This window comes from Castor canadensis, chromosome 5 (genome assembly GCF_047511655.1).
Source record: "Castor canadensis chromosome 5, mCasCan1.hap1v2, whole genome shotgun sequence".
In the NCBI taxonomy this organism is placed as follows: domain Eukaryota; kingdom Metazoa; phylum Chordata; class Mammalia; order Rodentia; family Castoridae; genus Castor; species Castor canadensis.
This window is the reverse complement of record NC_133390.1, coordinates 166,795,810-166,938,197: the sequence shown is the minus strand read 5'-3', so window position 1 is coordinate 166,938,197 and position 142,388 is coordinate 166,795,810. Positions and strand designations below refer to the sequence as shown.

At 46.1% G+C, this 142,388-nt stretch overlaps 3 protein-coding genes, 1 long non-coding RNA gene, 1 other non-coding gene and 1 pseudogene across 14 annotated transcripts; 3 read left to right on the top strand and 3 right to left on the bottom strand.

Moving 5' to 3' along the window:
• Nucleotides 1-4,683: 4,683 nt before the first annotated feature.
• Nucleotides 4,684-21,764, top strand: Serinc3 (serine incorporator 3). Its single transcript, XM_020173142.2, has 10 exons — nt 4,684-4,841; nt 8,975-9,136; nt 10,155-10,348; nt 11,357-11,436; nt 12,632-12,769; nt 15,424-15,593; nt 17,264-17,354; nt 18,145-18,325; nt 19,545-19,769; nt 20,833-21,764. Exons 1-10 carry the CDS (start codon nt 4,803-4,805, stop codon nt 20,969-20,971), a joined length of 1,419 nt encoding a protein of 472 aa, XP_020028731.1. The 5' UTR covers nt 4,684-4,802; the 3' UTR covers nt 20,972-21,764.
• LOC141423512 (U2 spliceosomal RNA) lies at nt 5,961-6,151 on the bottom strand. Its single transcript, XR_012448375.1, has one exon. It is a non-coding gene; the product is annotated as a U2 spliceosomal RNA (small nuclear RNA).
• Ttpal (alpha tocopherol transfer protein like) lies at nt 16,534-62,388 on the bottom strand. 6 transcript variants are annotated; one of them, XR_012448271.1, is made up of 7 exons: nt 42,927-43,048; nt 38,307-38,766; nt 34,792-34,985; nt 32,948-33,058; nt 29,927-30,328; nt 20,527-20,625; nt 16,534-17,424 (listed from the first exon to the last, which is right to left on the bottom strand). XR_012448271.1 is itself a non-coding variant. In XM_074074821.1 (5 exons), exons 2-5 carry the CDS (start codon nt 38,749-38,751, stop codon nt 30,050-30,052), a joined length of 1,029 nt encoding a protein of 342 aa, XP_073930922.1. In that variant the 5' UTR covers nt 38,752-38,766; nt 62,295-62,388; the 3' UTR covers nt 26,008-30,049. The 6 variants fall into 6 exon arrangements, 4 of the variants coding, with proteins under 4 accessions (XP_073930922.1, XP_020028734.1, XP_020028736.1 ...); XR_012448270.1 differs by lacking the exon at nt 16,534-17,424 and having other exon boundaries at nt 19,543-20,625; XM_074074821.1 differs by lacking the exons at nt 16,534-17,424; nt 20,527-20,625; nt 42,927-43,048 and adding an exon at nt 62,295-62,388 and having other exon boundaries at nt 26,008-30,328.
• LOC141423660 (U6 spliceosomal RNA) lies at nt 40,804-40,862 on the top strand (annotated as a pseudogene).
• Nucleotides 52,493-74,521, top strand: LOC141423412 (uncharacterized). 2 transcript variants are annotated; one of them, XR_012448274.1, is made up of 3 exons: nt 52,493-53,048; nt 70,198-70,375; nt 72,798-74,521. It is a non-coding gene; the product is annotated as an uncharacterized lncRNA (long non-coding RNA). The 2 variants fall into 2 exon arrangements; XR_012448273.1 differs by lacking the exon at nt 52,493-53,048 and adding an exon at nt 68,961-69,098.
• An 876-nt stretch (nt 74,522-75,397) lies between these two features.
• On the bottom strand, nt 75,398-136,067 carry Hnf4a (hepatocyte nuclear factor 4 alpha). 4 transcript variants are annotated; one of them, XM_074074819.1, is made up of 10 exons: nt 136,004-136,067; nt 95,972-96,146; nt 95,045-95,139; nt 89,807-89,913; nt 88,960-89,115; nt 85,673-85,760; nt 84,546-84,701; nt 81,701-81,937; nt 78,169-78,321; nt 75,398-76,919 (listed from the first exon to the last, which is right to left on the bottom strand). In XM_074074819.1, the coding sequence occupies exons 1-10, from the start codon at nt 136,050-136,052 to the stop codon at nt 76,777-76,779; spliced, it is 1,359 nt and encodes a 452-aa protein (XP_073930920.1). In that variant the 5' UTR covers nt 136,053-136,067; the 3' UTR covers nt 75,398-76,776. The 4 variants fall into 4 exon arrangements, with proteins under 4 accessions (XP_073930920.1, XP_073930921.1, XP_020028718.1 ...); XM_074074820.1 differs by lacking the exon at nt 136,004-136,067 and adding an exon at nt 103,654-103,793; XM_020173129.2 differs by lacking the exon at nt 136,004-136,067 and adding an exon at nt 99,761-99,955.
• Nucleotides 136,068-142,388: the final 6,321 nt, after the last annotated feature.

Genomic DNA, 142,388 nt, shown 5'->3' with positions numbered 1-142,388 from the left:
GCTAGGTAGGTGCCTGACTACTCTAAATTAGTAAATCCCCCCCTCAAGCTTTTGCATTCTTCTCTCCTTTCCTTTTCTTTATTAATCTTGTCAGCATCTTGTAGATATCTGATGTTTATATTTTGTTATTGCTTGTCTTTTTTTAACTAGACCACAAGCTCTTTTTTGCTTTGTTTTATTTTGTTTTTGGTTGTTGTGGTGGAGTTTTTTTGGCACCACTGGAGTTTGAACTCAGGGCCTGGTGCTTGCTGGGCAGATGCTCTACCACTTGAGCCATGCTCTCAGATCTAGCATAAGCTCTTTTAAGGATATGTGCTTCGTTTTGTTCCCTACTGTTTTGTCATCACTGGGAACAGTGCCTGGCACATAGTAAGAGGTTGGTAAATATTTATTGAATGAATAAGTTAAATGAACGAAAGCAATGTACAACACCACGTGTTTGGAGTGTTACCACATGTAAAGAGGAATGATAGAGTTTGTGTGTGTGTGTGTGTGTGTGTGTGTGCGTGTGTGTGCGCGTGTTGCTGGCATATACCTCCTGGAAGGAGGTCTAGGAGATGGGGGGTAGGAAGGAAAAGACGCTTCAATTTCACTGTGTTATTTTATGCAATATTGTTTAATATTTCATAAATGTAATAGGGTGATTGCCTCTCACGTTCAAGGCCATGAGTTCCATCCCTAATAGCACCTACATTAAAAACATTCACTGTAGAGTTGTGGGTCATTAGGAGACTGGGACTATGCGTACGTTAGGCTGCTGCCAGGAAAGTGAACTCAGAACCAACCAGGAGCAAGTGACTTAGGAATGCTAAACCTTGAACTTGGGCAAGGCCTACAGCTGAGCAACTGTCACAAATGACCAAAACTACACACCTAGAGATAACCCTACATAACACGGTCTTAGAGGCCACTTTTTTAAAAAGCAGTCTTTAGTTGGGTCTGCAGAAGCCCAATAGGCAACTAAGAGCTGGATGAAAAGGATGGTGTCTATACCTTCATCTGTTTCTCTGGGGAAAAGGAGCTCTGCAAGAAGCATGTGAGCATTTAAGGAGTGTCTGTCTAAAAACTGGTGATAGAGATTGACTAGCCCTAAATTTACCTAACTTACATGCCTTCAAGACAAGAGCAACTAAGGTATTTTTGGTTTTGCAACATCCTGTTCCAGACCCCTGGAGCAACGCCTGAAAGTCTCCAGTCATTGCTCTAAACCTGCAGTCACCTTGGGTTCACCCCGTGATGAATCTGTGCCCCCCACCCCCCACTCACCAAGCAGGAGCAATCATCTCACCGATCGGAACTGCCCCCATCTCTACCACAGGTCTGATAGATAAACATCGTGGGGCATCTCCATTGCCCCACCCTCCAAGCCATGGAGATCGATGGCAGTTTCTTTGACATGGATAAGACTGCGACCAAAACCTGGATGATCAAGGAGACTAGTTTGCTCAAGACCGTTTAATTATGTGCTTCTTCCAACCCTGCCCCAAGTCTTCCTCTATTTAAACCCAGAGCTCATGTCAGTTCCCAAAAAATAGGACTATGAGAAGCTCCTGGTATGATCATACCAAAAATTAAGTTACTTTCCTGCCTCTCATCACTACTATTCCCGTTTGATTTCTGGGACTGAGGCAGGCTAAATTAGAGAAAGTTTGGGACTCAGAAAAAACATTCCATCTTAGATTAACCATGCCTTGGCTCAGGAACCACCCTCACCTGGCCAGGAACCACCTGTGCCCCTCCCCAATCATTATTAGCTGGGAATCTCCTTGTGCTCCCCTTCCCATAGGTTAATGTAGGTTTTAAAAGCTCTCTCAGCTTCAGGCTTCCACTTAGGCTGCACCCATGCTTCCATTTGTATTTTTCTTCCCTAACTTTTAATAAACTCCCTTTAAACCCACATGTCCTGCCATGGATTCATTCCAGTGGGATACATAGAATTTGGAAGTTTTCTGATCACAGACTGCACCAGCATGGTTAACAGGACAAATAGCTGAAGCCAATTTGTTGGGATCCCCCAAGAGTCAGGCTGTAGCCTAGGACTCCAGGAACACCAGCAATCAATCCTGTGTAGCCTAGTGACAACACAGGCTAGTTTAGGATTAGGGTAGCTTCTTTCTTTCTATGTAACTTGTGGAGTTTCCTTTGTCCTCAGTTTCTCCTTCCCTTTCAAAGACCTGAACATTCTACCATAACATATATATGTAATTTTTCCACTTTTTACTTGAAATGAATGCTCAATTTTTTACAAAAATTTAGAAAAAAAAATTATACCACTGCTTAAGTGGGAAACTAGCACCATTTGGTAGAAATAACTGCAAACACACACTTCAAAACAGAGTGTGATTTTTTTTTAAAAATAAAAGTTAATTTTTAAAAATCGTAACTCCAAATAAATCTTTAGCACTTTTTTTTTTTTTGAAGATCCCAGTTTTAGATTATATGAAGATTGGGCTGATTTGTGTTTGTGTGGTGGTTTTGGAATTTAACCTAGGGCCTCATACATGCTAGGCCCCAAAACAGATATTAAACTGACGATGTGAGCCAGGCATGGTGGAATATGTCTTTAATCCCAACACTTGTTAGGCACTAAATACACTTTTTCTTTTTCAATACTGAGGTTTGAATTGAAAGCCTTGGGCTTGTTAGGCAGGCCCTCCACCATTTGTGCCATGCCCCCAGTCCTAAATACACTTTTCATTTGTTTCTGCTTTCTTCAAGCTCTTCTGTCTAGAAAACCAGTTTCTTTTCCTCAGAATACTTAACAAAGTGTTGCCCTATTCAAGATACAGAAACAAAGCCAATTCAGACCTTTAAATTGTTGTAATTTTGTCTTTTGACATAAGAAGCAACGCCCATCTTTTCTTGACTGACTTGGACTCATCCTTTGGTTCACAAACTGAATATAAAACCCTCAGAAAAGTCTTCCAAGGGTACTCCCCAACTAAGCTACCTTCTTCTTTACATAGCAGGCAGTAGGCACTTAAATAGTTTTGTGTGTGTGTGCAACAGATGGGATCCAGGGCTTTTCACATGTTAGCAGATACTCAAGCACTGAGCTCCATGCTTCCCCAGCCCTTGAATATACTTTTATGGAAAAATATTCCCTCAGCTGGCATAGTGGCTCAAGTAGTAGAGCTCCTGCCTAGCAAGTGTGAAACCCTGAGTTTAAATCCCAGTACCACCAAAATCAAAAAACATTCTATCATACACCTCCTAAATACTCATCACACTATGACACAGTGCATTTATATTCCGTGAATGATCACGGCCTGAGAAGGTGGATTCAATTTGTCGTGAATGATATGTTCCATGGTGGAAGAGATTGCATGTTTTATAGTTACAAAACAGTCATAAATCAATGCCTTTGCCAATTACACTGGTGGGAGCATCAGTTACAACAAAGGGGGAAATTTCTTCTTCAGGTTTCAGATATTACAGCATTCCTACCTTTAGGTTTGGTGGAGACTAAAGATCTGCTAAGCTTAGTGATACCTTTGGAGACACTGATCTATTAGCTACAAGCATGTTAGGTCATATACAAAAGTTAAAGTAAATGGTTATCATTTAATTATTATTATATTCATTTAATTTTGAAGTACTGGAGTTTGAACTCAGGGCTTACCTGCTTGCTAGGCAGGTGCTCTACCACTTGAGCCACTCCAGTCTCATTTAATTATTCATTAGCTTAAAATAACCCCAAGGTGATTTTGGCTCTGGACCTTCAACGTTCCATCTCCCCACCATCACAATCTACTTGTAAGAGGCATTCAAATTGCTTTTGTTGAAAAGCACTGACTCCTTACTTGGGCACACAACAGGAGAAGCTTGGCATCCTTGCCTCCATTTTGTATGTCTTTGCTTTAAGCTGTTCTCTTTACAGTCACTTTGTGATCACCTTGGATTCCAGAAAGGACAGAACTGATAACATCTTTATGACAAGGAACCAGAGCCAGCTGAAGCTGCCACCCTCCTAAGTGAGGACAATTCACATCCTCTCAAACAGGAACCAGATTACTCCCTCCAGGTGATAACTTCCCAGAACTGGACCAGACCACCAGACCACTTGCCTGACCAAGACTGCCAGCAAGGAGACTAACAAAACCACACCTGTGACTGGGAATGTTTAACAATGCATACCTTTGTCCCCTGCCCCCTGTTCTTTTGTCTACTTAAACCTATAGCTCATCATGTCTGAAGATGCACTGAGTGCTTACTCTGCCTCTTCCCACCACATGTCCCCAGCCATGTAATAAATCTCCTTTCTCTGCATTCACCATGCCTCTTTTATTTGGCGTTTACAGGCGGGTAGCTAAACTGGAATATGGAATCTCAGGAGTTTGGGCCTTCAGTCCAAAATTAGTTTCATAGTCAACCAAGGTAAAACAGGCTGCTGCATCTTTAATAAGAGACGCAGCTTCTTCAGTATCACTGGGTTGACACTGTGTCTCTCGGTGGACCCAGTGCGACCCCACTCCCCAACCCCACTTTACTCGTAAGTTCTAAGCCAATTCACGCGAGGTTAAGGAGCCAAGTCCTCGCAGCCCCTCCATTACCGGCACACTCAGCCCCGCCTTCCCCTCTTGGGTAGCCCCGCCTTCCGTCTCAACCAATGACTATGCGTGGGCAGCTGCGACGGAGGGTGGTGGGCGGGGTCACGCAGTGACGCGATCTACGCATCCTGCGAAGGGTGGGCCGTACTTCCGGCCTGGGAAACCGTGGGGTTTCTGGGGCGACGCCTTGGCGAGCAGTCACTGCCAGCGCAAGAAGCCTCCTGGCCGGCTGCTTCCATCACCGGCGTCACCATGGGGGCTGTATTGGGCGTCTTCTCTCTTGCCAGCTGGGTGAGTTCGGAGTCTTGCGTCCTCTCCAAACCTTCGATTTGGGGCAGGGCATTAGGGAGCTCCAAGAACCGACCCGACCCGAACGGGCCTCGATCCCAGAGGCCGCTGGGAGAAGTGGGTAGGCCGGGGCCGCGAGGTTTTTTTTGTTTTTTTGTGGGGGGGGTCGGGGGGAGACGGTCCAGGCCCCAGTCTGCGACATCCTCAGGTCAGGACGTGGCGTCTCGACGCGCCTTCGGCGTTAGTGGAGGAATGTGCGAGGTCAAACCGCCATTGTTTACCATTGCGGTTGCCCCGCCCCCGCAAACCTTCCGGACTCTGGGTAGCTTTGGAGCTGGAGGAGGATCAAGGAATGAGAGCTCCCTAGGCGGGGGCTCTTTGGTTCGTTTTGAAGCCGTTCTGAAGGTGGCGTCATTTAGTTTTGGGAGGCTTGAATAATCTTGTTCCGTAGCTTGGGAGTATGTGGCAGAACTAGGATTTTTTGACTTGAGTTCTGCTGCAGCTCTGATGGAAGGAACAGTCTGTAGCTTATTATTCAACATTTTGTGACCTCTCCATGTCACTTATCTGTGAGGATAAACACCTTATTGTTTCCCGGGAGAGCTGTTGTGAAGATAAGTAAATAAATGAAAGGAATCACTTCGTACAAAGAAAACTCTGGGGTCTGGAGAAGAATACGTTGAATTTTCTCACAAACTTGTTTCAAGAGAATCGAGGTTCTTTGAAATCATTTATTATTTCCTAATTTCCCAGCGGGGTGTAATTGATCAAGGATTAAATCTCGGCACATTTCACTACTATTTCTTAGGGACAGAATATTTTGGCTTTGGTTTAGAATTTAAGATTTGAATTGATGCTACCCAGGCATCTGTATCTACAAATCATTTTTGCATTTTGTTAATCCTTTTATTCAGGAGGAACAGCAAGGAGTTTAGTATACCAGAGAGTGGAGTGAGTGAGAATAGTAGTAGAGAAAGCGCTTGCCTGTGGTGCTAGAGGTCCTGGGTTTCATCTCTAATCTCCAGCACTGCTACATGCACGCACACACACACAAAGGTAACAAGAAGCCAAATTGTGCAGATATCCATTATATGATCTTATAAGATGTCTGTCTGTCTGTCCGTATCGTGTGCCATACCTGGAGATACTGTAATACCAGGTCAGTGCATGGTGTAGATGGAGCCAGCTCCTAGTCTTACCTCCTACTCCAAAAATGCATGCAATATATCGTCCTCAGATAGAGAACATGTCACATACTACACTGGCAAGAGCAGATACGGTACTTGATCCGATCCAAAAGGCTGAGAAGCAATGGACATGTTTTCAGTTTTATCTTTTTGGTGTGTTGCGAATTAAACCAAGGTCGCTTATGCTGGCACTGAGCTATACCCCAGCCTGGTCTAATGGGTTGTTAAAGACTTTTGTGGGGGTTTTTTGTTGTTGTTTTGTTTTGAAACAGTGACCCATCTAGTTGTGTAGCCCAGGCTGGTCATGAAGTTGAGATGCTCCTGCTTCAGCCTCTTAAGTGCTGGGATTACACATGTGCACCACCATGTCTGGGTTGTTTTAAATTTTTTTTCTAAAAGAGTTTATGTGTGCAAGACATACACACACAGAAGTGCTTGGTGACAAATAACTCAAAGGGGTAATTAGAATTTGTGGCTTATATCCCTGACTTAGTAGCGGAAAGGGGGGAGCAGACAGAAGCTTCTGTTGTAAGGACAAACAAGGTTTTAGGAGAATAAATGGAAGATAAGATTTGTGATAGTGCTTGCCCAGACATGAGAGTTCTTCATGGGAAGTTTTGTTTTGTATTGTTTTGTGTTTTGGAGTTTGAACTCAGGGCCTCGCACTTGCTAGGCAGGTGTTCTACCACTTGATCCATACTCAGCCTTCACGAGGAGTTTTAAGCTCCCCTGGAAAGGGAATTTATGGCAGCCCATGTCTCAGAAGTGACTGCTGTTAGGTGAGGGAAACTTCTGAGAAGGCTTTTTCATTTTGCAGTGTTGGGAATCTAACCTAGGCTCTTAGACAGGGCATGGTATATGCTAGGCAGGTGCTCTTCTACTGAGCTACACCGCTAGACCAAAAACTCATCCCCAGCATCTCTTGAATTTCAAATGTTCAGCTTAAAATAGTCTTCCATTTTAGGGGTTGCAAATGATTCACTACAGCAGTGAGACAGGAGCTTTTGCATTTAATCCAGATGAGAGTCATAGTAGTGGCTTGGACCAAAGTCAGAGTTAAAGGTGCCATGAAAGGGATCAGATCCTGGACATATTTTGAGGATCAAATTGATGTGCTAACAGATTTGATGAGGAGTTTGGAAAAAGGGAAGGCATCCAGGATGATGCCAGGTTTTTGGCTTAAGCTGTCCTTTAGTGAAATAGGGAAATGACATAATACATAATAGGGCAGGTTTGTTGTGCAGATATTCACTGATTTCTTACTACAAGAAAGTAGAAAAGATACTACACTAAAGGTCTTTCCTTCACCCCCTCCCCAAGGTATTTACACTCTCATGACAGTTGTAGATTAGTAAGGAGGTGTCTTAGTTTGCTAGGACTCTAACAACAATACCACAGATTGGGTGGCAAACAGCAGCTATTTATTTATGTTTGTGGGACTGGTTTTTGAACTCAGGGCTGCTGTTTGCAAAGCAGGTGCTCTACCACTTGAGCCACACCTCTAGTCTGTTTTGCTCTGGTTATTTTGGAGGTAGGGGTCTCACATGCTCTTTGTCCAGGCTGGCCTCGAATTGCAGTCCTCCTGAGCTCAGCCTCCCAAGAAGCTAGGGTTACAGGCATTAGCCACCAGCACCTGGCTAACTACAGCAATTTATTGTCTCAGTTATGGAGACTGTAAGTCTGAGATTAAGGTGGCACTAAACTCCTTCTGAGGTTAGTGAGGGAAGAATCTTTCCTATCTTCTGGTGGGTTTGCTGGTAGTCTTTAACATTCTGTGGTTTGTAGATCTGTCTTCATATGGCTGTCCCTGTATTGTAAAACAGTGTCCAAATTTCTCCTTTTTATGACACTAGTCACATTGAATCTCCTGCCCACACTGCTTTACTATAATCTCATCTAACTATACCTGTAGTGACCCTATTTCCAAATAAGGTCACAATCTGAGGTACTGGGGATTAGGAATCCAACATACAAATTTTGGGGGAAACACAGTTCAGTTCATAGCAAATAGTAGGCAATTGCTACTAAATTGTTTGAATTGTTCAGGCAAAAATTTGCTAAAATGAGACAAGTCTGTGAGAATGAAGAAAAAATAAAACTGATTTTGGCTTCAAGACATCCAAATTTCTATTACCATTTATAGACTTCTATTACCATTTATAGATTTTGAACTTTTAAACATAGACTGACTGGTCTGTTTCTTCTTCTTGTTACAATTACAAGTAATAACAACTAATGACATTGAGACCTTTCTAAGTCAAGCCTTATGCTGTGTGTTTTATATACCTGATACCGTGTCATTCTTCACATAATAACCTTGTTCAGGAAGGTGGTATTAGGTTCATTTTACAAATGATAAGGTTAGCAGCTTGCTCCAAACCATAAAAAGCTTGGTGAAGGTAAAAACCCTTGTGTGGACAAGGTACTTTCTGTGAAAAGTAAAGCTTATTATTGGGAGGGAGTTTTAAGACCACAGTTGTACATTATTTACATCTGCTGGTCTTGTACGTGAGGCTGGTCTTGAACTCATGATCCTTCTGCCTCCTCCTGGGTGCTGGGATTCCAGGTGTGTGCCACCAGGTCTGGGAAGCCCATGCCTGTAAACCATGTAATTCATTTAAAATGGTCATACCCTGGTTTGCTGCATCCTCTACTCTGCAACATCTTTGTAATGAAGAGATCTCAAATGACCCATGGTTTGGTTTGGTCCCCTCCCCTCTTTTCCTCCCCATACCAGTGGGTTGAAGTCAGGGCCTCCCGCTTGCCCAGGCAATGCTGTACCACTTGAGTACATCTCCAGCTGTTTTTGTTTTGATTAGTTTTGAGAGAGGGTTTTGCTTTATGCATGGGCCAGCCTGGACCCACGATCCTCCCAATCTCTGTCTCCCAAGTCTAGGATTACAAGTGTGAGTCACCACACTCAACTGACCCGTGATGTTCTTATGACAGGTTCCATGCCTTTGTAGTGGTGCATCCTGCTTGCTGTGCAGTTGCTGTCCCAACAGTAAGAATTCCGTTGTGACTCGATTGATCTATGCTTTTATTCTCCTCCTGGGCACTGTTGTATCCGTTATCATGCGGACAGAAAGGATAGAGAATGAACTGAAGAAGGTAAGCAGAGTGTCAGCACTCTTAATGTACTGGCAATTTTTACTACTTGTATCTTTTGTGATATTTTGGTTCTAATCATTCTTACTATTACCATCAATCAAAATCATTGCAATTTTGGGTTTATTATTACTATTACCATCCTTATTATTTTAGGTTTTTGAGACAGGGTTTGCTGTGTAGCCCACAATAGCCTCAAACTCATGATCCTCTTGCCTTCACCTCCAAGTGCTGGGATTACAGTTGTGCACCATCATGCCTGCCTTAAATTATTTTGGGGTGTGGCTAAGATAGAATATGAGATATTATTCCATTTCCATAAAGGTAGTCAGGCTATAGCCTAACAACCCATAGAAAACAACTTAAAAGTGACCCCACTACATTTCCTTGCCTTGTAAGTTTAAGCTTTAAGCTAGACTAGCTCCTTGCCTTCGCAAGGAGTCTGTTATAGTTGGAAAATCAGATGAGAAAGTCACTAGATTAGAAAAGCGCACTGTCTTGCAAAGGGGGAGGGGCACCACTGAGGATTGAACCCAGGACCTCTCCCATAATATGCAGGTACTCTGCCATTGAGCTATACTCCTAACTCTTTTTATTGCCTCGAGACAAGGTTTTTCTGAGTTTCCATGACTAGCCTCGAACTTACTATGTAGTCCGAAGTGGAATTTGCAGTCCTCCTGCCTCAGTTTCCCAGGTACTGGGATTATAGGTATAACCCTAAAGCTCATTTTTATTTCTTGAATCCAAGTTACTTACACTGTTTGGGAACATGATTACTAGTTAATTGGAAGTCAGAGAGACTTGTGGTTGCTGAAGTGGTCAGTTTGGGGCTGGTGGAGTGGCTCAAATGATAAAGCACTTAAATAGCAAGTATGAGGCCCTGAGTTCAAACCCCAGTACCACCAAAAAAAAAAGAAATAAAAAAAGTAAAGTGGTCAGTTTTATAAATCTAGGCTTTCCTACAGTGGGATAAAATAATATGAGTATTCCCATAGCATTGAAATTGCTTTTTTCTCTGCAGATTCCTGGATTCTGTGAAGGGGAATTTCAAGTCAAGGTAGCAGATATAAAGGCGGGTAAAGACTGCGATGTGCTGGTTGGTTATAAAGCTGTCTATCGGATCAGCTTTGCCTTGGCTATCTTTTTCTTTGTCTTCTCTTTGCTCATGTTAAAAATCAAAACAAGTAAAGATCCCAGAGCAGCAATACACAATGGGTACGTAAGACTGATTATTAACTTGTGATGTTATGGTGTGGTTTCCTTCAGCAGTTAATGGAATGGAAGGAATGGAAGCGATGGAGGATGTAAATCAGTGGCCCAGCTGTAGTTCTGGCTATTAGAAGAACTAATAGAAGTAAAATTGTTTCATTATAATTTGGAGCCCTGTAAATGTGTGGAGGGAATGGGAATTGTCTTGGTTTTTTTTTTTAAATGCTTTTCCTTCAAGTGCCTGCGTTATTATTGTGCACCTAATATATTGAAACAACACACAAAAAAGATAAACACACACACACTGCTCATTTGCATGTTCAGTTGCTTCCTACTCCGGACCACTTGTGACCCCTTTACAAATATTTCTCATTTAAAAACTAAAGGAAGTTTTGTAACCTTTGTATGTATTATCACCCCCTGGTTATATAGATGCAGTAATTGCATTTGAGAAAGTTATATATGTTGCCTGAGGTCTTTCAGCGAGGGAGGGTTGGAGCTAGAATTGAAGCTTAGGGTCCTGTCCATTTCTAAAGCCTGATAGTTTGCGTCTGTCACGCAGGATAGTTGCAAAAGACTATGGACTCAGAGTCATTTTTGGTCCTGGCTTTGCCAGTAATGAACTGTGTTATTATGGGCAAGGTATTTCTGTCCTGGGTTATAAATGGAGGATTTGGTGATAATTTTTCTCAAAAGTATGATAGTTAGTAGTTCTTTGTATAGTTAACACTATTAAATTCCTCATAATTCTAGAAAAGTCTTTACCTTTAAGTCCTAAAAGTAGGGAGAGTCTTAAATGTATACGTTTCTCTCATGAATGTGAATGACTTATTTTCTATGCTAATGTACTTTGTGTGAAATATTGAATGAAGTAGCCTTATGCCAGATGAAGAAACGAGCCTAGACAGTCATGTCGGAAAGACTGTTAAGACTATTTTTACATTCACAAGTTCATTTTTCTCATTATAAGGATGAAAGTCTGTACTTCATAAGTGCATTTTTATATTTTCATAGGTTTTGGTTCTTCAAAATTGCTGCCATTGTTGGCATAATGGTTGGATCTTTCTACATCCCAGGGGGCCCCTTCACCTCAGGTATGGCTCACTTCTGTGGGGTTAGTACATACAAGCTCTACAGGTGACTGACTGGCTTCGGAACATTTCCATCAGTGGCTTTTGTGGAATTGGCCATTAAATGAGATACAGTGTCCATTTATGACTTACTGTTAATATTATGATTGTGATTTAAAGCCATAAGGCATTCGGCTCATTTCTCATCTTGTTATCAGAAAACCAGTCCCTTGGCCCCAGTGCCATTAACCATTTACAAATAATGAGAGCAGAGTTTTGAGAAGGAAATAAGGTTTGTTATTTATCAAAGAGGACAGGGAGAGTGAACCTCTTTAAAGCTCTGTCATCCCACTTGTGAAAGATTAATGTCGCCTTTTAAAGGGGAGTTCAGGGGCTCAGTTTGACTGCATGACCAGATGCATGTTCACCATGACTACTGGCCTTGATTCTGCAGGTGTCCAGCACCACTTTTCTGAAGCTGTATGTCTTGGCTGGCAGGTTTACTGCTCTTGTGGTCAGAAAGAGATGAGAGGTAGAGAGCCGCCTAGACTAATTAGAGAACAAAGGGAGTTAATCTTGGATTCTGTAGCATTTAGGCAAAGAGGGAAAGAATGTCGGTTTAAATCAACAAGCAGAGTAAACCGGCCAGCAGGCAAGCTGGCTGTACAAAAAGTTTTTCCCTTTTGCAGTTCCTGTTAAAAACTTTTGTGAATCTTTTTTTTTTCCCAGGGTACTGGGAATTGAACTCAGGGCCTAATTTTGCTAAGCAGGCTCTCTACTGTTTGAGCCACTCCACTAGCCATTTCTTAATCTTCTGCTAGTGTTTTTAATAGTTTATTTTCTTACTTGGCAAAACTAAGCTAATCAGAAAGTTTGACAACACGAGGTCTTACAAGTTTTATGATCCTGTTTAACTTGCTTTCTTAACATGACATCAGGTGGCACTGAGAAATTCCCCGGTTATCTCTGTTCCCCACCCCCAAGTAAGGAAAAAGTTTATGAACCATTTGGAATGTTGCTTCCTGGCTCCCTTAGAAAGGTCTGAAACCTGAAAGGACACTTCTCAGAGAATGCCTTGATTTTAGACTTGTAGTAGTCTGTTGTACTACTGGAGACAGAATGTCTTTACTGGCTCTCACTTGAAATCTGTTCAGATTGTTGAGCTGTAATCTGAAATGTTGCTCCTGTGGTAAAGAATAACTGCTCTCTTGGTTTGCAGTCTGGTTTGGTGTTGGCATGACAGGGGCCGCTTTGTTCATCCTCATTCAGCTGGTGCTGTTAGTAGACTTTGCTCATTCTTGGAATGAATTATGGGTAAATCACATGGAAGAAGGAAACCCAAGGGTCTGGTATGCTGGTAAGTATCTAAACTCACTTCTGAGAGCCATATATTAAGTAGGGTGTACAGTGAAATCACCAGTGATTTAACTATATAAATTCCCAATAGAGAGCTGCTTTTAAAAACAAACAAACAAAAAAAAGCCCTGTAAGTCTGGAGTGGGAACCATTGGCTCACAGCTATATTCCTAGCTTCCTGGGAAGCTGAGATCTGGAGGATCATGGTTTGAGGCCAGCCCAGGCAAATAGTTGCCCCATCTCAAAAAAAAAAAAAAAAAAAAAAAAAATTCCCAGTTGAGTAAGTTAATGAATTCTATGCATTATTGGAAGAGAGTAGCAGATATTTTAAGTCACTGGATTCTCCCAATTTATTTTGAGATTTGAAATGTAAGTACCCATGTTTAGATGAGGGAAAGTAGTTACACGTGGCAGCATAATTCTGGTTTTGATAACCTTGTTTCCATGGACAGGGAACTCAGGTAGGTTTTACATGTGGGACAGCTACCCACAAATTTCAGGCAGATGAGGATGCAGTCTTTATTGCTTTAATGAGAGTGTGACTCCACACCTTTTGTAAAACCTTTCTAGAGGGAAAAGGATGCTTCAAATTTCTAGGTTGAGATAGGACTTACATCTTTCAATGATGGGGAGGGACTGTGGAGCCCTCTACTCATTAGGGACAACAGCCCAACCAGGTACAAAGTAACAGTTGAGAGCCAGGCATGTGATAGCACATGCCAGCACTCAGGAGGCTAAGGAAGGAGAATTTGGAGTATGAGGCCAGCCTGGACTCTACACTGTGAGTTCCAGGCCAGCCTGGTGAAAGAATGGATGAATGAATGAGTAAGATTCTTTTTTTTGCTTTAGTGTGGCTTGAACTCAGGGCCTACACCTTGAGCCACTCCACCAGCCCTTTTGTGTTAGGTACTTTCGAGATCGGGTCTTGCAAATTTATTTGCCACCGCTGGCTTTGAACCGAAATCCTCCTGCTCTCTGTCTCTTGAGTAGCTAGGATTACAGGCGTGAGCCACTGGTGCCTGGCAACCTTGAGATTCTTCATCCCTGGCCCCTCCCCCATTATAAGTAATAGATGCTCTCTGTCAAGAACTTGGAAAACAGAAAATCACAAAAGAAAACAGGGCCTGGCCTGTGCAAGGCCCTGGGTTCAATCCCCAGCACCAAAAAAGAAAGCATTCCCCCATAGTCCCATCTATCTAATAATTACTACTCATTGTTAACATACTAGTCTGTTTTCTTCCATTTTTTCAATGTATTTATGTGTCTTTCGTGTATTAAAAAAGGCAAGGCCAAATCATATTTTAAAAATAGGTGTAATATGCTTCCTTTTTAATGTATTACACACTTTGAGCTGGGAATCCCTAAACTCCCCTTTTACTTTTTTTCAGACTAAAAAAAATTTTGTTTTTACCTGTTTATTACTGTGTTTTCTCTAGTTTCTTTTATTTTAAGTTTAAAAAATACATTTTGGTCTAGTTTTGGTGGTACATACCTAGCACTTGGAGACTAGGCAGGAGGATCACAAGTTTGGGTCAGCCTGGTCTACATAGCAAGATTGTCTTCAGGAAAAAAAATAAACCAGACCAGTTTGGGTTACACCACTCTAGAAGAATTTAATATTTAATGAGTTGTGTAAGAGAAATCTTGAATATGCAGATGGAAAAACATTAAGAACTGTACTAGTAGCTTGCAGTAGAAAATTTGATTAAAGTTTTTGGCAATGCTGGGGGTTCAGCCCAGTGCCTTGTACATGCTAGGCAGATGTTCTGTCACGTTTAATTTTAAACACGGAAATCCATTGAGATAGGTAGAACATTTTCTTAAGTAAGTCTGTACCTTGAAAAACAAGTTTTACTTAGTATATTATATGCTGGTTCATGTTTTTTTAAATTCAGAGTTACAGAGCCAATTGTTGATTATCCATGTGAATTTTGTCATTTGGTTTTGTTTTGTTTTTTGAGACAGGTTTTTCTCTTTGTAAGCCCAGGCTGGCCTTAAACCCATGATTCTCCTGTCCTTAGCCTCCCATGTGTTGGGATAACAGTTGTGTGTCACCAAGCCCAGCTATCCATGTAAATGGAAAGAGACATTTCTGAAGATACTACAAAATAGCAGACGAGCCACTTTCCCAGCCCAGTGAGGTAGTCTCTCTTTTTTTGTGTTGAGAAGCAGGTTTAGGTAGGTAGGCAGCAGCTGCAGAAGTAGTGTCTCAAAAAGATGCCTTTTTATGCTTTTTTTTGTGTGTGTGTCTGATACAGTCTACATATTCCAGGCTGGCCTGCAGCTCACGGTCCTTTTGCCTCAGCCTCCTGAGTGCTGAGATTACAGGTGTTCACCACCATGCCTAGGTCTGAACCTGTGTTATTTTGAGGACTCAGGAATTATTGAGGTTGCAAGTAGTTAACATTTTAGTTGAGCTAGAATGAACAAATATATGGTCATCCAATCCATAAAACCAAGACAGGTAATCCAGGTTGTAAATTCAGTTGCTTGGTGGACTTTGGAATTTGGCTTCTGAAATTTTGCTGTAAATTACTGGCCAGCATAAGAATGAGTTAAGTTAATGCCTTTTTGCTTTTATATAGTGTTAGGTCTTCATTATAGAAGTTCGTTAGAATTGTGGGGATTCATCTTGGTTTCTCTTTTTTTTTTCAGCTTTACTCTCTGTTACAAGCTTCTTTTATGCCGTCGCAATCATTGCCGTGGGACTGCTGTACAAATTCTACACCAAACCAGATAGCTGCACAGAAAACAAGTTCTTCATCAGTATTAACTTGATTCTTTGCCTTGTGGTTTCTATCATATCTATCCACCCAAAAATTCAGGTATGGTTGTTTCCTGCTTCTTTGTCCCATGAAAGATTTCTTTTTTTTTTTTTTTTTATGCTAAACTTAAAAACATGGGTAACCTTTTATTGAATTTAAGTTTCCCCACTTAAATAATTTTCCATATTATAGTAATGTTTTCATAATTATAACTTAGTAATCATATACTTTGCTATTGAGTACCTGTATCATAATTAAATTGTTTTCCTTGTCATTAAAAAAGCTAGGTAGGGCTGGAGATGTGGCTTAAGAGGTAGAGCACCTGCCTAGCAAGCATTAAGCTCTGAGTTCAAACCCCGGTACCACAAAACCAAAACTAAAACCCTAGGTAACTGGAGAATTTAGAGTTCTTGTAAAAGCATTTCAAGAATGGTTTTTATGAAGTCATTAGCCATGGTATTTTAAGGGTTAAACTAGAAAGAACAATTGATTTTAATTTTTTTTCTCAGTACTGGGGTTTGAATTTGGGGCCTTGCACTTGCTAGGCAGGTGCTCTACCACTTGAGCCCTGTCCCCATCATCCCTTTTTACTTTAGCTATTTTTTAGGTAGGGTCTCATTGTTTTGGCTGGGCCAGCCTGGACCTCAGTCCTCCTACCCACAGCCTCTCGTATAGCTGGGATCATAGGTATGGTCCACCACATTCATCTTATTGAGTGAGAGGGCTCTCTTAAACTTTTGCCCAGGCCGGCATTGAACCGCAATCCTCCCAATCCCTCTGGGGATTACAGGCATGAGCTGCCATACCTGGCCCTGATTTTAATATTTAAAAACAAAACTGCTCTCAAGTTTCCTCTTTAAAATACTATTCAGGACGAGGAGTGTAGCTTAGTGGTATTATGCATGTCTAACATGCACAAATCCCTGAATTCAATCCCCAGGAACCCCACCCACCCTCAGAAAATACAATGTGTTAAAATTCCATGAAGTTTTAGATACTGGAAAGAACATGTAGACCTCACCTTTCCTTTTCAAAGTGAACAAAGTAGCCTAAGAGTGAGAAAACACCAGGCACCGGAGTCTCATGCCTGTAATCCTAGCTACACAGAAGGCAGAGATCAGGAGGATCACAATTCGAAGTCAGCCCGAGGCAAATAGTTTGCAGTTCTCTGCCTCGGGAAACCCAGTATGCTCAAGTGATAGAGCACCTGCCTAGCAAGCGTGAGGTCCTGAGTTTAAGCCCCAGCACTGCCCCCCAAAAAAGGATTAAGAAAACTAGCCAGGTGTGACAAGCATGCCTATCGTCCCAAGTACTTACAAGTCTGAGGCATGAGAGTCCCTTGAGTCCTGGAGTTTGAAGCAGCCTGGGCGACATAATGAGACCCCGTCTCAGAAAACTGAAGTCTCAAACGAGTGGTGGGTCACCTGGCTACTCAGCGGAAGAGCTGAGTGTAGACTTTTGCTGTACACCATGGGACTAGAAAACCAAAGCCTTTGTGCTGCAGAATTTCGGGATTATGAAATGCCTTGAGAGCCAGTAGTAAGTGCTTTGTCTTTGTTAATTCTTTTGTAAGTTAACTCATACTGAAGGGTTACTTGTAATCTTTCAACTGGCAAGCAGAATCAGAAGGTTCTCAGTTAATGATTCGGTGAATCCCAGGAAAATACATAGGTTTTTATAAAGTCAGCTCTTGCAATCCATCTGGCATTGTTTTCCTTTTGATTCCATAGGAACACCAGCCTCGGTCTGGCCTCCTGCAATCCTCTGTCATCACTCTCTACACCATCTACCTCACGTGGTCAGCCATGACCAACGAACCTGGTAAGGCACTCTCAATAACTCATTTGATGAAAGTAGGAAAACACTCCTTTGGTAGGTGCAAAAACTAGAGCTAGAGCAAATGTCAGAGGAACAAACAGAAGATTACATGTAAATGTACAGCATTCACTGTAGGTTTGCAGAAACTTACCTTTTATGTTTTAGTCCCCATATGCATTCATAGCTGGCAGCCTGAAGGTCTGCAGTCCCTTAGATAATCTAGGCTTTATTTAATCTGAACTCAATCACACTAGTTAAGGGTTCTGGACTTAGGGCAACCTTGTTTTGGCCTTTTTTTTTTTTAAGTCATTTAATTGAATTTTACCCTGTAAAATTCTCTTGCAGAGCAGGGAATCTTCTTTTACAGCTATTACAGGATTATTTCTAAATACGATATCCTGTAAACTCAAAAAGGTCAAACAGTTATTGCAGGACTCCCTCCCCAGTGATAATTTTTATTATATTAAATAACTAAGTTAAAAACAAAACTAGGAATGACTTCTGTACAAAGCATTGGCACAGTAGAACTAAAAAAGATCTGTCAGTTAAACTACAAAACCAGAGTAATCAGGATTGACATGTATGAAATTTGACAGATACTGTTGCTCTCTTTTGCTTAAAGCAAATTGCAGGCTGCAACACACACATTACTGACTGATGAGTTTTCCATCTCTTAAGTATGACATTTTCCTATTTCCCATCACCACTGAATGGTGTGTAGGCAACCCCTCAGATTCTTTCTTGGAGTAAGATAAGGTGTAACTAAGGACAATAAAAAGCTTCTCATTTTCAGATCGTTCCTGCAACCCCAACTTGATGGGCATCATTACACACATAACTGCACCAACCCTGATTCCAGCAAATTCAACTGCTGTAGTCCCCACCTCTGCTCCACCATCAGTGAATGGGCACTTTATGGATGCAGAGAGTTTTTTGGGACTTTTGGTCTTTTTTATCTGCCTTATGTATTCTAGGTAAGTTTAAAGGTGTTTTGTACTATTCTTGTGAAAGTTGGTAATAACAGTGAAGAAATTATTTTGCTTTCAAAACCAGGATGAGGAATTAAAACAATTATGCTTTTTTTTTGGCTTGAACTCCATGCCTCACCTTTGCTAGGCAGGCACTCTACCACTTGAGCCACTCTGCCAGCCCTTTCATCTGAGCTGTTTTTAATGAAAAGTCCTTTACTTAATAACCTCAGCTACCCAGATGTGTATATCTTTTAAATTAACAAAATCCTCCCATCAAATGATTCCTTCCCGTTTTTCTTACAGTGATACCTTCTCCTTTACATAGGAGATGAAATCTTCCCTTGACCTTAGAGGAGCTAGAATGGTGGGTTTCAAAATTGGGTTGGTTATCTTGTTAGAAAAAAAAATGTTAGGATTGGTGGTGTAAGTCAGTAGTAGACCGCTTGTCTGTCTGCCTTACCGTGTTCCTGGTTTTAAGGGGAAAGCGTTTTTTAGTCTTGGAATGTTAAATACAATGTTAGCTGTGATTTTTTTTTTCATTAATCTATTTTATCAGTTGGAAAAATTCTGTATTCTTTAAGTGTTTTATTTTTTTGTGGTTCTGGAGTTGAGTATGTATCTGAAAAAGGTATTACATTTTGTCAGATGCTTTTTCTCTATTAAAACGATTGTAGTTTTTGTCCTTTATTCCTGTGCATTTGTGTATTCAGCATGCTTGTAGTGAGCATCTGCAGTGCTAGAGATGAGAGATGCCTATGGCTATTTTTAAGAAGTTCTTTGAAAAGCAGTAAGGTGGGAGTGGTAAGTGCTGGGCAGAAGGACACCTAGGGAGATGTGGAAGTGGGAGAGGCTTCTAACCCAGCCTAGGGATGGGTGGTGTCAGGCAGGCTTTCTGGAGGCCATGGCACTGAGTCAGAGAAGTGAGGGATGAGTCAGCTGGGAAAGAGGTTAGGTGGGTGGTACATTCCAAGCGTAGAAGAAGCACTTGTGAAGTAATGTAAGCAGACAGTGTGGGCATAGTGTGCTTTGGGAATCAAGCTGAGGAGTAACTGGTGTGAGCATTGTCTGCCCTGTAATAACAGGCCGCAGGTCAGAACTTCAAACAGGGCCTTCAGTGTCCAAAGTGGGAGCAGCTCAGAAATAACCTTCACGTATGCAGGCCAAAGGCAGCAGTTTGTCTAAAATGGCCCTTCTAATTTGTTTCTTTGGGATCACGTTGCAGCTTCCGCAACTCCAGCAACAGCCAAGTGAACAAGCTGACCCTCTCAGGGAGCGACAGTGTGATCCTGGGTGATACTGCCAATGGAGCCAGTGATGAAGAAGATGGACAGCCTCGGCGGGTGGTGGACAATGAAAAAGAGGGAGTGCAGTACAGCTACTCCTTTTTCCACCTAATGCTCTGCTTTGCTTCCTTGTACATCATGATGACCATGACCAACTGGTACAGGTGGGAAGACCACTTAGCTCCGTGGACCGACTGTCTGTAAAGGCTTTTCCATTGTTGAGCACAGAGCCCTTCTCTTACTCAAAATGAAGCTGAGTTCAGTGCTGTTTTTAAATCTTTTTTTTTTTTTTTTTTTTTTTTTTTGAGGTGGTTTCACTATGTGGTCCAGGCTTGCTTCAAATTCACAATCTTCCTTCCTCAGTATGGGATTACAGGTGTGGCCACCACACATCACTAGAAACACTGAACTTTTTCTTCTTCAGCATTTAAAACACAGTTGGAATTCTCTGTAGTGCAAATCATTGGGAGCACTTCTAGACTTGAATTATTTGAAAGTGAAAATCATGACATGGTTAGAAAAGCAATCTAACCCATCTTGGTTCACAGGTTGTTTTCTGAGCCTACAGAATCATGTCAAATTAATCTTCTGACAGTGATGATGTGCTACGGCAGGAAAGTTTCAAGGAGGCCATTTCAATCTAGACTTTTTTGTCACTATTGACATTATTCAAGTGTTACCAGTACTGTTTTTTTTTTCTCTTTTATTAACACATAATAGTTGTATAGGGGCATGTATTGTGGTATTTACATTTGCGTTTACAATGTATCTTAGTGTTACCCCCTCCATTGTTTTCCCTCCTCCCCCCTCCTTCCCTTAGAACAATTACAACAGGCTTAATTCTTCTACTTTCATACATGGATACAAAATACTTCCACCATATTCACCCTTTATGTCCTTCCCCATCCTACTCATACTCACCTCCGGAAAAGACCCACTTTCAATCTTGACTTTTGCCAATAATTAGAATAGCCAGATAATCCTGAAGAACTTGCCCAATGAATAGTCAGGGTCTTCATGCTGGTAAGAAGAAAAATGCCATTTGAGAGGCAGAGTTTTTTGCTCATTATAACTAAAAATACCAGCTTCCCAGGTCCCCATAAAGAACCCTGCTGGGGTTAGCCAAGTCTAACTGGGGGTTTCTTGGTCTTGGTTGGGTGCTATAGGATGTTAATGCCACGATTCTTTATCCAAATCTCTTGGTTTTTGTTTTTTTTTTTTTTTTAGCCCTGATGCCAACTTCCAGACCATGACCAGCAAGTGGCCAGCTGTGTGGGTCAAGATGGGTTCCAGTTGGGCATGCCTCCTGCTTTATGTCTGGACCCTTGTGGCTCCTCTCATCCTCACGGGTCGGGACTTCAGCTGAACTCCCAAGTATCAAGGACACTGCTGAAGATCAGAAAGGTTACTTTCGCTGAAAACCCATAACCCATTTAAGTTTGCTTCCACTAAACTATTAAGTGAACGCTTTGCAAATTTCACTGTATCCAGATTTATATCAAAAGGCAAGATTGAATAATGCTTGATGCAGAATCTGAACTTTTCATTTGTATGTATATTTTGTTTACTTGTAAGGATATAGCACAAGGGAACATTTTTGTGTTTAAAGTAAACTACAGCTGTGCTGTGAAGAGAGTTCTTTATAAAGATCTGTAGGTTCATACAGCTTTGGTTTAAAATATAATATAGAAGAATGTTGGATATCTGAGACTATCTTTAATATATTTCTATTGCAGTCTCTTTAAAAAGCAAAAAAAATAATGCATTAATACGTTTCCTCTGCAAAGGTCTTAAGTGTAATACAGGCACACTATGTAGTGTGCACTCTTTAGAGAGGTGTAGCGTCCTGTTTCTTGGGTGAGGATTATGTATGTGAGTCCTTCCCCAGAAAAGCTGCCAAATAAGGCTACTGCTACATCTATAGCTTGAGTTTCTTTATTTACTTTTTTAATACTACAGCATTGATGCTGCTTGATAACAAGTCTGTGGCTTTACCAGATAGGTTAATTTCAATAAGTGCTTTGTAGTTTTGATTAAAATGAGGACTCACTGGGATAAGCATTGTAGTGTCTATGTAATGATCTTGTTATGAGTATGTGAAAGTAAAATGCATGTAAATTTATTATATTTGCACTATAAAGGTATTTGATTAAAGTAGACCTTAAGCTTTTTTTTTTCTTGAGACAAGGTCTCTGTGTTAGCCCATGTTGACCTGGAACTTGAGATCCTCCTGCCTCAGCCTCCTGAGTGCTGGGATTATAGTTGTGAGCCACCACACCCAGCTTCTGAAAGCCCTTTCATTCTGTAGCTTTTTGAACTAGCAACCATTCATCGTTGTTTTGAAACAAGTCACACACATTTAGAACAGGACACTCTTGTTCATTCTAAAACTTACTGTTTGACTAGTCAGCCAAGACTTAAACTCATTCAGAAACTATCCTAAATGTCTTCTCTAGGTAAGACTTTGGGAGGTAAGAGACAGTGAAGGAGTGTCAAGAGCCATATTCCCCAGCTGGGGGTGTGGCTCAAGTGGTAGAGCTCTCGCCTAGCAAGCATGAGGCCCTGAGTTCAAACCACAGTACTGCCAAACAAAAACATGTTCCCAAAAGGCAGCATACAAGGAGATGGAATAAATCAGTCTTTTCAACAAAGATTTACTGGGTTTCTATTGTATACCATGCCCTGTAGGTTCTCAGTTGTGATTTTAAATACGACAGACATGTGCTCTTTCCTCTTGGACTTAAGAGTTTGGAGGGAGTGAAAAATGAACCGACAGGTGGTTATAGTTTGGTGAGTTAGTGCTGTGATTTTGGAATCACAGAGAACGATCTCTGGGGTACAGGGTGTCACTTCCTGGAGAAAGTGGACTTCTAGAGAAAGTGCTGTTGGGAGTCAGCTAGAGAGATACAAGATAGTTGGATGATATTGCTGAAGGGCAGACAGAACTATAGTTAAGGCAATGAGATGGGAAAGTGTTCAGTAAAACTGGAATGGTCCAAGTACTGATGGCTCATGCCTATAATCCTAGCTACTCAGGAGGCAGAGATCAGGAAGATGGCAGGTTAAGGCCAGCCAGTGCAAATAGTTCTTGAGACCCTATCTTGAAAAAACCCATCACAAAAAAGGGCTGGTGTAGTGGCTCATGTGGTAGAGTGCCTACCTAGCAAGTGTGAGGCCCTGAGTTCAAGCCCCAGTACCACCAAAAACAAATAGAAACAAAAAAACCAAAAACTAGAATGGAGGAAGTATAGGGGAACTAAGTTATGAAAGGCTTTATAAAACCCCCATGAGAGTTTGAACCTCATGTTGAGGCAGCAGAAAGCATATTCAGAGTGACATAAGAAAACTGTTAGCCATCACTTTGGCTGATGTAGAGGATGAACTTAGCAATCAGTATGAGATTTGAAACATAGAAGTAGAAGGGGGATGAGGAGGAACTGACAGCTGAGAGCTACTTGGTAATGGAGTGTTAACACTAACAGCAATGGGGAGAGAGGTAGATTTCTGCAGAGCTTGGTATGAATTGTAGAACCACTGTCCTTTATACCAGTGGTTCATGGTAAGTTCCTGTGTGGAAATGAAGTTGCAAAGGATGTGCAGAGCAGATGGGCGTGGCCCTTGATCTTGCCAAGGTAAAGCAACGGGGAGCCAGAGTAAGAGCTTTCAAGGTCCTGCACTTCAGAAATATCACAGTTCCCCATCCTTTGCCTTATGTAATTTAAAATCAAAGTAACACTAAACTGTAAAACACTGTAACAAAAGTCCAATAAAGTTTTAACTTTTTCCTCATCATGATAACTTTGATATTAATTTCAAGTAGCAGCCCTTTGGTTGGTCATACCTAGAGTTAAGTCTGCCTATTAATAGGAAACTCCGTTGCTCGTTCCAGACTCAGGCAGTTATATATGCAAGTGCTGAATTACGCACAAACATAAATGATGCCAGTATTTTGAGTAAGTTCGGGGATCATGCTTTAAAAGCAGGGCAGTATTTTGATTCATTTGATGTCAGTGTCATCTCATTCCCGATGTGTCACCTGGTGTTTCATCACTAGGAACAGGCCTGCCTTTCCCCTTGGTCTGCTGATTAAGGGCTCTGGCTTTGAGGTCAGAGACACAGTCTAGGAATTCATGAAGGCAACTGCAATGGCTGCCACTATGACCTAGTTATAGCTGGGATAAAGCTGATAGGCCTATGTTGGATTATTCTTTTTAAGTTGGTCTTTTTTTGTGTGTTTTCTTGGAAATGTTCTCACTTTTGTAGCCTAGGTTGGCCTCAAACTCTTGATTCTGCCTGTCTCCCAAGTGCTGGGATTACAGGCCTCCACCACCCACCCAGCTCTCTAGGTTGCTCTTGTACATGGTTAGGAAATAAAACTTTCCATAGCCAGAGTTAACTGCCAAAACAATGGCCATGGACCTGGTTTATCAATACAACTTTTGATGCTCTGGACCAAGCCATAACTCAGGTCTAATTTAAAGCAGGACAGCCTTTTTGTTACTACAAGTCTTTGCTTGACCGTGTTTCTTCTGTTACACATCAGGCTAAAGTGAATATTCAGATAATGTGTGATTTCTGTGGACTGGTAGCAGATTACCAGCTACTGTTCATCTCTACTCCTGTTCTGTTGACCTACCCATCCTGTTACCTATGCACCCAGATCATTTGCCTACTCAGTGGTGTCCTCATTACTGCTGGGTGACTCAAGCCACACAATGCCTGTGTCCTCAGGTGAAGAATAATAAATGACACATAAATAGCTACACGTGCCAAGCACTGACCTGACATTATCTCTATCCCTGTAGGATGATGATTATCCCCTCCCCCCTTTTAATGACTTTTTTCGGTGTTACCCAGGAAGAGGCAGAGCAGAGAAACAAACCCGGGACTTGATTTCCAAGTTCTTTTCTCAATTAGGCCTCATTGTCTCTGGGTTCCTCAGGATACAGGAGACGAGACAGACTGCAGACTGCTTGGAAACAATGTAGGGGAGTCAAGTGGCTCCTGAAACTACTTATCATTTAGTGATCACCTGAAGGCAGTCACTGGTAACGTATGAGGTCATTCTGTCTCTAGTGGCTGCCATGTAGCCAGGTTAAGAACACAAACATTCAGCTAGAAACATTTTCCCCAAGAAAGTATTCTAAAGGATCTTATTACTAGCTATATTTATTTTACTTTTTTTTTGGTGTCGGGGATCCAATCCAGGGCCTAGAGCATGCTATACACTCACTCTACTACTGAGCGACACCACCAGCCCTACTACCAGCTTTAAATGAAGTAACAAGAAACTTGCTATTGACTATGAGAATGCCCACCCACCCCTTCCTTTGAGGAGGAGGCCTGGAGAGAGTGCTGCCTCAGAACACTGGGAAGTGCCTCCTTTGATCCTCATGACCCTGCTATGATGTAAAGTACTGGAACTGTTAGCTCCTGTTTTCCAGAATGAGAAACAGGCTGAGCTTAAGTTTTGCAACTTCCTCAGGAAGGGTTGACCTGAAGAGCTGGCTGTGCTGACAGCCTGAGTACCCAACCTGTTGTGTCACCAGAAGCCAGTAGTAAGCCTACATCCTGTGTTAGGGTTTTTCAGCTGGCTCATTACCACCCTAGACCCACCATGGGGACCCAGCTGCCATCTACTCTGGGGCACTGCATGTTCCTTAAGAAATAGCTTTAGCACACAGGACATCAGAGTTTATGAAGCCATACCACCCTTGCTCCTGAAGGAGACTGGGCTTGCTTCTGGGATAAAGTGTTCAGTTACATCTTGGGTCTCAGAGATTATATTTCCAGAAAACAAGCCAGTTTCAGACACTTTCTTACACTAAAATATCCCTACCTTCTTTCCCTGTGTTCTGTCATGTTGATTGTAAGAATAAGATGTGTGCCACCTAACTCCAACCCTCAGGTCTTCTGGATACAGGGCTTGGTCAGTCAGCTACCTGGCTTTGAATCCCATCTCTGCTATGCTAGTTGTGTGTCCTTGGGCAAGCTCTTAACCTTTCTGCACTTCATTTTCTGTACAGGGGCAATATACTTCATTAAGGGTATCTGAAGATTAAAGGAAACTATGTGTTGTAGTGCATGTGTGTAGTGTGTGTATGTCTTAACACATGTGCCTGACCTATAGGAGCACTCAGGAATTGTTACTTACCATTGAAAGGATTCAGGCCTTGAGAACTGAAAAGTACATAGTGCCTCTACCACTGTGTAGCTAGCTCCGTTCTCCTTTGCACACTGGTGTAGTCTAAGTGCACATGACCTTGGGAGGCAGTCAGCCCAGTATCTGCCATAGTGCCCCTCCCAGCTTCACCTTGGAGGGAGGCTCTGCCTGTGCCTGTGAGTAGGAAACTTCAGAATCTTTATCCAAAATGTTACTGTCACAAAAGAACACACATACTCAACAGTACAGGGATTTTTATTAAGACCCAGTCATGCATACTAAAATTACATGTTTCCACCACTTTGACTTAGAAAAAATGCACTAGAAAAATAAAGTTTTGGTTGAAACAAACACTGAATCCACTACCACATGTCCCTACATTCAAAGCCAAACTGAATTTCAGTTTGAAGCAAGGAATGTGACCAGTGGCTGAAATGGTGCCCCAAACTGGTCAGAAAACCAACCCAGCTCCACCTCATCAGAGCAGTACAGAGGTATTGGCCACAGCGAAGTTTCAAGTATTTCACTTGTAACAGGTTCCTACCTAGTATACCACGAAGGGAGGTGTAGCCACAAGAGTTAACAGTAGCAGATGGTTACTGCTTTACGAAAGCTGCCAGTGAGACTGAAAACAAAAACACCCAGCTAACTGAAAACCAATGAATTAAATCACCCATCTCCATGCACAAATCACGCTTGACCTTCTCATGATGCAAGCTCCCGTAGAGGAGGAATGTCTGGTGGTGTGTGTTTGCTGCATTTCAGGCAGACCATTTTTGAGTCAGGAAAGCAGAAGAGTTCACTTTAGATTTACAAAGTCAGCAGCTTCTAACACTCAGAGGCCTTAGCATGACGGGCATCTTTCGTGAGTAGTCTACATGGTTGGTGTTCCCAGGCCTCTCATGCCACAGGACAGCCACACTTACACCATTAGCTAACCTGAAACCTGACAACTTTAAAATGAAGTATGGGAATAATGTAATAATGCCAAACAGTATAGCTTTTGCTGCCCGAGTGAAAAAGTAATCCCATGACTGACCTGACAAAGAGATGACATTTGGAGGAATTTCCCACTCAATACTGAGGCCTAATATCTCAAGAATTTAGGGGAACTGCCTCCTGTCACCCCACCTCTTTTTGGAAAAACAGTGCCTTGTAACCTGAAGTGCTTTAAACCTAGGACAAGCAGTTCCTTGTGAGAGCAAGAAGAGTGTGAGGGAGCCAAAGTCACCTTTGCCAAGAGCAAGCAGGACAGCCAAGGTGTGAAGCCAGGGTTGCAATTCTGACTGTTTCTGTAGATTTTGTCTGCCTCTCCCCTGAAGACAGACTAGGTTTCTAGAGGAAGTCATTTTCTAGACGTCTGTAGGGGAACAGGGAACGAAGAGGAAGAAGCTAACAGATTTGTAAGCTTTATGTTCCAATTCATTTAGATCTAAATTTCCTAAATAATAACTCCGATTGGGGAAAAAGAAAAAAAGCCTCTACAAAGATAGAGTACCGTGTCCCTGTGGCAGGAAAGCCGACAGAGGGCTGAGAGTGTCAGTGCCCTTTATCATATGATTAGGGATGTTAAGTAGCTCATTCAAGGCCACAAAGCAAGACAAAGCTGAAACTCAATTCCCCTTTCCCAGTGACCTTGGACTTAAGAGGTTTGTGAAGCAGCTGGAACTTTGACCTGAAGGAAGATACTCCCAGTTTTCTGTGTTCACTGGTTGGCTCCACCAGTGTGCTTTCCTACTCCTGCTGGTGACACAGCACTCTGCCTTGGGACACCAGGGAGGTCCTTGCTTCACAGCTTGCTTCGAACCTCCTGATGTGCTGGACGGTTTGATTTTTTCTTTGGAGCCAAGACAAAGCATCGCAGCTCCAGGAGGCAGAGAGGCTTAGCCTGCCTCCTCTCAGAGGCTGAATGAAAACAGCTCTTTCTTCGTGTAACCAGAAAGGTCTAGAAAATGAGCCAGCCTTCCTGGGCTTCTGAGATACTTCTCACAAGCCTGATTACTCCTGTGTTAAGTCACAAAGACAAAGGCCAGGAATGTGATGCAGGATTTACACCCTGGGAACTTGGTGGGGCTGAGTGATTCATCCTTCCCTTTGCCTAGGTTTTTTTCTTTCTGCTTTCTTCCCTCTTAGGGCCTAAGAAAGCTTCTAGTGGCTTCTCCCACCCAGGCCACTGGGTTCTGAACCTTCCACTTAGCCATCCCCACAGCAGTGCTGGTCAGATCATCTTCAGGGACCAAGGGCAGCCGGGGGTCTGCATTTTGGCACTTCTAGCTCACCCAGGACCCTAGAGGATCCAGGGTTAGTATCTATGGTGAAAATAACTTCCCCTACAATTGGCATTGAGATAAGTAAATTTCCACCAACAATTTATCCAGCCATTTTTAAAAGTGCTGTCAAGATGAACAGCTCTTAGGCTGGGCATGGTGGTTCATACCTGTAATCCTAGCTACTCATGAGGCAAAGATCGGGAGGACTATAGTTTAAGACCAGCCTGGGCAAAAAGTTTGCAAGACCCCATCTCAATCAGTAAAAACTGGGGGTGTGGTGCACACCTGTCATCCCAGCAGGGCGGGAAGCATAAATAGGAATGTGCAGTCCAGGCTGGCCCAGACATAAATGTGAGACCCTACTTATAAAATATATAAAGCAAAAAGGGCTGGTGGTATGGCTCAAGTGGTTGGGTGCCTGCCTGGCAAGCAGAAGGCCCTGAGTTCTAAACCCAGTATTGCCAAAGGTGGGGGGGGGATGGTGATGAACAGCTTAGTAACAACAGACTGACCTTTGAATTTCAGAGTATTATCTCTCCCTAAGAAGTTGCTTGTGCCTGCCCAGACTGCTTATCGAATGAATTGCACAGAAAAAGCACACACATGTAAGTAGTACTTGTCACTAACGCCATAACCACACGAGATGAATGTGAATAGGTCAAAAGCCATCAGACACTTGGGTTAAGGCTAAAATCTTGACAAGGAGGCTCTAAAGTGCAGAACTAATAACATTCAGGCCAGCTGGTGCTCCTACACCAGAGAAACACCCCAGTGGGCTTGAGAGGGCAGGGCTCCCAGAGGGTAACCAGTAGTAACCTGCCCCTGTGTGTGTTTCCAGGATGAAAGTTAAGAAGCCCAAATACTGTAACCACTGTAGCCAGGTTTGCAACACACTACAAGTATCTCTGGGATGGAAAGAAGGAATTCATACAAGATCTGGGTCATCTAATATGGCCCCACAAAAGCCATCCTTTTTAAGTTTAACCATCACTACTAAGAGCAATTGGTATCACTGAATCCCAGGAATATACACACTAGTTTCTTCAAAGGCAGGGCCAAATGTGAGACTTCATGGAATGAAGTATACGTACCACAAAGAAAACTGCCCAATCACTTGTTTCTAGACATTTCTCTCTGCAGAAAACCTAACTGAAGTTAAACCAAATACCAGAACCTAAGAAGCCAAAGGGCACAGACATCATTTCATCCAGGCTCATTTTACAGAGGAGAAAGTTGAGGCCTACAGAGGCCCATGTCTGGTCCATAGTCACACATCTGAGGCCCAAGTCTCCAACTCCGAGGTCAAAATTCTATAGGCTGAGAATCCAATATTTTACACTGCGCAAAATCATGTACTCTTAGGACTAGGATGATTCTGTTCAGAACCAGGGCTAAGGCTTTATAGGTTTGGGAAAAAAAGTTTCTATTGCAAGATTAACCAAGGAATTCCAGGGATGCTATGAAGTCACCTCCACATTTGACCAGGAAGTGATGCTTAAGCCCTGGTGCTTCTGGGACTCAGTTAAGGTGCTTTCCATACCCAGAGGTGGCAACTGGGGCCTGGATCTCAACCTTGAAGTTTCCTGATGAGGAACAGAGGTCTATAGTTAGGGTTCATAGGAAACAAACTCCCATGGCCTCACATCTGGCCACCTCTCAGGTTTGGCCAAATTGTTTCAGGGGAGTAATGCTGACTGGCCAGTCTGTCTGCTTTGTCCTAGAAAGTGGGAGCAGAGTGACTTTGGTCCTGACTTTTCTTGCTTCTGAGTTGTGTAAGAACCAGATACAGCTTCCAGACAGTCCAAACATTTGGGAATCATGGGGGTATTTTCCACATCTTCCCTGGAATAATCCAAGTAACCAAAGGCTTACCCCATGATGGGCTCACCTTCAAAGTTCTCCATGCTGCCATTTAATTAGAGCAAGACTGAAGCCTTGGCACCTAAGTTCTCCTTGTGAGTCTAAAGAAGAAAGGAAAGGAGTTAAACATGGTGACAGCCCAGGGGACAAGCTAATAGCAGGAATACAGCTGGGACTTAACAGCTCGCATGGAATCATCACACTGTGCATTTGAGCTCAGACCCTCAGGCAGTAGCGTATGGCCCAGGATGCTGTCACAGCCAGGCGTAGGTTGGCAGAACTCCTTCACAAAGTCATCCTCTGAGGCCAGCAGCACCGCATTCCAGGTGGCAGTGTCCAGCTCCCCAGCTGTGCCCCCGTACTCCTTGGGGAGAATGTTTCTTGGAAGGTTTGTGTGGAGGGAGTTCAGGTCAGCCCCATGGAGGAAGAACTGAAAGGAGGTGAAATGAAAAGCAGACAGATGTCTTAGGTGAATCAGCAACGCAGCAAACTCCTTTGTGGAAGTGCTTGAAGCATGTGCTGAGGAAGAAAGCTTTCTCAGCCCCGAGGCTCGGAGTGTCCTTTAATTCTTTTCTACACACCCTGTGGCTGCACCTTCCAAATACAGCCACAACCTAACCACTTTACCACCCTAATGGTGCCAGGCTGCCATCACTTCTCCCTGGAGTCCCTCATTAGCTCCCTATTTGGTCCCCCTGCTCCCACTCTTGCCCCACTACAATCTAAACTCTTTTTTTTTTTTTTTTTTCATTTCTTCCCTCTCTTCCTCCCTCCTTCTCCCTTCCTTTTTATCCTCCCTCCCTCCCTTCCTCCTTCACTTCCTTGTCTGGGTCTTACCTGGTAGCCAAAGCTGGCCTTGAACTCTCAATCACTCTCTATCTTCCTACCTCAGCCTCCTTAGAGTTGGGATTACTGGCATGCACCACCATGCCCAGCTAAACTCCTTTCAATGTGAACCAGATCACATCACTTATCTATTTACAACCTTCCCGTCCCTTGGACTGGAGGTGTGGCTTGAGCTGCAGAGTGTCTGCTTTGTAAGCATGACGCCCTGAGTTCAAGACCCCAGCATCTCCAAAAAAAAAAAAAAAGTTTACTCCGTTCCCAGTCCTATGATGGCCCCCACAGCCTATCACAATCTGGCCCCATTATTTCTTCATTCTCTCAGTGCCTGCCACAGAAGCTGCTCCTCTTAGCTTCACCTCCAGCATGCCAGGTAGGTCCCCGCTGCGTGGCCTCAGGGTCAGGCTGCACTGGTCTCTGAGCTCTGTGTAGCTCACTTGATCACTTCTCAAATCTTGGCTAAAATGCAATGAGTGCAATGTCTCTATGCACTCACCTCTAACCACTCTACTGAATGCTGCAACCCCTCCTCCACCTCTCACATGAACTCACTATTACCTTCATTTTTCTCCATCGAATTTATCACATTCTACTACTAAATAACACACGTAACCCATTGTCTGTGGGCCTCTCTACAGTGGAATCTACGTGGAAGTTGCTTTTCTTTTTTGAGAGGCAGGGGATCAAACATAGGGTATGGTGGATGCTAGGCAGGTGCTCTACCTCTGAGCCATATCTTCAGTGCCTACAGTGTAAGCTTCTTAGGGGCAGGAATTATGGCCTGTTTTGCCCATTTTGCACACAGCAGTTGATTCATCTGAATGAATAAGTAACATAAAAGGAACAGATAAACTGCATCACAGGGCACTGCACAGATGAAAAAGATCTGTCCAAAGGCTGGTTTGGTAAAAGCTCAAAACAGAATTTTTAAGAACTGACATTTTAGTGACCCAGATGGGGGTCACTAAATTAGTGACTCTCAAGCCAACTGTGATCAGAATCACCTAAGCAGAATTTAAAGACACTGCTGCTCCTGGACTCCACCCCTGATCTTACAAATCTTCAGAGAAAGGGCCTGGGAACCTCCATTTGGATTTTAAGTTTCCTCCCTTGCAACCTGACACTATCTGAATAAGCTTCCTTTTTGAAAAAGATGATGAAATTGAGGGACCGGTCTTTTTTTTTTTTTCTTTCTTGGTGGTACTGGGGTTGAACTCAGGGCCTTGTGCTTGCCAGGCAGACACTCTACCACTTGAACCATGCCCCAAGGTCTTACATTTATGCCCTAGCTGACCTGGACTGTGTGATCTTCCCTCACTGGGATGACAGGCACATGTCACCACAATCAGCTTTTTATTGGTTGAAAGGTCTCAAGAACTTTTTGCCCAGGCTGGCCTCAAAATGCAATCCTCCTGATCCTCAGCCTCCTGAGTAGCTAGGATTACAGGTGTGAGTCACCATGCTCAGCTGGGGTGGGGGCAGTCTTTGGAGCAACCACAGTGTTCCTAAGTCTAGGGAAGCTGGAGAAAAATAACCACATCACATCCATCAGGTGAAGAGAGGAAGGGCTACTGTGGGTTAGAAAGGAAGACTCATCTTTTAAAGTTTCATCTAGGCTGAGGCTATAGCTCAGTGGCAGACTACTTGCCTACCATGTGTGAGGCTCTGGGTTCCAACCCAACCACCATAAAAAAAAGAAAGAATGACTTAACTCTTTTAAACAATCTTCTCAGTGATTCTCTTTCCCTCTTCCTCTTTTCCATATCCTCTTACACATAAAATGCAATGTTGGTTCACAATGCATAAGCCAGGAGACCAAGAAGTCTAAATGATTACAGAACAGACAGGCAGCTTATATAAAAATCTTGGCTCTGGCCAGACCTGGGGTCTCATGCCTGTAATCCTATGTACTCATACTCAACACAAAAAATAGCTGGCAGAGTGGCTCAAGTGGTAAAGAACCTGCCTAGCAAGTGTGAGGTCCTGAGTTCAACACCAATATGACCAAATAAATAAATAAATAAAATCCTGGCTCTGCTCTTTCTACTGGCAAATAATACAGTCTTATTAATCATTTCTTTCCCTCATTTATATTTATTTGTAACTTGCACTTTCCAATTAGTTCCAGGGCAAAAATTAAGAACTAGATGTCACAAATAAGGGAGAAAAAACTAAAGCCTATGAAGTCAAAAGGTGTATTACTTACTCTGTTTGCTATTTTCTCCTTCAGAAATGGTTTTATGATGGCAAAAATGCCTTTAAATATTCGAGGTTCATTCACTATGTGGACTGCTTTTATCCGAATGGGGAAACCATCCTGTGGGCAGAATGGAAAGGATGTTAGAGCATCTGCAGTGTCTGCAAACTGTCCCTCAGCAGCTGGCCTCCCCTTTTAAACTTCCATGCAGCCCCAACACAGTCTGATCTGACTTTCATGGCCATTTTGAAGACAGCCCCAGTGGGGCTAATCAGGAAAAGTAGCCTAGGGAAGTCTCTCCTGGGAGGCAAGACAGGGTCAGAAGAGAGTTAGGCAAACAGGTGGAAAGCTGTCCTTCTAGCAGCAAACAGTGGTCTAAGTCTACATGGGTGGATCAGGAAAATATCAGACCTTTCTGGGTCAGTGTTGCCCTAGGCGTTTTCCCAGGGTGTATCAGGGCAATGCAAAGAAAGGTTGTATGGCAAGTAAGGGAGACTGAGAAATATAGGAAACTAAATACTGCCAAGTGTGTTTCCTTGACTGCTGTGCTGTTCCAGAGTTTAAGACTTAGATGCTTATGGTGAAATTCACAAGAAAGGGACCTGCTATACCACATTTCCCAAACTTGTTTAACCCTGGAACTTCTGTCCCCTCTGGATGATCTTCCAGTACTAGGAAAACATGATCCAAACTCTATCCTAACACTGAATGAACATATTCAGCAGAGGATGTCAAATCAAAGTACAGGGCTAGGGATGTAACTCAGTGGTACAGAGCGCTTTCCTAGCATGAATGATGCCCTGAGTTCTATCCCCAACACCTCAAAACAACAACAACAAACCCCAAAAAAACAAAAACAGGCATGGTTGCACACACCTGGAATCCTAGCACTTGGGAGACAGTTTGGAATTTCAAAAGTCAAGGTCAGCCTGGACTACACAGTGAGTTCAAGGCTAACTTGGACCACATAGTGAAACCCTTTTTCAAAAAACAAAAACAAAAAAACTAACCTGAAACCAAACTAAATCAATACACGCACACACACACTAGAAGCTAAAGAGAGCCACTAATTGGCTCAAAGGCAGAAATCAAATTTACAATAATGACAAATGTGCCTATTTAAGTAATAAGCAGGTGCACAACAGGCTCTCGAGCACATTTGTGGAGCTCACTGAGGGGCACTGTTACAATACTGGTGCCCCACAGTTCACAAGAGGCAGCACCCAAGGGTGGGTCAGAATGAACAAGGAGTCCAAGCCTGTAACAGCTGTGACACTTCTGTCAGGCTGTATCTTTTCTAGGTCTCAATTTCTCCATCTACCAAAAAGGAGGATTGGGGGTGTGGCTCAAGTGGTAAAGCACTTATCTAGTAAGCACAAAGCCCTGGGTTCAATCCCCAGTAATGCTAAAAAAAAAAAAATTTTTTTTGCCTTCCCTAACTCAGAGGACTGAATGGGTTTATAATGACTGGAAAGTCACTATAACTGTAATGGACAGTTCCCAGAAATTTGGGTTCTGAAATGCAGATGAGATGTGAGGCCTCTGACCAAAAAACAGTCCCACAGAACTCCACTTTGGCAGGAAAAGCTCCAGCATCATGGCAGAATACAAATTTCTCAGTTTTGTTTTGGATCCTTGCCCTAAAGCTGATCTCACCCAGACTGAGCAGGTACCTTCTCCAGAAATGACTAGAGTCCCTGAAGAGAGCAGTAATAAACAGGGCTGCAGACTGTTTCCCATTGCAGGGTGGGAAGTGGGATTTGTTCAATCACATGAGACCTGCAGCAAATGGACAGGACCCTTGAGAAAGCCAAAGCAACCACAGAAAGCCACATGGCAAGTGGGGGCCATACCTGGAGGATGCCAATCACCTTTTTGGCTATAAAAGGGCCAAAGTGAGATGCTTTTGATAAGCTCACTCCTTTGTAGTCTGCAAGAATTACAATTCCATTCACCTGTGTTTCTTCAGCCTGAATGAGTTTTTCTAATGTCAAGTATACGGCTCGGATGTTTTCAGTAATTGGGTAGTTGCTTGGGATCCATCTGTCTAAGGTCATAAGAGATGGACAGTATGTTACAGAAGTGAATACAAACAAGTGTCCAAAGATTTCTCTTCTTTCTAGAACTGCTGTTTCAAAATGGAAGAAAAAGACATTCTTGTGGCCATCCTACACAGTGGCTAATGATTCTTAACTCCAAACCCAGCACCGCATTTGGAAATTGAGTGCTGAGGTTAAAAGTATGAGCTCTAAAGGTAGACATGCCTGCGGTTCTGACCTTACTAGCTATGAGATCTTGCGCAAGCTGCTGCTTCACTGAGCCTCCTCATTAGTGGAACAGGAAAATGATACCTACCTTTGTGGACATCTAACATCAGGTGTTTCCCCTGATCTTCATATCATCTCTTCCAATTCTTGCCATCAAGTTTGGATAGAACCTACTTGATTCCTCACTCCAGAAATTGGGCAAATGACTGGGGACTGGCTGGCCAATCTGGTATGACATTCTCCTGGCCAGTGTGTAATCCAAGCTAGGTCACGCAGTGCTAAGGAGACTTAATTCCAGGACCCTTGGGAAAGGGAACATCTCTCTCCCTCTTATGGTGTTGAGGGTGTGAGGCTCAGACTCAGAGGTCCCATGAGGCCAGAGCTGGCCTGAGACTGAAGACCATGCTGAGGTCAGCGGAGAAAGAGCTTCCCAGTGCCCCCAAATCCAGCTGTGTTCAGCTGTCAGCTGTCTAAGCAAATGAGCTCTCCTCCTTTTGTTCTTTCAGCTGATCAATACTGGCTTTCTGTCACTTGCCACCCAAAGAGTTGAGTCCTAACTCATACATCACTTTCAGGGGGTGTTGTAGGTGGAGCATAACGTTATGTTCCAGAGACCTGTCTTCAAATTCCCCTTTCTAGGGTAGATGCCTCTTAAATACTTACTCCTCAAATGTTTAATGATTCTTTCCTTTCTTTCAGAAAAAGAAAAAAATGACAATATTTTGGACTGTTAATCAATATTCTCAAGAAAATCTCATCAAGATCTGGGTACTCCTTTCTTAGAAAGACAAAACTTCAATTCCTATGAAAAAAAAATTGTCCAAAAGCTGTACCAGCTTGCAGTTTACTGTTCACGCTGATTAAACCTACCCCTACATAACCAGATGTCACCTTTTCAATCACATACATCTCAAAAGGGCTTATAAAAAGGCAAAGACAAAATCCAATTGAGAACAAAACTTTGTGTGCCTGCCTTCTCCTAAAAAGCTGGAGGGGCAGGGGGGCTTCCACATCTGCTCCAGACACATGAGACAAAAATTCACTTCCCAAGCTAAGAGCCGAAACCACACAGCAACAAGGTGCAGGCAGTATGGTAATATCTGACTGTTTTGTAAAAGTCTTATCAGTTGAGCACAGGGAGGGCAGAGAAGCCTGTCGGCTGGTTTCCAGGTCTCTTAGTGCCCTGAAATCTAACTGCATGCTTATTTTAAAATAAACAACTAATTCTGGAAAGTACGTAGAACAGCAGGTAAAGTTGCTAACATTGTGCCTAGTACATGGTAAAGGCTGAAAAGAATGATCTAGACTACAAAGAGAGTTTGGTGAATGACTAAGGAGACAGTGCTGTGGGGCTTACAGGCAGAAGGAGGTGTCAACTTACATGGAGGTGTCCCTTCAAGAAGCATGAGGGCTGCCAGCATGCTCTCATTTCCTGGCTTGCTTGGGAAGAACAATGAAATCTTACTTGCCATTTTTCTGAGCTCTGGTCTGATGGAAATATGGAGCCTGTGGGTGGAGTGGGGACTGCTCCTCCCTTTATAGTGCATTGTTCTCATGGACCAGAATAGGATTACGAATCAGAGACTGGAGCTCTAGCACCCCCCAGTCACTGGTCACCTTTCCAAATGCTCCTGTGGGAAGGCTGGGGGGAGCCTCCCCTGCTGGAAACTTCTGTGCCAAAGAAATGAGAAGAATTGGGGAGGAGGTGTGTCTCAAGCAGTATAGCACCTGTTTTGCAAGTCAAAGCCCTGACCCCAGTCCCACACCCCCCCAAAAAAAAAGAAAAAGAAGGAAGGAAAGGGAAGGATGGAAGGAAGGAAGGAAGGAAGGAAGGAAGGAAGGAAGGAAGGAAGGAAAGGGAAGGACGGAAGGAAGGAAGGAAGGAAGGAAGGAAGGAAGGAAGGAAAAGACGTGAGAAGAATCGACATGGTAGAAAATTTTTTTGGTATTATCGCTATCCTAATTCCTAAATTGCTACCTACTTGCTATTGTTTGAATAGTAACATTAATATAGTGGTGTAAACAAATGTGATAATGTTTATTTACTTTGGCTTTACTCATACTTTCTGAATAACATTAAAGAAAATGAACTTAGAAAACACAAAAAGAAATGTAAGATACCCTGATTACTACTTTGAAGTGCTAAGATCAACAGGTGAATCTAGGGCTGGGTTGAGGCTCAAGTGGTAGAGCACTTGTCTAGCATGTGATGGCCTGGGTTTGAGCACTAGCACTAGGAAAATAAATACATAAATAAACAAATAAAGCAAATCCTATATGAAAATAATGATACCTATTAAAAATTGCAAAATAAAGGGGAGGGATGATACGGAGTCATAAAGGGAGTGAAAATATGATCAAAGTATTTTCTATGCATATATAGGAATATCACAATGAAACCCTTTTGGTACAATTAACATATGCTAACAAAAATGTTAATAAAAATAATAACAAAAATGAAAACATAGACAGATAGATAGATAGATAAGTGAATTCTGTCAGGACTTAACAAAGCAGGGAAAAGGGCAGGGTGGAGGAGGCACAGAGTGGCACCTGTGTAGTCATTTGCCCAGCCCACACCCTCTCAATGACACCTGTACTTATTAGCTCACTCAGAGGAAAGGGGGTCTTGCCAGCTAAGCCTGTATCCTATGATCAAGGGCAGATTCCTCAGCCCACCAGATTCTCTCCCCTGGGAATCTAGAATTTGCACTGAGGACAGTTCACTGGGCGACCAGGTAAGCCTGAGAGCCGAGAGGTATCAGATTTAGCTTTGCCAGTTTACAGGAAAAAAAGATGTGAAGAAGGTATGAAGGACAACAGAAATGTGTGATCCAGAGGACACAGACTAGTAGAGACAGGGAAGGGCCAGCTCAGCTCCCAGTAGCGCTCTGCTCCTAGTTCTAGGGCCTGGGAAGAGCTGCACCTTCAGCTAGCCGGGCTGGGAGGTGCTCCTGCCTCCTTACACCAAGTCCTCCCTTTACTTATAAGTTAGTATGAGTAGGGTTTTGTCTTCTGCAGGCAAAAGAACCTTGACTAAGACAAGGAGGGGAAAGGGCCTGGGAGAAGGCAGACTGCAGGCCAGGCACAGAGGGGCGTACCTGGGCGGATGCAGAGGACATGGCAGCCCCTGGGGTCTGTGTGGGGCAGCACAGTGAGGAATCCGGAATTGAGGACGTCTTTCAGGGCTGATGGCCTCAGGTTAGTGAAGACCTCGGGCCAACTTCGCCTGCAACTGTGATAGTTGACCAGCAGTTGCAGGGCCCGGTCGTAATCAAACTTGCGGGCACGGAGGAAGCGCAACAGGAAGGCGTCATCCAGGGATGTGCTCAGGGTGGGGTACTCCTTCCGCACCATGTCGCGAAGGGCCTGCACATCCCGGAGTCTCCACTCGGGCTTCTCCTGCAGCTCCTCCCGGGCTTTGGTGACCAGGTCCTCTGTCAGTGAACACACGTAACCAGGAGGCTCAGCCGGTGGTGGCAGCTCATTCTCGGAGAGCGAGGCCACAGAGGGGCTGGTTCGCAGAGAGTCACTTTCTTCTGACATTAGCGACCAAGGTCCCTGCCAACACACAAGCCCCAAGCCAGGATGAGCAGGCTCAGCAATGCTCACATCAAACCCAAGACAGCAGGACACAGAGGTTCTTTTGTCAGAGCCAAGCAACCTCCGGCTGGTAGGAGAATGAACTGGATCTGAACCGTATGTCCAGGTCCACGTCCAGACTGATGCAGTTAGAATCTCCTGGAAGTCGCACAGGCAGCTATGGCCTAAAATAAGCCTTCCACATCAAACACCATACCTTCCTTAAAGTGTGTGAATAGGGGCTCGACCTTACTCATCATTAAATGAATGTGAATTGAAACATCTTTGAAATTCAGGCTGACAAAAATAAAAACAGGTACTGAGAAATTCTAGGAAGAGTGAACACGGACATAGCCTCTCATGAGGGCAGTCTGTCAGTATCTGTCAAACTTTAAAACCACCCTAGGACTGGCTCAGCAATTCCATTCCTAGAACATATACCTGTACATATTTGTAAAATATGCACAAGTCCATTGCAAGTACTGATTATAATAGCAAATAACTGGAGATACCTTAGCCTCACAACAGAAGAACAGTTGAGGAATGCTACCATAGGAATGGAGCACTATTCAGTCAAGAAAAGAAATTAGGCACAGCTTACGAACTGACACATTAAGGGAAAGGCAGGTTGCAGAAGAGCAACCAGAAAATAATCACGTTTGTGGAGAAGGAGATAAAAGAAACGGTTACAGGGTTGGCAGAGTGGTTCAAGCATGAAGCCCTAGTTCATACCACAGAACCACCAAAAAAAAGACAGAAAGAAACTGTTACCAATGGGTACCTCTAGGACAACTAGATTTGAGATGGATTTTTACTTTACTGTTTGTATTTTTAACACGCAGTCATGCAACTTATCGCGGGAGCCACTGGTGAGATCTGCTGCTGGGGAAACAACTGACAAGTGGCCCTAGCTGCAGTCCAGATGCGTCCTCCAGCTGGTACTGCTTTCCACAGACCACTCTTTGCCAGTGACTGAGCAATGCAGACTCCTCTAACAGGCAACCCCAGTTCAAGGACTCCCTGTTAGCCTGGTTGAACCCTTTCTGGGCCAACACTATCCTCGGAGGCTCTTAAGGACCAAACCTCCTGCCAGACCTGCTTCACTGACCGAAAGCTCCTCCTGACTTCTCCAGCACCCTTCCCTTTGATCTGTCACAGGCATTGCCTTCAATAAAGTTCATGAGTTGCCTATGGAGTCTCTAGATCCTAGTGTCTGCTTCTGGGGAAAGCTGAACTAACACACTTTTGAATGAAAAAACTGAAAGAGCTGAGACAGCCCACAAATAAGGTGGCAATAGGATTGCCTAGTCCCAAAGCCCAAGCTCTTGTCCACAAGCCACCACTGAGCCTCCATTCTGAGCTCAAGGAAAGCAGGGACCACCTCAAGAGTTTCTGCACATACCTGTGATGTCCTGGCTGCATCTGGCCGGACTCCCTTCAGTGACCAAGCAGGTCCCTCCTTCCGAATCTTTGGTCTGTCCACTGCATCTCTTGCATGCCAACCTCTGGCCCCACCCAACTTCTTTCACCTCCTCCCAAAGGTATGTTCCCATCCTGACCATATCCCCATCCCACTGGCATGCTCTTCTTCCAGTCCCTCACCTGAACCACACTGATTCACCCTTAAGTCCTGATTATATACTACTTCACTCATTCAACATTTTTTATTGGTACTGGGGATTGAACTTAGGACCTCATGCATGCCAGGCAAGTGCTCTACCACTTAAGCAACACCCCATCCCTTTTGTTTTGTATTTTGTTTTAGAGATAAGTTCTAACTTTGCTCAGGCAAGCCTCAAACTTAAGAACTACCTGCCTTAGTCTCCTGAGTAGCTGGGATTACAGACATGCCCTACCTTATCTCTCCCCATTCAACATATATTGAGAACTTATGATGTACTAAGCCCTTTTCCAGGTCCTGGGGATACAGAAGTGGACAAAGAATCCTGCCTTCATTGAGCTTAGATTCTAATGAAGGTAGGAGGCAGTCTATGCAATTTTAAATAGGGTACTCGGGTGCTCGCTTCGGCAGCACATATACTAAAATTGGAACGATACAGAGAAGATTAGCATGGAAAAAAAAATAAATAGGGTACTCGGGGAAGGCTCACCTAGGTGACACTTGAACAAAGATGACAGAGGTGAAGGAGCAAGTCTTGTACATCTAGGGAATGAACAAATGCAAAGCCAAATGAAGGAAATGCCTGTCTTTTTTGAGCAACAGCAAGGAGACAGAGTGGCTAGAGCCAAAGTAGGAACTCGAGCAGATGAATTCAGAGGGTTACTGGGGGCCCAGTGGCCAGGGCTTGTGCTCGGTTAAGAACTTCAATTTTTACCCTAAGTGAAGAGGGAGCATGGGTGTGTGTGTGTGTGTGAGAGAGAGAGAGAGAGAGAGAGAGAGAGAGTAGTATAGGTGACATGATCTGATGTATAATTCAGAAGGACATGCTGTTGTCTTGAGGATGGACTGTAAGATGAGGATGGAGGAAGAAGACCACACAGGGCCTAGTGGAATAATTTAGGTGAGAGAGAATGGTGGCTTGAAGCAGTCAGCCTTCACTGACTCCAACCCATGTCAGATGCCCCCAAAAGGAGCTCTCTGTCATAGCACTTCTCCCACTCTTGTCGTTGTCTATAGGCAATTTGTGGGTGATACCCATGTCTGTCTTGATCATTAATATAAACTTGGCACCTAACATGGTATTAGATACCTAGCCTGCATTCCGTAAACATTTGTTGAATGAATGTGGCGTGCTTGGCAGAGGTAGGCTGGGTAAGGAATGGAACAATCCAGGCTTCCTGGGACCTACCCTGGGCTGTTCCATGGCAGTCACAAACAGGTACCTGCAACCCTAATCCAGTGTTTACCTGAGAGTCAGATTAGTGTCAACAGGCTACAGGCCTAGCCTCAAAGCCCCTCTCCAGCCTCTCCTCCTGTCTGTCCCTGCCAATCCAAACAATCTAATGACCTGCCATTCTCAGAACACCTCATGCACTTCTGATACCCTCTGCCTGGAATCTCCTCTCCTTGTTGTTGCCAACCAGACAACTCACTCATCACCTTCAAGGCCCAACTGCAATGTCACCTCATGTGTGAAGCCTTCCTTGACTTCCCCAAGGTGGTTCCCTTCAGTTTAACCACAGCACAGGGTTTCTATTTCTCTTTCAGAAACTGCAGTTCAGTGTTACAGGAGTTTTCATGAAACTCCTCAGAGTCAGCTCCACCACCCATTCACGTATCAAATAATTACAGACCATATGCGTCAGGCACTGTGCTCATGAATAGGAACACAACAGCAAACAATGCAAATCTTTACCTTATGAAGCTTACAACATAGTGGAATGATGAAGAGAGATGATACACCCTTGAGTGTTTTTCCATGAATCAGGCACTGTGCTCAGCACTTAACATCGTTTTTCTCATTTAATCTTTTTGTTTGCAGTGGTGGGGAATTGAACACAGGGCTTCGTGCAAGCACTGAGCTACATCCTCAGCCCGTTGAATATTCACAGTATTTGATGAACACATTATTGCTGTTTCCATTTTGGAAAAGTGGTATTCACCCCCTGGAACGTGAATTCCACAAGGGCAGAGAACTTGCCTGCCATTATGACCACTATCCCCAGTGCCAGCTGCATGGCGGCGTGGGGTGAAAGTAGGGTTACAGAATAAGTGATATGCCCAAGGGCACACACTTAGTGAAGCAGGGAAGGAAGGGTCACCGCCCTGGGGGGAAGGCTCATAATCTCTACCGCTCCACCTGGGGATTCCTGTTTAATCTCCAAGGCTTCAGCAGCGGTTGTCATAGTCTGATGCATGAGCAGATGGGTGGACAAACGGACAGGATGCAAACCCCATTCGTGAGGGTGAAGATGGGAATCTTCCCCACCTGGAGTCCATCATTTGGTGGAGCATCTCCTTCCCCCGCCCCAACAATGAGAGGCCAGAATTGGAGCCCCAGGGACTCCACATCCCGCAGACAACCTTCCAAGGCCCCCAACTTCCGGCGGTCGCCCCCTCCCCAGGTGTCCCCATTTCCTGGGGTCTCTCGCTCCGCTGGCCCACTTCCGGTTATCCCTCCCTCTCAGGGTCCCTCTTGTCGGTCCCCAGGGCGCACCACGGGCTCGCGGGCACTCACCGGCCCGGCTGCGGGGCGGAGCGCGGGTCAATCGGCGGCGGGAGCCTCGTCTGGCAACGCGCACAAAACCGACCCGCACTCCCCGCGAGGCCAGCCCGGCCCCCCCGCTCCGGAAGTGACGTGCGAGGCGTGGGAAGGCGGGGCCCGCCTGGGAGTGCGCATGCGCAACGCTCAGCGCGTTGCTGCTGGTCTGTCGCCACCTGGCGGCGAGAATTTTGTGCGATGGAACCCAGCCTAATTAGGAAGAACCAGGAGCGCCAGCAGTTTGTTCAGCCCTGTGTATAGATGGGAGAAACCGAGACCCTGAGAAAGCAGCTGCCATCGAGAACCATTTTCTCATTAAATCCTACTAGTTCTGCAAATCCCCCATTTCATGAAAGAATAAGCGTAGTCACTGCAATAAAGGACTAATTCAGACTTCAAGTTTAGCATTCCAGAATTTTTCCCGCCACAGCTGCCACCAGGATGCGCTGCTCCAAGGAGAAGATTCCCACCCAGAGTACATCGATCTGAGTGACCGTGGGCAGGTCCTCGTTCCTCCTGGGCCTCAGTTTCTTCATCTATAATACGATTCTTGTTCTCAGTCCTGATCCAATAATTACCTGTTTCTTGCTTTGGGATTCATGAAGTTCCCTCCGGACAGTGGCAGTTTGAAAAAAATGTACCAGCTCCTTACCTGGTCTATATATAAAACAGCCTAGGCTATATAATGAGATCCTGTCTCAAAGCAGGCAAACAAACAAAAAACAAATTATTGAGAGTTAGCGGCTTAAAATAAAACAAATTTATTCTCTTAAAGTGCTGCAGGCCAGAAGTCTACAATCGAGGCACTGGCAAGGCTGAATTCTCTCTGGAGATCTCGAGGAAAATCCATTCTCTTGCCTTTTTCGCCTTGCAGAGGCCAAGTCTTGCATTCTCAGGTTCAAGGCCTTCCTCAGATCACTTTGACCTTTTGCTTCCCAGCTATTATTGACTGATCCTCTTGCCTCTCTCTTATAAGGACTCTTAGATTACATTAGGTCTGCCAGGATAATCTCCCCATTTCAAAATCCTTAATCACATCTACAACTTCCCTTTTACCATGTGAAGTAAGGTATTCACAAATCCCACAGGTTAGAATAAGGACATTATTCAGCCTACCAAAATCTGGTAACCTTAATCCCAGTTTTGTGACCTTGGCTAAATCATTCAAATTCCCAAAGCTTCTAGTTCCTCATGGGCAAAAAGTTAATTAAATAACTCATAAGAGAATACCCTTTCCCTAACCTAGAGAAATAGCAAGTGCTCACTCACAAGTGGCAGCTCTTATGGCAAGGGCAAGTAATGGTCTTCTCCTAACCATGCAGTCTTAGATATTGGGATAAATCCCTTTCCTCAATCCAGACTCAGTTTACTGGTGACACATGGAGCCCAGTACTCCATGTTGCCAACAGGAGAACTTGGTCTGAGGATCACTATTTCTTGTTCCTCTTAGTGACACATTTTAGAGAACTGAGTTATCTCAAAGGGGGAATGATCTCAGATAAACAACCACAACGACAACAAAAAGAATTTCCACTTTTTGAGCGATTGTATACGCCAGGCACTGTGCTTGTGCTTGTATGATATCAATTATGCCTTACAACTGCAACTAGGAGGGCATCTCATTTATAGAAAAGGACATTAAAATCCAAACCGGATATGAACTTAGGTCAGTATGACATCACTATACCAAATTATACTTTGCTTTAGAGGTCATATAGGCTGCTTGTATCTTTGTCTTTCCAGGTTGGAAAACAGGCTCAGGGAAGGACAAAAAAAATGTCCATGGTCACAAGATAAGCATGCATTGGAGCAGGGATTTGAACTTCTATCTTCTTTTCTGCCTTGGCCACTCAGAAGAAACAGACTTGGAACAACCCCTTGAAATGATCCATTTCTCTATGTGTAAAATGAGGATGTGCTCCTGGTTTAGGGACTCCTTTGAAAGCATTCAGTGGAATGACTTGTGCAGCCTTCTGGTACATTGTGACATGAAATGTCCGTTGGTCATGATCACCCTACTCCAGAAAAGAAAGATTGCTGGAGGGCAGCTTGCCCTGCATCCTTATGTGGAAGGCTGCAAACATTCTGCTCTCCTAGCTTCACCCAGTCTCTGAAGAAAGAGATCTTGACAGTGGGTATGTGCTGGAGGGGGCTGGAAATACCTGAGATGTCTGTTTTTAGGGCACATGACTGAACTCAGACAATTTCTTAGAACCAATGTCTCTGTCTCTGTCTCTGTCTCTCTCTCTCTCTTTCTCTGTCTTTATTTTTATCTATTTATATATTTTGGAAACGTGTGTGTCTTTATTGGCTGTGCAGACTACTTCAGGAGAATGAAGTCGTCTTTCTTTTTTTCTGAGGCAGGTTCTCACTGTTGCCCATAGGCTCAAGTGAGCTTCTTTTTTTTTCCTGGTAGCACTGGGATTTGAACTCAGGGCCTCACGCTTGCTAAGCAGGTGCTCTTACTGCTTGAGCCACTTCATCTCCTCTTGTATCAGCCTCCTGAGTAGCTGAGGCTAGTGGTGGTAGTTTTACTCGTTATTCTGAGACTTGTATGTGTAAAGTGGACTAAAACCAACACAGATAGAATCTTTTCATTTTATTAGCCCCCGTGTCCTTTAAAATCAAAGATTCCAAGTGTCGAAGAAGGGACCTATAGAAGAGGTTAAGTGAAAGTTCTGCAGTGCTGTATTTGCATTCAGTATGAATTTAAGACTATTTGAGAAAAAATGTGTGTATATGTATGTATATCTATCTAAAACCTAGTTCTATGCATGAAAAAGGCCTGGAAGCAATGACCAACATAGCAGCAGTGAGCACACCTTGCACCTGGATAATAGTTATGAAATGCCGTGTTCAATTAAAAAAAAAAAGAACTTTTTGAAGAAATGGCAGATTCCAGATCTGTAGCAGGAAATATACAAGCCTGGAATAGCTTCTCACAGCGGATAACAAGGGACCTATTACTGTACTAGGGTCCCATGAAAAGGACTCAGAAGCTAACCTGCAGACGGGACGATTTCAGCTGCAACAAAGATGGTAATTGCAATTGATTGAAAGTTATCAAATACACTTAAATTCCCAAGTTTGTGATGATTTTCAGGAAAACACTAAATGATCACCCTCTGAAAATGGCGAGGAAACAAGAGGGGTATGCATGTGTTCTCAAAACAGAATCCAGCACCATGTACAATCATGCCTAAGGATGGAGCCTGGGACTGATGTAGTTGCTATTTGACAGGAAGAGCAGAGAGCAGAGTGCCATGCTATGAGGATTCAATGTACAAAATCCAGACTTTGAGAAACTCTACTAATCAAGCGGCCTGAATTCTTCAACAGATAAACCCCAAGGAAGAGGGGAACCTATAAATTAAGAGAGGTTTAAAAGTCATATCAAGCTAGGCATGATGGTTCACACCTATAATTCCAGCACCCAGGAGACTAAGACAGGAGGATCATGAGTTTAAGACCAGCCTTGATTACATATCAAGACGCTGTATAAAAAAAAGCCATATTATGTTTTAAAAATGGAGAAGGCAAGAGCTGGGGGGTTGTGGCTCAGTGATAGAGTACTGGCCTACCATGCGCCAGGCCCTGGGTTTCATTCCTAGCACTATGAAAGAAAGAAGGGGAGGAAGGAAGGAAGGAAGGGACAGAGGGAGAGAGGAAAAGACAAAACAAGAACGTGTAGGAATGACCACTAAGATGCTTGAGCCATGAGGAAGTGTAAAGAGAGGAGGGGGAGGAGAGAAAGTAATGGAGGGGATGAACCAAACTGGGGTACACTGCACACATATATGGAAATGTTGCAACAAACCCTCTGTACAACTAATACATACTAATAAAAATGTTTTTAAAAGAAGTGTAAGGAAATGATTACCATAAAAGCTCGTGGTTTGGGGAAGGCTGGAATCAGGAAGGGGGACTTGGAGAGGCTCCTGGAGAAGCTGGAAAGTTCTATTTCTTGACCTGGGTGGAGGTTAACAGTGTTTGTTTTGAAATTATTCTGTAAGGTACAAATTAAATTTGCTTGGTTTGTTGCATCTGTTTTGTTTTATAATATAAAGGTTTCGAAAAATGAAAACCAAGTTGCCTATTTTACTCTGAGCCTGTGTGCACGCATGCATGTGTGTGTATGCACGAGCATAGACACGTGTGAGGGTGTGTGGTTTCTGGCAGCACTAGATTTAGCAGCACAGTAGGTGCTCGCTAAATACAAGTTTCCTGTGAATCCTGCCAAACCCCTTAGCTGTGTGATTTCAACTCCATGCCTGCCCTTACTGATGTGTAATAGACAATGCTTAGTAGACATTACTAGGTGTCAGGCACTTTCTAATTGACTGATTATTCCCACGTCACAGGAATGAAACTGTGGCTACAGGTAACCAGGTGGTAGAGAAACCTGGTTTTGAAGCCAGGTGGTTGGGCTCCCACGTCTGTGCTCTTGAGCACTATAGCACGCAGCCCATGATGTTTGGTTTAGTTTTTGTTTTCTGTGGTGCTGGGATGTAACCCAGCACATGCTGTACTGTTTTTTATTTGGTGCCTACTGCCTGTTTGCAGTAATCACTCCCCTTATTGGGCACCTGCCCACATGGGTGCCATGCCTTTGACACTCATCACCTGGTCTCCCTGCCACTCTTCGAGGTGAGGGCACCTGTTAGTCTACATTTGATGGATGGGAAGCCAGGAATTCAGAGGTGAAGGAACTCACCCAAAGTTACAAAATAAGTAAATGGAAGAGAGGGGCGGGCGGGTTCACACGCTGTTTCTTGGGATTGTAAAGAACAAAATGTCCTCTACTCTTAAATGGTGCTCACCTGATGGGTCTGACCCAGTCTGAGGTCATGTGTTGCCCAACCAGTGGTCCAGAGCCTGGCTTGGCGAGAGAAGTATCCAGACCAGGGCTGGGGGAAGTCAGAGGCTTGGCAAATGCTAGAGACACCTGACCTCAATCAGAGGGTCTTACAAAACTTGTGACCCATGGACCTGGTGGGTCTTAGAAGGTGTCAGAGATTCCTGGTTCTCAGTGGGCCACCTTTTGCTCACAAGTCCCAGAATCAGGTCCCAGAATGGAGCCTAGTGAGCTCTCTGTGTGGGGGTGAAGATGTGCCCAGGGGTTGTCTGTGTGAATTTCCTGGAAGAGGTAAGGGCCCAGCTGTGCTTTTGTAGTCACATATTGATTTCCCTGAGTTGGCATGGCTTCTTGGAGGGACAGGATGTCCTCTCTATTTCCAGTGGCCCTGGATCCCAGCCAGACTGAAGCTTTTTCCAAAATAGGGCCTGGAATAGTGAGGGGACAAAGAGGGGTGAAGATCCCACCCCCTTGTCCCATCAGTGTCAGCCTAAGAGCTCAGCTCACCTTCCATTGTACTAATAACACCCAGCATGGACTGAGTTCCTACCACGTTCTTGGTAGGGTACTAGGCACTTTGTATGTATTCACTCAACTAACCCCACAGACATGCTATGGAGTAGGAGCTCTTCTGAGTACCATCTGACAGATGAGAAAACAGACTCAGAAAGGCCAAGTCACTTGTTAATGGTCACAGAGAGAAAGAATTGCAGGTTTGTGGTTGTGGAGTCCTAGTGTGGCAGACCTGGCAACGCTCCATAAATTCACTGGTCACTCACCAAGTGCAACAACTCCAATGGGTAGATATCATCATCCCCTCAAGGAATGAGAAAACTGAGGCTCAGGGTGGTGACCATAGTTGTACAATGTTGCTAGAAAGCTCTGCTGTGACAACCAGTGATCATTTTTCAAGGGCACAATGCAAAACTCACAACCACTCAGATTTGGCCATGAGCACTCAGCTCCCTACATTTACCTATCCCTATACTTACCCACAGTTCCGTGAGAGGACGAGGGAGCAGAGGGTTCTCCCCTGGCCAAGGAGGGTGGGAGTTATTTGGAGAGCTTACATGAGATGCCTATGTGGGCCCTGGGGGCTGATGTGGGCAGGGACAGCTAGGGTTGAGAGAAATTGGCTGCCCAGTCATACTGGTGAAAGAGCCAGAGAGAGAGTGCATGTGCCAAGGTCAGCCCACACTCCAGGCATCTCAGGGAAAGGCAGCTTGAGTGTTTCCCACGGACCAGCACAGCAATATCACTTACAAGGGCTCAGCGTGAGTCCTGGCCCCGAGGACCTCCTGGAGGGGAAGAGGGGGTGGCAACAGCAAGAAACTGGAGTTGGACAGAATTTCCTAAGGGCTGAGGAAGGAGTTGCAAGGGACCCTCCAGGAGGAGAGTGCATCCCTCAAGGTCAAGAGTGAGAGAGCACAGCCATCATCCCACAACATAAAGAGTCAGCTTTAAATGCCTGCTGGGTCCAGAGAACTCAAAGTCAGCCAAGCTGGTGGCAGCTCTAGTGACCCTTCCTCTTCCTCTTCACCTCCACCAGGATCCTAATCCCACCTGTGCAGGAGAGGAAGAGAGAATGAGCCATAGGCCTACCTCCCCCAGAGGGCTGATCTGGAAAAATGAAGAAGGCTTAAACCCAAATCAAACTGGGAGTTTCAATTAGTAGCTTGACTGGACATGCTACTTCCTAAATTGAGATTGTGTTCGCGACCTAAGGTGAGCATAGAATTGTCTGTTTGCTCAGAATAAGCAGAAGAGTAATGGGGGGGCGATTTTCACTCTGGATGCATTTTGAAAGGGATGTTGGGGCTGGTGGAATGGCTCAAGTGGTAGAGTGCCTGCCTAGCAAGTGTGAGGTCCTGAGTTCAAACCCAGTACTGCCAAAAACAAAAAGAATAAAGTAAATAAATATAAGGGATATTGGGAGACAAGAATAAAGTCGTGCTTTGATTATACTGTGGATCGGGTTTGTTAACATGCTGGTCACAGGGAATAGTAGAATTCTTCAAAACAAGTCTGAGAAGTGGATTTTCCAGATTGCCCTAGAATTCGATTCAGTGGACAGCAAGATGTAGGGGTGCCTGTGGGAACTTCTTGAGCCTTTTATGGGGCCAACACACCCATCCCCCAAAGCTTCTTTTGTTGGCTTCTGTTGGCTTACTGTTTCCCCTTCTTCTGAGAACTGTCACCTCAGAAGCCACCACCCCCAGGAGGTTATCTCCTCACCCACAGTGTTGCTCACTGACAACAAACCATGTGGTACAGAGCAACAAAAGGGTAGCCCTCCTGCTGGGGTTCCCCAGAGACCATATCCTTGCTGATTTCCTCCTTCTCCTGCTTCCCTCCATCACTTATAGGTTCCGTCCTTCCTAAATCACACACACCTAATCCCTGCCTCAAGCTCTGCCTCTCAGGAAATGGAAATGTCACTGGTGACTGGGCCACTTCTCTAGCCCTGAGCCAAGCTCTCCATTAGTGAGACTTCTGGCCCCCAAATCAAACAGATATGGATTCAAATCATCCCAGCACCATCACGTAACTGCTGTGTGACCTTGGTGGCTCCTGCACCTCACTTTTCTCACCTCTAATGATGGAGGGAAAGCTGCCTCCTAGCTCACAAGGCTTAGGTGGTGTTAAATGTGCACAGGCGGGACCAAGGGTACACAGCTCAAGTGGTGGAGCACCTGCCTAGCACTTGAGCCCTCAGTTCAAACCCCAGTACCACCACCACCAAAAACCAAACCCAAACAAAATAAAAAACAGCGCCTCTCATAAGGCCTGGCACAGTGAGCGATGCTATTTTTACTCCTCCAGGTTACCAGCACTGACTAGCAAGCAAAGGAAGTAGCTGTCTACCATCTGATTTAAGGATGTCACATCCTGGGGAGACTTGCCAGATTATGGGATGGCCAGATCTTGATTTGGATAAAATAGGCTCCTTTTACAAAGCACCCACTATGCCCTAGTCCCTATACAACGTGCTGCACACATGCTTCTTCCCCCTGTCTTTGCTATCTTTCAGAGCTGATATGATCACCTCCACTTTACACATGAGAAAACAGGTTCTCAGACTTCCTAAGAACACTTCTGCTGGATCCACAGGTTAAAGCACAGAGAACATCCAGAATGACTCCAGCTCCTGGAGATTCTGCTGGCGGGAATGCAAAATGCTACATATACTTTGGAAAATAGTCTACAGTTTCTTAAATAGTTAAACATACACTTATATGACCCAGCAATTATATACGTAGGTATTTACCCAAGAGCAATGAAAGTATTTGTCTACTCAAAGACATGTGCATGAACATTCATAGTAGCCCTATTTTTAATAGTCAGAACTGGGGAAGGAGGGTTGGCTGTCCATCCTCAGGGAAATGGGTCAACAAACTGTGAGACATGTACAGAGGCTCCTTGCTTGCCATGGGTTATGTCCTGATAAACCCACCACCGAAAATATCCTAAGCGAAAAACACGTTTAATACATCTAGTCTACTGAACAGCAGAGATTAGCTTCACCTACCTTAAGTGTGCTACAGTTGGGCAAAATCACCAACACAAAGCTTATTTTATAACAACGTGTTAAATGTCTTCTGTAATTTATTAAAGATTGTACTGGAAGTGAACAACAGAGTGGTTGGTTGGATGGGTATGCTTCACACCATGACAAAATCATAAGTCAAGCCATCTAAATCAGGAACCATTTCTATCAATCAATACTACTTAGCAATAAAATACCACATAATGAAAAGGAACAGACAATGGATACTTGCGACAACATGGATAAATCTTAAAATAATTGGGCTGAGTGAAAGAAACCAGACCAAAAGATTACAAATTGTATGACTCCATTTCTAGAAAATCCAGAAGATGTAAAGTCATCAGTAATGAAAGAAAATCAATAGTGACCATGGTTGCCTGGGGTTAGGGAGGGGGTAGGGAGGGGGATAGGGATGGGAATAGGGAGGGGGATAAGGGGAAAAATGATATAAAGGGACCCAAGGAAACTACTGGGGATGATGGAGACATTTGGTTGTGGTGATTGTCCCAGGCTGTGGACATAGTCAAAACTCATCAAATCATGCAGTTTAATTGTGTGTGGTTTCTTGTGCATTAGTTATAGCTCAGTAATGCATTTTAGGGAAAACAAACTAGAGTGTGGCACAATTAGGATTTAAGCTCATGACAGTCTGATATAAAACCACTCAGGAGCTGGTGAGTTATCACACTTGTAGAGATGTCTGCATTCCCGTGTTCACTACAGCACTATTCACAATGGCTCAGATATGGAAACAGCAAAGTGTCCGTCAACATGGGTCGATCTGGAGGATCCATATTTCACTTTAAGTTAAATAAGCCAGACAAAAAAGACAATACTGTGTGATCTCAATTATATGTGGAATTTAAAAAAGGGGGATACACAGAGCTAGAGAATAAAGTGGTGGTTAGCAGGAATAGGGAGGTGGGGTGTAGGTCAAAGGTCAAAAGACCACCTTACTTGGCTAGAGACATAGATAAATGGTGCCACCTTCAAGAAGCCTTCTGTTCTTTCTATGAAGGACCCCAATTTTTTCAGAATATGCCTCCTCCATTGCCTCAGCCCACACCTCCCTCCTGTCTGCTTTCAGGCTGTCAGGCATTCTTCTTCCCACGTGGGAGAACTCCCTTTGTGTCCTCCTCCATATTGTCTTCTAAAATGTGTTGGTTGAGAGTCTTTTGCAGGGATCAAAGGGACCTGAGTTTGAATCCCTACTCTGCCATCTATGCCAGCTGTCTGACCTTGGATAGGCTCCTTGGTCCCTTTGAGCTTCATCTGAATAATAATGGAAGCTTCCTTGAAATTGCCTCAAGGATCAAATGATAGTTCAAGTTAAACAATTAGCATAGGGCCTGGTGTGTAATAAAGCACTCAATAAATGTTAACTATTACTGATCTTCACCTGGGCAGTGGCTGCTGACTGTTTAAATTTCTCAGCCTTTGAATCAAGTACTTACCGACCCAGCTGTATTTATTGACATGGACAGATGCCCAAAGCTCACTGTAGAGGGGGAAAAGCAGACTGAAAAAACAATATGCATCTCACTGATCATTTTAAACATAAAAGGGAAAAAAATGGACATGTATATCTTCGTATGGAGCCTGGCACACAGGAAGTGGTGGCTGAAAGCCAGCAGTGATGATTGTCATGTGAAGACATTTTGGAGCCTGTGCAAGGCCACCTTCCAATCTTATGATGGTGAGGTCAGGTTTGAGATTGCACTTGAATCCAGGGGAGGTGTACTTTCTGTGGGTCCCTTCTGCCATCCCTCAGGGGTCTTTCGGGGGTTATCATGGCAAGGTTTGGGTTGGACTTGGGACTCATCGGGCTGATGTTGATTTGGGTACTTTTTAACGTGGTCCTGGAGCAAAAGCAAAGCAAAGCTCAGCCTTTTGGAAGGGAGACTCCAAGCTTAGATAAAGGGTGTTTTAGTGCAGTCACTGAGGTGCTATGACAAAACTTGACACTTGAGGGTGCTCTGATCAATCTGCAGTAGAGAGAGATTTGGTTGGGTCTTGTGATAACAAAATAACCAAGAATAACATGAATGCTGCCTTTATGTTTTATGTCTAGCAAGGGCTTCCACCCTGAGATCCTAAAACGTGTTAAGAGATCCACAGCTTTTTTCTCATCTGAACTTTGTAAAGATCCCATCAGGTAGGGACTGTAACTAACAATTTTACATACAGGGTGGATTGCTCTTTCGAATTTTAAAATATTTTTGTTTTATTTAATTTGCAAATATTATAATGTGCAAAATATGAAGTGTCCAACTTTGTGAGTGCTGGTGTTCAAGTCGGCTTGGGGAGGAGGCTGTTGGACCTGGGAGGTTGTGCTGGTGCCCACTTGGTTCTGCTGCCTCTTCTTGGGTGATTCCTTTATGTTGAGCAAAATTTCAGAATTTTGAACTTTCTCCTTTGTGATTCTCTGTATTATTTGAACTTTTGTGATGGTTAGGCTCCATTTTTATAAAAATAACACTAAGGCCCTAAGGTGGCTCTACGGATTAGCTGTGATCACTGCAGGAAGGGCTGGACTTCTTAGAGGGTCAGTGGCCAAAAAGGACAAGCCCCAGCCAAACTTGACACCACTATCATTGGAGCTGGAGACTCAGGGTTCAGCCTTGACTTCCCCCAACTCTCTGTGACCCTGGATGAGTCACTGGTGTACCAGTCACAGGGTGGCCTTCAGCAAATGTCCACCCAACTCAGGAGGAATGAGTCACTGTTCCCTTTGGGTATTGCCCCACCTTCTCTATCCCCATCATCTGTTCCCTGCCTTCCCTGGGGGTCTGGGAAGTAGTGAATGAACCACGTCTCTGGAGGGTCTGACTGTTTCCAGGTACCTCTTCACAAAAGGCAAGTGCCAAGAGCACAAGACCCAACCAGATCAGTGACAAATGGTGTCCCAGAGGACTGGGGGGAGTGGCCTCTGGCAGCCCCTAAAATCACTTCCCTGAGCCATGGAGGAGACAGAAGGCCTCTCCCCAGGCAGGGGATGCTGGGAGTTTTCTGCCCATGACCCCACTCATGACCCCAGCTTCTATCACCCCAACCTCGGAAAGGCTGGGCCCACAGGACCATAAATCCCTGCTCTCATTAGGCAGTATCTCTACAGCTCGGGCTGTTTGCCAGGAGCCCTGTAATTATTTTTATCACATACATGTCCTACAATGATTTTTTTATCACTTTTTTCTCACAGCAGACTTGCAGGCAGGGCTCCTTTTGCTCCTTTCAGTTTTGAGTTGGGGGAACCCAAGTTTGGGAGGAGGATTCAGGGAATTTCCCAGCTTTGTGCAAAGCTCCAGAGAGGGTCAGGGTTTGAACTTATGGTCCACTCTGGGGTCTGAACTGGGGCACGCGGCTGGAGATGGTAGAAAAGGTGGAGGATGTAGAATAGCTACCTGGAGCCAGGGAAAAACCAAGGCTTGATTACTTCCCAACCTAGGCTTGGGCAAGTCACTCAACCTCTCTGTGCCGCAGCTTCACCATCAGTCAGATGAAGAAGGAGTAGGAGTTCCATCTCATGAGTTAATACACAGGTTCACAATAATAGGTTCTATTGAATCCTGAGTTGGGACTGGATTCTAAATCCAGATTCTGTCACACTGGATGACCCAGACAAGTCCCTTGCCACCTTTGAGCCTCAGACTCTTTATCTGTACAATGGGTGTGCCCTTGCCTCCCTCACCCCCTGGCTGTCCCATCTCTGTTCCTATCAGCCTTCTAGTTCTCACACTGCCAGAACTGAGCCCACCCTGCGCACCCCCACATCTTTCCTGCCCTTCCCCTTTCTTTCCTCACTTATTCCATACATATTTTTTGACCACTTACTTCTGCCAGCTGGCAGATAAGACAGGTGAAGTTCCCTGTCCTCATGAAGACACAGACAGTAAACTAAAATGAGGAAACAACCAAGCAAGCAAGGCAATGCAAACTGTAATAAGCAATGCATAAAGGAAAATCATGGCACCAAGAGAGGAAGAAACCACGATAGGGTACTTGCTAAAAAGGTGTGTTAGTCAGCTTTCTGTCACTGTGACAAAATACCTGAGATAATCAACTTAAAGGAGGAAAGGTTTGTTCTGGCTCATGGTCTCAATCAATGGTCACTTGGTGGTGTTGCTTTGGGTGGGTGCTGAGGCAGTACATTATGGCAGGAGCACGTGGTGAAGGAGGTGTGCTCACCTCATAGAGGCCAGAAAGCAAAGAGCAGGCACAACTCCATTGACCTAACTTCCTCCCACTAGGCCCCACCTCCTAAATGGTTCACCACCTCACAATAACACCACAGGTTGGTGACCAAGCCTCCAGCATACGGGTTTTTTGGGGAGACATTTAAGATCCAAACCACAATGAAAAGCCTTTTTGAGGGGACACTTTTGGTGTAATTAACAATTGATTTGAATATGCCCTATGTTGCCCCAGTGAAGCAGTGTGCAATGCCACACTGTCATAGTGCCTCTCCCGCAATGACACCTTGTTTCCAGCTTTGCAGTCTTCCTCCCAAAAGCTCCTGTGTTGCCAGTTTCTTGGTGGTGGTGGTTGGGGGGGTAGGTGACTTCTGAGATATGAGAAGTAGCAGCCATTTTGATACTGTGGGAGAAGAGTCCAAGCAAAGGAATAGCAAAAGCGAAGGTCTTGAGGCTGGGCCAGTGTGGGGTGAGACGAAGAGCAGAGGGATCAAGCAGATGCCAGACCTGGGGCTGAGGGCAGGAATTTGGATGTTACTCTGAACGGCATGGGTATAATTTCGAGTTGGGTGGTGTGAGGGTGGGGTGGGGCTGGGAGTGAGCATCTCCTGGTTAGTCTTTCCTTTTCTCTCTCTCTCTCTTTGTTTTGTTTTGTTTTTGTTTTGAGACAGGATCTGGTTATGTAGCCCAGGCTGGTCTTAAGCTCATTTTTCTCCTCCCTCATCTCCAGAGTGCTGAGATTACAGGCATGCACCACCAAGCGTGGTTCTGGTTTGTGTTTTATATAAACACTGTGGAGATGGAATGCAGGGAATCGGGTGGGGCAGGGAGACCAGGACAGAGACAAGTGTGGACTTCAGGATGGGAAGACCAGGGATGGGTGAAGGAGTGGAGGTTGAGTCACTTTGGGATATTTGCTTGCTTATGGGGTTGGGACCAAGAGGAGGTCTCCAGTGCACATGCTCTGTTGACATCTTGCCCTTGTTGGTAGTTACATTAATGTGGCACCACTGTGACCTGGCAGAGGGGGCCCTCCGGATATGTTTGCTGAAGATCTGACCAGCCGATGAAGGCTATTTGTGAAAGGATACACGCCCTTGGGGCGATGGCCACAGTGGCCTCCTACCTACTCCTTGCTGCCTGCCCTCCATGGGCGCCTCCTCCCACCATCCCTGCCACATGAATCACCCACAAGGGTGTCTTGCCATGAGCTGTCTGCTTCTAGTAGCCAGAATTCATAACCTTCTGGTAATCACAGTTTCTTCACTATGGAAACTTTTTTCCTATGAAAGCCTGACCGATAAAATGTATGGTCAATGAATGAACTGTTACAAAGAGAATGCCTTCCTTCGTGTCAATGTACCAGATGAAGCACAAACCACGGAAGGCTGCACAGGCCCTCATTTACCCTTTCCAATCACTCTCCACCCATCCCCACCCCCTGTAGGTCCTGCCTCCTAACGCCAGAAATCAGCTCTGTCTGCTTTTTATTTAGGAGGTGGGAAAGATTTTATTTGTAGAGAAGAGAAGAGAAGAGAAAGACTGCATACTGCGGAATGCAGGGGGACCCAGAAACCGGTGATCCCCTCTGTCTGCTCTAAACATCACAGAAATGGGCTAACACAGGGTGTGTTCTTTTGAGCTTGGCTTAAATGTGTGAGAATCATCGTCTTTTTTCATAGTTAAAATTCTCTCAGTGTCATTGCTGTACGGTGTACTGTTTATTTTTTGTTGTTGTTGGTACTGGGGTTTGAACTCAGCCTCTCCTTTGCTAGGCGGGTGCTCTACTGCTTGAGCCACTCTGCCCGTCCCTTATTGTGTTGGGTATTTTCAAGGAAGGGGCTTGCCCGGGCTGGTTTTGAACCACGATACTCCTGATCTCTGCCTCCTGAGTAGTTAGAATTACAGGTGTGAGCCACTGGCACTCGGCTTAAATTGTGACTTTTAAAAAACCACGTTGCTTGATAATCTGAGCATATGTTCAACTGGGGGGTGGTGGCTTGAGGGGATTGAGAGGCGACTGGGATTTGTTTTGCGTGTATAATGTTTTGCTTTTCTTGAATTTGTGGATGTTAATGGATGTCTGGCTTTTCTTGGAGGATCTGCTGTTGCAGGGACACCATCCCAAGTGCTGGGAGTTGAGTCCCCATCCCCATCTCAGAACATCTTTCAACTCTCATTTTGCCACAATTCCCACCACTCTGGTTGCCCTAAAGCCTCTCACTGGCTCTGCCCACCTGATCCTGGAAACATTTATGTCTTTCACTCTAGTTTTGAATTGGCAAAAGTAGCTGCCATGGACTGATCTGGAAGTCCAAATTGTCACGTTAGTGGTGTCTGGCGGGTTAAACTTTGTAATGAATGTCTGAATACTCCCAATTTTTATTATTGTTATTACTATTACTGAAAATGTTTTAAAATACATTTTGAAATAATCTTGAAAGGCATTCAAATGTACAGTAGAGATTATGGTTACTATAGGTGCTCTGGACCCAGAGGGCATGGAATCAAATCCTGTCTCTGCTACTCAGGACCTGTGTGACAATGGGTAATTATGGAATCTCTCTGTGCCACTGTAGAAAGGGAATGCTAATAATATTTACCTTGCTGGATTCTTGGGTCAAAATGAGTGAATGCTTGTGCCTGACACATAATAAACATGCTACATATCTAGAGAGCTGGTAGGTACTGCTGATTTTGTGTTGCCCAACTACTAGGGAACATGCTATGGACCTTCCATTGTATTTATTCTCACAACAGTCTTAGGAGCTGGGCTCGCTACTACACCCAGTTTAGAGATGCTGGGTGCTGCCCACCCATCCATGTCTCTACACACTCATTCTGTACATATTCCCTTGATTTGGTTGTCCAGATCCTCATGCAGGTTTCCTGGGACTGGATTAACCAGTGCGTGCTAGACGGTTTTCCATTGCCGTGACAAAATACCTGAGATAAACAACTTAAAAGGAGAAAGATTTATTTTGGCTCACAGTTTCATTATATGGTCACCTTGGCTCCATCATTTTGGGCCTGTGGTGAGGCAGAACATCATGGTGGGAACACATGGCAGAGCAAAACTGCTCACCTCATGGTGACCAGGAAGCAAAAAGAGAGAGCTCATTTTTATGATGAAGCCTTCCCCTAGAACTCATTAAGCTACGAGTCTATAAATGGATTAATCCATTGCTGAGGTTACAGCCCTCACTTCCCAAAGGCTTCACCTCTGAACACTGCTGTAACTGGGGACCAAATCTGTAACATATGAGTCTTTGGGGGACATTTCAGATCCAAACCATAACACATCCAGTCTAACCCTCTGCTCATTCAATAGAAAGACAGATAGAGACATATGGATTTTTTTTTGTGGGACTAAGGCTTTTTTTTTTTTTTTGATGGCACTGAGGGGTCTGGGGTTTGAACTCAGGGTTTTGCACTTGCAAAGCAGGTGATCTACCACTTGAGCCACATTTCCAGTCCATTTTGCTCTGGCTATTATTGTTATTATTTTTTCTGGTACTGGGATTTGAACTCAGGGCCTACACTTTGATCCACCCTGACAGCCCTTTTTTGTGATGGATTTTTTGAGATAGGGTCTGAGGAACTATTTGCCCAGGTTGGCTTCAAACTGCTATCCTCTTGATCTCTACCTCCTGAGTAGCTAGGAGTACAGGTGTGTGCCAACAGTGCCTGGCTTGCTCTGGTTATTTTGGAGATAGGGTCTTGAGACCTATTTGCTCAAGCTGGTCTTAAACCATGATCTTCCCAATCTCAGCCTCCCAAGTAACTAGGATTACTAGGCGTGAGCCACTGGCTCCCAGCTCAAGAAATTTTTACAGGATCTGTTGACTCAGTTATCAAATGTCTGCTGGGGCCATGTGGGGAATGACACAGAGACTGTCTTCCAGGACACAATACTGGCAGAAGATGCTGTCCATTGGGGTCTTCCTCACTGCATTGTGGGTATTATGAAGGCAAAGACTGTATCTCATCATTGCTGTGCCACCAAGAGGAAACCAACTGCAGCTGTGTAAACTAGAAGATCCCATCATCACACAGAAAGGACAGCAGGAGTCCAGAACCCACCATAAGCTGTAGTAGCAGGGACCTCAGAGATGTGACTTGGGGTCTTTCAATCCCACCACCAGTGACACGGGACTGGACCATTCTCTGTTGACAGATGATGCTGTCCTGTATATGGGAGGATGTTCGACACTGTCTCTAGCCTCTACCACTAGGTATCAGAAGTGCTCCTTCCACCAACCATGACAACAAAAGAAAATGTTTCCTGGGCTGGGGGCATCTCTCAGTGACAGAGCACTTGACTAGCACATACGAGGCTCTGGCTTCAATTCTCAGCATTGCAAAAAAAAAAAAAAAGTCTCCAGATATCACTAAATGTCCCCTGGGTGGGGGGCAAAGCTGCCACAGGTTGAGAGCCTAGGCTTAACTGACATGAGTTTAATGGAGTGCTTCCAGAGGTGTGGGAAGGCTAAGAGAAGCCCTGAGCAATCAGTGGGGCACCCAAGGACTGGCCCCAGTGGGAGCTGTCAGTATCCCCAAGGCCTGAGGAGCACAGAAGAGTGGTGGCACTGACCCAGGTGTAGCTGAAGGCATGAAAGTGAGGACAAAACATAGGTTGAAGCCATGGAGCAATGTAGCTTCTGCAAAAATCAAGACCAAAGAAGGAGGGGTGGGCAGTGGTATAAACACCCCCACTTCTCCCTCTTCTGCCTTTTCATCATGGGTTCTTCTTTTTGAACAAATGTGAGCAGAGTTCAGAAGGCATGGATGCTTCCTGGAACCTGGGGAGGGACAGACATGTGGAAGGGTGACAGATGGAAAAGAACTATCCCAGGGAGGCAAGAGCAGTCCCTAGGGGACAGGACATTGGAGTAAATCTTGGAGGGTGTGTAGGAGTTTTCCAGAGAGTGAAAGCCAGGTGCTATGGTTTGTATAGAGTCTCCCAAATTCCATGTGTTGAAAACTTGGTCCCTAACATAGCAGTCTTGAGAGGTGGGATGTTTTGGGGTGATTGAATGGAGGTGATTTGCTCATGGATTTATGAAGTCATGGGTTATGACCGAAGTGACTTTATCACACAGATGAGCTCTCTGTGGCACGCTTGCTCAGTCTCCCCATGTGATGTCCTCCATCATGTCAGGATGTGACAAGAGAACTCTCACCAGAGCCAGTGCCATGCTCTTGGATTTCCCAGCCTCCAAAACCATGAGCCGAACAGGCGTCTATCCTTTATAAACCACCTGGTCTCAAGTATTTTGTTATAACAACAGAAAGTGGTTAAGACACCAGGAAAGGGTGTTTCACCAGAGGGAACATCAGGCACAGAGGCAGAGAGTTACAAAAGAAACTGGCTTGCTGGGTTGTTTATCTAATTGTGGTTGTTTGTTCCATCGATTAACTCTGCTGTGTGCACGTGGGGAAAAGTCAACATTCAAAAGGGGCAAAAGGGCAGAAAAGGGAAAGTAGATCTTCCTTCTACCCCTGACCCTGGCTACCCACCCATCCTCCCCAAATGCCCTCTCTGCAGCCTCTCAAAACTTTCCAGAACTAGCCAATGTGTTATACTAGCCAGTAACAGAATATAATCTGTGTCACTTAAACTCCCAATTAAACTTGATATTTGTGGAGTCCAACTGTGTACAAAGAAATGGGCAGAGCACGCCGGCCTTGACTCTGCACCCAATTCCTCCACTAAACCCTTGGAGCTTCAGGTTTCACCTCTTGTGCTCCCCTTCCCTCATTGTCTCCAAGACAGCTCTTGGGTTTTCCCACAGTTGTGTTATTCAATTGATATTTTGAGGATTGGATTGAATTAAGACAGAGCCACTGACAAGAAGCAATTGTAACACAGGAGCTCAAATAAGCTTCCAGTGGGGTTTGGAAGACCACATGTTGTTTCAGGGAGGCAGGGAGTTTCTGTCTCCAAAGACTGGCTCTTGTTGGAGCCAGTGGACTGTTGCCTAAAGAGGAAGGACTAGAGGAAGTCCTGGAGGAGGTGAGAATTTGTTGCAGGTTGAGTTCCACCAATTTGAGACTTGACCTGGCTCAGACCTGCCTGGAGAAGACCAGCCCTGCCTGGCTGCCTTCTTCTGGGGTCTAAAGCCCCTTCAGGGAATTCAGAGCAAAGCTTAGGGAGTCCAGGGGGAGGTGGAAGAGCTGGCCAGAAAAAATCTTACAGCCAATTGGTAAACTTGCTGGTGCCTGGAAGCAAACAAGCAAATCTGGGTCCCAGACACCCAGGTAGAAGCCCAGAGGCCAGAGCAACCAGGCCACTAGGAGCAGACAAGGACAGGGCTCTTTTGTCCTCATCTCTCTTGTTCTCCCAAGACCTGACAGTGCCATGTGTTGAGCACTTCCGGCAAACACATTTCCCACTACAGACTCCCTTTGGGTGCACTGAGTCTATACCAGATCCTGTCCTCCCCCACCTCATAGCTGCTCTGTATTAAGAATGTCCATGATCCCCAATCTGGACTTTCCTTGTCTGCAAACAAGGAAAACTGAGGCTTGCAAAGAGACAGAGGCTGTGAGGCTGGGGATCAGAAACAGGAAGTGATATCAGTGGGCATTTTGTGTAGAAAACTGTGAGATATTGTACACAGAGCATCCATGAATCTGGGAGTCCTGGCCCACAAGGTACCAGTGTAACCCGTGCCCATATCTGTTCACCACACCATGGATGAAATGTCTCTCTCCACCCATCTCCCATCCATTCAGTCCTCTTCTCTCACCTGGAGTCTCGATCCAGCGTTTTCTCTGGTCTCTCCTTCCTACAAACCTGTACCCTGCGCCCAGAGGCATTTTTCCAAACTGCTAAGCCAACCGTATCACTCTTGCCCTTAAACTCTGTACTGGCTCCCCTTTGCCCTCGGGATGAAGTTCAAATCCCTTGACACTCTTTATTAGGTCCTCTGTCACTGGACCACATTCTCTTACCACTCCACCCCTCTTCTGTACCACCCCCCAACTCTATACCAACTTACACTGAACTTGTTTTACTTCACAGGATGTGTTGTGTTCTTTCTTTCCCTAACCCCTGGGCCTTTGCACTTGCAGTTCCTCCACTTGGAAGCTAGTCTGCACCAGCACTCCTTCCTCTGGTGGAAATACCCACTCTTCCTGTAGCTTCTGAAAGCCATTTCTGCTTACATCCTTTCCAAAAGGGTCTGGGTTGGTGCCTCTTCCCTCTCCACACCCCCACCACACTCCCTTGCTCACCCACACCACACTCCCTTGCTCATCCACAACACAGAGACACAGTGCATCTGATGTGTCCCTGAATTTGTCTGTGTCCCATCAGTTCACCAGCCACAGGAAAGCAGAAACTGGGGTCATCTTTTCTCTCCTGAATCCCTGGCTCCTTGTGTCAAGCAGCGAAGAGTTGCTGAGTAAAGAGAAATGTTAATAAATGAATACTAAGTCTGGGTGCCAGTAGCTCATACCTGTAATCCTAGCTACTTGTGAGACTGAGATCAGGAGGATTGCGGTTCGATGCCAGCTCAGACAAATAGTTCGTGAGACTCTATCTTAAAAAATAACCAGAGCATAAATGGATGGAATTGGAGAACATCATTCTGAGTGAGGTTAGCCTGGCCCAAAAGACCAAAAATCGTATGTTCTCCCTCATATGTGGACATTAGATCAAGGGCAAACACAATAAGGGGATTGAACTTTGATCACAAGATAAAAGCGAGAGCACACAAGGGAGGGGTGAGGATAGGTAAGACACCTAAAAAATTAGCTAGCATTTGTTGCCATCAACGCAGAGAAACTAAAGCAGATACCTTAAAAGCAACTGAGGCCAATACGAGAAGGGGACCAGGAACTAGAGAAAAGGTTAGCTCAAAAAGAATTAACCTAGAAGGTAACACAGACGCACAGGAAATCAATGTGAGTCAACTCCCTGTATAGCTATCCTTATCTCAACTAGCAAAAACCCTTGTTCCTTCCTATGATTGCTTATACTCTCTCTTCAACAAAATTAGAAATAAGGGCAAAATAGTTTCTGCTGGGTATTGAGGGGGTGGGGGGGGAGAGGGAGGGGGCAGAGTGGGTGGTAAGGGAGGGGGTGGTAAGGGAGGGGGTGGGGGCAGGGGGGAGAAATGACCCAAGCATTGTATGCACATATGAATAATAAAAAAATAAAAATTAAAAAAAAAACAGAGCAAAATGACCTGAAGGTGTGGCTCAAGTGGTAGAGCACCTGCTTTGCAAGCCCTGAGTACCACCAAAAAAAAAAAAAAAAAAAAAATCCTAAAATGTTAGAATCACAAAACCACAAAATTATACAAAAGCCTAAAAATCTCTGAATTATATAATCATACACACTTAGAGAATATTAGAAACATAGAAACTGAGAGTAACAGAAACTCAGGGCCTCAAGGTTGGAAGAACCTCTTGTCCAAGGGCTATTACTGGGTTAGGAAAATTTTATTGTATCTTTGATAATATTTAATTTGGATTTTACATTTATGTATATAAATATTATATTACATAGGTCTTTCAAACATTTATTTTTACAATGTGTCATTTTATTTTATTTTATTTTCGTGATGCTGGGGTTTGAACTCAGGGCCTTCACTTTGAGCCCCTCCACCAGCCCTATTTTTGTGAAGGGTTTTTTCGAGATAAGGTCTTGTGAACTATTTGCCTGGGGTGACTTTGAACCACAGTCCTCCTGAGCTCTGCTTCCTGAGTAGCTAGGATTACAGGTGTAAGCCACCAGCGCCCAGCTATCATTTTATATTTATTGAACACCTAACTTGTTTTTTAACTAATACTAATTGAGCATATGTGTTGAGCAATAGGAATATCAGACACTATGTCAGACAACTGTGTTTACAATCTCTGTCTGGATAAGTAGTTACCTTGGTTCGAAACAACAAACCTGTATTATCTCACAGGTTTTGGGTGGTGGGATTTCAGAAGCAGCTTGTTTGGCTGGATGGTTCTGGCTTAGGATCTCTCACAAGGTTGCAGTCAAAGAGCCAACTGGGAACATGGTTGCCTGAGGGCTTGATGGCTGCACAATCCACTTCCAGTTTGGCTCGTTCCCATGATTGGCAGTTGATAAAAACCCCTAGCTCTTCTCCATGGGTCATTCAAGTATGTTACCACATGGCCAACATCTTCCCCAGAGTGAGTGATCCAAGATGGCAAGATGGAAGCCACAGTGCCTTTTACGATCGAGCCTCAAAAGTCTCAAAAGTCACACACCACCATTTCCACCAGGTATAGTGATCACACAGGACAGTCTTTTTTGATTTGGCCAGACCACACAATGGTGTGAATACCAGGAAATGGAGATCCCTGGGACCATTGTGGAGGGTGGCTACCACAGCAGAATGGAACAAGACTGAGTAAGTCCCTGCTCTTGTGGAGTTAGCACTTTAGGGAAGGAATGGTAGAAGAAGACAATAAATCAATAAACAAATACATGGATAATTTTGGAAGTTTTAAGTGCAATTAAGAAAATCAAACAAGGTGATGGTGAGAGCGGGTTAGCATGCTAAGATCACAGGCCAAGTCCAGTCTGGTATCTGCCTTGCGAAGAAGTTTGGTTGGAACTTGGCCATGCCAGAGCCCTTCATTTTGCTTATGGCACTTTCAGACAGTAATGGCGGATTTAAGTAGTTGCAACAGAAACTGTTTAGCCTGCAAGTCTCTTATATTTTGCTATATTTACAGAAGACCTCTCCAACAGGCAACATTCAAGCAGGGACCTGATGGTTCTCTGGGAAGTGGTTGTGGGAAGAGCAGAGGACAGAGGGTTCCAGACAAAGGGACCATTGGGGAAAAGGCTATGAAATGGGAATGCTCTGATGTGTTGAGGAACAGAGAGGAGGCTGAGGCTGGGATGGAGTTACCACAAAATGACCAAGTGTGAGGAGGTGACGTAGGAGAAGAGGTCAAGAGCCAGGGTATGGAGGCCTTGGGCCCTGGTGAGGTATCTGAGGTTTGGGCTAAGCATGATAGAAGCCACTGTGTGTGGGATGGGGTGGAGGGGAGTTAAGCGAGGAGAGGAGGGGTCTGATGGGATGGACGCCATGCTTGGTGTAGTTTGGTGTCCCCTTCTGCTGCCCCCTTAGGTGCAGCTGTTCTAGAACTTTGTAGTCTTGTCAAGACCCAGGTAAAGGCTTTGGTGTTGTCCTGTGAGTACATGATCAGGTCTCAGCAATCCCTGTGACCTGGAAGTCCTTTCTTTTGACCCCTTTGAGTCTCTTGGTCTTCCTGCCCAGCTACTTTTCTGAATCCAAGAAGTCTGGGAAGTTAGAAAGGGTAGTAGATTGAATTCCACTGGATTGTAGACCCTGTCCTGGTGCTGCCTCACCTGTGACCTTGAATGAGTTAGGCAACCTCTTTGGGTCTCAGTTCCCTTATCTGGAAATTAAGGTGAGGGTTCAGTCCTACCTGCGTAGTCCAAGACCAGGCCAGAAAGTTGGAAGAGTGTGAAGCGGGTATGACAAGGCAGTGCAGGTTGGGGAGAGTGGGGCCAGACTGGGGTTGCTGACATGGAGAATGGGACATGGCGTGGCTGGTCCATCAGTCAGAAAGCTTCCTATAAACTCCTCCACTTGAATTTTGAGCAACAAGACAGCTCATTGTTTCCATAGTCCCTGAGGATGGAAGAGCTGGAGTTGTCTGGCTGGGGCTAGACTTTGGATCTGGGAAGGGCCTGGGGCTAATCTATATCCCGGTCAGCCTGGGGTCTTAGGAGAGCACAGCGTCTTCTGCCAGAGAGAGCCACAACTCCATCACTCATTCATTCTTTGCAATTTGTATCCTTTGTTTCCCATCTGGGAAGTGAAGAAACCTGAGCTAAGACACTTCAGGTGTAAGGGGGACTAGAACTTAGGTAACGTGTAGAAAGAAACACTCTGTTTCTTGTCACTTAGAGTTCTTATTTTAGATTTGTTTTTATGGGGTATGTGTGGAGGGAACTGGGGCTTAAACTCAGGGCTTTGAGCTTACAAAACAGGCACTCTACCACTTGAGCCACGCCTCCAGTCCATTTTGCTTTGGTTATTTTGGAGATGGAGTCTACAAACTATTTGCCTGAGCTGACTCGAACTATGAGCCTCCTTGATCTCAGACTCCTAAGCAGCTAAGATTACAGATGTAAGCTACCAGCGCCCGGTGATATTTGTTTAAAAAACTCTTGGACCTGGGCATGGTGATGCACTCATCAACACGTGGGAAACTGAGGACAGAGGATTGAGAATTCAAGGCCAGTCTGGGCTACACAGTGAGACCCTGTCTCAAACTAAAAGAGCTCGTAGACACTTAGATTTTTAGGGATTCTGTTTGTTTTTGTTTTGGTGGTTCTGGGGATTGAACCTAGGGCCTTGTCCATGATAAGCATATGCACATCACTGAGGTACACCTCCAGCCAGTTTTAGTTTTTTGGGATTTTTTTCAGCCCAAGCTGTCCTCCAATTCAAGGCCCTTCTGCCTCAACCTCCTGAGTGCTGTGCTTACAGGCATTCATCACCACACCTGGCTTCCACTGTTAGTTTCAAACTCCATATATCACTCTTGTGCATACCGAGAAAGGAAAATATAAGTGAAATAAATTCATTGAGGAATTCCTAAGATGTCCAGTTAGTCAGTGTCCAGCCTAGCCAGGTCACTTCCCCACTCAGAATTGCAGTCGTCTGTGTTTCTCACACAGGATTGTCCTCTGCACTGCAAGGTGCATCCTTCATACAGCATTTCTGGAAAGCGTGCTCCCCTGTGTCTCCAGATGTTCTTCCAGCTGCTCCCTTCCCAGCTGGAAGGTGCGTCCTTGCTCTTGTCAGAAGGTGCCTTGGAGCTGGTTGTCGTTGGCTCACACCTGTAATCCTAGCTACTCAGGAGGCAGAGATCAGGAGGATCCAGGTTCAAAGCCAATCAAGGCAAATAGTTTGTGAGACCCTATCTTGGATGATCCTTAAGTTGTTTGTGGTGAAACACAAAAGAGGTACAGTTCTTGCATCAGAAATAATGACCAGGACCAATAGGCCACAGCGATCACCTGATCTAACCAACATGGCTATGGAACACCACAAAACGGGAACTAGAAGTTTTTAAATCTGGTAACTACTGTGCTCTCTCAGGGTTTATGTAAGATACGTCTGTGACAAGCTCTGAAGACAAGCCCCAAAGTGCCCAGCTCAGCAGTGGTCACTCCCTTGGCGTTACTCAACTGTCCCTTGGCTCCGCTCGGCCTAGGGCATCGCCCTGGTTTGTCACAGGGGCTGCTCAGGTTTATGGCAATTGCTGCCCCTGCCAGACATGATCTCAAAGTCATAAAGGGTTTTACAGTTTCACTCTCCCCATGCATGATAAGCCCAGGGAGCCCTTCCCAAGGCTGGAAGTAATCTCAGAGCCCAGGGGGAGGGGCTGGGCGTTGCCCAAGTTGGGGAATGGAACAAGTTTTATGGCCTCCATTTCTCTAAAAATACCACGTTCTCATATCCTCAGCATGAACCTGCTGATGAAACCTCAGCACCTGCTACATGATGATATTAATTCATTCGTTCATTTATTCATTCGACAAACAGAGAATGATATGGGGGATTCACCAGCATGGATCTTCCCACTTTGCCACTGTTATGCTTCATGTGGACCCAGAGCAGGTTGCCTTCTCTCAACTGTATAGCAAGGAGAGTTCATTAGACCCCCCCAGAGCCTCACTGAGGCAACTGCCTGGACAGCGGGCATGCAGTACACCCAGCACACAGTAGGCCCACACAAAGTTGCCTGAAGCCCTTTTGCTAAGCATCTGCCTTCATCCTGCTTCCTCTTTGGTGGCTCCTCTTCCTCTTCCCAACCTCAGTGGTGGTTTGGCCCAGGGTGAAGTCCTCACTTCCATCTCCACCTTCACTTTAAATGAGCTCAAGCTATTATTTGGCACTTTTTTCCTTTCATTTTGTTTTTATTATGCTATACTTCATAAAAAGCACACACTTTACACACTTTTTATAAAGTGTGTGCTTCAACAAGTTTTGGCAAATGCGACCAGCCATGTAACCCCTTTCCAGTCAAGAAGTCACAGAGTGCCTCCCTCACCCTCAAATTCAATCTCCCTGCAGCCCAGCCCTAGCCTCTGACCACTGCAGCTCTGTCCCTGCATCTTATCGAGGACACAGAGGGGAGGTAGCCTGGCTTTTTTCACTCAGCACAATGCATTGCTTTGTCTTTTGGGTGGTACTGGGATTCGAACTCAGGGTTTTGCACTTGCTAGGCAGGCACTCTACCGCCCGAGCTGCGCCTCCAGCCCTCAGTGTGATGCACTCGAGGTGTGTGTGGGGCATGTCAATGGTTTGCTCCTGGTCCCGGCGGTGTACTGTTCCACTTGACTTTCAAGGTTCTCGTCTATGCTTCCGACCTGGGCTTTTCCTTTCCAGCAGCTTTCCCCCAAACTCTGACTTTGTACATTCGGGACCCTTGAGTGTTTCATTGGATCTCAAGCAACACGTCCAGAACTGGAGGGAACTTTGCATTTTCTAGCTCCAACCTGCAGCACCTCCAGGTGTTCCCTGTGTCACCAAAAGGTACACCTGTCTCACTGTTGTTTCTCTTCTTTTTCTTCACATTCCTTAGCAAGTTCTTGGCAGATCTGTTCTTCAAACATCCCAATCTGACATCTCTTGCCACCACCACCTTCATTTGCTCTCTATTGATGCATTATAAATAATCATAAATATAATTGCACAAAATACCTGTTGGCCATCTCAGAGTTCTGTAGGATTGTAGCTTGGGCATGGCACGACTGGGTCTTAAATCCAGCTGCAAACTGGTCATGTTCCTACCTGGAGGCTCAAGGAAGGATCCAACCTCAATCGTGTTCCTCTGGCTGTAGGACTGAGGCCACTAATTCCTTGCTGGTTCACAGCCAGGGGTTAATTCAGCTCCCAAAGACCACTTACATTCTTGCCACGAGGCGGGGCCCCTCCATCTTCAAAGTAAGGAACACAGCTTCTCTGTTATGTGGAGTCCTCTCACACACCTGCCTTAACTTGCTGGAAAGAGCCCAGCCTTCTTTAGGGGCTTACCTGATGGGGCCAGATTACCAAGGACAATCTCCCTATCACAGTCAGCTGCTGTGGGACTTTAATTACATCTGTAAAAGTACCTAGATTAGTGTCTGATTGAAGAAATGAGAGAAGGGTTGATGTATAGGCTGCCCTCTGCCCCCACGCCATGCCGCTATTGTCCCTCACCTGCACCTGTCTGGGCCACCTACAGTCTGCTGCTTCCATGCTGTCACACTCGTACACTCTACACAGCAAGGAACACCTTTGACAGACTCAAAGCAGAACCTGTCACCTCCCTATTCAAGACTCCTAAGAGTCTGGATTTCTCCCTTCGCTGTTGCACCTCAAATAAAATCCAGAACCTAAAAGGTCCACCTGGTCTGGCCCCTGCCCACCTCTCAGGTTCGGAAAAGTGCTCAACACGTCTCAGGCACTCACTAACCATTTGTGGAATGAATCACTGAAAGTCTTTCAGATTGGTTCCATCCTTTACTGCCGCTATCTTGGTGCAGACACGCTCTCTTACTAGATCTGTTAACTTAGTCTCTCAGCTATGGTAGTACCCACTCCGTTCTGTCCCCCACAAGGCTGCCAGTGTGACCTTTTAACAATACAGATCTGGCTGCCACCTTTCCTGCTCTGAAACCTCCAGTGGTTCCCTACTTCCCAGAAGAAATTCCAGACTTCTCTGTCGAGCATTTGAGGCCCCACCATCTGTGCGCAGACCAGTGTGCGTGTTTCCAGGAGTGGGACAAGGACTTCTTGGGATGCTGGAAGATTTTACAGACACACAGGTATGGTGACATTGTCCCCAACATCTGCCTCTTTGCAGATCTTTCCTTCTGAAAACTTCAAGGAGAAAGTCTCCATTAGGGGAGTGTATGCAGTGATGCTTGTTGGTTCTCCCCTCCACTAATTTTTGGGATGAAGGATCTTATTGTGTTGCCCAGGCTGGCTGAGAACTCCTAGGCTTAAATGATCCTTTTGCCTCAGTCTCCTGAGTAGATGGAACTACAGCAGTGAAATACTGTACCCAGCTCCAATTTTCTTTTTTAACCAAGAAAGAAACAAAGAACAGAATTTTCCATAGGGCAATTCTGCCTGGCTACAGATTAAGAATATTGTTTTCTACCTGGGCATGGTGGCACAAACCTGTAATTCCAGCACTTGGAAGGCTAAGGTTGGAGGATTTCAAATTTGAGGTCAGCCTGGGCTACATAGCAAGACCCTGTGTTCTATTCACTTTAATTTTGCCATCACCTCCACTTTATAGCAAGTGGTACTGCTTTCCTATTTATGTCAATGATCTCACGGTTGGAGAGAATACTTGATTTAAAGAGAATGTTAAAAAACAAGGGCTGAAGGAGTGGCTCAAGTGGTAAAGCAAAGCACTTGCCTAGCAAGTGTGAGGCCCTGAGTTCAAACCCCAGTACTGCCAAAAAGAAAAAAAACAGGAAGGAAGGAAGAAAGAAAGAAAGAAAGAGGAGGTGCCGTGGTCCTTGGGCATGGACGTCAGTGACATGTGTAATGACGGAAATCTGGCCTCAATCCTCCCTCCCATCTGCAGGCTTCCTCCTGCCTCTCTGACAGTTTCTTCTCTCCTCTGCCTCATATGGCCTCTGAGTGCTTCCCTTTCATTTGTACACTACTCCCTCTCCCAGGCGCAGCCATCTCTCCCCTCCTTCTACCTCTCCCACTGTCACTCCCACTCCTTTGGCTCTTGATACTCAACTGCTTGTTGTTTTTCCCTCTGCATGTGAACACTATAAGAGGGAGGTACCTCCGTGGCGTTGCTTCTTCGTAATCCCAGGATGCCTCATGCTGGGGCTTTGCCCATCAACCTTTGTCCCTCCCCAGTGTTGTCACTACTGTGCCCATTGCACAGTGGCTGAGTCATCAGCATCCTCCTCAGTCCCCTCACTGTGGCCTCTGGGGATAGAAAATGGGCATCTGACCAGCTGTCACACAAGCTAAGGACCTTGAACAAGTGCCTTCTTCCTTCTGCCTGTCCCCTCATTTATAAAAGGGAACAAGAGTAACTGACTCAGAGTTGTTGTGGGATTACGTTATGTGCAGCAATGTTTGGCAGAGAGGAAGAGCTCCATAAACGTTGTCCTTGCCACCATGATTCAGCTTTTTAGCTCTGCCATCATCAAACAGCCACATGGGATCCTGGGAGTCAGGTCTCTTAGAGTATGGCTTGGGATTTAAGGTGACATGCTGATTTGAGAAGTGTCTATCAAAAGTGATCAGGGTTCTACAAATGGGGAAGTAGGGTGCCCTCACCATTGGGCTGATGGGTCATTCATATCACAGAGCCCTTCGGGCAGCCTGGGATTCCTTCCACTTGTGGTCCCCAGTCTGAGCACGGGGGCTGTACTGGGGGTAAGAAGTGTCTAGAAGCAGGTTTCAGGAATCTGTGAATCTTTGAAGAGGGAGTAAAGGAAAAGTCATCCCAGAAGCTCCAAGTCCTAACCAGCCCATGTGAGTTGGTAGCAGAAGCGTGGCTCAGGCCCTGGCCCATGTCTCGCTGGCTGTGTGGTTTTGAGCGAGTTCCCTTGCCTTTCTGAGCCTTGGCTTCATCACCTCTGCAATGGGGATGTTGTTTGTCACCTAAGAGGGTGTTGTTTAGCAACTAAAATAGAAACCAAATGTAACGCTCAGGCCACAGACACAGAGATTTCAGATCAACTGGGGCAAAGGGCTGGTGAGGTGGAGGAGCCAAGGTCGGGGGAATTTATGGCTGCCCAGAGTTTATGGTTTTGATATGGATTTATTAAGCATAATTTAGGACTGAAATAGCCTCCCTTGGCCCCCACCCCCATGGCCATGGGGCGGGAGCTTGGTCGGGGCCTCCATTGCAACGTTATCGAAAACATTTCCTGGTGTTCACGGTGGGAGGAAGGGATGGGGAGGGTGGGAGAGGCCCAGGGATCAGGAAGGCAGAGCTAATGGTGCTCTTGAGGCCAGATAGCTCAATGGTTAGCCTCTCGCCAGAAAGCATTGTACTTCATGTTACAGTAGCTCCGACTTGACTTTTTCTGAAAGCATTTTGTACAGTGTAATGACCTCTGAGACTATCCTCATTTCTAACACCTGAAAAAAAAAAGTCGCCCATGCAAGAGCTTAGAAAACATATGTTCCATTTATTTTGTTTTATAAACTTTTGCTAAAACACAAGAGTAAGAAATGTTGTTTGCCTTTGTACCCCTTTAGGCAGCAGTGACGGGGGACTCAGGAGTCAATGTGGGACCTAATGCCAGCCATACAACACAGGAAGATGCAGGTTGGTCTGATGGGACCCAGCCCACTTCTGGAATCACCTAGGGTATGAGTACCAGAAATACCCCTCACAGGAGACACCATTTCCATTTGACAGCTGGGGATCGGAGAGGTGGAGTGACCTATGCACGGTCACTGTGATTACCAACATGTGTGATTCTCAAACCACAATGGTGTCTCCTCCCTTTGGGAAGGGCTAAGGATTACCCCAGTCTACCCTCCTCCTCCAGTCATCACTGGATGCCACAGTGTGCTGAAACAACACGCTTTCCAGGTAAACCAGTCTTGATTTGTGTCATTTGCCATTTGTTGTGGTATGAATGCTCCCACTGTGGCCTACTGCAAGTAATCAGCATGACATCGGTGACCATGGAGTTGAGAAGAGAAGTTAACACTGGATCTCATGGACAGGCTCCCCCACATCCCACGTGAAAGTGTGGTCTGTGGTGGTCAAGACCCAGGCCACTTACCTGAGGGGAAAGGACCAATGTGGCCATAGACCTGACTGGAAAGACTTGGGTGCAGCCTTCACTTTCCTTTTTCAAAACAGCGCTTGCTTTTATGAAATTTTCCTGTCTGAATTTCCTGGGACTGGCAGGCTGAGGTGACCCAAAAAAAGGGCTCCATCTTGGACCCTGATGGCAGATGACTGACCCTTGACCCCTCTTGCCATTCTTCCAGATCTTTCCATTACTCTTTCCTTCATCCCTCCCCTCTTCTTTTGGGCCATTCTCCATGTACTACATAGGAAATACTTGGAGTCAAGAGCCTAGGTTTGATTTCCATCTCTGCTTGTCAAGGAAATCACTTCCCTGAGCTTCAGTTTCCTTGTCTACACAGGCAGATGTAATCATAATTAACCTGCTTATCTCTTGAGGTGAAGATTAAAAAATCATAATGAATATGAAAGCATTTTGTACACTGCAAAGACCTCTGAAACTACCCCAATTCTAGTTCCTGAAAACAAAAAGACACCCAGGGCTGGAATGTAGCTTAGTGGGTGAGCGCTTGCCTAGCATGCATGAGATCCTAGGTTCGATCCTGGCACCAAAAAAGACAAAAAAAAAAAAAAAAGAAATCCCTCAAAACAAAAAGACACCCATACAAGGGTTAGAAAACATATTCGCCATTTATTTTGTTTTATAAACTTTTGCTAACACACATAAGAGTAAGAAATTTTTTAAAAAATTTTGTGCCCCAGAAAGAGTGGGGGGGCGGGCTCAGGACCAATGTGGAACCTTCCCACAACCACAGAAAGATGTAGACTCGTCTGATGGAACCCAGCACACTTCCAGAATTGCTTGATATGAATTTCACAATTCACTTAAACTGGGACAGATCACAGAGTGCTCTGGCAAAGGTATTGACTTGTTCATCCCAAGAAATCAAGGAGTATCCATTTCCAAGTTCCTTCTCCACCCCGTCCCCTGTGTGCCTTCTCTGGAGAGCCTTGTAGATTCTGGAAGCTTCTGAGAACTTCCCGAAGAAAGAAGGGATCTTGGTGGAGGAATTATAGTGCCCGTTTGCCTCCCACCAAATTTTATTTAGTCCATCAGATTTTTGTCTTAGGACTACAACTCAGGTAGAAAAAAAAAATCCATGTAGTATCCTTAGCTTAATCAGAAAAGTAAACTTTTCTTTATTTTGTGTTTCCTACATTGCAATAAAGTTATAAACTGGAATGGGTTTCTCCTTCAGAAAGAGAGGATTGGGACAGAGGACTGACTCCCCTGCCCTGGAAGTTTGCTATCTTGAAGGCCACCATCACCTCACCCCATTCCATGGGATATCATTGTCAACTTTGCTCCACCATGGAGGACTCAGCAACACTGGTGGCAGAGGAGCAGAGTGTGATCACAATGACCAGAATGAGTCCAGCTTCCCTGCCTCGTGAAGACCACGCTGAGCCATCTGGCTGGGGTTTCTGGGGACACTGGAGTGAAGGTGGCTGAGGAGGGTTAAGAGTTCTTAGTGTGGAGCAGTTTCCCCTGGGACCCCAGGCTTGGCTTGTTGAGTGGGGAAGGCCAATCCTGACAGCTCTGGGTGTGTGGAGATTCTGTTTAACAGATGGCCCCATACTTCTCTGACGCCTCTTTTGCAAAGAGGCGCTACCATTAGTGGTGGAACTTCCAGGCACTGGGGTGCTGCCTCCCATCCACACAGAAGGGTCAACCTGGGGTGGAGGGAAGTAGTCAGTCTGACAGTTCACTCTCCTAATCATACCTCCAGGCCCAGGGCACATCACTTTTATTCCCACTGGCAGTGGCATTTTCCAGAATCTTCCCAAAGCCACCAAGATTCTGCAGGGTTGAGGTGCTGGCTGCTCCATCCCAGGGTTTAGTGTTTCCAGAATGTTCCTGGAATGATGTTCCCTAGAACAAGCCTCAAAACCAGGCCTTCTTATCACTCCCCTGCCCCTTACCCAAACGGTCTCACCCTATACTATTAGGCCAGATTGATTGGCTTCCCAGCAACCAGATCCCTGCCGTCCCTCTCCCAGACTTGGGGACTGAAGAGAGGAAATGGGTCAGGAGTCATGAGTTCTCTTTCATATTTATCAGCAAACAGGATTCTGGACCCTCAGTAGAATTTAGTCCTGGGGCTAGGCAGGGTTTCTGGAAAGAAAGAGCCTTTGGGTTTGTGGCTGGAGAAAGATCAAGAAGTCTCTCAATTTGTTCACAGTGAAGATGGCGGGGGGTGGGGGGGTGTCTTTTTGGATTGTTAAAAGCTCCTACTCTGATCCAGGAATACCTGGGTTCAAATCCTGACTGACCCACTGACTAGCTGTGTGAGTTTCAGAAAAAAGATCACTTCATCTCTTAGAACTCAATTTCATCTTCCCTAACAATCTCTGGGAAGTTGGGAGGATTCCATGAGATGATGGATGTCAAATGCCTTATGACAGTGCCTGGGAGTAAGGAATCATCCGGAGGGGGGTGACTCCTCCTTGACACCACTCTAACCTGAGGATCACCCATTCCCAGGCTCCAGCATTCTCTCCAGCATCACGTCATTGGCCCAGTCTGACCTCCTTGGTCTTTCCCAGCCTCCCCACGTTTGTAGGAAGCTCAGTTTGTCTTCCGACTGCCCAGCGCACAGCAGGTCCTTTTCTGACTACTCCCCACCGTTCTTCCTCCTCTCTTTTGGATTGTCCTGTCTCATCTGCTCTACCAGCCAGAATTCTACCCTTTCTCAGAGACCTCGTACAGAGCCTGCCCCTTTCTAGATGTTTTCCTGGGTAACCCTGCCTTCCCTCCAAGTTCCTGTGGCAGTTGTCGGCCTTGGGTTCTCTTGTTGCCTGAGGATGCGTGCCAGTGCCTGAGGAAGGGAGTGTGCTGGGCTTGGTTGGGGAGAAATGGAGAGTCCTAACCTCTGCCTCGCCCCAGTAAGGGTCTATAGAAGGTCCCCAGAATGACCAGGAAAACAGTGGCACAGTCTTCTTCTGCCTCCAGAGAGGTGAGGATGGCTGAGGAAGGTCACAGCAGAGGGTAGGGAGGGACATCTGGGAGAGGGGCAGCAGAAGAGGGAGAGTGCCATGCCTCAGGCTAACGCCAGCACTGGGGATTCTTGCCCAGACCCCATGACCAGCACCAGGGGAGAAAGGAGCTGTGGTTAAACAGGTTCCATATTATCTTCAAACAGTCATCCTTTGGGGGTGAAGGAGTTGGGGGGTAGATATGAAGGTGAAGGCAGTGACTTCAAAATAAAAGTGGTCCAAGGCACTGGAGCACTTCCCAGTGGGGTCTCCCAAGGCGACACTCCATCAGCCCATGTTCTGGGGCCAGGCACCCTTTCCACTGCTGCCCTGGGACTGACCCTGTGTCACACCTTCCGTTGTGGTGGTCAAGTTATGCCCAGGCATTCTCTGAGGGGCTGGGTTGAGTCAGCAGAACCCCCGACCCCCAGCGGGTTGCTAGATGACTTCTTGCTTGGTGATGGTCGGCTGGGGGATGGCGGAGGGAGGCTTGACGATCGTGGCGATGGCTCCTGGCAGGAGCTTGTAAGGTTCAGACCCTGAGCCACCAGGGGGGGAGGGCTGTGGAGTCTCAGGGGTTGCTGAAGGGACAAAGAAACAGACAGAAGCTGCTCAAAATTCCAGCCTTTGGGGGGAATAAGTGAAGAGTCCTGGGGAAGTGCTTTTCTTTTCTCTGACACTTAGTTTTCTCTTTTATAAAATGAGAGAATTAATCTGATAACCCTATGTCTCTTATGGCTTAACCCATCAACAAGTCCCAGATCATAAAATCTAAGTTGTATGAAGTCTGGAAGTTACTATCACCCATTGACTCTACCATCTGACTTGGGCTACTTCTCCCATACCAGGGGCCAGGTCTTAATGTCCCCTACAGAAGTGAGATATGTGACAGGGATACTCTTTCTTGGGAGAAGGAGCAGTAGTTGAGACCTGTGGCTAACTGGCACAAAAATATCACTTCTTTGATACTGAGATGAAGAACAGAACTTAACTGGCCCCACTTTCACCACAAGTTGGGAGAGTAACTCTCACACAATAGCTTAACTTAATTCAGTGGACAACTTTCCCAAAGAAAATCTCAATGAAATGCCATTTCATCTCTGGGGACTGCCTCATCCCATTGAGAACTCTATTCTTTGAAGAGTTTTGCCCTGTGACACATTCACTCTCTGGAGATTTCCCCTGAGACAATGGTCTAAACCAGTGGACATCTCTACTCAATGGATAGTTTCTCTGATTGTTTATTTTTTCTTTCTATTTTTTTTCAGTGCTGGGGATCAAACCCATGGTCTTGCACATAGTAGACAAGTACTCTATCACTGAGACACATTCCCATCCTTTGGTTTTTTTTGTTTGTTTGTTTTTGAGATAGGGACTTGTGTAGTCCAGGTTGGCCTGGAACTCACTATGTAGTCTGGGTTGGTCTCAAACTGGTGATCCTCCTACCTCAGCCTCCCTAGTGCTGGAATTATAGGCATATGCCACCATGCTTGGCTTCCTCTAATTGTCTAATAGATAGCCTTTACCCATTTGGGCAGGCTTACTTCAATGAATACTTTAACTTAATGGTCAATGTCATCTGATAGAATTCTCACCCAATGGATTGTCTGATCCCAAAGGGACTTCATTCAGTAGAGGATGTCAATCACCTCATTGCATAAACAGCCTCCCTAAATAAACAGCCTTAATAGACAACCTCATCCCTCTTTCCCCACCCTGAAACATAGAAAACTGCTGTGTCCGAGTTTCCCTCTCTAGACTCAGCCTCCTCCAGCTTCTTTCTTAGGCCCCATCCTCACCCCTTGAGCTCTAAAAGCCCGCATTGCCCACCTGCCTGCCCCCTGGGTCGGGGCCACTCACACATCTGTCCATTGCTGAGGTGAGCGGGCATCGTGTTGGCAACAATGACGTTGGTGCCCATGTGTTCCTGCATCAGATGAGGGTGCAGGGGATGGTGTGCATGGGGCGCTTCACTGGAGGACCCTGCAAGGAGAGAGGTGAGGAGTCAGAACGGAGAGTCTGGGTAAGGACCATAGTTCCTGAAGCACCATCACTCGCCAGTGTGACCCATCAGTCTGCCTATCCAGCACCAGCAGTGACTGTTGGGAACCTGCTCGTGGGTTAGTAAACTAGGACTCACTGTTCTTGTCCAGAGGATTCATGAGGGTATTTGAAGGACTCAGATGACCAAGAGAACAAAAGTGACTTGACAGAAACAAGCAGCATGTAGGGAGCTCTGAGAGGCTTTAAGGACTGAGTTAATAGTTCTTAAAGGCCCTGACATGCAAGTCCTTCAGCCACTGGGTGCCAGCTCCCCTTTCAAAAGCCTTACCCCACATCCCCGCTTCAGCCAGGGAACATCTATGTGTCCCCTGCATTTTACTGTCCCTGTGCTTTTGCTCACCCTGCTGCTTCCATCACAGGTGGCTTGTCTACCCCACTTCACTCTCCCTTGTCCATTAGTCCTAATCCTAGCTTAGATATTTCCTCCCTTTGGAAGCCTCTCCCAGTGCTCCCTTCTCTCCTTCTTCTCCTTCACTGGAATTCCCACAGTAATTTATCTGTAACCTACTGTTGGGAACAACCACTTCTCTGTCTCTGAACATTACAATTACAGGTGTATTTCTCTTTTATTTTCTTTGAGGGCTTATCAAAGTGGAACACAGTAAGTGCTTCACAAATGGGTCAGGAAGTCATAATCCTTTAGAGGGTGTGGTTCATGGGTAATTTATTAATATGACAATGATAGAATTTTAAGACTTACAATCTGCTTCTAAAGAATCTCTGTTTCAGGGTCTTGATATGTTCTAATCTGGCCTGGAACTGGAGATTCTCCTGCCTTAGCCTCCTGAGTGCTGGGATTGTAGGTGGTAGGTAACAATTACTGAGTTCTTCTCATATACCACACACTGGTTTATAGCACTTTCTAAGTTTTACACAATTTTCTCTTCACAACAATCCTAGAGGGCGGACACTATTACTGTCCCATTCTACAGGGGAGGTTGCTTATCCCATTCTACCTCTGTTATCTCCATCCGGAGAGATGCTCTTACCCAAGTCTATATGGCAACAGACCACAAACTCCAGACATGGATCTCAGTGACCCCTGATCCATAACAACCCCTATTCACAGAGTCGATGTGAGAATGAGATGGCAGTGCTCAGCTGGGGACGACTGTCCTCTTTGGAAACATTTGGCAACTTCTGAAGTCATTTTGGGTTGTCACCACTGGAGAAGTACTATTGACAGGTCATGGGTAGGGACCAGAGATGTAGCTAAACAATGTACAGGACAGCTCAGCTCTCTACAAAGAAGAGCCACTCAGTCCCAAATATCAGTGGTGCTGAGAGTGAGAACCTCTGCCTTCGGTCACACCGTCACCTCTAAAACCTCCAGTTCAAGCGCCATCATGTCAATTTTGCCTCCCATCCTTCCAGTGCTCTCCATCCAGTAACACCCCTGCAAAAGCTCTCTGACCCCACTCTTCACTGTGTATCACCTCATCTTTATTTTTCTTTTAGTCCAGCCAAGATGCCTAGCCCATCATCATCACACCCTTGCAGCCACCCTCAACTCCCTCATAGCAACCTGCCATAGCGAAACACTTTCAAAGCTTTGTCCACTCTGTCTTCAATTCTTTAATTTCTTACTTACTCACTCTGTAACCGGTCCCAATCTGGTTTACGTTTTCATATCCTCTGACATTACTCTCAACACAGTGCTGACAGCCTCCACGTTGTCATCCAATGGACAACTCCTTCTCCTCCTCCGCTCCCCTCCCCTGGCCTCACTGTCACCTTGACCACCACCCCAGACCCAGCCTTGAGGATCCTCTCAGTCTTCCTCTTCTCACTGAATGACTTCACCATCATTGACGCCACTTAGAACAAAACACAGACTTCTCCCTGACCCTTTCTCTTCTCCTGACTTCCCATCTCTGATCCATCAGCAAGTCCTGAGGGTCCTTCCTCCAACAGATGGTCAAGTTTATCTAATGCTGCTCTGTTTCCATGACCCAAGCCTCCAGTGACTGGGACGGTAACATTCCCAGGGGTCTCTCGTTTCCATTTCACCCCCCTGAAATTCCTGTCCACCCAACAATCAGAGTAGTTTGTTTAAAACACTAGTCTCATTTTCAGTCTCCTTACAATAGTTGCAAAGAGAGTAAGATCCAAAGTTGTTTCCTTTTTGGTGAGTCTGGGGTTTGAACTCAGGGCTTGCTAGGCAGACACTTTACCACTTGAGCATGTCACTTAGCCTAAAGTTCATTCTTTTCTTGCTCTTCCTTTTCTCCTTCTCTTCCTCCTCCTTCTTCTCCTCCTTCTCCTTCTTCTGCAGTGCGACAGGGTCTCACTATGTAGCCCAGGCTGACCTTGAACTCACAATCCTCCTGCATCAGCCTCCTGAGTGCTGTGATTACAGGTATGTGCCACCACACCCAGCTAAAATCCAAATTTCTGGCCATGCCCTACGAAGCCCTATGTTTATGATTTGGTTTCTTCCTAATCTCCATCTTCCTGTCTTCCAAATGCCCCCACCACACACACACACACACACGCACACACGCAACCTTGCCCTTGGTTCTCAGATGCCCTTGATTTTCAGTATGCCTTCAGGCCTGGAACTAGTTTCTTTTGCTTGGAACGTTTTTCCTCTTCACTTTTAAAACTTCTATTTTCTTTTACCCATCAGGTCTTAACCACACATAATCATCACTTCAGTGAGGTCTCCCTTGGCCAACCCATCTGAACAGGCCCTTCTTTTCAGGTAAATTTTATTGCATTACCTGTGTATTGCCAAATCTATAATTATCTTTTTATTATTCACTTGGTTATTGCCTGTTCCCATGAAGCTTACACACACACACACCAAACACACCCTCCAGTGGTACAGAGATCTTGTTCTTTTCCGAGTCCCAGCATTTAGAACAGTGACTGGTACATGTTAGGCTCTCTCACTAAAGAAATGAAAAAATGTCCCCATTTTCCTGATGAGGATTTTTTTTAGTGATTTGAATTCAGGGCTTCATACTTGCAAAGTAGGCACTCCACTGCTTGAGTCACACGGCCAGTTCATTTTGCTCTGGTTATTTTGGAGATGGGGGTCTTCAGAGCTATTTGCTCAGTCTGATCTTGAACCACGATCCTCCCAACCTCAGCCTCCCAAGTAGCTAGGATTCCAGCTGTCAGCCACTATCCCCCAGCTAATTTTTCTGATGAGGAAATGGACACCCAGGCAGACTCAGCCATCTTTCCAGAGCCACACACCCAGGAGCTAACGGGGCTGGGAGGTGGGCTCAGGTCTGTGGGAGGCTTGTCTCAGGGGAGAGCACATCCCAGGGCCCCTTGGGCTGGTACAGACCTCCCAGCAGCATCTCCTGTAGCAGGTTGTCGATCTTGGCCATGCCAAAGAGCTTGATGAACTGGATCTGCTCGATCATCTGCCAGGTGACACTCTGTAGCGTAGGCAGCAGCAGCAGCAGCTCCCCGAACCGGCCGCGTGAGTCATACTGGCGGTCATTGATGTAGTCCTCCAGGCTCACCTGCACCTGGGACCGCAGCCTCTTGATCTTCCCCGGGTCGCTCAGCCCCTTGGCATCTGCAATGGGAGAGGTGGGAAGAGAGGGCAGAAGAGGCACACGTGTCCCCTGACCTGTGGGGCCCAGAATGGGGGGCTTGGGGGCCCAACATCACACCAGAACTGGGATAAGGATTCAGGGTCCCCAACAGTCAGTTCACAATAGCACAAATGGTGGCTTCCTAGACTCAGGCAGAAAAAGGTTTCTGTCCCATTTCCTAAAATACCAAACTACAGAAGAGGGAACTTTAGGAATAGGTATAATAAGTTGTTCACAACCTCCCCATCTTTTATTTGTCATTTTTTGTTTGGAGCTGGGAAAGGAGATTCAGGGCCTTTGCACATGCTGTGCAAGTGCCGTACCTCTGAGTTATTCCTCCAGCCTTTTCTCATCTTATAAATGGGAAACTGAGGTAAGGAGCAAACTAGGACTTGCCCCATGTCACACAGCCAATTGCTGGCAGTTATGATGTGATGTATCCACTACATAGAGAGAGCCTCCCTTCCCCAACCTGCCGCCTCCCCTCACCTGGAGACTCAGCCAAGCCTTCACTTCTCCAGGAAGTCTCCTCCATCCTTCCTAACACCATATTATGTGTTCATCACACCCTCAAATCTCCACGGCTCCTCCAGCACTACTGACCACACAGGAAAGAATACTCCCTTCCACCACACTACGAGTTCTGTGCGGGCAGGCAAATGTCTTATTTGCCATCTTAAACCCTCTCTCTCAGGACCCTCTGTCATGCATAGTCAGTATCTAGCAAATAGATAAGTGGATTAAGAGATGGATGGAAGAGAGAGAGAGATGAGTGAAAAAAAATCAGTGAATAAATTCTAGATCCTCAACCTAGAACGGAGCTCAAGAATTCATCCAATACTTTAATCTCAACCTTCATGAAAGTAAGGCATTTGTTTTCTCTTTTATTAAAAAAAAAAAAAGGAAGAAAGAGGAAGAAAAAGAGAAACTCCCAAGAAAAGAGAATTTACCCACATTTCCAGTGGCCATCCTTTACTCCCCAATGTTCATGCATTATTTCATTCAGTCAACAAACTTTCATTGAGCACTTGCTCCACACCAAGCCTGGACTAGGTTCCCTGCCCTCTGATCAGCTGCCAACTGCTTCCACACCACTAACCCCGCATGTGTCACTGAGCACTTGCCACCCACACAGTCTCATCCTGAGCACTGCAGGACACACAGCCTGGGTCAGGCTCTGAATAAAAGCAGAACTAGATGTCTAACCCCCCCCCCCCAGGAAATGGGAATCACATACAGAAGGTAAAACATAGGCTTGAGAGATAGGTGAGTAGACATTGAAGATAGTCTGAAGTTCAAATCCAAGCTCTCTCATTTCTTGGTGGTGTGACCTTAGCCAAGTTAGTCGACCTCTCTATGCCTCAGTTTACTTATTTGCAGAATGGTGATAATGGTAAATCCTACTTCACAGGCATCATGTCAGTATAACAATCTACCTGAAGTGGGGAAAACTACACTTCAATAAATGGTGCTGAGTTGCCTCTTGGTTGCTGTTATTACTAGAGGGGAATCTCCTTGTAGACAAGGACAGTGCCCAGCACAAGCAAGTCCTCTCTAACATCTACAAGGGGAGGGAAGCAAGCCAGCCTCTCAGGGCTGAGGCATCTTGACACTGTAGTGAAAACAGGCTTTGCACAAGGTAGGACCACAGACAGAGACATTCTGTAAAGATGCAGGTGAAAAGTCAACAGATGGAAAGAGCCAAAGAGGAAAGGAGGGATGCGGTATCTGTCCTGTCAAGAGAAGGGTAAGAAGATGCTGCCTTCAGTGGATAGGACCGTGATGAAGGCATGCACACTCAGAACTGGAAGCTGAAAAGGAATTGGAGAGACATTAAAACAGCAATAAAAATATACGTGGAGGATGAGGGAGAAAGGATGGGAATGGTGAGGGAGAAGAGAAAAATCCTCAGTCAGGAAAGGAGCTAAAATAGGATCTAAGTGTATAAGTCAAGAAATACAGGGCTGTGAATGTAGCTCAGTGGTAGACCAGCTGGCCCTGGGTTCTGTTCCCCAGTAATGCAAACAAACAACCCAGAGATGGAAAGCTTGGCAGTTTACTTTGAGCTGCCAAGGTGACTGCCACAAGAAACAGTTTAAAGGATCAGAAATGCTCTTCCTGGGGAGTAGGCTTCAGCTGGAAAAGTACGATGCATTTTCCAGTACATGTAGATAATATTTTTTTTAAATTATTAACATTTAATAGCAGTATAGGGGAATATATTGTGATATTTACATATATATCTTAGTTAGATTTACTCCCTCCATTATTCTCTCTTCCCCCCCTCGATAGTCTCTTGATGAAACTTTTTGAGGAAAAGAAGCAAAGATGAAAGAAGGAAGATAAGAAGTAGCAAGAAGGAAGGAGGAGAAGAGGAAGAGACGGGAGGGAAAGAGAAACCCAGGCCTTTGGAGTCAGTGCTTTGACAAGTCCCATGGTTCCTTTGAACACTAATTTGCATCACATACGGAGCAGGGCTGATGAAACAGGGGCCTCTTCTGGTTTTCATGACATGAGGGGTCATGAACACAGCAGGAGGAATCTGACAGCCTGGGGCATCATGGATGGGTTAGGAGGTGTGAGTGGTACCTGGGTCAAAGAATATGATGGCTTTGAGGCAAGCATACTCGTTGTCATCAATCTGCAGTTCCTGGAAGGGTAGGACGAGCTCATCGAGGATGCGAATGGATACCCTGCTCATCTCCGCCAGCTCTGGACAGTGCCGAGGGACGATGTAGTCATTGCCTGGAAAGGTGGGAGGGGGACAGGATGGGGCCATCACCTTGAGTTGACCCCTCTCCTCTAGCTGTGGCTTGCAGTTGGAATGCAACTGGTGCGCCTGGGAGGAGAGCCGCAGAGAGCACCATGCCATTTTACAGATGAGAAATCTGAGCCAAGATTAACAGGGTAAATTGCCTGAAGTCATCATGCTGAGCTCGGAACTTCGTTTTTTAGGATTCCTTTCATATAACCCGAGCTCTCTTTACCAACACGACTCAAGATGGAGGACAGTCAAGGGTTACTTGGAAGTCAAGATTAAGGAACCAGGTTCTGGAATTGGGCTACCCTGGTTGAATGGTTCTGCTGCTTATAGTTGGATATGTTTGGATAAGACATTCAAATTCTCTGTGCCTCAGTTTTCTTATCTATAAAATGTGGATAAATAATACAGATTCCTGGGGCGGAGGGCATGGACTTGCTTAACATGGGCAAGGCCCTAGGTTCAATCCCCACTACTGCAAAAATAGATAGATAGATAGATAGATAGATAGAGTACATAAATAAATAAATAGTTTCCCTCACAGAGTTGTTGTTGTACAAGAGGTTATGTTTGTCAAATAGTTAGCATAACTCCTAGCATATATTGGGTGCTATATAAGCACTTAAAATAAAAAGTCACGTAGGTCCAGGTGACATGTGCCATTTCTGGCCACCTCTGGCCCCTACACCAGACAGAAAATATGATTGCACAGGCAATTCCAAGTATCACCCTGGCTGGGCTCCAACTTGAAGGCTGGAGGATTTCTTTCCTTGAGTCCCTATTTCCTTGCATCTGAATGGGGTATCCCATTGAGAACTGGGTCCTGGAATCCTCCCAATGTGAGTGCTATGACACGACCACACTGTCTCCACCACGGACATTATCTTTAGCTTTGGTGTGCAAGATGTTGGCATCACCTCTGCGGAGCCCAGGCCGGACCAGGCAGCCTCCTCACCTAGGAGCAGCACGTCCTTGAACACCATGGATCGCTTGGTGGCTCCGAGCAGAAGGTGCTCACCAGCATGGGCTCTGAGCAGGGCCACCTGGAAGAGAGAAGGGATGGTGTCTGGCATCTACTCCAAGTCAACTCAGTGACCTTGGGCAAGTCAGCTCAGTGTTCCTCTCTGCCTTTACTTACCTGAACTCTAAGATAGGCACCATGAAACTACTGCTTCCGACTCGTAACTGATAAAACTAGGGACCTGGAAAGGGTTTGCAGAATCCAAGAAGGAGAAAGAACATGACCTCAGAGATGGGCAGATCCTGTTGACTATGCCCTTGAACTGCTGTGTGGTTGGGCAGGTAGCCGTTCCCCTTGGCCTCATCTGGGTGCCTGGGGTGACTGTAGCCCACGTTCTGTATGTACTCTTTTGAGCAGAGGCTCAAAGGTTTTCATCAGATTCTCAAGCGTCTATTACCCCAGATGTTCTAAAACTGTGAGCCAGCTTCAGAGAATTCTGAAAGATGCTTTGGGAAACTCAGACCTTAGGCCCCACTACCAGTAATTCTGTGTATATGGGATGGACCCAAGGATCTGCATCACTGGGCAAGTTTCTCGGCTGATTCAGATGATCCATTGAGGTTGGGAAGTCGCTAGTCCAGAAGCCCTCCAGGACATCTGTCCACTCGACATTGTGAAATTCTAGGATCCTAAGAGAACTTTACAAGAAGTTGGATGTGGGTGTAGGCTCTCAAAACTGGCTCTCCTCAAGGCAGAGGTGTGGTGGGGAATCTGCTGCCAGGCCTCTTCTCTGTGGGGAAGACCAGCAGTCTGTGAAGACTGAAGTTCGAGGTTGGGCCCTGCCAGCTCTCAGGAGAATATCACCTGTGCTTTTGAGCCAACTGCCTTAGTACTTGTATGGGGACCAAAGATGAACTGGGTAAAAACAGCCTAGGACCTGGTAGCCCTTAGGATCTTGTCTGCATCTTGGTAGGGCATGAAAGGGTGGAGGTTCTGTAGCAAGCCAAACTAGGGGGGTAAGGTGCCACTATGCACTCATTCATTCTTTCAGTTAGCAAATATGGCACACCTCTGAAGTGGCAGATGCTCTTAGACAACTGAGGGCACATGGTAAAATCAGCAACCTCATAGAACTCACAGACTACGGGGATGGTGGTGGAATGGATGATAAATAAAAGTAGAAAACAAGGGAAATAGAACAGAGGGTGATAGTACAGAGATGGGAGGGAGGGAGGAAAGGAAGAAAGGAGGAAGGAAGAGACAAATGGGGGGAGGGATGGAGGTGAGGGCTGGGTGAAAAAGAATAATGGGGCAGGAGAGGCTGCACAGATAGGAGATCAGGGGAGGTCTCTCTAAGGAGGTGAAATTGTGATGTGGCACGGAAGGTCCCTTGCACATAGTAATCACTCAGTAGGTCTTTGTCTGAATAAAGAAACAGATAAAGGAATAACTATGAGAGCCAGCATCTGAACTTCCTTTCTAGATCCAGCCCCTCTTGAACAAACACCTGTCCTTACTCTCTCCATCCCCCCATGACTAGAACCTTGTGAGGAAGAGAAAAAAAAAAGAGGTAAAAGGGGCAACCTTGGAGGTAAGAATCCACTTTCCGTGGCCAGCATGAAGGGAGGCATAGGATGCTCATTATTGAGCACCTCCTATCCGCCAGGCACCGTGCAGGGCTCGCTTCAGTCAGCCCAGTGGCTCTCAAACTGCAAGGCAGAGGACCTGGATTCAAATCCTAGCTCTGTGGCCAACCCACTCTGTGGCTTTAGGCTAACTGCTTTCTCTCTCTAGGCCTCAACCTCCTTATCCAGTGGTACTCAGCCTTCTAGGTCTCAGAAGATCGATGTCTAGAACAAACCAAGAAGAACACAAACTTGGAAACTGGTTCCTGGGGCAACATTAACAGATGTGTGTGTCCTCTAAATCTTGCAGGTAGGCCCTGCCCATGCTGGGCAGGATGGGGTCCTTAGGCATCATGAATGGGTTCCCAGATTCAACCCCCAGACATGGAAGCTGTGCTGGGGGATAGGTAGGTGGGGAGGGGGTGTTAATGATTGTCCTGTGTCATTGGCCACCCATCACTGCCCTCTGAGAATGCTCCGAGCCCCAGCCAAGGAGGTTTGGGTGGGAAATCGAGGTTAACAATTGCTCAGCTTGGGGGTATCTTGTTGTCCTGCTAAGCCCCTGGGAAGGAACAGTGATTAAACATTAACTCAGACTGTCCAGAAGAGGGACCGGGCCAGAGCACGAGGAGCCAGAGAAGTCAGGGGTGCCTTGGACAAGATCCCTGTCCCTTCAACTCTCTTAAGGGAGGGAGGAATTGTCTGGGACAATGGCCTCTGGTCTAGCCCTAGGGGAGGCTGAGGAGCAGCCAGACCCATGTTTTCCCATTTCACCCACCAGGTGAGCTTAAAGGTATTTTGGGTGATTCCATGCCAAAGGGGTTGGAAGGCCTGGCTTCCACCCAGAGAAACAGCTGCCTGTCTGCAAGACTTCTCTGAAGATTTAAGAGACAAGGTTCCTAGGTGCTTCCTCCAAAGCTGGGAGGTGGCCTGGGACAGCTCTCCTCGCTCAGGCAGGGAAGATGTCTGCAGAGGCCAAGGGGACTCTTGACGGGGGCTGTCACATGCATGTCATCTGTCCTCAGACACACGCCCCCCTTCCTCCAACCCTTTCAGTATTCCAGAGAAGCTCTGGAACATTTTCAGTATTCCAGAGAACCTACTTTGTGAAATAAAATGCTGAGTTAAACCATCTTGGTGGACACAGGAAGCCAACTGTAGTTAGCAGTGTGTGCTCAGTTATGTCACACAGTACATGTCCTTGGTCCTCCCAACAACACTCTGAAGTGAATGATTCCCACTTGACAGATGGGAAAACTGAGCCTCAGAAAGAGGAAGTAGTTTGCCCAAGATCAACCAGAACTTCAGCCCCAAGTTCCTGATCCCTGGCCCTAGATCCTTGTCAGCAACCCCTAGAAGAGCGGTATGGTACAGAGGTTTACTGCTGGACTTTGGCACCTCTCTGGCTATGTGATTGCGAGCAAGTTGTTTAACCTCTCTGGGCTCAGTGTCCTCACCTATAAGATGAGAAGAATAATAGTCATTGGACAGACTAAATGACTTAATATTTGTTGAGTGATTTAAACAGCTCTGGTCATACATGAGTGCTATGTGTCTTTTGTAAAATTAAGCCAGTCCAGGGCTATATCCCAGGTGGACCTGCAGGACCCTGTGGCCCAGTGTCAGCCACTACACACCGTGAATGACTGCCCTCACCTGGTCATCTAGGGGGAGCTCGCAGAAAGCCGGGATGTACTTGGCCCACTCGACCAGCACCAGCAGCTGCTCCTTCATGGACTCGCACACGTCTGCAATGTTGGCAATTTTCTTTGCCCGAATGTCACCATTGATCCCAGAGACAGGGGAGGTTATCTGTGAGAGACAAGGAAGTGCTTGGGGTGGCAGGACCTGCCACTTCCTTTTGTTTGCCCAGGGCCCACCCCTAGAATGTCTCCCTGTTCAGTGGGGGAGACATTCCCCTCTAAATGTGTGTGCACTTCCAGCTTTGCAGGAAATTTGCCCCAAAGGGGTGGAAGGGAGGAGAAGGAGAGCTCCCTTGAGGTCTTTGCTCACTGCCTGCCCTGCCTCCTCCTCCTCCTCCTGCTCCACAGAGCCCCAGGAATCCCTTGGTCCTAGAGAAGAAACAGGGTAAAAACCCCCAACCTCATTTCATAGATGAAGCCATCATGGCCCAGATGGTGCTGTCACTTGCCCAAGGTCATACAGCGGGGGAGCTTACTCAGCAACTCTGCAAGGTGTCAGCTGAGCCCCAGTATGCCACCTTGGTCCAGTGGTACAGTCCTCTGTTCTCTCTGGCTGGAATGTGGACAGCAGGATGGACAAGGCAGTGTCTCAGGACACCAGACCTGGTTCCACTTCTATCTTTGCTACTAATCTGGCTACATGACATTAGACTCAGTTTCCCTGCTATGATATCTGTGGCCCTTTCTGTCAGCTGCTGCAGAGCCTAGCTGTGGGTGGGGGGCGCTGGATGGAAGTACAGGAAGTGAGACTCCTCTGTAGTGCTGGGAACTCCAGGCAAGCAGATGGGTCACCCTGATACCTGCTGGGATAGGACCTCAGCCTGCAGGAGCGCATTGATGGAGGGCAGGCTGCTGTCTTCGTAGCTTGACCTTCGAGTGCTGATCCGGTCTCGTTCATTTTGCACAGCTGTGAAGGGTAGAGAGAGGTAAGCAGGGGGCAGGGAAGGGCAAGGTGTCCCATGACCCAAGAGGAACTGGGGAGATGCTAGAGGAGAGAGTTCAACCTGGTGTGTTTTGAGAGTCAAGGAAACACATCTGGGGTGGGATCCAGAGGACAGTCCAGCCCAGGTGTGCAAATGAGGGGAGACAGATTCTAACTCAGCTTGTAGGAGAACTTTCCAGACACCAGACCTCTCCCGCCCTCCCCTCCACACACACACAATGGGGAGGCTGTAGGAGTGACCTACCCAACCCCAGAGGTGCACAAGGCACTAACTACTCAGCAGGGGGCTGAAGGTGGCTCCAGAGAACTGAGGAGTGGCTCTGCTCAGATCCCAGATCCTCAAGATCTATTTGCAAGAAGGTCCTTTTCTTTCCAAATGAATGTGTGTAAAACAAGCAAAAGTTGTTGGTCCAGGTGCCTTGGAGATTGACCAGGGAGTACTGGGCACCAGGTGGAAGTCCTGGATGGGGAACCTGAAGACCCCAGCTCCCCTGGAGGCCCGTCCACCGGCAGGAGCTCTGTGCTCCAGACTGACCTTCCCAGTCAGCAAGGCAAAGTTGCTACCCTCTTGCCCTGCTCTACCTGCTCAGAACCCAGGGACCCGGGGCCTTTGCTTACCTGGCCCCTAGCACATCGCCCACCCCACCCCCCCACCCCCGCATCTGAGTCAGACCAGGCCTGGGGTATCACACAGTCCTGCTGTACCAAGCCCAGCCCCTGGAGTCCAAGAGGCCTCACTGGGGAAAGAGGCTTTGCTGTTAAGGGGCAAGAATAAGGATGAGGCTGTTGAGACCCATGGTCCTGTGATGAGGGATTAGTGTTTTCTCTGGGGCCTCAGTTTTCCCATATAAACCATTTTCCCCTCAGCCTACTCCCTGAACTCCTTCCCATCTCAGGAACCTACAAGTGGAGTCTCCCAGTCCTTCACGCCCCAAGCCCAGGTTGTCACACCCCTGCTGTCAGTCATCATCACAGAGCAGACTGCTCCTGCCCTGGTCAGGCCCGTGCCTCTCCTCGGGGTTGGGCCAGGGCCTCTTTACTGCCTCCCTGCTCCTGGCCTTGGCCCTGGGCCTGTGCTCCTCTCAGCCCCTGGGTCAAATCCTGTCACCTCTCAGAATCAATGCCTCCCATGTCACAGCACCTTAGGATGCCCTTCCCTCTCTTCTCCTTGTTCCTTCCTAACCTCCTGGCTCACTCTGTTCCAGCCCCACCTGCTCCACCTGCTCCCGCCAACTTACAGGCCACATGTTTCTACAGGGCCTTTGCCCCTGTTGTTCTCACTGCCTGAAATTCCCTTGGCTCAGCTGCTTCTTCACTTCCTTCTTGTCCTTCTCAAACACATACTCTGTCTGCTACACACTCCCGCAGGCTCTGCTCCCTTCCCCTACTTTGCTTTTCTTCAAGGCACTTACTGTAGAATTATTTAATTTCTTTATTTCTTCTCTGTGCCATGGAAAGCTTCAGGAAGCCAGAATTTCATCCCTCTTGTTCACTGCTCTCACCTGGGGCATAGAACACAGCCTGGTGCACAGTAGGTGCTCAGTAAATATTTGTTGAGTGAGCAAGAAATGGTCTTTTAAAAAAATTTTTTGTGGGGTTGGGGATTTAGCTCAGTGGAAGAGCGCTTGCCTGGCAAGTGTAAGGCCCTGAGTTCGGTCCCCAGCACCGGAAAAAAAAAAAAAGGAAAAAAAAAAAAAAAATTTTTTTTGTGGTACTGGAGTTTGAACTCACGGCCTGTACCTTGAGCCACTCTGCCAGCCCTTTTTGTGAAGGTTTTTTTTTTTTTTTTTTGAGATAGAGTCTTGCCAACTATTTCCCTGGGTTGGCTTTGAACCAAGATCCTCCTGATTTCTACCTCCTGAGTAGCTAGGATTATAGGCATGAGCCACTGGTACCTAGCTTCAGCTTCCTCTTGATTGCATACCTTGTTGGAATCTGAGAATCAAAGTCAATCTCAACCTAGCCTAAGGGTGGTGGAGTATAACAAACAGCCTGAGGTAGGGGAGCTCCTCTCCCCACTCCTCTACTCCTATCACCCACTGCACCCCTCTTAAGCAGCCCGGCCTGTCCTGTAACCACCAGCACCTCCGGGTGTCATGGGGAGGGAGGCTGAATGAAATGCCGCTGTCAGCAGCTGCGGATAGGGTTGGCTCCCCAAGGTTAGCTGGCCTTATCAGCGGCCGGCGCGAGCTCAGTCACGGAATGATGTTTTCCAAATGTTTGCTCAGTATTAGCAGGGTCGGGGACCTAATGTAACTTCCATTGAATATTAACCGACGGAGCAGGGGCAGAGAGGAGATGAGCCTGTCTTCCTAGAGGACCCCTGGTGGGGCCTGGGGAGCTGAGCCAGACTTCCGAGAAAAGCCCCATTGAGTCCATCACCAACCCGCCCCTCCTACATCCCCTGATCCTGCTTTCTGTCCTGGGTCTCTGATGCCAGGAGCCAGACTTTTGTCCTGAGTTTGAGAGCCAAGGTCAGGCAGGTGTCTTTCTCCCTGGCCTTGGTCATTAGGGCAGAATTCCCTGTCACCTGCTGGCTCATTGACCCCTAGGTTTCTCCCCACCCCAGAGTCTTTGCCTCTCCATGGAAACCCCTTCCAGCTACCATGGGACATCCTCTGACCAAGACTCACAGAGCTAAGGGATTTGGAGCCCTTCCCTGTGGGTGACGGGGCGTTTCAGGAATCAACACAAGACTATACCTCCCAAATGGATCATCAACTTTCAGCCCAGGAAGCTTAGTGTCTGCTAAATCCTGAGGGGCTGAGTTCTAGACTTGCCTCCACCTGTCCCCATCACATTAACTCTCTGGACTCAGTTTCCCCACTGAGTGGGGAATTAATTCTTCCAGAAGTAGAGGATGAATTCTTCTAGGTCAAGCACATATATAAACCCTGCATTTCCAGCTCACACTTTCTGTTCCTTGAGGATTTTTGGGTTTCAGTCCCCAGTGAATGGAGTTGAAAGAGAAAGAAAGGAAAACTTGTTCCACTCTCCTGGTCTGCAAGACCTCCATTGATAGGCATTTGGTTTTGGGAGCTTCCCATCAGCGGAGGACAGATGTTGGGGCCTGGGAGATGTAGGTAGAACCAGCAGTACCCTAACTTCCCAGGGCTCACCCACATCGGCCACAGAACACTTTGCCATCACCCTTCATTCTCAACATGACCGAGCACATGTCATATCTTCCAGCTAACATAGCATGCAAACAAACAAGAGGTTTACTAACCCACAGTCTTTGCCAAATGTCCCGTCTTCCTGGAAGAATGTCCATTTTCTGGCCCCAAAAGCAAGCAGCTACTTTCAAGGTCAAGGCTGAGCTAAGGCTTGATGGCCTGGAGCCCACTGCCCTCCCAGGAGCTGGGGTTTGGGGCCACTGGCTCTTTGCATCATTATCCAACCTTATAGGTAGGAAAACTGGAGCCCAGAGGGGCTCCCTCAGGTGAAAATGGGTCTTTCTGTTTAACAAGAGACATCTGTAAGGACAGACAACAGCAAGACTAGGCCACATACAGCCTAGGAAGGTAGCCACCTGCTCAGTGGACTGCCAACCCCTCCCGCCTGTTGATATTTCTGTATGAGAGATTCTTCTCAAAACAGTGCCCTCTGGGCAGTCATTGTGCCTAAAATCTTAGGCTTTTGGGAAAATTGTGTCACTGAATCTTAGAACTGTACAATGTTAGACCCTGAGACTAGAATTCTCGGTCTTACCACCAATGCTCGTACACGTACCACCTCACGTTCATAACACTTTCTCGTTCCGCAAAGTGGACTTAAAACTTGGAGGTGAGAGTGGGCCAGACAGCCTCATCTCCATGGAAAGTGGTAGGGGGGAGGGGGCACTGACATTTGTAAAAGCTCCTCCTCTATCAGAGAACCAGAGGTCTGTTAGAATTGTGGTGCTTAGAGCAGGGTGGTCAGGACCTTGTTTTCCAAGAGATCTCCAGAGTTCCCACTAAGGCCCTATAGGAATGACCACAGAAGACATTTCAAGGGATGGGGCAAAGAAAACGAATTTGAGGACAGAGATGGGATAGGGAGGAATCCAAACCAAGTTTCCCCTCCTTCTCAGTCAGCCTGGTGCAGGCTGGTCCTAGGTTCTGGCTTCTCTCTCTCTCTCTCTCTCTCTCTCTCTCTCTCTCTCTCTCTCTCTCTCTCTCTCTCTCTCCCCCTCCATGTGTGTGTGGGTGTGGGTGTGTGCGCACAGGACTAGACCATGGACTAGAAGTGAAGGTTTAGGAAAGAGCAAGGAAGGCAAACTGAGAGAAGGAAAGGAAGAAACTTGAAAATGAACTCAGATTACTTGGAAAAACAATGAAAAGTTTTTGCTGTCTCAGCTTGGACCAGAAACAATCCTTCAATGTTCCTTGGGGTCTAGGTGCATAAAGTAGCAGCACTGAGTTAGTAGTGTCCAAACAGCAGGAAACTCGGGTTCCAACCTAAGCCCTTCCACTGACCAGATGTGGGGCCTTCAGCAAGGTGCCGAATCACTGTGGGCCTCAGTTTCCTGGGCCATGGAAAGTGGGGAGAGTAGTGGTTCTGGCCATATGCAGCTAGTGTGAGAAGGAAACGAGCTATTGAATGTGGGCAGAACCAGCCCAACACTCCATATCTGCTGGGGGTAGGAAGCCTGGGGAGACTTCCTGTTCTCCATCCAGGACAGTTGTTCCCACTGTCTGGAAGAGGAAAGGTCTGGGATCACCTGATGCTCAAGAATGAGGACTAAGGGGACTGGAGTGCTTGTCCCTGAACAGGAAGCCCAGGAATAGGGTCCCCTGCTGCTCACACTTGTGCAGTCTGGGTGGCATGCTCTACACTTTTCCTCGTGTTGGAAGTATTCCACTAAGAAAGAGCACCCACTCCGGCCACCTTGTGGTAGGACAGGCAGGCCAGGTGGCAGTTGCAGGGAGCCTGAGTAGCTGAGTGGGAGCTTATCTCTGAATCTTTCTCAAGACCAAGCCCAGCCGCTCCCTGTGGTCAGATTTCCAGGCCCTCCCTCCTCTCAGTCACCCTGGGGCCTGTCCCTGAGTCATAAACTGAGGCCACAGTTATAAACGCAGAGCCTGGGTGCAGGTGGGGGAGGGATTAGGCTCACCTTCCTTCTTCATGCCGGCCCGGAAGCACTTCTTGAGCCTGCAGTAGCGACACTGGTTCCTCTTGTCTTTGTCCACCACGCACTGCCGGCTAAATCTGAGGAGGGTGTTGGATGGTTGGATGGAGAAGAAAAGGCCTCCCCTCTTAGAACAAGGAGGCTGACCCCAGCCTCCTTGCTCCATCTTCTGTACCTCAGGACTTCTCAAGCTAACTAGTAAGGAGCTAGAGCGGTCTTAAGGACTCTCTGAGAGTCCAACTTCTCCTGCCCAATATGGGAAGCTGAGACTCAGAGGTGCGACATATGGCCCTGGCACAGGCAGTAGAGCTGAGTTGAGAGCCCTGGTCTCTTGAGCTCCTGAGCACTGCTTTCTCTGCCACTTCCCATGAGAGCCCAAAGCCCATAGCAGGCTCCTGGTTACGGCTCCAAGTCAATATTCGGCCCATCCAAGCCTCACTAGGGGATGTGCCCCTTATTGGGGGTTCACGAGGGTCAAGCCTGGCTCTACCACTGCTTCAAACTGAATTCCCCATCTTTAAAATGTGAGAATCAAGGCTACCTCCGAGGGTGACAGGTGACTCTAAGATAATACACTGGCACAGGAGGTGCACATGGCAAGTGCTCATACATGACAGCTGCTATGATTCTATTGGTGTTATACAAGTTGGGAAATGCCCCAAAGCCTTGGAAATCCTTGGTGTAAGTGGAAAGGCCTAGGGCTAATACCTTACTTGTTCTAGAGCACACCCTCTTAATGGTTAATAAATAGGGTTGCTAGAATAGCTCTTCCCATCTGGACCCACAAGGCCTAAGGAGCCAGAAGAGTTTGAAGGCTTTTAAGGAAAGATGCCTCTGCAGGCCTCTGGGGGACACGAGTCCAAATGCGCCCATTTCCCAGATGAGGAAATTGGGGCAAGCCAAGCTCCTCACCTGCAGGAATACATGTGGTTCTTCCTCACACTCCTCCGGAAGAAGCCCTTGCAGCCGTCACAACTTGAGGCCCCGTAGTGCTTGCCTGTGGCCCGGTCTCCACAGATGGCACACAGGGCACTGACGCCCAGGCTGTTGGGTGTGTTGAGGTTGGTGCCTTCTGACGGGGATGTGTCTGTGCCAGAAGAAAAGGAGTGAGGACCCAGGAGGGGCAGAGATCAGTATGAGCCTTTCCAGAGCCATGTCCATGCCAGGTCCTGGGTTATTTCTGTCCATCACCTCTTCCTGCTGTGTCCTCAGCAAGTGACTTGGTCTTTTGGAGCCAGGGTTTTGCAGCTATAACCTGTGGCTGTGTGCAGCTGACCTCCCAGAGGATCTGTGAGGGCCCACTTCTCACCTTAGAAGGAAGACACCAACCCCAGCTTTCTCAAAGGAAAAACATAGCCACCCTGTAGAAGCACTTTGTGCTTCTAGACTCCTGGTTGGGGCTGCCTCTCTCCAGAACCAGGTCCTGTCTTTTCCCTCACTGAGTGACCAGGCCCGGGAAGGTCTCAGCTTGGTGCCGATACACTCTGAAGACTCTCCCAGGAGCTGGAATGACATGCACCAAAACTGTTCACTCCTCCTTTGCCTCCTGGGAGGGTTCTGGCAAGGGTCTGGGTGCCTTTCGAACACCTCCCATCCTAGAGGCAAATGCTACCCCTCCCAACATAAACAGGAGGAAGGGTATCGGTGAAAGGGATCTTGGCTTGGGAGCCAGAGGTTATGAGCCCTTAGAGTGATGCTAGCTATCTGTGACCAGGTCATTTTTCTAGTTTCTTTTCCCCCTGGCCTCAGTTCTCCAGCTACAAAAGGGAACAGTTCAACTGGTCTGTTTTCAGATTTTTTAAAAGTTTCAGTAGCCGAACCCCCTTTTTTGGTGAAGTAAATATTCCATTAAGGATGCCCTTTGGGGATGATAAACTATGATACCTACCTCCCCCAAAAAACATGCTTGTATACCTCACAAGTCCACACACACGTGTTTCCATAGAAACTCTGAGATATCTAAGGGGATGTCCAGCTGAGAAGTGGAGAGGGCCGAAGTGCTGGAGCTCAGAGCACAGACTCTGAAGCCCCGTGGCCTGGAACCAGATCCCAGCTTCCCACTTGATCATGTGGTGTTGGCTTTGTCTGTTTACTTCTCCATGCCTTTGTTTCCCTCCTTGTCAAATGGGGAGCATCGTAATCCCCTAGGAGTGTTCTGAGGAATCAGTGTGTGTGATGTGTTTGACCTACAGTAAGCTCTAGACTTGCGTTTGTGAGCTAAACACTTCTCTACAGAAGAAAAGTCTGGAAGCAGATGACTTGTAGTCTCTGTGCACAAGTCTCCTGGCTGAACTCTCCTAGGACTCCTGAGTATGCCCAAGAGTGCAGCCCCCTCCACCTGGTGAATTATTCCTGGAGACAGGGATAATTGTTAAGCTACTCTGGTGCCCTTTCTCCCTCAGCCTGTCCTCCCCTGATCCCCAGGGAGAGCTGACCCCACAACTCCCTGCCATGCAGATAGGAAGGAGCTCTGCTCCTAGGCAGATGGGGTGACCCCTGGGGTAGTGGGCCACCCCATTCTCCAAGTGAGGACACTGAGGCTAAAAGGATAAGTGACTCAGCCAGCGCCATCATTCTGCTGCTGAGGACAGGGGTCAGTGTGCCAGGATACTGCAGTCATTCTTCCTTGCTGTGGTATCTGTCAGGGCCTCTAAGAAGCAAGGACCCTCAGCTGCTGCTGCTGCTTCTGAATTGGGGCTGGGGGAGTGGGGAGATAGCCTTGGAGCCTTCAAGCCACCAGCTCAGTGTATACCCAAAACACTTTGGAGAACAACTTCACATAACCTTAGCTTCCTGATCACTGTAAACTCCAGCAGGGAAAGGAGACCCTTCTTACAGAAGCTCAGAGTCCTGAAGACGACCCTTGTGGGACCAGTCACCAGGGCTAAGCACTCAGGAACCTTACCTTATTTATCCTCTGGTTCAGCCTAGGAGGCAGGTACTAATGTTCTCATTTTTTAGATAAGGAAACTGAAACCCTGAGAGGAAAATGGCTTGCCAGGTTTGGACAGGAAGGATCTCTCTAGATATGATGTGTCTTCAGGACACCCAGTCAAGGGCCTTGGCCTCTGGCTTAGAAGCACAAGATTTCTGGGCTTTGAGGGGGCTGTGCAGTGGCCAGGAGCACATATTGTCCCTCTGTGGTCACACAATACGCCCAGGGCAGCAGTAACTTGTTAGCCATTTTCCCCTTGAACCCTTCCTAAAAGCTGACTGACCAACAGCCCTGGGATGAAGGAGCCCATTTTGTAGAAAATACAGAGGCCAAGAGAGGAGGTGACACACCCAAGGTCACACAGTGGGTGAGCAGCTGCTGAGACAGGCCATGTACAGTGCTGGCTACCACCTCCTCTTCCCAGCTGCACTGATCACAGCTTCCCAGCCTCAGCCAGAACTTCAGCTGGACTGGCTGTTTGGAGCCATGGATGAAAGTTGGTGACAGGCCAGCCTCGGCTAGTTGCTATCTCTCCTCTGAGGCTGGCCTGGAATCCAGTAGAGCCCTTCCCCTTGAGAAGCTTCCTGGAGTCCAGACCTCCTTCCTCTCCCACCTGCTCACAGAGAGAACCATCATTCCCTACAGACGTGTGCTGAGCAATGCTGGAGCAGATATATAAACATGGAGAGCGACACCCACAGGAAACAAAATCTACTGAGTGTCAAATGGACGTGATGCTGTTGTGAATCACATTTGGCAAAAGGTAACATGAAAACCCTGCACAAGAGGTGTATGTGATCACGTGCCCTGGGAGACTGCTGCTCCCATCACGGACGCTGTGTGCATATGCAGCAGGTATAGACAGGGGCACACGCAGAATGCCAGGCGGGACCCATGGGCAGAAACCACAGGGCTTGCAAACATATCCACATTTACAAACATACTCAGTCCATAACCCACATGTACAGCACATGTGACAAACACCCACAGACACACGTACACACATCACTTACAATTATAAGCAAGACCAACAGTCACCTCTGGAGCACAAAAGACCCATTCAACAAACAAGTACAGATGGAAAGGACCCAGAACACAAACACATAAATGAACACAAATATACAGATGTGTTTCTACAAGTACATGTTTGTCAATAACCCCAGCACACACACGCTTAATGGAAACCCAGGACCATGAACACACCCAACACACACACGCAGTTGGGTTGGCCTCTTAGTTAGCAAACCTTCCCTGAGAATTTCATTTTCCCTTAACTCCAAGTCCCCTAGGAAAGTCCCAAAGACATTCTGAAATACAGTCATGCCTCCCGCAACCATCTTTAGGGACAGACGTACCTTCCCACCTCTCTCACCTAAGCCCAGGGAGCTCAAAAGGGGTCATGTTTGACTGAATTACTGGAGCTGGATACCAAGAGGGATCTCACCATCATGTCCCTGTTGCCAGCGACATGCTAAGCAGGAAAGCCGCGAGGTCCCAGGGACTGGGGAAGGGCCGGGGGGGGGGGGGGGTCCTGGTATCTACTTTTGCTGGAAATTTGCTCCTGTAGGCCTTCCTCAGCCAGAATGCCTCTAGTCACTGAACCTGGGCCCTTTTACTTCCCTGGCAACACTTGTGCTAGCCTACAGGACCAACTACCATTTTCTGTCATTCTCCTCCCACCCCAAAGTCAAGTGCCAAAGATCCGCTCCCATATCTGGGCACACCTGCCCCAACTGGCACACCTGGGCACACCTGCCCCCACCTACCATTGCCCATCGTCAACACCTGCACATTCTCAAATTCCAGGGTGGTGTAGGCTGGGTCCAGGGCAGCACTGTAGTCAGCCATGTCCATGTCGACGAGGGTTTTGGAGAGGCGCATTCTCCCCTACCCACGCCTCGGCCACCTGCCCTGCCCAGGATGCCCACCCCAAGCTTCTGGGCTGAGCCCCAGCCCCCGCCCCTGCCCTACCCCCTTCCTCCTCCCAGGTCCCCTCTTTGCCTTTCTTCCTTTCAAACTGTCCTCTGGAGGCTCAGCCTGGCGTCTGGGCCTAGCCTCTGCGAAGGGGTGGAGGCTCTGAGGGGAGGGGTGGGAGTTAATGGTTAATCAGTCCCCCGCTGCTGGATGGGCTGGGCGGGGCTGCAGGGATTGGGCTGTTTGTTGGTTTCTGACTGACACCTGGGGTGCTAATTACAACTGTTGGGGCCCTAACTCACCAATGTTCAGGTATCAATTTGGTAGGTCGGGTACTATAACCCAATGGCATCCTTTTGACTCTTGACTGGACCCACCCTCAAGCCGCTGTTCCTCCAGGCTGGACAGTCTAACTGATATGGTCAGGTACTGGCAGTCCACCTCCAAGACGCCCTAATTCAATCACTTCCCCAATCATTGACTTCTACCCTCAATGTTCTGGCAGAGATAAAGCTGCCTTGTGGCTCATGGATTGAAAACCTAAATCCCAGGCCCAGATGCTGGCAGCCCTTGGCAGGTCCCTTCTAGCTTCCCACCTGCCTGAGAGCAGAAGGGACTGGGGATTTGGGAGGGTTGGGCTCACCTCCAGATACCCTTCCTGCCTCCCTACAGCCTAAGAGTGGCCACCACCAGCGCCGATGGCTCCCAGCTGCTCTGGTGGGGCCAGACTCCATCGCTGATTCCCTAGCCCCCACCCCCTCCCAGAACAGGCCAAGACAAGGCCGGCAGCCCCACAGACCTGGGTTTACATTCAGGCGCCTACCTCCTGCTAATTGTAACTCTGAGTAAATGATTCTCTGCTCTTAGCCTCAGTTTCCTTCTCTGAACTGGAGGTGTGGCTGAAGTGGTAGAGCGCCTGCTTTGCAAGCGTGAAGCCCTGAGTTCAAACCACAGTCCCACCAAAAAAAAAACCCCAAAATAGTGCTGATATCAGTTTCCTTCTCTGTAAAGTGTAAAATCAACCTCAAAGGGTGATTTGAGCATTAAATGAGATGGTATAAGAAAAACACCAATATCACCTCCCTCCCTTTCCCCATTGTTTTTGTTAGGTTTTATTTTAAAAACAGGGTCTCTCTATATGGCTACACTGGCCTCGAACTCACTATGTGTCCCAGGCTGCTTTCAAACTCTTGATCCTGCTGCCTCAGCCTCCCCAGTGCCTGGCTTTGCTACTGTTCTTGACATCTTTCATGATGTTTGAACAAGGGGTCCTGTGCACCTCTGTCCCCTTGGACTGGCCCCTGAAAATTACGCAGCCTACTCTGCCTGTCGTTAGTTCCTGGCTTGCCTGTTCTCATATCCTCCAGCCCTCTGTGCCCTTCTCTGCCAACCAAGTTGACTGGGGAAGAAGAGTCACCATGCTTCAGGTAGAAAGTAAGGGTAGAGACTGTGGAAGCCAGGGAGCCTGTCCTACTCTACTGGCTGGAAGGGTAGGTCAGAGGGATATGGTAACAGCCTGGAGTAAGAGTGGGAGAATGAGTGAGAGTCAGCTCATGAGCAAGCAAGTGGGGAATTAGTGAGTTAGGGAATTAGAAGTGAGGGAATTGAAGACAGGGTGAATTAATGTGTGAGTTGAGTGAATGAGCAAAATTAATGAGCAGGTGAATTAATAAGTAAGTGAATCAGTGAATGGGTAGGGGAATTAAAGAGGACGCAAATAGGGGAGTGGAGTACATATGTTTGAGAGGTGTGAGACCTTTGCTCCATCTTCTTCCAACCACTAGAAGTCCTTTCTCTGTCCTGGTAGCTTTATTCTTCCACTTCCACTCTGCTCCTGGAGCAGGGATGATGGAGGAGGAAGGGGAGGAGGAGAACCATTGTTCTGGAGAAGAAAAGGGGTTATATTTGGTGTCTGGGATTTAGAAACTAATTCTGTCATTATCAAGATGGCTTCATTTTAATCATAGCTCTTCTCAAGGCTGCAATTCCCCCAACTGTAAAATGGAAAGAAGATCCTGGCCCAGTGGGTTTTTGGTTAGCATAAGACTCTGAGAAGAGAGAGGCCCCCCAACCGACACCATGAGATTCGGTACAGGCCTGAAGTTGACTTTAAATGCTGGCAGTTTCCTCCCGTGTTCCATCCCAGCAACATCAGCCCCAGCTCCAGCTGCCTTGGGGGCAGTGCTGGCCTGCGTGGAAAGGGAAGAACCTACGCCCAGGGTCCTACTACTGCCTGTCACAGGTGCCAGACAAACCATTGCTGCTCCTTGTACAATCCAGCAATACTTGTTCTACATGTGACTGGAAGTGTGTAAGAGACACACTTCCACATTTGTGAAAGGGGATTTGTGATGCTGGCAAGGCAGAGTTTAATTAGGTAAAAAAAAAATAGCAATGCATTCTAGAAATGACAACTTAGATTCAACTAAGTGAAGTCTATGATTGGCTAGAGTCGGCAATGCCACACCATGTTACATACAAGACCTTCCTACAAGGAAGCTACTAAGCTTCCTTGCACACGAAAAGCTACTAAGTCACAAACCACAACATCCATGGCTTACCAAAGGCGCAGTGTGCATGATGGCACATTCCAGAACCATGTCCTACCTCGTTACCGCTAGCCCCATGGTAAATTTCCCCACTCGTCATCAGTAAATTGCATAATCCAACCCATTCATGATCTAGTCCACCTTGAGGCAGCTCCAAACAATCCCTTCCCGGTGCATGTCCTCCTGTAACTACCACTTCACCTGTCAGATCTACCAGCTCTGGGACATCAGACTACTGACTTTGAACCACTGGTTTCTCCTTCTGGAAAATGGGCCTAATTTGTAGGGTTGTGTGAAGAAAAATTAGTTCATACCACAGGGTTCTCAGCCCTCTTTACCTCCCACTTTCTTTTAAGGGCATAAACCAGAGATCTTGAAGTCAGATAGATCTAGGTCAAAATCCAGTCCTCAAAATTTACCAAACTCTGTGACCTCAGGTTCTCCTCTCAATTTTGTTTTTAGCATCAGAAAAAAATGGGGTGGATACCTTCCTTGGAGGGATGGTGTAGGCAGGAAGGTACTGAATGTAGACGTACTGTCTGCCGACCCCCTGTACCCACAGGTTTGGCATCTGAAGACTCAGTCAATCCTGGATAGCAAATATTCAGAAATTTTTTTTGTCTGTACAGATTTTTTATGTATGTATGTATGTATGTATGTATGTATGTATGTATGTATTTAGATAGGGTCTTGCTGTATTGCCCAGGCTGGCCTTGAACTCCTGGGCTCAACTGGTCCTTCTGCCTAGCCTCCTGAGTACTGGGATCACAGTAAGCACCACTGTGCCCAACCACTGTACAGATTTTTTTTTCTTGTCATTATTCCCTAAACAATATAACATAACTCTTTACATGATCTAACGATCACTGAAAGTATGAGGGAAGATGAGTGTAAAAACTACACCAACTTCAAGGGGGGGTGTCTTGGAGCCCGTCCCCCATGGATATCAAGGGCAGCTGTAGAGTGTAAGGATAGTGACTATTGTCATTGGTCATGGACTCCTTGAGTCACTGGTTGAATAATCTTTGGGAATCAGGACCTCTGCTCTGGAGAGCTCCTAGGTAGGGTGTGTCCAGCCAGGAACTAGCCCTGGCATCAAGGCAGCTGTTCTTCACCTCTGCCCCTGCCTCTTGGGCTGTCAGGCCCCAGATCAAGAGGCAGCAGCTTCCGGGGGAATGGAGAACCTCGGCACTCACCTTGAGGCCCAGCTCCTTGCTGTCATAGATGGTGGAGGCCTTGAGGAGGGAAGGAGAGATCGTCCCAGGAAGTCAGTGATTAGGAGAGGTGACTGCTGACCCAGCTGAGGACCAGGAGTGCACACCTCTGCTGTGGACAGAGGTAAGAGCGCTGCCACTATGGGCCACTTCATTTCTCTATTAAATGGTAATAATGGCAAATGGTCATAGAGAAATGCTCCCAGTCCAGAGCTAAGAATTCTCTTCCTCTCTTTCTCATTTTACCTGGTAACTCTGCATATCCTCACTTTATAGATGACAAAACAGAGGCTCAAAGAGGTGAAGTTTCTTCCCTCAGGCCATGAAGAGTGGAACCAGAGGGGCTGCCATTTGAACCCAATCTGACTATAGAGGCTCAGGGCTCCCCTCTCCAAGTTTCCCCACTCACAAATCCCCAGAAGAACTTCATAATCCTAGAGCTTGGGGCTGGTTCTAGCTGGGTTCGCCATCCGGGTGCTGCTGGGAAGCCAAGGCCTGTTACTGGGTACATGCAGGTCTAGCGGCAGCCTGCAGACACCTGGCCACCCCAGGGCCACCTGGCACCTTGGCTTTCCCTTGGTTCTCACCACTCCACTATCTCCTCTCCTTCCACCCCCACTTGGTGGGGTGGGGTGTGGTGCAGGGGAAACCAGAACTTATCGAGACAAAGAACAAAAGTCGTGGGGGAAAGAAGCCAAGAGCCATCTCCACTCTGGGGTAGGGCCCTTCAGTTTTGCCCCTTTGAAATTTCAAATTCCAGTTTGTGGACAAAGTCCTAACTATCTCACAATATAGGTCCCCAACTGCTGACCAAACTCCAATCCAGGCAGCCACCTGGCCCCAGGCTGGCCTGGCCGCTCCCAAGATCGGGAGTTGGAGTTCTGGGTAGCTGGGGTCTCTCCTGGGCCATCTCTCAAGGAACCCCTGGCCTCCCATTTGGGAGGACAGCCTCTTCCTGGAGCTGGGACCTGAGGCTCACTGGTGCCAGCAACAGATACCAGGTAGGCACCCTACCTATCTGGGCTTCCTTGTTCCTCCCTGAACTCCCAAACCCTACATGTTCCTCCAGGGCTAAATCCTGCTGGGACCTCCCAAACTTCAGGACTCTAAAGGGCTGTCTCCCTAACCCACCCATTTGGCAGATGGAGACACTGAGGCCCTCAAAAAGTGGCAGCAACTGTAGGTTGGACCATAGAACTGACTGTAGACCCTCACTGAGCTCTAGAGGGTGGAAGGGACTTGGTCTGGGGCAACTCAGGAGAGGTGTGTGAGGTTTGTCTTAACAAGGGGGACCCCTTTGCTTCGGATCCTACAGACCATGGATGGCTGGGTGTTTGTTCACTCAATGACTGATAGCCACCTGGTTGCCACGGGACTATTTCCGAGAGGAAGATGAAGGAGCTGAGGCTGAAGGCCAGTGGGTTTGGAAGGAAACAACATTCATGTGGTTAACTGATAACTGGGCCCCATCCCTGGGCCTCCACCAGCCTCTTCCTCCCTCCCTCCACTCCTCATGATCAAGATGAACTTACCTTGCCTGCTAATCATTGTTGAACCTGTTGATTTTGCCTTAAAAAATTAACTGGGCATGAGTTTGCGGTTTGCCTCACCCCTAACCCTGAAAAGGCCTGGGTGGGCAAGAGGCCTCCCAGATTATGCAAGAGGCCGCTGGCCTCCACATGCACAGCCAACAGCCTCCTCTGGCCCTCCGAAGGGGAGTTTTGCTCCAGAGTCAACAGTCTGCCTGCACCCCTGCTCTGGGTCCTGAGCAAATTTGCTTTGTTACCAAAGAGAGATAAAGGCAGTGGGGGAGCGTTTCAAAGGGAGATGTGAAGCAGGAGCTCTGAGCTTGGGATATTAGAATCCTGCGGTGTCAGAGCCTGGAGAATCTTCAGGAGGGCGTGGGCTGGGGCTTTTCAAGCTGGGTTCTGAGGTCCCCAGGAGCCCAGAGAGGATGCCCAGTGATGCCCTTGTAGATGTGATCTTTCTTAATATCAGGAAAGCACTGGTCCAGCCTCATCCTCTGGTGTGCAGACCCGGAGATGGACACAGAAGGGAATCTTGACTCATCCAAAACCACAGTCATCCCAGGCATCCTCGGTCTCCAGCTGGGACAGGGTGATGGGGCACTCTCTGGGGTCTGAAGGACCTCAGCAACTAGATGTCTCTGCCTATGTCCCAACCCCCACCCTTCTTCTGTCCCTCCCAAGGTTGGACAGAAGCAAAGAGGTGCCTGAGGGCCACTGGAGACCCACTCGGGGGACTTCATCTGACCCTGTGTCCTAGGGCCCTCTGATGGTGGGACCAGCAACACGAGCTGCAAACCACAGGCTCCATGTCACAGCCTGTTTTGGTCACGTCCTATCTCTGGAGGCATCAAGCCCCAGAGAAAGACACGGAGATCTGCCCTGACTTTCTTGATCTTCTGATCATCAGTTTGCTCCCCCGTAAATTGAGACAATACCTAACTCCTCAGATTGTCATGAGGATGAAATGGAGCCAAAGATGTGCTCCATTTGGCTGTGTTAGGGGATTCCTGTGCCTTAATTCATGAATTCTCACACCACTCTGTGGCTTAGGCAGTGTTTTATCACCAATTTACAGACCACAGGCACAGAGTGTGTGCCCATGCTCACATAGCTGATAAGAAAAAAGGGGTAAGACTCAAATCCAAGCTGGCTCCAGAGTCTGTGCTCTAACCCTATGGATACCCCATCCTTCCAGGACTGCAACATATTAAGTGTTCAGTGAAGGCTGGACAGAAGAAGGGAATGGGCAGAGAGCTGGGCATTACGAGAGATGCTGACCGCAAGGCTCAGGTAGAGAGGATGGTCTGGGTACTGATCAAAAAGGAAGCCAGGAGGAGCTGGGTCCCTGTGGGCTACCTGCCTGCTTCCAGGTGGCTTGTGACATCTGGGCCAAAGGTGTTGCTATTCTCCTGTTTATGTTCATCTTTCTTGTTTTTTTCCTGACTTTATCTGCAGGGGTGACCTTGGGAGATAGGTAGGACCCGTCTTGTCCTGGTGGGGTCTGAAGGGTGATGGGGAGCTCCTGTCTGGTTCAGTTCCTAGTCTTGGAGGTGAGGAATGAATCTGCAACCCAGAAATGACCCTTCATCTTCCCGGATTCTTATTCTGAGGGGCCCCAGGGATTTGTCTGGAGGTCACTGAAACAAAGTGTTTGGAAGTCCTGAGACTCAGGCCAGGATCACGGTGTACAGCTGTACAGGTTGCTCATTGCACAAGCATTCTCCAGCCAAGAGGGCTGAGTGGGGGTGGGAATCCAGCCCTTGTTCCAAAGCCCTTGGAGCGTGGCCTGCCCAGAGGGGGATGCCTTTTTCTTGCTTGCACAAAGTTTCCCTGAAAAGCTTCTGGGCCCCCTGTCCCAGCTCTGGTTCTAGTCACTGTGTGGCTTTGGGCAAGGTCATTTTCCACCCTAGACTTGGTTTCCCATTTGGAAAGTTCATCTAGAATAAAGAAAGGATTTAACCAAGACAACAAAACAGAACCATCTGGGATCTTTAAAAGAACAGATGCCAGGGCACAGTGGTAGGGTTCTTGTCTAGCATGCACAAGGCTCTGGGTTTCTCCCCAGCACCACACCAAAACAAACAAAAAGATGCCCACACCCCCCTCACAGACCAATGATCAAATCTTGGGGTTGGATGGGAGGTGTTAGGCATCAGGATCTTTTGACATAACCAGATGATTCTGATATACAGCCACAATCATGGGCTACAAATGCCCTGATGTGGGTCCAAGTTTTACTACATACTGCAACTTACTAGTCAAAACTGCCGTGAGATCTAGTCTCCCCATCTGGGATGGATGATAAAGTCCTTGTGAAGTCAGAATGCTAGTTCATGGATGAAATTCACACTGTCTTGGCATGTAGGTGGCTCAGATTCCAGATATCAGTGGTTATTACTGTTGTTACTGGCAACAGGCTATGGCTTAAAACAAAGGGCCTTTCCAGGTCAAGGGTCAGTGACATGGACTCTAGTATAAGGGTTGAAATCTTGGCTGTACACCTGCCATGCTATTGAAGTGTGGATAATTACATATTATTATGTCTACTTTACCTAATCAATTTTTTTGCATTTTTGAATCATTACTACATTCGTATGGTTCAAAATATAAAAAGGTACCTGTTGAGAGGTCTTGTTTCCCTGCTGTCTCCTGGTCACTTACTGTCCCCCACTTCTACACCACTAGTGGCCATTTCTCCCAAGTAGTTTCCAAGTGTTCTGGAAGCTTGGAAGCAGAGGACCCTATGAGACCTGGTATCATCACCCCTGTCCCCCACCTCTTATATTTCTGCATTTTGCCTATTTCATTTACTATTATGGGCTAGGGGTTTTGCCTTAACCATTAAAGCTTTGACAGCGGAGAAAACAGCTCAGACAGGGAACACTGTTTTCTCACTAAGCCAGTCATGGTGTTTGAACTCTCTCTCCCTGGCTCCAGAGCCGGTGTTTGTCTCCCTGCTTCAATGTGGCCTTCCAGGAAGCCTGGCCTAGGTTGGAGCTGGGCGTAAATCTCAATGCAGGCCTGGCCTTCCTAGGCAAGAGGAGGTGGATGGGCTGGGAGCCCCCATGGTGTGTGGGCCTCAAGTTCCTAAAGAGAGATGAAGTATGGAACAAGTCATCCAAATAGGGACTCAATGAGTGGGTCCCCCCTGGGTGGCCCAGTCAGGGCTTCAGGGCTGTGCCGTCTGCCATCACAGAGCCTAACCAGAATTCTCTGCCAGTCTCAAGTTGTGAGGGCCAGCAGCAGCAGGGACACCAGGAGGGGAGGAGAGGAAGGAGGGAAGGAGGCATGGCTGGTGGGTCATGTCCCTTGGGGCAGGAGCCTGGGGACCTATTTCTGGAAGACAAGGAAGAATTCAAGGCAGAAGTGTCAATGAGATTTTAACCAGTGTTCTCTGTTTAGGCCACTTCTGGGTTTCCTCTGGATTCTTGACCTGCTTTGTTCATCAAGTTTAGACAGGTCACTTTCCCATATCTGTGCCTCAGTTTCCCCAACTGCAAAACGAATATTAGACACCTGGTCTTTAGGCAGCCTGGAGTAGCCCAAAAGGAGTCTATAGGACTCCCCTCACTTGGCTGGATCTTGTTTGGGCCGGAACATCATTCACCCATTAAGGCCTTTGGCCTTCCTGGATCGGGGGCTGGGGATAAAGTTCTCCCCATGGCTGCAGACTCTGGACTCTTCCCCTTGGTTCCAGGGCTCTCTCCTGCCACCCATGCTTCCTTCCAGACAGATGTGGAATCAGACGGTACCTGGTGGATCCTGGGGGAAGCCCTTGCCCCCGTCTGCCATCCTCCTCCTGGTGCTATGGGGTCGCACACAGCAGGCAACCTCTTCATCCTTGAACCAGCTCCTGCTGCCACCCTGGCACCCAAGACCCTTTGAGGGCTGCCAGAGAGTTAATCTCTTAATTCTAGTCACAATGAGATTTCAGGGATGGTGGGAGGTGGTCTCTATGGAGACTGGGCAGGACCAATGTGAGGAATTAGCCACAGGGATCAACAAGGGGCCCCTGAGGATCCAATCCAAACAGGAATGGGAGGCACAGGACTGCACCCTGGGGTTTGCCCTGGCCTTCCTGCCATCTCCCGTGTTCTCCTGCTAAACTGAGGAGTCACATTTACAGGGACAGCTGGGCCCCTCCTGAGCCTCAGATTCTTCATCCTTCATTTGGGGCACTGATTCTCAGCCTGGCAGCTTTTCCAGCACTTCCTCTTCAAGCCTCAGTTTCTCTATCTATAGGATGGACACCTTAAAGTCACACTGGCATCACTCTTAGGTCTGTGGTAGGTAGTGACACTGGGGAAGGTGAGTCTCTCCCAGGGCGCTGTCACACCTCTCTCATCACCTCCTGGTCATCTTCCTCTGGGAAGTTCTGCTGATTCTGAAATGCTTTGGGGGCTCTTCTCTGTCTTCCCACAGCCCCCAGGGCTTTATACCAGAGTTTAACCAGAGGGTGATTGTCAGACTCCTTTGCTGGACTGTGTCCTGCTTATTAGTTCCAGGACCCAGCTGATGCTCAGTTTAAATGGGCTGGCAGAATAAATGAGGGAACAGGTGAAGGCACTTGCCCATCCGGACATGGGACATTTATTCCCCACCATTATTGTGGGTGCAGTAGCCGAGACAAGAAGTAAGACCCCTCCTCCTCAGGGCTGACTGTTAACCTGGAATAATGTTTAGCATATCCCAAATAATGCGTGGTTTGCGGTTCATCTTCCATCCAAGTGTAACAGAGTTCTGGATTGAGTCTGGCAACCCTCCCTATCCTCCCTCGGTGGAGGTACACAGTAAGCAGGTAAATTAAAAAAGAAGTAAATTTCAAATAGTGGTTAAGTGCAGAGTGGATAATGAAACAGCACCACGTGACAGCACCTGGGGACAGATAGGGAGTGATCTGAGGTAGTGGCCTTCACCTGCAGGGGACAGCTCTGAGTCCAAAGGGGTGCTGCATAGGCAAGGCCCTTTGAGGATCTTACAGCGCACGGAGGAGGCTGTTAAACCGGAGAAGACGGCGGTTGCTGAGTCACTCGCTAGACTTCGCAATCTTGCAACTTGGATCCGGGCCTTCGCAAACCTTCGCGAACCCGCAGCCCCACCCCTCGGGTCAGCCAATGTCCTCTGCGGGGCTGGGAGCCAGAGGAAGGGGCCAAAGGAGCTGCGCAGAGAAGCGTGGCCACCTGGCCAGAGCTGGGAGCCCTAACACCCTTTCACCGCCCTGTCCCTGGCCCGCGGCTGCGGCGGGGCGCGGGGCACGACTGGCTCTGCGCACTGAGCAGGAGCGCGCGGGAAGGAGACAGTCCAGGCCCGCCCAGCGCCGCCCTTTACGCTTCCCGGGCTCCTCCTAGTGGCCAATGTGGGAACTAGCGCTCAGAAACTGCTAGCGAGCCACATGGTGTTCACCAATCACAGCAGAGACCGCACTATCCCACCAATCACAGGCCCAGACGGACTACGTCTCTCCAAATCCGGAGGAAGCCAGCTCGGCACGCTACTGCACCAATCACGGCTCGACGATACTGCACCAATCGGAATGCAAGATTTCAAAACCAGTTCCCGAGGCCTATCCAGAATCTAGGAATCAGCGTGTCCCACACCTAGTGGCAGTGTGCAGGTGCATCTGAGGAAGGTCCCAGGCTTTGTGCCGGCTCCAGGTGGAAGCTCTCATTTGCATTCAGGGGTATTTATGATATTACTGTATGAAAATTTCACCCTCCCAGTATGAAAATTCATGAGAATGGAAAAACTATGTCCTTGGAGTTACACATACACAAAGCTTTGCACAGTAGGACAGTTTGCTTCCACTTCTCAATCATTGAAAGAATAATTGTGATAGCTACATGTCATAATCACCACCCCTCCCCATCTCGCTATTCAAGCCCTAATCCTGAGAGTCACTCTCTTTGTGTCCTTCCTTCCATCCCTCCCAAGCCATCAGAAAACTCAGTCTGGCCACCTACAATAATATCTAGAATTTTCACAGTCATGTTCAGTGGGGTCCCATTTCTGAGACTCTTCTCTTCCTTTTCCACTCTGGCTCCCCTATCGCCTCCTCTTCACCCAGGGGCTTAGGCCATCTTGTACAAACACACTGGGCCAGATTCCTCCCCTACTTGAACTTTTACCACTTCCTGTGCATTTATGATGAAGCGCATAAAAACCCCTGCCACAGACTGAGCGGCAGGCAAACCTCCTTGCTACATCCCTCCATCACCTGCCTCCTTTCATTCATTTACCCCACCCCAAGTGGCTGCCACCACTGACTTTTTTTTCCCCTTCCATTTTTCCTTTCTGTCCTGGACAGGATTCTTTCCATGGCTGAGAAAACAAACAATCAAAAAGTCTGACAACCAAACAACAACAAAAACCCCTCAGATTCAGACTTAACTGTAACTTTCTCTGGGAAGACTTTCCTACATGTTTATGTGGGTTCTCTTTATCCCTTGCTCCTTTATTCTCCCATCCAGTATCTATTACTTCTTAGCATTTTGTATTAATTTGAAATTGCACATATGTTCGGTTACTTGTGGACTATCTGCTTCCATTTCTTCAGTTCCAGTTAAGATGGACTTGACTGTTGCACTCTCTATGGAACATATTCCCCACATCATATGAACAGTTTAGAATTAAACAAATAATAGGTGCTTAACTGATATTTGTTGGACGAAGGTCTGAAAAGATTTTTGAGGAGAAAAATCAATTGTGCTGAGGTCAAGGAACTGTGGTTAACAATTAAGAGTTTGAACCCTTCTGATTGGACTATGTGCACATGATAAAAGCGAGCGCACACAAGGGAGGGGTGAGGATAGGTAAGACACCTAAAAAATTAGCTAGTATTTGTTGCCCTCAATGCAGAGAAACTAAAGCAGATACCTTAAAAGCAACTGAGGCCAATAGGAAAAGAACAGGTACTAGAGAAAAGGTTAGTTCAAGAAGAATTAACCTAGAAGGTAACACCCACACACAGGAAATCAATGTGAGTCAATGCCCTGTATAGCTATCCTTATCTCAACCAGCAAAAACCCTGTTCCTTCCTATTATTGCTTATACTTTCTCTACAACATAATTAGAAATAAGGGCAAAATAGTTTCTGCTGGGTATTGGAGGGGGGAGAGGGAGGGGGTGGAGTGGGTGGTAAGGGAGGGGGTGGGGGCAGGGGGGAGAAATGAACCAAGCCTTGTATGCACATATGAATAATGAATAATAAAAGAAAAAGGAAAAAAAAAAGAAAAATGCTATGGACACCCAGAGGCAAAAGATATTTCTGGCTGATGAGGTAGCGATCTAGAAATACTTTGCAGAGAAAGGAAATCAGATTTATACTTGGGCAGTTGAAATAATATATGAATACACACAGTGATCATCTCTGGTTAAATGAACAAAAAACAATTTCTGTAGCAGTGCTGATCATTGACCTCAGTGTTATTGATCACAACAAAGTGTCAGTAGCCAGCCTCTCTTGGTAACTTCTTAACTACAATGCACTCCTCAACTCAATAATCGCTGATGTGAACGCCATATGTATATGTAGAGACCATTCATAAACAGTAAAATTGGAAAAAAAAAAGAGTTTGAACCCTTCTAAATGTAGGAGCATATATGATATCTTAAACTCTCTTTTCCCTGCAAAGCTTCTATAAGCATAGAATACTTTTTGTTGCTACCTACTGTCTACCAAGCAAAATGTCCTAGACCTCAGTAATTCAGAGCTCCTCAAATTCCAGTGTCCATAAGAATCAGAATTTTTAGGGCTGGGGACATTCCTAAAAATTTGATGCCTGGGGTCCTACTGCCAAGCTCCAGGGTGGGCAGAGGGCCCAGACATCAGAAGTTCCCTAAGCTTCTAGGTGCTTCTGGTGCAGGGCACCCTTAGGCCCCACTTTGAAAACTCCTCTGTGAAGGAAGAGTTCCCACCCACTCTGGCCCTACCCTGGATGCCACCCCTTTCCAGTTACCCTTCCCGGATGTCTGTTCAAAGTAGTAACAAACCCAAATCCCTGCTCAGCCAAAGTCCACAAAGTCCACACCGCCTCATCTCCCTGCAGAGAACAGACATAAACTCACCAGGTATGAATTAGAGCACCTGCCAAACCCAAAGGAGCTTAGGTATCTGCTAATCCAATGGTGTAGCCTTCTCCTTGGGGAGCAAGCTCCCTTCCCTGGGAACAAGCGGTGAGGGCCACTTGGTCAAAGTCAGACAAATCCAATAGGTCATGACTCAGCCCACCTGTCTGGACCATAGTCGATCTGTGGGTTGTTCGAAACCTTCCCAGTTCTCTCCCTTCAGAAACACGGTAGCATTACACTTCCGTGCTTCCTTTGACGATGGATGAGCCCATGAGACTTGTCTTGGCCAATGAGATGTAAGCAGAAGCCAACTGAGTCACAGAAGGCAGAAGCTGTAAGAACTGGTGCTCTGGATGCAGTGGAGACGGGGTAGGAATGGAGTTACCATTGTAAGGAGAGCCGCCTGCCGGCGTAGGAGGGAAATGCACCGGAGGGGAGCGATGCACTGCTGCTCTGGAGATGGGGATTTTGCTATTGCAGCATACTCTTATTGGGCTTGACTGAAGACAGTCTCTCAAAGCTTGATGGTTTTTTCTCAAGATCATTATGATTTTTATCATATTTAAAAACCATTACAGTGACTCATGTAACATTTTCTTACATCGACTCACTTCTTTTTACTTAGATTTGTTTTTAAAGGAAACGTTACTACTACCAAAAAAAGTATCAGTGTCATAAGTTGAAAACAATGAGGAAATAGATGGAATGGAACAAACTATTGCACCATATCCTGACTTACTGTTGTTTGCCTTTCAAAGCCTCTGGACCCTTAGTGTGTTCTCTCTTTGTTAAAAAGAGAGGACCCCCCCACCCCCACTCCCAGGCCAGGTGCTGATGGCTCATGCCTATAATCCTAGCTACTCAGGAGGCAGAGATCAGGAGGATCGAAGTTCAAAGCCAGCGTGGGCAAATAGTTTAGAGACCCTATCTCAAAAAAAGAAAAAACCCATCACAAAAAAAGGCTGGCAGAGTGGTTCAAAGGGTCGGCCCTCAGTTCATACCCCAGTACCAAAAAAAAAAAAAGGACCCCCAAAAGCTGGCTGAGGTGGTCAGAATGTTTGTAGGGAGCATAATGTTGAGGTGGAGTATGCAAATTCTGGAACCTGACTTCCTGGGCTTCAATTCTGGTTCTGTCATGGGCTAGCTGTGTGACCCTGAACAAGTCACTTAATTTCTGTTTTCTTTTGTAGATAGGGAGAGCAACCTTAGTGGCAGGTGATGTGACAAAGTCCTAAATGTTTTACTTGGCTGCAGTTGCCCCCCTCTTCAAGGTCATGCATTATTAATGAGAACGAAGTGCTCAGGTCAGAAGAGTGGAGGCCCTCTGCGTTCCACCTGAAAGGACCAAGTATGGACAATTTTGTTAGTTCTAATTTTAATAGGAACCTTAAAAATTCTATGATGGAACAGGATGAGAAGCTATGTTCGTGAATAATTGAAGATCTGAAGTCTGGACTGCATGCTGGGGAAGAGGAGAGTGGTCAAAGCCATCACCTTTGAACTATATCAGTGTCGACATTTACATAGTCATGTAGCCTTGTGAAAAATATAAACTCTTGTAATTTTTTTTATCTTGCTTCACTTATAAAATAGGAATCACTAATTGGGATTTTTTTTAGAGTGATTTGTGGAGTAAGTGTGATATCCTTTACACAGCTGGTATGTAGTCATGCTGTTTACTGAACTCAAAGTACTTTTCTTGGGAAAAGAGCCCACTGGTTCCTTGGCCCCAGGGGACAAGCTAGGACCAATAGACAGAGGCTACAGAGGGAAACACTTAGGCTCAGAATGAAGAAGACCTTTCTATCAGATACAATTTTCTTACCAGGGGAAAAGCTGCTGCATCCAGTTCCTGGTCCCCTGTCACTAGAAGTAAGTTCAAACTCAATGACCACCTATCAAGGAGGACAGGGAAAGGATTCCAGCAACAGAGCAAAGCAGTCTCTCCCAGGTGCAAAAATCTTAAGAATACTACCAAGACCAAATGCACGTTGGGATAATTGGGAATCCACTTTCGAAAGAATGAAGTTGAACTCTTTTCTTACACTCTATACAACTATTAACTAAGATCCTATTAAAGACCTAAAACTCTAAGACATAGGAGAAAAGCTTCATGACATCATATTTGGCAATGATTTCTTGGACATGACACCAAAAATCCAGGCCGTACAAGAAAACACAGGTGAATTAGATTACATTCAAATACAACACTTCTGTGTAGTAAAGGATGACATCTGCAGGGTGAGAAGACAGCCCAGGGAATGGGAGAAGATATTTTCAGATCATACATCTTATAAGAATACATAAGAAATTTCTACAACTTAACAGCAAAAAATAAACAATTGAAAAATGGGCAAAGGTCTTGAATAGAAATTTCTTCAAAGAAATTATATAGATGACCAATAAGTACACAAAAACATGCTTGATGTCACTAATCATTAGGGAAATGCAAATAAAAACACAAAGACCATTCAGAGGGTGGCACAGGTCCTGTAATACCAGCACAGGGGAGGCTAAGGCATGAGGATTTTGAGTTCAAGACCAACCTGGTTTACATAGTGAGTTCTAGTCCAGCCTAAGCCAGGTAGCAAGACCTTGTTTCAAAAACAAAACAACAACAAAAACCCCACACAACAAGATATCACTTCACACTAATGAGTGTGGATATTGTAAAACAGTAACAACAAAACAGAAAATAGCAAATGTTGGTGAGGATGTAGAGAGATTGGATCCCTCTGACTCCTGTTGGGTAGTACTATGGTGGTTCTCAAAAACCTGAAAACAGAATTATAATCCAATAATTCCACTTCTGGGAATGTACCAAAGAGAACTGAATACAGAGTGTAGAAGACTCATCTGTAGACCAGTGTTCACATTACCCAAATGTGGAAACAGCCCAAATGGCACTGACAGACAAATGGATACACAACGGGATATTATCCAGTCTTAAAAAGGAAGGGAAATCAGCTACATGAAATACAATGTGGATGAGCCTTGAGCACATGATACTGAAGGAAATAAGTTAATCACAAAAGGACAAATACTGCATGATTCCATTCATGTGAGGTGGACTTGTCAAGTTCGTTTATGTGACCAAAGTAGTGAAATTTGTAGAGATAGAGAGGAGAGAAGAGGTTGCTGGGGTCTGGGGAGGGAGGAATGGAAACTAGTTTATAATGGGTTCAGTTTCAGGAGTGAGAGGACAAAGGTTCAGGACAGGGACAGTGGTGATCATTGTCTAACAATCTGAGCTGTACAATTGTAAAACATTAAAATGGTCAATTTTGTTATGTGTATTTTACCACAATTTTAAAAATATCAACAATGTATCAAATATACACATTGTATGATGACCAAGTTCTATTTATTTCAGGAAAGCAAGGATGGTTTAACACTTGAAAAATCTATTAACAAATTAGCAGACTAAAGGAGAGAAAGGGCAATTATCTCAGTAGATGCACAAAAAACAATTAAGACAATTAGATATTGTGATCAAGAAGTGAACAAGCACTGGGCACCCGTGGCTTATGCTTGTAATCCTAGCTACTAGGGAAGCAGAGATCAAGAGGATCATGGTTCAAGGCCAATCCCAGGCAAAATAGTTCTTGAGATCCTATCTACAAAAAACCCATCACAAAAAAAGGGCTGGCAGGATGGCTGAAGTGGTGGAGCAACTGCCTAGCAAGTGTGAGCCCCAAGTTCAAACTCCAGTACCACCAAAAAAAAAAAAAAAAAGGAACAAGCAACAAAAAAGAAAAATAAACGAACAAACTTCTAACTTACTCAGAAGAAACTTTTTACGATCCAATAAATATCACCTACCAAAATCCTAAAGCAGCTCTCATACTTAAATAGGTCAAAATGTTCCTTTAACATCAGGAGGAGAAGCACAGGGTTGCCCACCAGGGCAAAAGCTGTAAGTTGGCCTGTATTGTGTAGTCTCCCTGTCTTCTTCTGTAGCAGAACCTCTAATTTTCTTTAGGGCACATAGGTAACCCCAGCCAAAAGGCTTATCTCAATCCTTCCTTGAAGCAACCATGAATCCTTCCTTGAACTAGCTAACAAAACATAATAAGAAATGTAGTTGGCAGCTTCCATGGAACTTTCCCTCGACAGTTACCCTTTTCTTCTTTGTCCCTTACTCCATCTTTCTAACTTGAGCATGGATGTATGGCTGCAGCTCTGGCAGCCGCCATGGACCATAAAGATAAAGAATTCATGGGGATGGAAGAGCAATGGCTGAAAGGAGCCTGGTTCCCAAGGACTGATGTGGGGAGGGCTGCGTGTTAACCCTTGAATGCCTACTTCCAGATCTTTGGGAAAGTAGGGTGCAGTTTTCTCTCTTGAGCTACTGCTATTTTGTGTCTCAACTACTCACAGGTGAACTAAACTCAACCTGATAACCCACTGTTACTGCTCTGATTTGGTATTTTTTACTGGAGATCCTAAGAGTGAATTAAGAAAGAGAAAAACAGATCTAACAGAGAATTTTGCAAGGTGGCCGGGCATTTTTGAGATGTTAAGATCAGCTGATATACACCAGATCAACAAGTGAGAAGATGCAATTTAAAAATAAGAACTAATTACCATAGCAAATCACTATTTGCAATAGCAATCACAACAGCAGTGATGTTATCTAGGAATCAATCTAGCAAAAAACTTGCAAGTATGAAAATGATCCAACTTCATTAAAAAACATAAAAAAGGGCTGGAGGCATGGCTCAAGTGGTAGAGTGCCTGCCTAGCAAGTGCAAGCCCTGAGTTCAAGGTGCAGTACCACAAGAAGGAGGAGAAGGAGGAAGAGGAGGAAGAAGGAAGAAGGAGAAAGGAGGAAGGAGGCAGGAGGAATAAGGAAGGAAGAAGAAGACTATATAAATGAAGACTTATGTAAATGTATCTATGGTTATGTCTGAAAAGATTCATATGTAGCGTCAACTGTTCCCAAGTTAATCAGCAAATTCCATTTTGGTTTGATTTTGGTTTGGGGGATCTGGGGCTTTGAGCATGCTGGGCAAGCGCTCTTCTGCCGAGCACACCATTGACCTTAATTCAAGAATTCAATGGCATTTCTATTGAACAGCCAGTAGAACAAACCTGGTTAGCACAGTGTTCAACACATGGTGATCATGCTTGGTGGTAGCTCTTATCAAAGTCCAGTGGAGGAGATGGCTATGCTGGAGTCGCTAACCTTTGTTCTGTCCTGTTCAGCCTCACCCTAAAGTTTATGAGAACAAGCAAAGAGAACAGACCAGTTGATAAGAAAGACAACTGTAATATGGGGAGAGAGAGAGAGAGAAGAAAGAAAGGAAGAGAGGAAGGGAGGAAGGAAGGAAGGAAAGAAGGAAGGAAGAAAGGAGGGAAGGAAGGAAGAAGGAAGGAAGGAAGGAAGGAAGACAGAAAAAGATAATTATATTTAATGCCCTTATAATTTAACTAAAACATTAAAATGTTAACATTTAAAATTTTAAACTATGTGGCCAGCTCGGGCTACATAGTGAGACTTTGTATCAAAAATACAACAAAAAATGTTTTAAACTTCTATGTGACAAAAGATACTCTAAAGAGAGTAAAAAGATCAGTTACTAATATAACTGAGCAATAATTTGTATCAAGAATAAAGAATTCCTGGTGGCTCCTACCTGTAATTCTAGCTACTTGGGAGGCTGAGATTAGGAGGGTTAAGGTTCAAGGCCAGCCCAGGTAAACAGTTCGTGAGCCCTCATCTCCAAAATAAGCAGAACAAAATGGACTGGAGGTGTGGCTCAAGTGGTAGAGGGCCTGCTTTGCAAGTGCAAAGCCCTGAGTTCAAATCCCAGTCCTACCAAAAAATTTTAAAAAGTAGCTTGGTGCCAGTGGCTCACGCCTGTAATCCTAGCTGTTCAGGAGGCAGAGATTAGGAGGATCTCAGTTGGAAGCTGCCTGGGGAAAACAGTTCTCAAGACCCTATCTTGAAAAAAACCCATCACAGAAAAGGGCTGGAGGAGTAACTCAAGTGGCAGAGTGCCTACCTAGCAAGCATGAGGCCCTGAGTTCAAGCCCCAGTATCACCAATGAATAAATAAATAAATAAATAAACATGAAGAATTCATGCACTCTGTTGAGAACAGTGCTATTGCAGTGTGTGTGTGTGTGTGTGTGTGGCCACACTGGTGCAGTACAGTGTTTAAAACGTGTGTAAAAGATGTTTCTATAAGTGCTAAAAAAAAGAAAAAGTAAATAACTTCCACACATTGGTAAGAGAAGCGAGTAATTAATGAAAATGGGAAGAGATATGAGTCAACACAGGCGCAGTGGGGGGAGATAAAGAGCCCCTCTGTCCCTGCAGTGGACTGAATGCAAGTTGGAAGGGAAGTAGCACTGCAGCTGTGTTTTGCTGGTGAGAATGAGAGCGACATGAACCCCAAACACTACAACTACAGTGGCACCTGCTAAGCAAGAGGGAGCAATTTACCAACGTCTCACCAGAGTGAACTTGCCACTGCCAAGATCCAGAAATTCTGCCCCTGAGTGGTACCCGAGAGAAACTCCGGTCCATAGCTGTAGGAATGTTCTCTGTAGCCCTAAGTGACAAGCAACTCCATCATCCAAAACAAAACAAATCTACTTCCAATATTCATGCATAGCATTTTTTGGAGGCAGGGTCTTGCTACGTAGCCTAGGCTGATCTCAAACTCACAATCCTACTGCCTCAGCCTCCCAAGTGCTGGAATTACAGGTAGGTGCCACTATGCCCTACTTGTATAGAACATTTTAAATGAGGGACCTAACACTACTTGGATCAGCCAGGGAAGATCCAAAAAGCCGCTCCGTAGATGAAAGGACATTGCTGAAGTGTATGCACAATACACCACTTAAATAAAATTTCCAGGTATGTGACATTTTATATGTGTGTGTGTGTGTGTGTGTGTGTGTGCAACTTATGTACAGGCATGTATAGTAAAAGTCTAATAGCATATCTAGCAATAATAACCACTAAGTGTTGAAAGTGGTCACCTGTGAGCTTAGTGGTAGGGATGGCGTCAGGAAGGGATGGGCCTTCAATTCTAATCTAGTGTTTCATCTCTCATTAAAACAAACAAAAAATAAACCCAAAGAATGCATGACTGTGTCTCAGGATTTGACGAAACTGATTGATTGGTGGGCACTTTGATGTTCACAGTATTAGCCTCCATACTTTTCTGCATTTTTGTAATATTACCTACTTAAAAAAGAAAAGAGACTTTGAAAAAAGGCAATTGTCTTATATTCCAGCAACACACAGTCCAGTAATATAATTTTCAAAATGTTACTATTTAAAATATCTAGGGCTGAGGACATGCCTCTTGCTTAGCAAGCAGGAGGCCCTGAGTCCAAACCACACAACCACCAAAAAAAAAAAAAAAGTTAAAATATCTAGAAGGGTTGGGCCTGGTGGTCCATGTCTGTAATCTCAGCTACTCAGGAGGCATCAGGGGAGGATCAAGGTTTATGGGCAGCCAAGGCAAAAAGTTACTAGACTCTGTCTCAACAAACAAGTGGCCATTGTAGCATATATCTGTAATCCCAGCTATGCAGAAGGCATAGGTAGGAAAATTGTGGTCTGAGGCCTGTCCTGGGCAAAAAGCATGAGACTCTATCTGAAAAATAGCTAAAGTCCCCCCACCAATATATATGAATGTATACACACACACACACACAAATATATAATTTTTTTTATGAGGTACTGTGGTTTGAACTCAGGGTCTACACCTTGAGCCACTCCACCAACCCTTTTTTGTGATGGGTTTTTTCAAGATAGGGTCTTGAGAACTGTTTGCCTGGGCTGGTCTTGAGCTGCTGTCCTCCTGATCTCTGCCTCCTGAGTAGCTAGGATTATGGGTGTGAGCCGCCAGTGTCTGACATATAATTATTTTTTAAAATAATTATAAAATATGTCTAAGAGGCAGCATTTCTCTGTTGGGGAAAGGGACCGCTGTACTGGGGGCTGTGCAGCAGTTTTGTAGGGAGCTGTGTGGACCGAGGATGGAACTCAGGACCTGCACAATGCGTCTGTCTTGGACAGCCCGCCTGTCCATGTCTCTGATCATGAAATCCGTGCTGCTTCCTGTACTCCAGCATTGTTCAAACATCTGACAACAGAATCCTTCCTGTATGAGTGGTGTCACTTGGAAGAAGCCTGGAGACCAGGAAGGCTCCTTCTTGTTCTCCCATCCTCCTTGTGGTCCTGACTCTGCTACCAACATGCTGCCTGGTCTTGTCCCAGTGGCCTTTCCCCTGGGGCCTTGGCTTATGAAGCTGTGAAATGGGCTATGTTCTTTGGACCACAGGATCTCTCACCTGTTTCCAGCTCTGCAACCCCAGGTTGGAGCCCAGTGTTAGGATGCCATGGCTAGCTGGGGGTATGGCTCAGAGGTAGAGTGTTTGCATGGCATGGGCAAGGCCCTGGGTTCGATCCCCAGCACTGCAAGAGGAGAAGGAGGAGCAGTTGTAGAGCAGGGGTACCATGGCCATTAATGTTAACTTTTTTTTTAATAAAGAAAACTATATTTTATTTTTTATAGTTTTGGAGTGCTAGGAATCACACCCAGCACCTCACCCATGCTAGACACTTGCTCTACCACCGAGCTGCACCACAGCTCTTAACTTTCCTTTCTTACTTACCTAAAGTAGGTTCACTGTAGAATTACAAAGATGCAGAGAAGCAAAAATTTTAAAAATCAAATTTACTCCCAATGCTACTTTGGACTGTTTCTCAAAAACGTTGATGCTAATCAGATTTAGGGTGCCTTTACATGCTCAGCACGGTAGTGGGAAACCTCACTTAACCCCTCCCTAATGTGGGGGTTGGTCTGTGCTCATCCTCACCTCACAGATGAGGAGACCAAGGCATCAGAGAGGTAGTCACCAGTCCAAGTTCATGTGGCTGGTGCAGCTCTAACCCAAGCCTTCCCGATTTGACTCACTCACAGCACAAGTTCTGGGTCACTATTCATTGTCACTACTGCCAAGATTCCTTTCTCCTCTGGCTCTATAAGCCTTCAGGACTTTCTCATCTCCCCTGGGGAGCTGCTGACAGTCTTCTCTAGAAGGACTCTGTCCCTCACCCAAACTCAGGCCATCTTATCTCTAGAAACCTCTAACCTGCCCTGGGGGAGTTGAAAACTAAACCTCTCTCCATGCCCCAAATCCCTGGCTTTGGGGCTAATTCCACAGGCTGGAGATAGGAGAATGCAAGTGTAATTAACTTTCAAATTAGCTATTGTTTTATGTGCATGTCGGATAAAGGAAACACAATGGCAGCCAGACAGGGGTTGCCATGATTCCCCATGGTGGAGAATTCTGGGAGACAGACCTGGAGTTCTGGAGCCTGGGTTCTCCTGATAGACAGGGCAGCAAGGGTGGGGACACAAAAGATAGTTGGCATATGGAGAAGACCCAGCCAGAGATGCAAGCCCAGGAGTCTTGGCCAGGATTGTCCACTCAGGAATGGAAAAATGGAGGCACTGAGTTCGCAGCAAATTTGGCACTGCCATGGGATCCAGGCACCCTCAATGCACAGATAGGTAATTGAAATATGTGAGACAGATGGGGTAGAGGCAATCTTCACACTTTCCTACAAGGAAAACAGCTCAGCAAACATAATGGTGTACAATTGCTAATATAACTTCAGTGTAGGGACACTAAGGAATAGTGGATACTGTGGCAGACTAGAGAAATCATGCCAATTAAATTAGCTCCAGCAGATTGCTTTCTTGCAGGGATGGGGAATCAGCATGGTGGAGCTGCCAATTTTTCAAAAGAAGCTGGAAGTCAGGATTTTTGAAGGTTAATAATCAATCGAATTTTTTTTTTTAACGACTTGCTCTTTAAACCCTGGACCAAGTTTTATAGAAGAGGAAAGCAGTGTTCACAGAGGTTTAAATATTTTTCCATCTCACAGCAAAGACAGCTCTTCAGGTGCTCATTCCAGGTCTTTTGTACCATGAAACTAGTAAGGAACAATGATTGCTCACTGTTCTTATTAAGAGTTTTCTAGGTGCAACAGGTTCTGTGCTAAACATATTAGGCTAACACCACAAAGGAGGTTCTGTTTAGGACACCATGTTTAAAGATGGAGTAAATATGGCTCAGAAAATGCTTAAGACACACTGAGGGACTTGGACTTGGTTTTGATTACAAAATTCTAGATGTTTCCTCTTGCTACTCTCCCTTCTGCCTCACCAAGCTGAAGGACCCCAGGAACCCAGGCAGTCTGGTTGGAGCTGAGGTGAAGGGCAAAGGGCTGAGGAGTGGTCAGCCCCCTGCACCTCCACGCTGCTTAACCCAAGCGTCTCCATTACACCATTCCTGGGAACTGGCTCCCAGGTAAGATTTTATTTAAGGAGAGAATGCTATTGCCTTAAAAAAAAAAAAAAAAAAAAAAAAAACTTATTTATTTATTTATTTTGGCAGTACTGGGGTTTGAACTCAGGGCCTCATATTTTCTAGGCAGATGCTTTACCCCTTGAGCCACTCTGCCAGCCCTTTTTTATATTGGGTATTTATTCAAGATAGAGTCTCAGGAACTGCCGGGGCTGACTTTGAACTGTGATCCTCCTGATCTCTGCCTCCCAAGTAGCTAGGATTACAGGCGTGAACCACTGGCATCCAACTTTTAAAAAAAATTTTACAAATCACTGACATGCCCAGTGCCAGTGGCTCATGCCTGTAATCCTAGCTACTCAGGAGGCAAAGGTCAGAAGGATGGTGGTTCGAAGCTGGCTCTGGTAGTTCAAGCTCATCCTGTCTTGAAAAAACCCAACATACACACAAAAAAGGGCTGGTGGAGTGGTTCAAGGTGTAGGCCCTGAGTTCAAACCCCAGCATCACAAGAAAAAAAAACAAAAAAAACACTGACATGCTGACATGCCCATAACCCTTCAAATGTAGAGGTGAGGCCCAGAGCTAGGACTGGAGCAGGTCTTTTTGCTCTTAGGGCTGAGCCCTGCAGCAGGCGAATGAGTCTGGGGAGCTGCCCATAGCTGAGCCAATGCCTCCCTCCAGCTCAGCTCCCTGTGTCTTCCCCTCCTACGCCTGCTGGAACTCTCTGACCACAAAACCTCCCTGAGATGTGGCTGCCTTTGAGGCTTGGTCCAGGGAATCCTGGGGCCTCAGCAGTGTGGTTGCCAGGCTTGGCTGGTCCCATGGTAGACAGTTGTCAAACAGAGGCTGTCTGGGCAGAGAGAGGCCTGTTTACCCAGGGCCGGGCCCAGGCTGAGGCTGTAGCTTCCTCCCCACACCTCAGGCCCAGCCAGCTGCTCAGCAGGGGACTCCACCATCCCCATCCGTATTTGCTCAGCCACAAATATTTATAGAGCACCTACTGTGTGCTATCTTGGATGGCAGCAGGGAACAAGATAGTCAGAACTTGTGGTGTAGTGGAACAGACAGGACAAACAGCTCATAGAACACAGAAGGTCAGAACTATAGAGCTGAACACATTTGATGGTGATAGGCAGGGGTAGGTGGTCTTAGATTTGGGTGGTCAAGAAGGCTTCTAAGTGAAGGTCATTTGAGGTAAGATCCAAAGTATGAGAAGAAATTGGCTGTGGGAAGAGTTGGGGAAACTTGTTTTCAGATACATTCACTTTTTTTGTCTTTTTGTGAGACTGGGGTTTAAACTCAGGGCTTCATGCTTGCAAAGCAGGTGCTCTACCACTTGAGCCACACCTCTGGTCCCTTCAGGTACATTCAAAGTTGTGTGAAGCAGAGCTCAATTAATAATCAAAGGTACAATTTGCTTAGCTTTTTTGGCCAGTGCATTAACCACAGTAGCTAGAATACTTTTGGGTGCCCTGGTAATTAAATGACTTCCTGATTCAGGAGCAGTTTGTATACACCACAGAAAATCCAGCATTAAGAGGTACTATTGCCAAAAACTGGCTTGTTGGTTTGAAGATCCGCTGTCTTGCATGAAGCCTGGGGATTTTGAGGACAGAGCCATGTCTTCGCTCAACTCCAGGCTGCTGTTAGAGGTCTGAAGACAGAACAAGGTGCATATATAATGCAGTCCAGGTCTTGGAGGACATCAAAAAGGGAATTTTCAGACTTTTCTTATACAGCTTAGCTGTTCAAGTTAGCAAACTGTCAATTTCATCTTCCTGATAAAACTGCTTTTCGGACAAAACAAATGTCTTTGCGGTGCTGGGGTGGAGCCCAGGACCTTTTGCATGCTAGTCAAATGCTGCAAGCTACATCCCCAGCCTTTGATTCCAAATTTTAATTAAAGCTGTATACGAACATAGCAGGAAATGTCAAATGCTACATCGAACCCTCACCGGACAATCTGAAGAGTCCTGACACTTCCCCCCTGGTCCCCTCTGCAGTTCACAGAGGATTCACATCCATCTGATCAGGAGAGCAAGCACAGGGGTAACAGAACCAGCATTATCCACCCCAGCTTCAGAGGAGAACAGAATCCAGAATGATAAAGAAAATTACAGTGGGGTGAGGAGGCTGAAATAAAACCCATCTTCCAACTAGGAAGGAGGGAGTCAGGGTCCCTGGACAGTGGTGGAAAGGACATAAACTCTCTTCTCAGTCTGGCTTTGTTTGTTACATCAGCTGGCATTACCCTTACTTACACAATGCCTGTGATTGAGTTCTAGCTCTGCCCCTGATGGGCTGTGTAGTTTGGAGTAAGCTGTTTAACCTCTCTGGGCCTTGTTTTCCCTCCTCAGTGGGCATTTGTGAGGATCAAGAGTTAATTTTTATAAAATGCTTAAACAGTAGTAAGTACTATAGAAGTGAGGTAATAAACGAGAGGTTGGAAATAAATGCACGAGGAAGGCAGGACCAGACATGGGTCTCTGATGCCAAGTTCGGTGTCAGGCCTCCAGTCCCTAGCATGCGTGTTCCTCTCCACAGTTTTTCCATAGCTATTTCCTGTACTTTATTTAGCTGTAACTATTTACTTGACACTTTTCTTTCATTGAAGACATGTTAATGTTTAAAGGAGATTTTATATTAATGCTTTAATATGCTAGTTATAAATTTTTCTAAAACTCAATAAAAACAAATTCATAAAGATTTTAAAGTGACTTTGTGTGACCTAAAACCACCCTGTGCTACACCTAATGAAAGGTATGCTATTTTGAAGTTTGTAACGAACTTTGGGAACATTCTGTCCAGAGACTGTCAAACCTTTCGGTCACGACCCTCAGGACGAAATACCTTTGCCTCTCATAGTTCACATACGGTATAAGGCAGTAAAGGGCGGCAGAGAGTAAGGGAAGGGGTTGAACTGAAGAAAGTAAAGTCTACTCACAGCTGGGGTACATAGAGAACCCCCTTTGAATATTGACTTTGGAATTAATAACAAAAGACAGTGTACAGTATGTGGGGGGTGCTAAGGGGAAGGGGGAGGGTGAATGGAGGAGATGAAGGTGAGGGAATATGGTTGATGGGCTTCACATACATATACGAAATAGAACAACTAAACCTCTTACTGTTGCTTTAAGTGGTGGGGAGAAGGGGGTTTCGGGGGCTGGGGAAGGGGAGATAGTGGGGGGTGATCGAACCAATGTACAATGTAAACCTATCCAGAATTGTCACAGTGAATCTCCCTGTACAATGAATATATACTAATTAAAAAAACCCACCTGCCTGGTTGGCACCTATGTCACTTCTGAATGCTGATGTCACTCCAGCTGACTGATTTGACCCCTCTGTGCCTCCATCCCCTCTGTACAGTAGGATGACCATAGCAGAACTGACCTCCAGGGTCATTTAGAGGATTAGGAGTTAGTAAGTGCAAAGCCCTCATAGATTTTTGTTGTTACTGCAATCACAAGCACATATCCATAAACACATCTAAATTAAACAGTTTAACACATACAAAGTGGGCTTTTATTACACAGGATGCACTGTGACTTGTTCTGGTCTACTTTGCTTCATTATTAAAAACTGCGGTCAACTCTGTGAAATTTCCTATGCCCATTATGATTCATAAATCCATTAATGATCCAGAAATGTTTTCTATTTTCAATGTAATATGTATTTCAGAGGAAAGTATCTTTCAAAATAGTACATTTTTATTCAAAGAATAGTCATTTTTCAAGGAATGACAACAATAGCTGGGCATGGCAGCACACATCCATAATCCCAGCACTTGGGAGGCTGAGGCAGGAGCATAGTGAGTTTGATGCCGGCCTAGGCTACATAGCAAGATTCTGTCAAAAAAAAAAAAGACAAAACCAAAAAACAAGAAACAGGACTCAAGTGGTGGAGCACCTGCCTAGTGAGCATGAGGCCCTGAGTTCAAGCCCAGTACTGCACACACAAAAAGCAACAACAAAAAAATTAAAACAGAAGTCAGTTAATTATGTGAACAGCAAATGTGGTGGAATTATTTTGTCCATCACAATAACGCTGTGGAGTGTCGTATACTAACAGATTCGGTCCTCAACGTTTGAGACACTCCTGATTGGTAATTTCTAACATAGACTGTTGAGTTGTACTGTGGGAATAATATATCTGCTTAAAAACAAAACTATGGGACTGGGGAGTGTAGTTCACTGGTAGAGCGATTGCCTAGCCTGTGCAAGGCCCTGGTTTTGCTCCCCAGTTCTGAAACAATGACAACAACAAAACTATTTTCTTTAAGGACCTTTTAATAAAAAATATTCAATGTGTAAAGCAATGGTCAATCAGGTACCAGTGGCTCACTTCTGTAATCCTAGCTACTTGGGAGGATCAGATTGGGAGGATTTCAGTTTGAGGCCAGCTTGGGCAAATGAAAGTTTGAGAGACCCTATTTCTAAAATAACCAGAGCAAAATGGACTGGAGGTGTGGCTCAAGGCACATGGGGTACCTGCTTTGCAAGTGTGAAGTCCTGAGTTCAAACCCCAGTCCTGACCAAAAAAAAAAGCCAAGGTCAAGCAAAGAACAACTTTTGAACCAAATCTAGTTCCCTGTCTGTTTATATAAATAAAGTTTTATTGGCACACAACCACACTCATTCATTTATTTATTGTCTATAGCTGCTTTTGTGCTCCAATAACAAAATTAAGTAGTTGTCACAGATCCCATCTGGCCTGCCAAATCTAAAATATTTACTGTCTAGTCTTTTGCAGAAAGAATTTGCCAACCTCTGTGCTCAAGGTTAAGTTAAATCTTTTTCTATTTGTATCTATCTTATTTTATTCTATTTATGGGATGTGTCTAGCAAATTTTTTTTTTATTATTCATATGTGCATACAAGGCTTGGGTCATTTCTCCCCCCCTGCCCCCACCCCCTCCCTTACCACCCACTCCGCCCCCTCCCTCTCCCCCCCAATACCCAGCAGAAACTATTTTGCCCTTATTTCTAATTTTGTTGTAGAGAGAGTATAAGCAATAATAGGAAGGAACAAGGGTTTTTGCTGGTTGAGATAAGGACAGCTATACAGGGAGTTGACTCACATTGATTTCCTGTGCGTGGGTGTTACCTTCTAGGTCAATTCTTTTTGATCTAACCTTTTCTCTAGTTCCTGGTCCCCTTTTCCTATTGGCCTCAGTTGCTTTTAAGGTATCTGCTTTAGTTTCTCTGCGTTAAGGGCAACAAATGCTGTGTCTAGCAAATTTTAACAATTTCACCTTCCCAAACATTTTACTTTGAAAATTTTCAAACCTTACGAAAGGCAGAAAGGCTGAGGGAACACTAGTGCATTCTTTCACCTAAATTCACCAATTGGTAGCATTGTATCTCATTTGCTTTTTTATCTATGAATCTGTGAACTTTTGGAAATTAAAACGTTTGATCTAAAAATTGCAATTCAAATTTCTTATCCATGTTTGATGCATGTGCGCAGGTACATGTGTATATGCTCAGGCATGGGCATGACTCTGTGACCTGTATACCAAGAAATTCACGCTCCTTTTTCCATAGTTAGAGCTATTCCTGGAACACAGCTGCCCAGAAAGAATCACATATCCTAGACTCCTTTGCCTTTGGTTGGGCTGTGTAACTAGTTCTCACCAATCGGATACGAATAGAAGTGATGTGTCACTCTGGGGTAGGGCCAGTTCTGGGATTCCTGGATGACAGCAATAAATACATTTTTAATTTATTTTGGGGGTTTGCTTATTACAGAAGCTGGTATTGCCCAAAAGAATGCAACTCAATACACTGTGTGACCTATTACTGGGTCACGATCTGGTTGAAATACACTGGTCTGGTTCCCAGTTTTTCAAAGTTTTTTGAATGGTGGAGTCCTTTCATGAAATGTTACATTGAAGTCAAAATGGAGCATCTCTGATTGGGCCAGAGTTTGTAGGGATCCAGTGCAACCTCTTCAGCCAGGTGACTGTTATGCTTTCATTTCTCAGAAGAAATAGAGAGGGAGCAGGGACAGGACTTGAGTGAGCTCACAATTGGCCACCCAGAGCCACAGTCATTGTCGAGGTATCTGGCCAGGACAGGTCTGTTCCCTCCATTTCTAAGTCTCCCATTTGCTCCTCCTCCATGAAGGACTGCACAGGCTGCACTGATGACCCCCCACACGTAAGAACAGAGCCCAGGCATCAGAGAGCATCTGAAGGCGTACAGCTAGGCACTGTCCTGACCTCTAGCCAGACAGCTGCATTCTGGAACCAGTTTCAACCCGTCCTTCATCTCTTTTTACTCCACAGCAGCTGAAAAGATGCCAGCATATCGCAGTAAGTAATGCCTTACACACAGTAGGCGCACACTCCCCAGGTATAACAACAGCAATAACTCAGCTTGCATGGCCCTTCCTGGGTGCCAGCACACAGCGCTTTCCAGATACAGACCACATTACATCCTCACCACAACCCTGTAAGGGGAGCCAGCAGTGAAGAATGTGAGCCACAGAAGACTGAAGGACTTACTCAAGGTCACCCAACTAGATGGCAATCAGAACCCATATGGACTTGAGACTGAGCTGTGAGCTGCCCTGTTCTCAGACCCTCAGAGGTTGTTATGAGGGATGACAAGCCAGGCTGGAGAATGATAACTTGGCATTAGACTACATTTTAATCACTCCTTCAACTGTGTGATGCTAACTCACTTAGCAGCTCTGAGCCTTGATTTCCTTACTCCTAAAATATGGATAAGAGCCAGGCACTGGCAGCTCACTCCTGTAATCCTAACTACTTGGGAGGATGAGATAAGGAGGATCTCAGTTCAAGACCCCTCCATCTCCAAAATAGCTAGAGCAAAATGAACTGGAGATACGCTCAAGTGGCAGAGTGCCTGCTTTGCAAATGTGAAGCATTTGTGGAGTTCAAACCCCAGTCCTACAAAAATAAACAAATAAATAAAAAATAAAATGGGGATAAGACTTCCAATCTTGCAAAGATCAAAAGAGACAAAACACAGAAAACAACCAGCATCTTGCATGTCACATAGAAAGGGTTTCAATGGACACATCTCTTTCCTCCTCACAGGGCCATCCTTCTGCTGGGCGCATGTGTGAGTCAGAAATAGGGACAGCACAGATCCTGCACGTAGAACCTCAGGAAGCTTTTAAGGACAATTGGCCATGAAACAACCAGAGCAGGGGCTGGTGGGGTGGTTTAAGTGGTACCCCAGTACCAAAAAAAAATCACCAACCAGAACAGGCCCAAGATACATTCCACGAAGGATCAGCACAGAGTGAGGCCAGGCTCTAAGCCTTTGTGTATACTGTAACTCTTTACTCTTCCTCTCTCTGACTCTTGATTCTGGCTTAGATATCTATCTGCTCCTCCAGGAACAAGGGGTCCCTGACATTGCTCTTCCTCCAATGTCCCCTTGTGTTCTCACAAAACCCTATTTCTTCATATCAGGCCTCTCTGTCTTTGATCACCACTGCCTTGTCTGCCATCCTACCAAACTGAGCACTCCAAAATTTGCAGCCAAGTTTTCTTCTCCTGTGTTCTGCCAGTGCCTGGCAGGATGTCTTGCAGGCCATAGCCCCCTGTGGATATTTCTTGAAGAAATGAACAAGCAAAAAATAAGTTACTGAATGCAGGAGGCTTCCGTGTGGGAGCAGGATGCATTCTGGGAATGCACTTCTCTCTTTACAAATGGAACAAAGTAAGGCGATGGTGTCCATATCCCAGCTGACTGGGATGCCCAAAATCACATATGGAACTTGATTTTAAAAAGAGAGATACAAGTGGTAGAGCCCTTGCTTAGCAAGGCCTTGTGTTCAAACCCCAGTACTGCCAAAAAAGAAGAAGAAGAAGAAGAAGAATCCCAGAACCAGTGGCTCACACCTATAATCCTACCTACTCAGGAGGCAGAGATATGGAGGATTGAAGTTCAAAGACAGCCTGGGGCAAAATAGTTCATGAGACTCCTCTCGAAAAAATGTACCACATAAAAGGGCTAGTGGAGTGGCTCAAGGTGCAAATTCTACTACAGCAAAACAAAAACAAAAAAAAAGGACAAATGCTTGGATTCACCAGGTCTTGAGTGCAGTCTCAGAATAGATTGGTTTAAGAAAGTTTCTTCCATGCAACCAGGTTTATAAGCCACGGAACCACAGAAGCTAAAAGCTGAGTTGAGGTGAGATGGGGAGATGTGGAGAGGGAGAGAGGGAATGGGATGGGGAAAACTATACTTTGGGGATGAATGGTTGGAACACCCACAGCTTGATATAGGCACAGTCTAACAGCCAGCAAGCAACTGCAGTCTTATTCAACTTTGAGCCCACTGCCCTTCACAGGGACAAAGCATGTTATAGTTTATAATACTTTCTTCTTCATGGACTCCTCATGACAAGCAAGGTTTATTTAATGAGTGAAGAAACTGAGGAACAAAGAGCTGAGGCAATGAGCTCACCACTGCTCAGCTTTAAGCAAGAGCGCCACTAACAACAAACAGCCTCTGCTTGGGCCTGAGCCCAGTGCTATTGTTGGAAGAGGCTAGGCCTTTGTATTTATAGAAAATCAGGCTCATCTAGCACTTAGAAGTTTGTTATCCAGAGCCAAGACATCCCTTGTCTCCCACTTGTTCTGTCTTGAGAACTTGAAGGGGCTGCTATTCCAGCCATCTCAGCCCATCTATCTATCAGTCCATCCATTCCTCCCTTCCTCCCTCCATCCATCCATCATTTCATCCGTTCACCCACTCATTATATCATCCATTCATCCTCCCCTCCCTTAATCACTCACCCACTTATCTATCCAGCTACTTTTTCATTCATTTATCACATGCATCCACATCTCTATGTCCATCCCATCCTTCTTCTTACACATCCATCCACCATCCTCAATATCCACCCATCCACTTATCTATTCATCAATCCATCTACCCATCAATCTGCCCATTCATCTTCCAAATTATTTATTCACCTATTTGTTCTATCCACCCATCTATCTCTTCACTCATCACATCCATTCATCAATCCATCTACATATTCATTACCTAGACATCTATTCATCCATCTATCTTCCCATTCATTCATCCATTCAATTACTCTCCATCAAAAACTACATGAAACCAGGTCCTATAGGAGCCTGTATAACAAAAAGAATCAGACAAATACAGCCTTGCCCTCAAGGAAGTTTGAGTGCTTACAGAAATTACGGACTACCAAAGGGATGAAATCAAAACCACGGAAACAAGGGCAGGAAAAGGATAAAGCCAGGAGTCAAGTTAGCACACCATATGTAGACCAAGACATCCCCACAGTGCTCAGGATAGCCCCAAACTTGGCTCTTAGCTAGCTCCTGGCACCCAGTGCAAATTCTATAACACATGAGTCATAGCAACTCAACATGGCATACACTGCCCAGCAGCTACTCCTGTCCCATGGAGCACACTGGTGTCATAGGTGTCCTGGAGGACATTTGGCTAGTGGAGACATTTTCAGTCAGCACAACTGATGGGGATCCAGGGAGTAGAGTGGAGGTCAGGTATGATATTGCACATCCTCAATGTGCAGGACAGCCCTCCACAGCAAACATTAGCCAGCCAAGATGCCAATGGCTCTGAGGTCCAGAAACCCGCTAGAGGAGTGGAGTGCCAGACCCCAAGGGAGGAGCATCACTGGGCTAAGCAAACCCTGGCTTTCGCATTTCTTTCTATCAGATCCTTGATTTCCAACTTTCCTTAATCTAGGGAAGTCTGCTGCCAGGAGGTTTCTGGAGAACTTTTGTGTTTATGACTTAAAAAAAAGTGCACTGAAGAAAACTCCTCCTCCTCCCTCCAGTTCCAGACGCCTAAGTGTCAACATGATGCATGACCCTGAGACAGCCACCGTGGGTCTAAAATGGAACAATTAGAGGACCCAAAAGTCAGTGCAGTGACAATGGCTGAGAGGAAAGGAAGAGCCTGGGACCTGACCAACACTGAGCGGCATTATTGCAGGACTGTTTACTAAACCATCCCAGATTGATTCATCCAACAAACACTCAGTGAGCATTTCTTCTGGGCCAGTTACTGAGTGAGACTTACTAAGACAAATAACACCAATTACACCACCAGTGTCCCTGACCTCATGGAGTTTATGGGCTGGTGGTGGGAACAGATACCACGATTCACATCAACTATCTGTTCAGAGCAACAGTGAGAACTACAGAGCAGAATTAAGTATGCTATGGGGACACGGGCAGTCCAAGTCCACCCAGATCACCACACCAAAGATCGGGACCAAAACCAGAACAAAACAGCTCGGACTTATTGAGGACGTCTTTCTGTCCAGCACTATTGTAAGCACACATCCTCACAACCCCCGTGCCCCCTGTCACCGAGGCTCTGCCTTGTACTGCGCGCCTTGCTTAACAACTCACCTCTGCTTGAGTAATCCCAGCTGACAGCTGCTCTTATCCTCAGGAGCAGGTTTTGCTTTTCCTCAAAGCATCCGTTTTGCTTATCAGAGAAAAAATTTCTTCAGAGCTTCTCAGCACACTCCCCTAGTTCATTTTACAGATGAACCACCTAAGACTCAGAGAAGGGTAGTGACTTAAGAAGCCACACAGCTTTAAAAAGGAAGGCAAGGCAGACCCAGGATGCTAACCCAGGTTTTTCTTTTTTTATCAGAAAAGCAGGGTCATCCATATACACACATGCACACACACCATGCTACAGCAAACGCTCCAGTGTCCTGGGTCTAAGGTTCTCTTTTTCGTAAATGTGTGCTATGAATTCGGTCACTGAACTCCTCCTTTCTCTGCCTAGCCATATCTGTGGACTGGCTAAAGAGGGTCAACAACAGCTGGCTGTGTCAGATCTCAAGTCATGTGATTTAAAAAAAATCCTGAGACTTAGTCTTCTTTTTGGTTTTTGGAGATAATAATATTTATTTCAGAAAGCTATTGTGAGAATTAAATGAGATAATAGGTACAGAACATCAATCCATTTATCCACCCAACCATTCATCCACACAACCATTCATCTATCCAGTCATCCATCCTACCATCTACCCAACCATCCATCTATCCATCCATCCATCCATCCATCTATCTATCCACCCAACCATCCATCCATTTAATCATCCATCCATCCATTCATTCATCCTCAGCTATGGATGACAGTAATAGGTACTGAGTCCTCACAATGTGGGTGGTGTCAAGGGCTTCCACCCTGGCACCATGATGACCGTAAGAGTCCAGGACTTCAATTTCATCTCCACTTCAGAGAAAGCAACTGAGGCAGAAATCTTAAGTGATTTGACGATGTCACATGTGTAGAACCAAGATCTACTACATTCCAGAGCCCAACCTTTCTTCTTTCTTTCTTTTCTTTCTTTCTTTTTTTCTTTCTCTCTCTCTCTCCCCTCTCTGTGTGATTTAATAGGTTTATAAAATGTATCTAGCTTTTAAAAAAATCTAAAATGTGGCCCCAAAAGAAAAAAACAAACATTCTCTTAAATCTCCCTCCTCAGAAACAAAACCGTCACCAGTTTTCATGTGTCCTTCCACGGAATTTTCTATGCAAATACAAACCTGTGTGTACATATATCCATCTATATCCGTTTTGTTATCAGAAACCACACAAGTCTTCAGCTTGCTGCCTTCACTTACTGAAACTTGGAGTTTCCTCCCCATCCGCACACGGATCTGCATTTTCCCTTGAACAGTGGGATAGCATTCCATCTTAAATTTACCTGTCCCCCTAGATTGAAAGACATTTGGGCTATTTTTATTGGGGGTCACCCCAAGTGGTAGAACCTGAGCCCTAGAGGTTAATAGGAAGCACACTACCTTAGCCTCACACCTGAGCTTCATACACCTGAATAAGATCCCTGTCTCAGTTTCCAACACCCACTTGGGGCTGTACCTCACACCTCGTCCCTTTGGTGGACTCTCCAGAGCTCAGGGAAGTGTGGAGGAACAAATCCACAGTTTCCTGGGGTTCATCTGTTCAGGTTCCCAACCCAGCTGGGCCATACCTTGACTACATGACCCAGACCCAGCATAGCTGCCTGTGGACCTCAGTTTACCTGCAGCAAAGTGGGATGATACACCAACGCCCACCTTCTGAGGTTTTATGGAGAGCCTCCCTGCGTGCATTCCCAGAAAAGCCATTGGCAGAGAGAATGAACCAAGCCCTTGCCACAGGCTCCTGCAGCCCCTCCCAGCGCTTCCCACACCACACAGGCCATGCCCTTGTTCTTAGGGAAAGGAGACACATGCATTCCCCGGGCTTCCAGTCATTCTAGAGAGCCCTTGTGGGAGTCTTTGAGCCCATTAGAAACACATAGGGGGTGTCCTATGGCCTCCAAAGTCTGATCATGTTCTCACCCCATCCAGTCCTCCCCTGGCCCCAGCAACTGGCCCCACTCACCATAAGGACACTCCACAGGAGCCCCAAGGGGTGCGTTCACACTGACCATGGCCAAGTGCACCCAGCTGGACACTGGAGAGCATGGAGGAGCCGGGGCCCACACACAGCAGCAGTAGGGCCACCAGGAGCCAGTCCACCAGGAAGGCAGTGAGCACAGCCAGCTGCCACTGCCTGGTTATCTTATTGATTCTTCTAATCACCCAAGGTGGGTGGATACGTTAAAGAATAACCAGTCACTTAGGGAACCTGTGGCTGGGGACTGTGGCTATTGCCATGGCAACGGCGACCTGGCCATACCCGAGGTCCTCTCAGGCCCCAGTCCTGCACTCTGGGGTTAGGAGCACTTGGAGCCAGATGTAAAGGATGTCAGACCCCCAACTTGAGGGAAGGAACTGAGGAAGAGGGGCTGCGGAGGTGAGAGTCCAAGTTGGGTGGGGTTTTATGGCTTTACATTATGGGCGTGGGGAAGTCGAGGGAGGGGTAGAGGAGAAAAGGAAGGTGGAGAACTGAGTTTACTGAGTGCTGACTGGATGCTGGGAGCCATGTTTAAATTAAACTTTGAGATGAGAAAACTGAGGCACAAGAGAAGTTGCTTATCTGGAGGCTCACGGCAGATACAGAGAGGATTTAAACTAGTCTTCCATCATCGTAGGTTTCTTGAGCACCTACGGCATGCCAGGCCCTGGTCCAGCTTCCACTGACATAGGAATGAGCAAAGGAGACTTCATCCTGACATCCATGGAACTTGTGGACCGCTGAGGGGGATGGGCCTTAATCAGATCATCAGTCAAAGATGTTATTCCAAGCTAGTTGGTGGGCAGAATAACCCAGGATTGGTTAGGACCCATGGGTGGATGCCTGCCCTTCCCCACCCGCTCTGGTCTTCTCCCCCAGTGTATATGGAATTTGCTGAAGAGGACACCATGTTAAATGAAGTGAGCCAGGCTCAGAAACACAAAGGCTGCATGTTTTTTCTCATACGTGGTAGATCCAAAGATAAACATACACACACAATACAAGCATGGTGATATACAAACTCAGACGGGAACATGTCCGTAACAGTGGAGCTACGCTATGGAGCTGGGGAAGGAGGGGAAGAAAAAGAGAATGATAGAGTGTCAAAAGTATCATAAAACATGACATCTTGTGAAGGTAGAGGATACAAGGATGTGTATTGAAAGCTGTTGAAAAATGGGGGCGGGGTGGGTAAAGGGGTGGGGGAGAATTATGGAAGGGATTGAACAGACCAAAGTAAAGCACACCCACAGTGGGCATACATTGAGACACCCCTTTGAACATCAAGTTAAATATTAATAATGAAAACCAGGACTGTAAAACAGGTACAGTGCATGTGTGGAGGGGGTACTAGTGGGAGGGTGATGGAAGGAGACTAAGGTGATGGTATATGAAACAACTACATGAAACAACTAGAAAACTTCTTGCAATTGCTTTAAGAGGGGTGGGGAGGGGGCTGAGAGGGAGAGACAATGAGGCAATGTAAATAATGTACAATCTAAATCTAATCAGAACTGCGACTATGAGCCCCCCCGTATAATGAATATATTCTAATAAAAAACCAAATAAACCTGCTGAAGCCTGTGCCCTGGTCTCGGAGGCCTCCAGTGCCTTCGCTCTCTTGCATTTACACACCTACTACCTGGCTTTTTTGGTGACAGCCCTGTTTCCTTTGTCCCAGTGCTGGATCTCCTTGCCTGTTTTGGGATTCTGAAATCAAAATCTTCATCATGTTACATTGAGCTCAAATGAGATGTACTAAAACCCACTCAATTCAAAGGAATCAGGAAACCACAACTCTGCCATTTCCTCGGTGTTCCTTTGGTAAATGATGTCACTTTCTTATACAGTAATAGTCCCATCAGCAAGCTGCTATCTTCCTCTCTGCTCACGGTCTCTTTCTCCAGGCACTTTCTCAGCCACCCCCAGGAGATCCCTGGCCCCAACAGCTCAGGCTGTTTCCAGTTCTTGGCTCTAAGTTCTCCCTGCCTGTTGACCTCTTCTTGCCTGCTTTTCCTTTCCGTCCCGTTTAAAGTTGACAGTCTGTTGTTTTTGTGCCTCTCTTGATTCTCTCTCAGTTTCTTTCCTGACAAACTTCCAAGCTGGGATGGTATTTTGCTTTCTTCGTGCCTACATTAGGCAACCACTTACCTCTGGAATGAAAAGTCACTGAGAGGTACAGATGGGGCCCGTAGCAATCACCAGCTTTGATGGGTCCTTCCACACTGCCCAGCACTCCTACCCTGGGCTCTCCCTTCCTGCACAACTGTTCTCCACCTCCAGTTCAGATTTTCTTCTCCTTGAACCTCCTCAGCAGCATGAGACTTTGCCGTCCTCACAGAGAGAGCAGAAGCCTACATCAGCTCTCCCTGAGCCCCACTAGCACCCATTCGCCTGCGTCTGCAGCTTTCTTACTCCTTCCATCCAGAGGCACCTCTGTCTGCAACCTTCCGATCCCAGCTCTTCAACAGCTCAGAAGTTTGTCCACTTCTGCTTCCAGTACCACCATCTTGGTTCAAGCCATCCTTGTCTCTTACCTGGGTTACTGAAACAGCTTTTTGCCTGCTCCCAGCATCAACTCTGGCCCTCGCTAAATCTCTTCCTTAGTATGGTCAGAAGTACCCTAAGAAAATCTGATTGTAGCTTGGCACCGGGGACTCACGCGCTACTAAGGAGGCAGAGATCAGGAGGATCATGGTTTGAAGCCAGCCTGGGCAAATAGTTCGAGAAACCCTATCTCGAAAAAACCCTTCACAAAAATAGGGCTGGCAGAATGGCTCAATTGAGGTGAAAGCCCTGAGTTCAAGCCCAGTACCACAAAAAAAAAGAAAGAAAAAGAAAACCTGACTGTGTCATTCCAGTGCTGGAATCTCCCCAGTGCCCTGCAGTGAAGCTGCAAATCTGGTCATGGTTTGACCCCTGCCTCCTTCCCCAGTGTGGGTCATCACCCACCCATCCCCTATCCCCAGGAGGTCTTGTAGTCCCTGGCATTGCCGTGTACCCTCCCCACATGCTCTCCAGTCACAGGGCCATCACACCAATTTCTCCATAATAGGTGGTTTCAAGGGGTATATAGAAAATCTCTGTACTCTCCACTCAATTTTTCTGTGGCCCTAAAACTGCTTGCTCTAAAATACGATCTGTTTAAAAAGAAATCCCCATGCGGGAAATCCCTCAGACCAAGCATTTGAGTTGACTGTGTTCTTCTAACTCCCTGTTCTCCCAGGTCGCCCTCACCTCAGTTCTAATAAGGTATTTGTGCTCATCCTCATTGCCTGACAGCTGCACCAGAATGATAAGCTCCAGGAATACAGGAACATTCTAGATCTCAGGGGTCAACAAACTTTTTCTGTAAGAAGCCAGATAGTAAATATCCAAGGCAACCATGGACAATGCACGAATGAGTGAGCATGGAACAGAAAAAGCCTAAGAATAATAGAGGAGGCAAACGTGACCAAAGTACTTGCATGCACGTGTGGAAATGTCACCTGCTCTATGTACAACCTAATTAACACCAGTGAAAAACTAAAAGCAGGCAGTGGGCCACAGTTTGCCCACCCCTAGTGTACGTTAATGACCACCATGCGCAAAGTTGACAATTTTACAGCTGTGCACTGTTTGAGGTGCTTCCTGTGCATTCATTCGTGTGGTATTTTGAGTGAAGTCAGGAGGCAGAAGCTATGAGTGTCCTTCAGTCAAGGATAAGGCGCTGAGAGCTACAGTAATTCACCCAACACGCACGGCCACTAAGTTAAATTTGTGACCAAGCAATTTGGCTCCAGAGATAGGGCTGTTGAGTGAATGAGTGATCAAATGATACTGGGTGTGAAAGTCTACAAAAACTACAACACTTTACAGAGGATAAATGTTATTGTTACTGTTTTTTGTTTTGTTTTGGGATTTTTTGGTGGTTCTGGTGAACTCATAGCCTCAAACATGGTAGGCAAGTATTCTACCATTGAGCTACATCTCTGTTGACAGAGAAAGAAACAGATTTCTTGCAGCAAAAATTCCTCTTCCTCTGGACAGCACTGTAACATTGCAGGACACCGAGTACAATCCCCTCACCCCCCCCTCCAGATCTGCTGTGTCTGGGCATAGCCAGCTGGAAAGAGTCCATCTTGCTTATGTTTTTAGCATGGCCTCTTCTTGAAGGCTGAAGGCCGTATCAGAAATGGTGAACCCGGGAGATCACATGAAATTCCCACCCTACAGTAGCATTGTCTGCTGAGTGGCTCTACCTTTGTGTACTAAATGAATGTCTCTCTCCTTATCGGGGAAATGGGAGAGCGAGGTGTTAGGACATTGAGTGTCTACTCAGATAGTGCAGATTCAAATGCAGCTGCTTGAGCCTTAGTTTTTACACCTGCAAAATGGGGATGAGAACGTAGCCGTCACATACCGTAGCCATGATCTTTCAACTAGATTAAGAGCACAGGTGACTCCCATACCAAGTGTTGATAAATGCCAGTGGTTGCCATTTCCATTCTCCAGGACCTCAGGACACAGAAGACAATGTGGAGCAGTTGAAATAGAACAGACTATTGGGCAGATGAAGCAGAATTCAAATCCCACCTCTGCGCCTTACTAGTTATGTAATTTCACGATGCCCTGAATCCAAGGGTCAAGTACCCTCACATTTTGGGACACTTGTGTAGAGCTGACAAGCTTTTTTACCCCAATGTAGAGACATTAATAATTTTCTTTTTAAAACTCTAACATTTACTATCGTCATTGTTTTACAGAAGAACTTTTTTTTTTTTTTTTGCAGTAGTGGGGTTTGAACTCAAGCCTATACCTTGAGCCACTCCACCAGCTTTTTTTTTTTGTGATGGGTTTTTTTGAGATAGGCTCGTGTGAGCTGTTTGCCAGGGCTGGCCTCGAACTGCGATCCTCCTAATCTCTGCCTCCTGAGTAGCTAGGATTGCAGATGTGAGCCACCTTCATCCTGCAAGAAAAGACATTTTAATACACCTCTCCCAAAGGAGCAAGAATATTATCTGTGAATAACAAACTCTGAACAGTACCCTTGCTGCTCTTATTTCAGTCATTCCCAGCACAGAGGATACTCTGAGGGGGCTGACAATACATGTGGACCACCCAGATATGGAGCTAGCCTTTTAGTAGTAAACGCGTTTACTCCCCTTCTCCGGTCTTCCAGTTAAGCTGGTATCCCTTTGACTTTTCTCCCCCACCTAATTTTCTTCTCTTGTCTTTTGACCCTCCTGGGAGCCGAGGGACCAGATAAGCACCCCTGCATGAAATTTCAAAGAACTTTATTGAGGCACAGGTAGAGGCCTACGTGGGAACAGTCAAGAGGAAAGGGAACTCACTCTGTCCAGGACAACCTAGGGACTAGACAAGGGGCCTGTTTTCTGTACCTTCCTGTCCCAGGTGTTTGAATGCAGCCAGAGGCAGGGAGGGGGCCCAGCTGCAGGGCAAGGTCTGAGGGAGGAGATTTTACTATCTCTGGAGACAAAAGGACTTTTGTGTGTTATGCTCTCTGGGTGGGATGAGTGGGGGGGGAGGGGAAATGGTTTATTGGAATGAGAATGAGATTATATGGGAGAAAAGGGAGGGAGAATGAGATGCAGAAACTGAGATTGAAAAATACAGGAACAGAGCAGCAAACACGCACAAAAAAAAAAAAAAAAAGAACGAAAGAAAGAAAAGAAAAGAAAAGAGAGAGAGAGAGACCGAAGAAGGAAAAAAAAGGACAAACAGAAAACAGAGTTTGCCCTCAGGCTGACTTTGGTCTCTGCTTCTTCTGCTGCAAGCTTAGGGAGGTGTCAGGAAGCCTGGAGGAGATGTGAGTTTGAGCTCCAGCCTTGGTGCCACCACGGTGAGCTGGGCAGCTCTGAGTCGCACCCTTCCCTGAGGTGGGCTGAGCCTTTGTGGTTGTTTCCATGATAAGCAGTGCGATTTAGGGGGAGATGTCCACAAGCGAATTTCAGCATTTTTTTCCAAGTTTGGACCTGAAATGTGCCCAACTCTGGAGGGAACCACCAGTCTTCATTGGCTGCCCAGGTTGGTCGTATTGGATGGATAAGGTGGATTTCATAAAAGCTTTTCATTGGATGGACAGTCTTGGATTTGGAGCCTAAGGGTCACAAAAGCAAGCTGCTGGTAGTGTCCCTGCAGGCCTGGATCTCTGAGAATGGAGCAAATTAAAGATACAGGTCTCCCCAGAGGCCAGAGAAAAGAAAGAGGTCACTAAAGGAAAGAAGAAAGACAAAGAGGTCTCTTTCTCCTGGCACATGTTGTACATTTAGGAAAGAAATCTAGAAGTGAAATCTTGATCTGTGGAATGAGCCCAATTCCTGTCCTTAGGGGGGAAAAATTATTTATGCATCCTGGTTTTGGGGAGGGA

Excerpts from the sequence above, each read along its gene's own strand:
- Ttpal (XM_074074821.1), bottom strand. The coding sequence starts at position 38,751 with ATGTCAGAAGAAAGTGACTCTCTGCGAACCAGCCCCTCTGTGGCCTCG. Across the intron at positions 34,986-38,306 it reads TGTCCTCTGCATCCGCCCAG|ACAGATGGATCCCAAGCAAC; the intron begins GTACGCCCCTCT and ends TTATGACCTTAG. Across the intron at positions 33,059-34,791 it reads AGGTGATTGGCATCCTCCAG|GATGGTTTCCCCATTCGGAT; the intron begins GTATGGCCCCCA and ends TTCTGCCCACAG.
- Serinc3 (XM_020173142.2), top strand. The coding sequence starts at position 4,803 with ATGGGGGCTGTATTGGGCGTCTTCTCTCTTGCCAGCTGG. Across the intron at positions 11,437-12,631 it reads AGGGGGCCCCTTCACCTCAG|TCTGGTTTGGTGTTGGCATG; the intron begins GTATGGCTCACT and ends CTTGGTTTGCAG. Across the intron at positions 12,770-15,423 it reads CCCAAGGGTCTGGTATGCTG|CTTTACTCTCTGTTACAAGC; the intron begins GTAAGTATCTAA and ends TTTTTTTTTCAG.
- Hnf4a (XM_020173129.2), bottom strand. The coding sequence starts at position 99,875 with ATGCGCCTCTCCAAAACCCTCGTCGACATGGACATGGCTGACTACAGT. Across the intron at positions 96,147-99,760 it reads GGTGTTGACGATGGGCAATG|ACACATCCCCGTCAGAAGGC; the intron begins GTAGGTGGGGGC and ends CTTCTGGCACAG. Across the intron at positions 84,702-85,672 it reads CAAGGACGTGCTGCTCCTAG|GCAATGACTACATCGTCCCT; the intron begins GTGAGGAGGCTG and ends CCACCTTTCCAG.